Source organism: Eumetopias jubatus, unplaced genomic scaffold, assembly GCF_037043125.1.
Source record: "Eumetopias jubatus isolate StellerSeaLion01/CBP00866 unplaced genomic scaffold, mEumJub1_p1.0 scaffold_4, whole genome shotgun sequence".
Taxonomy (NCBI): Eukaryota; Metazoa; Chordata; class Mammalia; order Carnivora; family Otariidae; genus Eumetopias; species Eumetopias jubatus.
Window position 1 is genome coordinate 168 of NW_028274810.1, and position 143,823 is coordinate 143,990.

Consider the following 143,823-nt stretch of genomic DNA (forward strand, 5'->3'; position numbering starts at 1 on the left):
GTTTTCATGTTATTCATTAAAACATTTTCCTTCATTCTTCAAGTATTTATTGATGACCTACTGTGTGCCAAACACCATGGTTGTGTGTTTTCAGAATATTCTGACCAGAGACAATTACCACTGTGGCACTTGGTAAAGGTTATAAGATTATTTGTTGACATAAAACTAAATTTACAGATAAAATAATGTATTATTTGCATTTATTTCCCAAATAATTTCAACACTGATTATATTTTCATTTGTAGGGGGCATTTAGTGGGTGGAAAGTTATCTTATATGTTGACCAATCCCGAGAAGCAGGATTCAAACGCCTTCTTCAGTCAGGAGGAGCAAAGGTTTGTATTCAGTCAATTTACAGAATTTTTTACACAAATTATTTTTCAAACAAGGTTGCTATGATCAGTTCTTAATTTTCGGTACTTGGTGAGATGACAATCCTTAAGTACAGATGATACAGTTGAACTACTCTGGGAAACTGATAGCTTCTTATTTCTTATTTTTTCTTTAGGTACTACCTGGTCATTCTGTACCTTTATTTAAAGAAGCCACACATCTCTTTTCTGACTTCAATAAACTGAAACCAGATGACTCAGGGGTTAATATAGCAGAAGCTGCCACCCAAAATGTGTACTGCTTGAAAACAGAGTACATTGCTGATTATCTGATGCAGGTTTGTAAGATTTTGTCCTTGATCTCCTCATCACCAGAGATAGGCTTATATATATAGGGATGTGACCACACAGCAAAACCCTTGGCTTGTTTATTAATAGCATGTTTGGCTCCAGTTCGCTTTCATTTCATTCAGTTTCATTCTACTTTCTATAATAATGAGTACATATGTAAACATTTAGCTTGGAGTTAAATGAAGCAGGTATAAAAATCTAAGTACCTCTGGGCGCCTGGGTGGCTCAGATGGTTAAGTGACTGCCTTCGGCTCAGGTCATGATCCTGGAGTCCCGGGATCGAGTCCCACATCGGGCTCCCTGCTCAGCAGGGAGTCTGCTTCTCCCTCTGACCCTCCCCCGTCTCATGCTCTCTCTCTCTTTATCTCCTTCTCTCTCTCAAATAAATAAAATCTTAAAAAAAAATTAAAAAAAATCTAAGTACCTCTAAAAGTTTTAAAAGTGCCCTCTATAATGTTGGAATATTGCTGTTCACAAATAGCCTAAGTTTTGATTTGAATGAGCAAAGAAAAATCTTTCTGATGCCAGAACACCTAAAATGCCATCAGGAATCAGCAAGGTAGGATACATGATAATAAATGTCTCACTCCAAAGGATTTCAAACATAATGGTATAGAAATAAGGGGAAGCCAAAACTTAGCCTGCTGTGTAATTTTTACTGTTTGTGTTTGGGAGTTGCTCAGGATATATAGAAAGAATGGCTAAAACATAAACAATAAAACCTTTGTCATAAAGCGGTGGGATGTACTGATTGGAATTGGTAAGCCAATACTAACTCCTAGAAACACCTAAATCACTTTTTTTAAAAACTCAAGTTTTTTTGTTCCCTGCTTTTCTCAGGGTTGTATTGTGTGTCAGACACTAGATTTCTGGAGGAATGCAGTGGGGGGAGTGGGCTGCTCTGTATTTCTACATCTGAGCTCATTATTTCCTACCTAGCTCTCAGAAGTAGAGAAAACAGAATACTTCTGTGGGGGCAAAGCAGTAGACTAGGGAAGGGAGAGTAGTGACTTCATGTTCAAGTTCATGGTCAAGATAAGCCAAGCACAAGTAAGGCTCTTGAGATAGGCCCACCCCAGTGTTCTGACCTCAGGTTAAATGCTGAGGGGGGGGCGGGGGGGAGCATTAATTAAAAAGCTGGGTGCAGTGGCTGCAGGGATCTTGGTGATGAAAGCCTTCAACATGTCCTTAGCCATACTGTTCCAATCTGGATGGTCACCGTCTACTTCTACAAACTGGTGTCATCCCAGGATCTCCATTCATCATCCTTTCTCTTCTCTGTTGGATCTCCTGTTTCTATATCCCATGTCATCCTGATCTGCTCTCATCTGGTTGAAGGTGTTCTTATAGTAACTTCTTGAGAAAGCACATGGGAGATAAACTGAGATTTTCTTTGTGTGAAAATTCTTTTTTTCTGTGATTGCATTTCTTTTATCGTTTAGATGGGCATCAAATTCTAGGTTGGAACCTATTTTCTCCTTAGACTTTTGATTGCTTATCTCCTTGCTTCTAGTGTTGCTGTTGAGTAGTTAAAGCCATTTTGATTCATAATCTGTTATATGTAACTAATCTAGTAGGAAGCTCTTTTTGTCCCTAGTTTTCTGAAATTTCAAAATGATAGGCTATCATGAGGGTCTCTTTTTATTATACTGCACATGGTAGGCCTCTTCTGGTTTGGTAACTTGTGTCTTTCAGTTCTGGGAAATCTTGAATTATTTCAATGATGATTTTTTTTCCCTCCACTTTCTGTTCTCTCTAGTACTTCTGCTACTTGTATATTGGATCTTCTTATTTCACCACTATTTTTATAATCTTCACTTTTTGAGAGGTTCCCTCAGTTCAGTCTTCTCCTTTTATCAGCTCTTCATTTTGCGATCATGTTTTTAATAATCAGGACCTTTTTAAAAGTTTTTTGAATTTACATTTTAATTTTTTAATATCTTTTTTGCTTCATAGATGTAATACCTTCTACTGGATCTCAGAGGATTTATTGATTTTTTTTTAACTTATTTCGGTATATTCTCTATCCACTAAACTGCATTTTCCTCTTTGTTTGGGTCTTTGTCTAAGCTGATTGGAAGTACTGAGCACACAGTTGGGTCTTGGCAGTTTTGATCCGGATGCAATAGTCTTTGTGGTCTAATTGTTGGGGACTGTCGTCTGGGTTCATACTTGCATATACTTCTTGAATTGTTTCAATTGCTCCAAAGAGGAATCTTCCAGTCTGCCTGAAGGAAGAATCTGGCCACCTTTTTTTTTTTTTTGAGATACAATGACATATGACATTAATTTCAGATGTTCAGCATAAGAGTTGTATGTATTCATGACTATATATGCAAAATTATCACCATACATAATGAGATTTTCTTTCTTATGATAAGAACTCCCAAGATTGAGTCTCTTCCAACTTTCAAATATACCATACAATATTAACAACTACAGTCACCATGTTGTATATTACATCCTCAGGGCTTATTTTATAACTGTAAGTTTGTACCTCTTGTTCACCCTTACCCATTTCCCCCAGCCCTCACACCCTGCATCTAGCAACCCCCAGTCAGTTCTTTGTATCTATCTCATTTGGGTTTTTTTTTATTTTTTTATTTTTTTAAGATTTTATTTATTTATTTGACAGAGAGCACACGAGCAGGGGGAGTGCAAGAGGGAGAAGCAGGCTCCTTACTGAGCAGGGAGCCCGATGCGGCAGTCAATCCCAGGATCCTGGGATCATGACCTGAGCCGAAGGCAGATGCTTAACTGACTGAGCCACCCAGGCACCCGTTTTTTATATTAGGTTCCACTTGTAAGTGAAATCATCTAGTATTTGTCTTTTTCTGACTTATTTCACTTTGCATCATGCCATCAAGGTCCATCCATGTTGCTGCAGTTGGCAGGGTTTCCTTGGCTGAAATATTTTTTTATGGCTGATTAATCCATTGTGTGTGTGTGTGTGAATTTTCTTTATCCATCTGTCAGTGGACACTCAGGTTTTCATATCTTAGCTATGGTAAATAATGCTGCAGTGAACATAGGAGAGCAGATATCTTTTTGAATTAATGTTTTTATTTCTTTTGGATAAATACATAGAGGTTGGAACTGTTGAATCATAAGGTAGTTCCTTTTTTTTAAGATTGTATTTAACACAGTGTTATTAGTTTCAGGTGTGCAATATAATGATTCAACAATTGCTCAGTGCTCATCGAACTAAGTGTACTCTTAAGGTAGTTATATTTTTAATTTTTTGAGGAAAAAAAAATAATGGCTGCATCAGTTTACATTCCCACCAGAAGTACACAAGAGTTCTCGTTTCTCCATATCCTCATCAACACTTGTCTTTTTGATAACAGCTATTCCAACATGTGTTAGGTAATATCTTGTTATGATTTTGATTTGCGTTTCTTTGATGATTAGTGACGTTGAGCACCTTTTCGTATACCTGTTGACCATCTGTGTCTTTGGGGAAATGTCTATTCAGATCTCTGCCCATTTTTTAATCACATGGTTTGGGATATTAACCCCTATCCGATAGATGATTTGCAAATATTTTCTCCCTTTCTTAGGTTGCCTTTCCTTTTGCTGATGGTGTCCTTTACTATGCATGAGCTTTTTAATTTGATGTCTCCCCACATGTTAATTTTTGCTTGTGTTTCTTTTCATTTTGGTGTGAAATCCAAAAAATTTTTACCAAGACCAATGTCAGAGAGCTCATGACGTATATTTTCTTTTAGTTTTATAGTTTCATGTCTTTCATCCGAATCTTTAATCCATTTTGAGTTTATTTTTGTGTATGGTATAAGATAGTGGTCCTGTTTCAGTCTTTTGCATGTAGCTGTCTAGTTTTTCCAACACCATTTATTGAAGAAACTGTCCTTTTCCTTTTGTATGTTCTTGGCTCCTTTGTAATTGATCGAGTATGCCTGGGTTTATTTCAGGGTTTTCTGTTCTGTTCTCTTGATCTGTGTGTCTGTGTATGTGGTAGTACCATACTGTTTGGTTACCATAGTTTTGTAATACAGTTTAAAATCAGGGAGCATGATGCCTCCAGCTTTGTTCTCCTTTCTCAAGATTGCTTTGGCTAGGGGCGCCTGAGTGGCTCAGTCATTAAGCGTCTGCCTTCGGCTCAGGTCATGATCCCAGGGTCCTGGGATCGAGCCCCGCATCAGGCTCCCTGCTCCACGGGAAGCCTGCTTCTCCCTTTCCCGCTCCCTCTGCTTGTGTTCCCTCTCTCGCTGTGTCTCTCTGTCAAAAAATAAATAACTCTTAAAAAAAAAAAAAGATTGCTTTGGCTATTTGGAGTCTTTGTGATTCCATACAAACTTTAGGATTGTTAGTTCTATTTCTAGAAAAAATGCCATTGAAATTTTGATAGGGATTGCATTGAATCTGTGGGTTGCTTTGGGTAGTGTGGACATTTTAATAGTGTTAATTTTTCCAGTCCATGAGCATGGAATATCTTTCCATTTATTTGTGTCATCTTCTATTTCATCAGTGTTGCCTAGTTTTCTTTTTTTTAAGATTTTATTTATTTGACAGAGAGAGAAATAGCAAGAACAGGAACACAAGCAGGGGGAGTGGGAGAGGGAGAAGCAGGCTTCCCGCCGAGCAGGCAGCCCAATGCAAGGCTCAATCCCAGGACCTGAGCCGAAGGTAGACGCTTAAGACTGAGCCACCGAGGCGCCCCAATGTTGTCTAGTTTTCAATGTACAAGTCTTTTATCTCCTTGATTAAATTTGTCCCTATTTTATTCTTGATGCAATTGTAAATGGAATTTTCCTTTATATTTGAAATGGCTTTCTTTTAAAAAGGGTATCGTTGGGTTTTTTTTATTCTTTAGACTGTTTAGTCCATCGTGTAATTATTGATATGATTGGATTTAGGGTTTTTTTTTTTTTTTTGCAGTTTTCAATTTGTCTTTGTTCCTGTGTTCTTTCTTTCTTGCCTTTTTTGTTGGAGGCAGGGTGTGTTTTGCTCTATGGATTATAATATACTTAACTTTTTATAGTCTAGCTAAAATGATATTGTGCCACTTCACATGGAATGTAGAAATCTTACACTCATATAGGTTCCTTTACTTCCCCTATCCTTTAAACCAGGGGCCAATAAACTGTAGCCCACAGGCCAAACCCTCTCCACTGCCTGTGTTACAAAGTTTTACTGGAACACAGCTCCATTCACTCATTTACATGTTCTCTCTTCTGCTTTTGCAGTGCAACACTGGGCTGAGTAATTGCAACAGAGACCATCTCTCCCACACAGCCTGAAATATTTAGTGTCCGGTCCTTCAACGTAAAGCAGGGGCCAGCAAACTTTCTGTAGACTTGTATATTTTCCCTTGTCTCTTACAGCTCCACAGAACAGTGTTCTGCCATAAAGCAAAACTTGCTTAAACGGTCCTATGTATTTTGAGGAAATTAAAAGGAAAAATACAGTCTTATATTTATCCTATCTGGTATCAGTTTTCCTTCAGCCCAAAACTTTGATTTGTAGTATAAGTCTGATGGGACCAATTCTAGTTTTCTTTTATTTGAGAGTGTCTATTTTACCATTATGCCTGAAGGATCTTTTTGTAGGGCATAGGATTTAGGGTTGATAGTGTTTTTTACTAACGACTCCACTTTCTGCTGGCCTCCGTTATTTCTGAGAAGTCAGTGGTAATTTGATTTCTTCTCCTGTATGCAGTGCAGTGTCTCATTTTTTCTTCTGGCTGTTTCATCTTTGATTTTCACCATTTATGATACTTCCAGGTGTAGTTTCTTTATATTAATCCTGCTTTTTCTGCAGAGCTTCTTCAATCTGTAAATTTCTCTCTTTCACCAAACTTGAGAAATTTTGACAATTACTTCTCCATTCTTTCCTGTCTATATGGGAATTTAATCACTCGTACCTTTTGATATTGTCCCACAGGTCCCTCCCTCAGGTCCTTCAGGCCATATTTACTTTCTGTGTTTTCTGATTGACTAATTCCTATTTATTACTTCACTGATTTTTTTCCTGTTATTTTCATTCTAAAGGCTCTTACAGGAGATTTTCTTATTTAGATATTAAATTTTTTTATATCTAGAATCAGCTCTTTTTTATGGTTTCTATTTTTCTACTTTTTCATTTCACTCATTTCAAGGATAAGAGCTGCTTTGGTATCATTGTCTACTATTTCCAACATCGGGGTCATGAGCAAGACTGCTTTTATTTTGAGGTAATCGGTAGCTTTACATGCAATTGTAAGAAATAATAGTTTCCCCCAGGGGATGATATCTTGCAACAATATAAGACAGTATTACAGCCAGGATATTGACCTGATGCAATCCAAACTTATTCCGATTTCCCCACTTTTTTTTAAGATTTTATTTATTTGAGAGAGAGAGAATGAGAGAGAGCACGAGGGGGAAGAGGGTCAGAGGGAGAAGCAGACTCCCTGCTGAGCAGGAAGCCCGATGTGGGACTCGATCCCAGGACTCTGGGATCATGACCTGAGCCGAAGGCAGTCGCCTAACCAACTGAGCCACCCAGGCGCCCCCAATTTCCCCACTTCTGCTTCATGTGTCTGCCACCACAGTCAAGATACAGAACAATCTATCGCTACAGCAATCATTCATTTTGCCTTTTTTTTTTTTAACTACACCCACCTCCTTCCCTTCATTCTCTTCTCCCAGCGGTCTCTTACACCTGTCAACCACTAATCTGTTGTCAGTGTCTTTAAATCTTAAATGGAATCAATATAGTGTGTAATCTTTTCGGATTGGCTTTTTTTTTTTTTTAAGATTTCATCTATTTATTTGACAGAGAGAGAGCAGGAACACAAGCAGGGGGAGTGGGAGAGAGAGAAGCAGGCCTCCCGTTGAGCAGGGAGCCTGATGTGGGATTCGATCCCGGGACTCCAGGATCATGACCTGAGCCGGAGGCAGACACTTAACGACTGAGCCACCCAGGCGCCCCGGCTTTTTTTTTTAGCAAGATTCCCTTCGGAATCATTCAGGTGTTGCTTGTATCAGTGATTTTATTACTTTTTATTGAACATTTGAGATCTACAGCTTAACCATTAGCCTATTGAAGGACATCTGGGTTGTTTCTACTTTGGGGCTATTATGACTAAAGCTGCTATGAACATTTTTTTGCACATATTTTATGTGGAAATAAGATTTCATTGCATTGGGATAAATTCCTAAGTGTGTTTCCAGAGTGGTCATATTTTACATTCCTACCACTGTTATAAGTGATCGTTTTTCTGTATCCTTATTGGCATTTGTCACTTTTTTTTAGCCATTTCAGTTGGTATGTAGTAATCTCTCATTGTGGTTTTAATTTGCAGTTCCATAATGGCTAGTCAAGAGTGAATGCCTTTGGTGTGCTTCATAAATGTCATGAGGTGTGAGGTTTTCACAGAAGGTGTGAAGTTTAGGTCACTCAGAATGTCCAATTGCTCCACCGTAAAAGAACTGTCCTCCACTTAGTTGCTTTTACACCTTGGTCAAAATTCAGTTTGGCATATGTTGGGGGTCTATTGATCTAGGTCTTTCCCTCTGCAATAGCATCTTTCTTCTTATATCTGATATTAGGTAGCGATTCCTCTTTACTCTTCTTTTTCAAGATCCTTTTAGCTTTTCTAGGGCCTATACCTTTTAAGTTTTTAAATAAGCTTATCTATATGCCTATGAAAACATCTTGCTACGATTTTGATAGGAATCACATTAAACCTACAGATCAATTTAAGTGAATTGACATCTTCACTATGTTCAGTCTTTCAGTCCATGAATACAGCATATTTAAGTCGTCTTTGATTTCCTTCATGAACATTTTGTAATTTTCAATACATATAAGTTTTAGATCTTTATTGGGTTTTTGGATTCTGATTGTTTTTTCTTGAGAATGGGTCATGTTCTTCAGATGTGGAGTAATTTGCATGCGTCTAAGTTGTAAAAACTAGATTCTGTTACGTTCCTTAGGGAATGCCATTCTGTTTGCTTACCAGGCACCTCTTGCAGTGAGTGCGGGATCAAAGCTTTAGCCTTACTTGAGCCGCCTCTGCGCATCCATGGTGAGAGGGCAAAGATTTGGGCAGATTTCATACCCGAGTGTGAGGCTTCCCCTGCTCCCTCCTGGGATTTCCCACCTCATTTTCCAGTGGCTGTGGTTTCAGGCCATTACTACATGTTTTCTGTTGTGACTTGGCCCTCATAATACCGACTTCTCCTTACAACAAAAACAAAAATGAAGAGAAATTCACTCCCTACCCAGTGTCAACCCCTTTGGTATTTGCCTGATCTCATTTCCTCTCCAGTGTCTTGGGGTAGTTGCTTTTAACATATTTGGGTCGGAAGTTGTCATCCAGGGAAGAGTTGAATCAAAAGGCACTTACTCAGTATTTTATGGTGATGCATTTTCATGTTTTCCAGTCTGCCATCTTGCTAGAAAATTTTTATCACACTTTTAATGAGGGAAAGGTCGTTTTGGGTTGGAATATGGTTGTGAGGAAGAGAATTTTAAGGGTTTTAGAGGCAATGTATGAATTTTGGCTTTAACTCCTGCTAGTTATATGTTATTTAACCTTTTTTTATCTTATCTGTAAAATAAAAAAACACCTACCTCACATGTTTAAATATTTTTAAAAATCGACACTAAGTATAAGGTGTCACTTCTTAACCATACCTTTTTACAAATGAAACCATTATCAAGATCTGAGCTGGCCCCATTCCACCTGAGCTATAAATCTATTTTTCTGATAAAAGGTGAGATTTTGTCACACAGGTTCTGTTCCCTAAATGTGATAAGTGCTAAGTAGCATACCTTAAAAGACAAATCTCAAGTTTTTTCTGGTTCAAAAGCACAGTCAAGGAAAAATGAACAGTGTTTTTCCCTTTTATAGGAATCCCCTCCTCAAGTAGAAAATTACTGTCTGCCAGAAGCGATTTCATTTCTTCCGAATAATAAGGAACCTGGGCCTGGATTATCACAGAAGAGGAAAGCTCCTACAGAGAAAAATAAAATCAAACGACCTAGAGTAAACTAATCATGTTTACTCTTTAGTCACCAAACATTAGTATTTTAATTATAAAGCCTGAATGTTACTGTCTTGGATTTGCATAGTAATTTAAAGACAAGCGGCTGTAGAAGAATTCAGCTTCAGAGTATAATGATGACCTTGCTTGTAGTTAGTTTTTAACACCTGAAATTTTAACCACTGAAATATTAACTTTTACCTGAAATAACAAAACAGATCCTCAGCCATCTTGTCATTAAACCACATTGAAGTGTGTATGGGGCTGTTTATTTAATATCCGAGGCTGTAGCTTAGTGGAAGTTTTAGTAAGGTGATGGATTTTACTTTAAAATGCCAGCTTTAATTCGTAACAATAAGGAAGTTATCAACTGGGATTTTTTTCATGTTTTCCCTGATTCTTCTCACCCCTTTCCCTCTTTTTAACAGGAGCCTGAGTACAAGGTTTGAGGAACTGAGGCTTTAAACTTAAATATGTGAGTGTATATATGTATATGCATGTTTGTACAGATCTCCATGATGTTTGCCAAGTTTGGGTGCCAAAACTTGGAAAATAATAAATAAAAGTGACTCAAATTAGTTAAGTTTTTAAATGCAAAGCATTTTGGTGTCCATTCTCTTTTTGAAGCAATAAATGATTTGTAAAATATAGCTTAAAAAAGAAATTGCTGGGGCACCGGAGTTGTGCAGGTGGTTGAACATCCGACTCTTGGTTTCAGCTCGGGTGGCTCAGGTCATGGGATCAAGTCCCAGGTCGGGCTCCGGGCTGAGCTCGGAGTCTGCCTGGATTCCCTGTCCCTCTCCCTCAGCCCCCTCCCTCCCTAAAATAACTTTTTAAACTCAAAAATCGCTAGTTATATTTCTGATGTTTGTTACTTATGTAGGCTATTATATTAGTGGGTTAAAACCCTTTTATTGGAACTACAAGATTGCATTAGCCTGTATTAATCTAAACCTAAACACCAAATGCTACATGTGTTACCACAGTCCTCTAAATGTAAAGCTACCTCATTTTGCTGAAAGGAAGAACCAGAATCAGAACTATGATTTTGATGTAAATGGCCCCATTTCATAATGACTCTTGAAAGGCAAACTCAAATGGTGAAGGGTGGAAGTTCTTATCCTAGACACAAAACCCCTCAAGTTTTTTATCGGGTCTTCCTCTGAATGGAGGGAAATAGATAACCATCCCGGCCCTTCAGTTTTTGGCTTTGAACTAAATTCACAGCTCAGGTCAAAAATTCCTACACAGCCAAAGAGATAGCATTGTCGTGTAACCATGCCCCTCCCCAAACAGAAACCCCCGACCTGGTTTTATGGGGGCCATTTTGTGTGAGTAGAGTCTTTTCACTCTTTTCCCTGGCAGCTTGTGGCAAGTTTCCCCAAATTTCATCCCTTAGATTCTTTGCAATAGTCACTACTGTTCAAAACAACTTCACGAGTGCTCTGTGAAAGTAAATGTTAGATCCTCTTTGTCCCTAGCCCAGATAAAATTACATAATGTACCATTTTCTTTTCTGCCAAGATTATGAACTGTTTTTCCAGTCAGTTCTTAAACATAGTTTATAAATTTAAGAGTCCAGATTTCACCTGCTCCTCCTGATTCTCCAGACTCTGTCAGCCATTTCCGCTTTGGCTTCCACTCTCAGACTCTAGATGCCCTAATGCCAGCAAGGCCTTACACGCAAGTAGTTCTAAGCACAGGAAGTTCTCTCATTTAGGAAGGCACAAAAGCTTTCCTTGATTACTCTTAGTTTCTCCTCAGAATTGCTCTAGTATTTTAATGTGGCACTTAAATTAGAAGCAGGGGTCCAAGGCGCGTCTGGACGCAACACCTCTTTCCTGAGGCCAGGCCGTCTGGCCCTGTGTGCGTTTAGTCCGAACTGCCATCGGCCTAACGCCAAGGAACCAAACGTTAGAGGCCCCGAGCCTTCGCCACGAACGCCCTTCCTGAGCGCACACTTCACCTGTGGGGTGTTTGTGTGAAAGCATGAGCGATAGAACTTAAACGTGACTCTGACCGACAAACAGGCCTGTAAGGAAGGCTGCTGTCTCGACCCCTCTCTTGTGTGAGGAGGTTAGCACTGCTATCCCCTGTGGGCCTGCCTGGAGACCCAGGTACCTAAGCCCTAGCACGGAGAAGCCAGGCTGTAGAGTGACCGAACCCTAGCTAACAGCAGTGGAGAAGGAACGTGCTGTAGACAGCATCACGGTTGCGGAGGGTGGCAACACTTTCAGTGTGTCTGCGTGAGGGCCTAGGAAAAGATTCCCTTGAATCACAGGGCGAGAGAAACGGCTTCGCGGAGAGGCACCGCTCGCATCAGCTCTAGGGTCACGAAGCTAGCCTTCCACCGGCACGGGTGCGTGAAGCCCTGAATTCCAGGCACCTCCATCGACGGCAGAAATCTGGGCAGATACCGTGCCTTAAGCTCCCGCCGGTCACTGCCTTAGAGGGCGCGCTCTATTGTTACTGGGGCTGAGAGCTCTGGGAACGGCCTCCCTAAAGCCCAACCGAGCGAGCAAGAGCCCGGGGCCGAAGACACGCCTCTTGGCTCGGCTCTTGTTGCTGGGCCCAGGACCGTTGCCCCGTGTGCGAGTGCAGGCCTCAAAACCAGCCCCTGACTGTCAGGAACCACACTGGAGAGCGTCCTGGCTCCAGCCGGGACAGCCGTTGCTCAGGGTGGAAACATTCTGCCTTGTGCCTGCGGCCGTGCGCTGCCAGCTAGTCCCAGACCATTTTCGGAGTGAGACTCAGGGGGCGGCAGAAGGCAGAACACGGCCCCCCGCTTGGTTCGTGAAACCGGGCCTCCGGCCCCACTTGGGCATGCAAGTCTCATTGCTAGCGGACGAACGCGAAGCAAACACAGTGTAGAGAATCCGTGCTGTAGCTGTCGCCGACCTCTCTGCGGGAGGAGGCAGCGTACGGTGTCCGGGCACGAGAGCCTTGGGAACGGGTTCCATGCGCCAAAGCCAGGTGAGAAACAGGCCGTTGCGGAAGGCACCTATCGGCTCTGCTCCTGCTACCCGGTCCAGGTACCTGTACACTGCTCCCCGTGGCTCGGGAACTCTCGCCGCTCAACCCTGACTTGGAAGAAAGCAGCCTGGAAACCAGCACAGCTGTAGCTCCCGTCCCCTCTCCACGGGGCGCGGCCACCGGTTCAACCGTGCTTGTGTGCCCAGCTGCGGAGTGGGTCCCAGCGGAATTCCAGGGAGAAAGAAGCAGGGGTCCAAGGCGCCTCTGGACGCAACAGCTCTTTCCTGAGGCCAGGCCGTCTGTCCCTGTGTGCTTTTAGTCCAAAGTGCCATCCGCCTAACGCCAAGGAACCAAAGGCTAGAGGCCCCGAGCCTCCGCCACGAACGCCCTTCCTGAGCGCACACTTCACCTGTGGGGTGTTTGTGTGAAAGCATGAGCGATGGAACCTAAACGTGACTCTGACCGAGACACAGGCCTGTAAGGAAGGCTGCTGTCTCGACCCCTCTCTTGTGTGAGGAGGTGAGCAGTGCTCTCCTCTGTGGGCCTGCCTGGAGAGCTAGGTACCTAAGCACTAGCACGGAGAAGCCAGGCTGTAGAGTGACCGAACAGTAGCTAACAGCAGTGGAGAGGGACCGTGCTCTAGACACCATCACGGTTCCGGACGGTGGCAGCACTTTCAGTGTGTCCGCGTGAGTGCCTAGGAAACTATTCCCCTGAAACACAGGGCGAGAGAAACGGATTCGCGCAGAGGCACCTCTTGCACCAGCTCTAGTGTCACGAAGCTAGCCTTCCCCCGGCACGGGTGCGTGGAGCCCTGAGGTCCAGGCTCTTCCTTCGGACGCAGAAATCTGGGCAGATACCGTGGCTTAAGCTTCCACCGGTCACTGGGTTAGAGGGCGCGCTCTACTGTGTCCTGTGGCTGAGAGCTGTGGGAACGGCCTCCCTAAAGGCCACCCGAGCGAGCAAGTGGCCGGGGCCGAAGACACGCCTCTTGGCTCGGCTCTTGGTGCTGGGGCCAGGACCGTTGCCCCGGGTGCGAGTGCAGGCCCCAAAACCAGCCCCTGACTGGCAGAAACCACACTGGAGAGCATCCTGGCACCAGCCGGAACAGCCGTTGCTGAGGGTGGAAGCATTCTGCCGTGTGCCAGCGGCCGTGCGCTGCCAGCAAGTCCCAGACCTTTTTCGGAGTGAGACTCAGGCGGCGGCAGAAGGCAGAACACGGCCCCCCGCTTGGTTCGTGAAGCCAGGCCTGCGGCCCTGCCTTGGCATGCCAGTCTCATTGCTAGCGGACGAACGTGAAGCAAACACAGTGTAGAGAATCCGTGCTGTAGCGGCCGCCGACCTCTCTGCTAGAGGAGGCAATGTACAATGTCCGTGCGCGAGAGCCTGGGGAACGGTTTCCATACGCCAAAGCCAGGTGAGAAACAGGCCGTTGTGGAAGGCACCTCACGGCTCTGCTCTTGCTACCAGGAGCTGCTACCTCTACACTGTTCCCCGTGGCTCGGGAACTCTCGCCGCTCAAGCCTGACTTGGAAGAAAGCAGACTGGAAACCAGCACAGCTGTAGCTCCCGTCCGCTGTCCACAGGGTGCGGCCACCTCTTCAACTGTGCTTGTGTGCCCAGCTGGGTAGTGGGTCCCTGCGGAATTCCAAGGGAGAAAGAAGCAGGGGCCCAACGCGCCTCTGGACGGAACACCTCTTTCCTGAGGCCAGGCCGTCTGGCCCTGTGTGCGTTTAGTCCGAACTGCCATCCGCCTAATGCCAAGGAACCAAACGCTAGAGGCTCCGAGCCTACCCCACGAACGCCCTTCCTGAGCGCACACTTCACCTGTGGGGTGTTTGTGTGCAAGCATGAGCGATGGAACCTAAATGTGACTCTGACCGAAAAACAGGCCTGTAAGGAAGGCTGCTGTCTCGACCCCTCTATTGTGTGAGGAGGTTAGCACTGCTCTCCGCTGTGGGCCTGCCTGGAGACCTAGGTACCTAGGTACCTAACTAAGCACTAGCTCGGAGAAGCTAGGCTGTAAGGTGACCGAAAACTAGCTAACAGCAGTGGAGAGGGACCGTGCTTTAGACACCATCTCAGTTGCGGAGGGTGGGAACACTTTCAGTGTGTCTCCGTGAGGGCCTAGGAAACGATTTCCTTGAATCAGAGGGCGAGAGAAACGGCTTCGCGCAGAGGCACCGCTCGCATCAGATCTAGCATCACGAAGCTGGCCTTCCCCCGGCTCGGGTGTGTGGAGCCCTGAATTCCATGCACCACGGTCGAAGGCAGAAATCTGGGCAGATACCATGCCTTAAGCTCCCGGCGGTCACTGGGGTAGAGGGCGCGCTCTACTGTGTCCTCAGGCTGAGAGCAGTGGGAACGGCCTCCCTTAAGCCCAAGCGAGTGAGCTAGAGCCCGGGGCCGAAGACACGCCTCTTGTCTCGGCTCTTGTTGCTGGGCCCAGGACCGTTGCCCCGTGTGCGTGTGCAGGCCCCAAAACCAGCCCCTGACTGGCAGGAACCACACTGGAGAGCATCCTGGCTCCAGCCGGGACAGCCGTTGCTGAGGGTGAAAGCATTCTGCCTTGTGCCAGCGGCCGTGCGCTGCCAGTGGTTCCCAGACCATTTTCGGAGTGAGACTCAGGCGGCGGCAGAAGGCAGAACACGGCCCCCCGCTCCGTTCGTAAAGCCGGGCTTGCGGCCCCGCTTTGGCATGCAAGTCTCATTGCTAGCGGACGAACGCGAAGCAAACACAGTGTAGAGAATTTGTGCTGTAGCTGCCGCCGACATCTCTGCGGGAGGAGGCAGTGTACGGTGTCCGGGCGCGAGAGCCTGGGGAACGGGTTCCATCGCCAAAGCCAGGGGAGAAACAGGCCGTTGCAGAAGGCACCTATCGGCTCAGCTCCTGCTACCCGGTGCAGGTACCTCTACACTGCTCCCCGTGGCTCGGGAACTCTCGCCGCTCAAGCCTGACTTGGAAGAAAGCAGACTGGAAACCAGCACAGCTGTAGCTCCCGTCCCCTGTCCACAGGGTGCGGCCACCTCTTCAACTGTTCTTGTGTGCCCAGCTGGGTAGTGGGTCCCTGCGGAATTCCAAGGGAGAAAGAAGCAGGGGCCCAACGCGCCCCTGGACGGAACACCTCTTTCCTGAGGCCAGGCCGTCTGGCCCTGTGTGCGTTTAGTCCGAACTGCCATCCGCCTAATGCCAAGGAACCAAACGCTAGAGGCCCCGAGCCTACCCCACGAACGCCCTTCCTGAGCGCACACTTCACCTGTGGGGTGTTTGTGTGCAAGCATGAGCGATGGAACCTAAATGTGACTCTGACCGAAAAACAGGCCTGTAAGGAAGGCTGCTGTCTCGACCCCTCTATTGTGTGAGGAGGTTAGAACTGCTCTCCCCTGTGGGCCTGCCTGGAGACCTAGGTACCTAGGTACCTAACTAAGCACTAGCTCGGAGAAGCTAGGCTGTAAGGTGACCGAAAACTAGCTAACAGCAGTGGAGAGGGACCGTGCTGTAGACAGCATCACAGTTGCGGAGGGTGGCAACACTTTCAGTGTGTCTGCGTGAGGGCCTAGGAAACGATTTCCTTGAATCAGAGGGCGAGAGAAACGGCTTCGCGCAGAGGCACCGCTCGCATCAGCTCTAGCGTCACGAAGCTGGCCTTCCCCCACACGGGTGTGTGGAGCCCTGAATTCCAGGCACCACCGTCGAAGGCAGAAATCTGGGCAGATACCGTGCCTTAAGCTCCCGCCGGTCACTGGGGTAGAGGGCGCGCTCTACTGTGTCCTGTGGCTGAGAGCTCTGGGAACGGCCTCCCTAAAGCCCAAACAAGCGAGCTAGAGCCCGGGGCCGAAGACACGCCTCTTGGCTCGGCTCTTGTTGCGGGGCACAGGACCGTTGCCCCGTGTGCGAGTGCAGGCCGCAAAACCAGCCCCTGACTGGCAGGAACCACACTGGAGAGCATCCTGGCTACAGCCGGGACAGCCGTTGCTGAGGGTGAAAGCATTCTGCCGTGTGCCTGCGGCTGTGCGCTGCCACTACTCCCAGCCCATTTTCGGAGTGAGACTCAGGCAGCGGCAGAAGGCAGAACACGGCTCCCGGTTTGGTTCGTGAAGCCGGGCCTGCGGCCCCGCTTTGGCATGCAAGTCTCATTGCTAGCGGACGAACGGGAACCAAACACAGTGTAGAGAATCCGTGCTGTAGCGGCCGCGGACCTCTCTGCAGGAGGAGGCAGTGTACGGTGTCCGGGCGCGAGAGCCTGGGGAACGGGTTCCATGCGCCAAAGCCAGGTGAGAAACAGGCCTTTGCGGAAGGCACCTCTCGGCTCAGCTCTTGCTACCCGGAGCTGCTACCTCCACACTGCTCCCCGTGGCTCGGGAACTCTCGCCGCTCAACCCTGACTTGGAAGAAAGTAGCCTGGAAAGCAGCACAGCTGTAGCTCCCGTCCCCTCTCCACTGGGCGCGGCCACCGGTTCAACCGTGCTTGTGTGCCCAGCTGGGGAGTGGGTCCCAGAGAAATTGCAGGGAGAAAGAATCAGGGGTCCAAGGCGCCTCTGGACGCAACAGCTCTTTCCTGAGGCCAGGCCGACTGGCCCTGTGTGCGTTTAGTCCGAACTGCCATCGGCCTAACGCCAAGGAACCAAACGCTAGAGGCCCCGAGCCTCCGCCACGAACGCCCTTCCTGAGCGCCCACTTCACCTGTGGGGTGTTTGTGTGCAAGCATGAGGGATGGAACCTAAACGTGACTCTGACCGAGAAATAGGCCTGTAAGGAAGGCTGCTGTCTCGACCCCTCTATTTTGTGAGGATGTTAGCACTGCTATCCCCTGTGGGCCTGCCTGTCGACCTAGGTACCTAGGTACCTAACTAAGCACTAGCAAGGAGAAGCCAGGGTGTAATGTGACCGAAACTAGCTAACAGCAGTGGAGAGGGACCGTGCTGTAGACAGCATCTCGGTTGCGGAAGGTGGCAACACTTTCAGTGTGTCTGCGTGAGGGCCTAGGGAACGATTCCCTTGAATCACAGGGCGAGAGAAACGGCTTCGCGCAGAGGCACCGCTCGCATCAGCTCTAGGATCACGAAGCTAGCCTTCCCCCGGCACGGGTGCCTGGAGCCCTGAGTTCCAGGCACCACCGTCGAAGGCAGAAATCTGGGCAGATACCGTGCCTTAAGCTCCCGCCGGTCACTGGGTTAGAGGGCGCGCTCTACTGTGTCCTGTGGCTGAGAGCTCTGGGAACGGCCTCCCTAAAGCCCAACCGTGCGAGCTAGAGCCCGGGGCCGAAGACACGCCTCTTGGCTCGGCTCTTGTTGCTGGGCCCAGGACCTTTGCCCCGTGTGCGTGTGCAGGCCCCAAAACCAGCCCCTGACTGGCAGGAACCACACTGGAGAGCATCCTGGCTCCAGCCGGGACAGCCGTTGCTGAGGGTGAAAGCATTCTGCCGTGTGCCTTCGGCCGTGCGCTGCCAGCGGTTCCCAGACCATTTTCGGAGTGAGACTCAGGCGGCGGCAGAAGGCAGAACACGGCCCCCCAGTCCGTTCGTGAAGCCGGGCCTGCGGCCCCGCTTTGGCATGCAAGTCTCATTGGTAGTGGATGAACGCGAAGCAAACAGTGTAGAGAATCCGTGCTGTAGCTGCCGCCGACATCTCTGCGGGAGGAGGCAGTGTACGGTGTCCGTGCGCGAGAACCTGGGGAACAGGTTCCACCCGCCAAAGCCAGGTGAGAAACAGGCCGTTGCGGAAGGCATCTCTCGGCTCAGCTCTTGCTACCAGGAGCTGCTGCATGCACACTGCTCCCCTTTGCTCGGGAACTCTCGCCGCTCAACCCTGACTTGGAAGAAAGCAGCCTGGAAAGCAGCACAGCTGTAGCTCCCGTCCCCTCTCCATGGGGCGCGGTCCCCTGTTCCACTGTGCTTTTGTGCCCAGCCGGGGAATGGATCCAGCGGAATTTCAAGGGAGAAAGAAGCAGGGGTCCAAGGCGCGTCTGGACGCAACACTTCTTTCCTGAGGCCAGGCCGTCTGGCCCTGTGTGCGTTTAGTCCGAACTGCCATCGGCCTAACGCCAAGGAACCAAACGTTAGAGGCCCCGAGCCTCCGCCACGAACGCCCTTCCTGAGCGCACACTTCACTTGTGGGGTGTTTGTGTGAAAGCATGAGCGATAGAACTTAAACGTGACTCTGACCGACAAACAGGCCTGTAAGGAAGGCTGCTGTCTCGACCCCTCTCTTGTGTGAGGAGGTTAGCACTGCTATCCCCTGTGGGCCTGCCTGGAGACCCAGGTACCTAAGCCCTAGCACGGAGGAGCCAGGCTGTAGAGTGACCGAACACTAGCTAACAGCAGTGGAGAGGGACCGTGCTGTAGACAGCATCACGGTTGCGGAGGGTGGCAACACTTTCAGTGTGTCTGCGTGAGGGCCTAGGAAAAGATTCCCTTGAATCACAGGGCGAGAGAAACGGCTTCGCGCAGAGGCACCGCTCGCACCAGCTCTAGTGTCACGAAGCTAGCCCTCCTCCGGCACGGGTGCGTGGAGCCCTGAATTCCAGGCACCTCCTTCTAAGGCAGAAATCTGGGCAGATACCGTGCCTCAAGCTCCCGCCGTTCACAGGGTTAGAGGGAACGCTCTACTCTGTACTGTGGCTGAGAGCTCTCGGAACGGGCTCCCTAAAGCGCACGCGAGCGAGCAAGAGCATATCTTGCAGATACCGTGCCTTTCAACAGTTGTGTTTTCATTTTCATTGGTTTCCGTGAGTTTTTTTAATTCTTCCTTAATTTCCTCTTTGACCCATTCATTCTTTAGTAGGATGCTCCCTAGCCTCCATATATTTCAGTTCTTTCCAACTTTCCTCTTGTGATTGAGTTCTAGTTTCAAAGCACTGTGGTCTGAAAATATGCAGGGAATAATCCCAATCTTTTGGTAGCCGTTGAGACTTGATTTGTGATCTAGGATGTGATCAATTCTGGAGAATGTTCCATGGGCACTAGAGAAGAATGTGTATTCCGTTGCTTTGGGATGGAATGTTCTGAATATGTCTGTGAACTCTTTTGGTCCATTGTGTCATTGAATGTCTTTATTTCCTTGTTGATCTTTTGCTTAGATGATCTGTCCACTTCAGTGAGGGCTTTACCAGAAAGTCCCTCACTATTATTTTATTGTTGTCAATGTGTTTCTTTGCTTTTGTTATTAACTGGCTTATATAATTGGCTGCTCCCACGTTAGGGGCATAGATATTTACGATTGTTAGATCTTCTTGTTGGATAGACCCTTTAAGTAGGATATAGTGTCCTTCCTCATCTCTTATTATAGTCTTTGTTTTAAAATCTAATTGGTCTGTTATAAGGTTTGCCACCCCAGCTTTCTTTTGGTGTCCATTAGCATGGTAAATGGTTTTCCACCCCCTCACTTTCATTCTGGGGGTGTGTTTGGTTCTAAACTGTGTCTCTTACAGACAGCATATCGATGAGTCTTGTTTTTTAATACAATCTGATAGCCTGTATCTTTTGATTGGGGCATTTAGCCCATTTACATTCAGGGTAACTATTGAAAGGTATGAATTTAGTGACATTGTATTGCCTGTAAGGTGACTGTGACTGTATATTGTCTGTGTTCCTTTCTGGTCTATGCTGCTTTTAGGCTCTCTCTGCTTAGGAGGACCCCTTTCAATATTTCTTGGAGGGCTGGTTTCGTGTTTGCAAATTCCTTTCGTTTTTGTTTGTCCTGGAAGCTTTTTATCTCTCCTTCAATTTTCAATAACAGCCTAGCTGGATATAGTATTCTTAGCTGCATATTCTTCTCGTTTAGTGCTCTGAAGATATCATGCCAGTCCTTTCTGGCCTGCCACGTCTCTGTGGATAGGTCTGTTGCCAGTCTAATGTTTCTACCATTGTAGGTTACATATCTCTTCTCCTGAGCTGCTTTCAGGATTTTCTCTTTGTCTCTGAGACTCGTAAGTTTTACTATTAGATGTGGGGGTGTCGACCTATTTTTATTGATTTTGAGAGGGGTTCTCTGCGCTTCCTGAATTTTGATGCCTGTTTCCTTCCCCACATTAGGGAAGTTCTCTGCTATAATTTGCTCCAATATACCTTCTGCCCCTCTCTCTCTTTCTTCCTCCTCTGGGATCCCAATTATTCTAATGTTTCATCTTATCATATCGCTTATCTCTCGAATTCTGCCCTCGTGACCCAGTAGTTGTTTATCTCTTTTTCTCAGCTTCTTTATTTTTCATCATTTGGTCTTGTATCTCGCTAATTCTCTCTTCGGCCTCATTTGTCCTAGCAGTTAGTGCCCCCATTTTTTATTGCACCTCATTAATAGCCTTTTTGATTTCGACTTGGTTAGATTTTAGTTCTTTTATTTCTCCAGGAAGGGTTTCTCTAATAACCTCCATGCTTTTTTCAATCCCAGCTAGTATCTTTAAAATCATGATTCTGAACTCTAGGTCCGACATCGCACTAATGTCCATATTGAGTAGGTCCCTGGTAGATGGTACTACCTCTTGTTCTTTTTGTTGAGGTGATTTTTTTCGTCTTGTCATTTTGTCCAGAGGAGAATAGATGAATGAGAAAACAAAATGCTAACAGGATAACAACATCCCCAGAAAATATATTCTAAACAAATCAGAAAAGACCTGAGACCAGGGGAGAAGAAAGGGAAAGAAAGAAAAAAGAGAAAAAAAACCCCAAAAAGATAGAAACAGATGAAAACAGAACAAAAATAAAACAGAACATGATCATATATAATCAGGCTAGTGCAGAGATCAGTGCCACACACTAGATTTTGGGTGTATTTTGGTCTATTAGAAGAAAGTGCCTCCTAAAATTTTAAAGAAAGACTTATATATGTACAAAATAAGGGTTGATACAATGAAGGGATGGAATATGAATGTAAAGATGAAAATTATAAAAGATTATGTAAAAGGAATTGATAAGATAGGAAGTTGTTTGAAAAAAGAAAGAAGATTTAAAAAGAAAAGAAAAAACGGAGAGAATGCGATCAGGCAGGAGACTAGAACAAAGCCATACACTAGTGATTTAGGATATATTTTGATCTGTTATAAGAAACTGTACCTCAAAACTTTAGAGAGAACAACTTATATATATATGCGCCATAAATAAGGATAACTACCATGAAGGGACAGAATATGACTCTAAAAATGAAAAATAAAAATTCTTTAAAAGTGATTGATAAGATGCTGGTTGTAAAAGGGAAAAAGAAAAATTCAACAAAAAAGTTAAAAAAAATTAACTTTGAAAGACTAATGAATCACGGTAAAAAAGCCATGAATTCTATGTGCAGTATTCCCTTAGTGCTGGAGTTCTCCCGTTCTCATTGATCGGTGAACTTGGTCTTGGCTGGCTGTTCGTGTTGATCTTCTGGGGGAGGGACGTGTTGCCATGGTTCCCAAATATCTCTTCCGGAGGCGGAATTGCCCTGCCCTTGTCGGTCGGGACTAAGTAAGCTGCTTGGGTTTGCTCTCAGATGCTTTTGTTCCCTGCAAGCTTTCCCTATGGCTTTGGAGGACGAGAGTGAAAATGGGGGCCTCCAGTCTCCGCCCCAGAGGAGCGGAGAACTCAGGGCCCCACTCCTCAGAGCGCCCCCAGAGAAAAGCAGTCAATCACTGCCGTCTCCCCAGTCTCCGGCCGTACTCCGTGCTCACCTGGCCTGTGACCGAGCGTTTCTATCTCTGGCACCTGCTCGGTGTGGAGTCTCCAAACCCAGCCGATCCCTGCGGTGCGCTCTCCTGCCGCTCCTCCTGGAGGAGGAAGGGGAGTCTCCCCGGATCTGCCACTTGTTGGGTCCCTGCTGGAGGAGCAGTGGCCTGATTGTGTCGCCGATCACAGTTTATGGCAACCCCAAGCTGAGATCCCGCGCCTCGGCTCCGTCTCTGCAGCCGGCTTCCCCGCTCCGATACCTGGGAGCTCTGGTGCACTCAGGCACCCCCGGTCGTTCTGTGACCCCCGAGGGTCCTGAGACCACATTGTCCTGCAAGGGTTCCACCCCCCACTTAGCCACTGGAGCGACGTCCCTCAGCAGAGCTAACTTCTAAAAGTTCTGATTTTGTGCTCCGCGGCTCTATCACTTGCCAGAGCGGCCGATGGAGGGCCCCTCCCCCGCCGTCTATCCTCCCGAATATCGCCTCGGATTCACTTCTCCGCACGTCCTACCTTCCAGAAAGTGGTCGCTTTTCCGTTCAGAGAGTTGTTGCTATTCTTTTCTTCGATCTCCTGTTGAGTTCGTAGGTGTTCAGAATGGTTTGATCCCTATTCATCCCAATTCCTGAGACCAGATGAAATCCAGGTCTCCTACTCTTCCGCCATCTTGCTCCGCCCGCCCCCCACATTTGTTCTTTGGATTTGTATGTGTTCCTTTCTGAATTCTCCTGGTTTTTTTCTCCTTGGGCTTTACCTTGAAGACAGAATGATTCCTGTCCCTCATCTTTGGTCATCTTTTTTCCCCCATTTTCTCATATCACATGATTATGTCTCTGCACTAGGTAGATTTTCTCCAAGTGTAACATTGCTTTCATTTTACAAATTTAGGTTACATTTTACTGATGAAAGCTTGGTATTTAAAGAAAAGTTTGGGAGAAGCCCACAGGTAACACCATTTGCCCTTTTAAAAAGCTAATTAATTGCATTTATTTATAAGCTCTAGAAATAGGCTGTCTCTTCTGCATGTACTTTTTACATTGCAGAATTTGTGTTTAATTTCATCTTGGTTAAGACAGATGAGAATATTTGCCTGAATTTGTTCTTAGTCATATTTGGATAACATCACACTGCAGCATTTTATTGCCCTCAGCTGTCTGTGATCCCGAAAACATGCGTGTGACTGAAGCCCCAAAACACCCGATCTCTGAAGAACTGGAAACACCGGTAAAAGACAGCCACCTGATCCCTACACCTCAAGCCCCCAGTATTGCCTTCCCCCTAGCCAACCCACCAGTGGCCCCACACCCTCGAGAAAAGGTTACTTTATCCTTAGTGTGATGATACACCTTTTTGATATTACTGTTACGCTGCATTAAGAATTTCCTGATACCACCAGCAAGAGTTCACAAATGTTGAAACTGCATTTCTTTGCATGCTGTTATTTCTGTATTTGATAAGTCAAAGGACTAAAAATGTCACTTAAAACCATCTACCTGATTGATAGCCTCTTTACTGTTAATTTTTTCTAAAATAAAACTCTTCCATTTCAGATTATAACAATAGAGGAAACACATGAAGACTTAAAAAAACAGTATATATTCCAGTTGTCATCTCTGAATCCTCAAGAACGTATTGATTATTGTCATCTGATTGGAAAACTAGGTACAAGTATTTTAAGTTAAAAATGTAACCTTCCTATTCTCGGGGGGCGGAGCAAGATGGCGGAGGAGTAGGAGACCTGGATTTCGTCTGGTCTCAGGAATTCAGCTGAATAGGGATCAAACCATTCTGAACACCTACGAACTCAACAGGAGATCGAAGAGGAGAGTAGCAACAACTCTCTGAACAGAGAAGCGACAACTTACTGGAAGAGTCATATTTTATCCCTTCGTAGTAGTTACCCTTATTTTTGGCAAATATATATAAGTTGTTCTCTCTTTAAAATTTTGAGATACAGTTTCTTCTAACAGATAAAAATATACCCTAAATCCCTAGTGTATGGTTCTGTTCTAGTCTCCTGTCTGATCACATTCTCTACCTTTATTCTTTTTTTTTAATCTTCTTTCTTTTTTCAAACAACTTCTTATCTTATCAAGTCCTTTTATAAAATATTTTATAATTTTTATCTTTACAGTCATCTTCTGTCCCTTCATTGTATCGACCCTTATTTTGTACATATATGTCTTTCTTCCTTTAAAATTTTAGGAGGCACTTTTTTCTAACAGATCAAAATACGCCCAAAATCTAGTGTGTGGCACTGATCTATGCACTAGCCTGATCATATTTGATCACATTCTGCTTTTTTTGTATTGTTCTGTTTTTGTTTTTATCTTTTTTTTTCTCTCTCTCTCTTTCTTTTTTCTTTCTTTCCCTTTCTTTTCCCCTGGTTTCAGGTCTTTTCTGATTTGTATACAGTATATTTGCTGGGGACGTTGTAAACCTGTTAGCATTTTGTTCTCTCATTCATCGATTCTCCTCTGGACAAAATGACAAGTCGAAAAAAATCACCTCAGCAAAAAGAACAAGAGGTAGTACGGTCAGCCAGGGACCTACTCAATACGGACGTTAGTACGATGTCGGACCTAGAGTTCAGAATCATGACTTTAAAGATACTAGCTGGGCTTGAAGAAAGCGTGGAAGTTATTAGAGAAACCCTTTCTGGAGAAAGAAAAGAACTAAAATCTAACCAAGTCGAAATCAAAAAGGCTATTGATGAGGTGCAATCAAAAATGGGGGCACTAACTGCTAGGATAAATGAGGCAGAAGAGAGAATCAGTGATATAGAAGACCAAATGATGGAACGTAAAGAGGCTGAGAAAAAGAGGGAGAAACAACTACAGGATCACGAGGGCAGAATTCGAGAGATAAGTGATTCGATAAGACGAAACAACATTAGAATAATTGGGATCCCAGAAGAAGAAGAAAGAGAGAGAGGGGCAGAAGGTATATTGGAGCAAATAATAGCAGAGAACTTCCCTAATGTGAGGAAGGAAACAGGCATCAAAATCCAGGAGGCACAGAGAACCCCTCTCAAAATCAATAAAAATAGGTCAACACCCCGACATCTAATAGTAAAACTTACGAGTCTCACAGACAAAGAGAAAATCCTGAAAGCAGCTCGGGAGAAGAGATATGTAACCTACAAGGGTAAAAATATTAGATTGGCAACAGACCTATCCACAGAGACGTGGCAGGCCAGAAAGGACTGGCAAGATATCTTCAGAGCACTAAACGAGAAAAATATGCAGCCAAGAATACTATATCCAGCTAGGCTGTCATTGAAAACAGAAGGAGAGATAAAAAGCTTCCAGAACAAACAAAAACTAAAGGAATTTGCAAACACGAAACCAGCCCTCCAAGAAATATTGAAAGGGGTCCTCTAAGCAAAGAGAGAGCCTAAAAGCAGCAAAGATCAGAGAGGAACACAGACAACATACAGTAACAGTCACCCTACAGGCAATACAATGGCACTGAATTCATACCTTTCAATAGTTACCCTGAATGTAAATGGGCTCAATGCCCCAATCAAAAGACACAGGCTCTCAGATTGGATTAAAAAACAAGACCCATCCATATGCTGTCTGCAAGAGACTCATTTTAGACCCAAAGACACCCCCAGATTGAAAGTGAGGGGGTGGAAAACCATTTACCATGCTAATGGACACCAAAAGAAAGCTGGGGTGGCAATCCTTATATCAGACAAACTAGATTTTAAAACAAAGACTGTAATAAGAGATGAGGAAGGACACTATATCCTACTTAAAGGGTCTATCCAACAAGAAGACCTAACAATCGTAAATATCTATGCCCCGAACGTGGGAGCAGCCAATTATATAAGGCAATTAATAACAAAAGCAAAGAAACACATTGACAACAATACAATAATAGTGGGGGACTTTAACACCCCCCTGACTGAAATGGACAGATCCTCTAAGCAAAAGATCAACAAGGAAATAAAGACTTTCAATGACACACTGGACCAAATGGACTTCACAGACATATTCAGAACATTCCATCCCAAAGCAACGGAATACACATTCTTCCCTAGTGCCCATGGAACATTCTCCAGAATTGATCACATCCTAGGTCACAAATCAGGTCTCAACTGGTACCAAAAGATTGGGATCATTCCCTGCATGTTTTCAGACCACAGGGCTTTGAAACTAGAACTCAATCACAAGAGGAAAGTCGGAAAGAACTCAAATACATGGAGGCTAAAGAGCATCCTACTAAAGAATGAATGGGTCAACCAGGAAATTAAAGAAGAATTTAAAAAATTCATGGAAACCAATGAAAATGAAAACACAACTGTCCAAAATCTTTGGGATACAGCAAAGGCAGTCCTGAGAGGAAAGTATATAGCAATACAAGCCTTTCTCAAGAAACAAGAAAGGTCTCAAATACACAATCTAACCCTACACCTAAAGGAGCTGGGGAAAGAACAGCAAATAAAGCCTAAACCCAGCAGGAGAAGAGAAATAATAAAGATCACAGCAGAAATCAATGAAATAGAAACCAAAAGAACAGTAGAACAGATCAACGAAACTAGGAGCTGGTTCTTTGAAAGAATTAACAAGATTGATAAACCCCTGGCCAGACTGATCAAAAAGAAAAGAGAAATGTCCCAAATCAACAAAATCATGAATGAAAGAGGAGAGATCACAACCAACACCAAAGAAATAAAAACAATTATAAGAACACATTATGAGCAACTCTATGCCAGCAAATTAGATAACCTGGAAGAAATGGGTGCATTCCTAGAGATGTATCAACTACCAAAACTGAACCAGGAAGAAATAGAAAACCTGAATAGACCTATAACCACTAAGGAAATTGAAGCAGTCATCAAAAATCTCCCAAGAAACAAAAGCCCAGGGCCAGATGGCTTCCCAGGGGAATTCTATCAGACATTTAAAGAAGACTTAATACCTATTCTCCTGAAACTGTTCCAAAAAATAGAAATGGAAGGAAAACTGCCAAACTCATTTTATGAGGCCACCATTACCTTGATCCCAAAACCAGACAAAGATCCCATCAAAAAGGAGAATTACAGACCAATATCCTTGATGAACATGGATGCAAAAATTCTCACCAAAATACTAGCCAATAGGATCCAACAGTACATTAAAAGGATTATTCACCACGACCAAGTGGGATTTATCCCTGGGCTGCAAGGCTGGTTCAACATCCGCAAATCAATCAACGTGATACAATACATTAACAAAAGAAAGAACAAGAATCATATGATTCTCTCAATAGATGCAGAAAAAGCATTTGACAAAGTACAGCATCCTTTCTTGATCAAAACTCTTCAAAGTATAGGGATAGAGGGTACATACCTCAATATCATAAAAGCCATCTACGAAAAACCTACAGCGAATATCATTCTCAATGGGGAAAAGCTGAGAGCTTTTCCCCTAAGGTCAGGAACGCGGCAGGGATGTCCACTCTCACCACTGCTATTCAACATAGTATTAGAAGTCCTAGCCACAGCAATCAGACAACAAAAAGAAATCAAAGGCATCCAAATCGGCAAAGAGGAAGTCAAACTCTCACTCTTTGCAGATGATATGATACTGTATGTGGAAAACCCAAAAGACTCCACCCCAAAACTGCTAGAACTCACACAGGAATTCAGTCACGTAGCAGGCTATAAAATCAATGCACAGAAATCAGTGGCATTCCTATACACCAACAACAAGACAGAAGAGAGACAAATCAAGGAGTCGATCCCATTCACAATTGCACCCAAAAGCATAAGATACCTAGGAATAAGTTTAACCAAAGAGGCAAAGGATCTGTACTCAGAAAACTATAAAATACTCATGAAAGAAATTGAAGAAGACACAAAGAAATGGAAAAACGTTCCATGCTCATGGATTGGAAGAACCAACATTGTGAAGATGTCAATGCTACCTAGAGCAATCTACACATTCAATGCAATCCCCATCAAAATACCATCCATTTTTTTCAAAGAAATGGAACAAATAATCCTAAAATTTGTATGGAACCAGAAGAGACCCCGAATAGCCAGAGGAATCTTGAAAAAGAAAAGCAAAGCTGGCGGCATCACAATTCCGGACTTCCAGCTCTATTACAAAGCTGTCATCATCAAGACAGTATGGTACTGGCACAAAAACAGACACATAGATCAATGGAACAGAATCGAGAGCCCAGAAATGGACCCTCAACTCTATGGTCAACTTATCTTTGACAAAGCAGGAAAGAATGTCCAGTGGAAAAAAGACAGTCTCTTCAACAAATGGTGTTGGGAAAATTGGACAGCCACATGCAGAAGAATGAAACTGGATCATTTCCTTACACCACACACAAAAATAGACTCCAAATGGTTGAAAGACCTAATCGTGAGACAGGAGTCCATCCAAATCCTAAAGGAGAACACAGGTAACAACCTCTTCGACCTCAGCCGCAGCAACTTCTTCCTAGAAACATCACCAAAGGCACAGGAAGCCAGGGCAAAAATGAACTATTGGGATTTCATCAAGATAAAAAGCTTTTGCACAGCAAAAGAAACAGTCCACAAAACCAAAAGACAACCGACAGAATGGGAGAAAATATTTGCAAATGACATATCAGATAAAGGGCTAGTGTCCAAAATCTATAAAGAACTTATCAAACTCAACAACCAAAGAACAAATAATCCAATCAAGAAATGGGCAGAAGACATGAACAGACATTTTTCCAAAGAAGACATCCAAATGGCCAACAGGCACATGAAAAAGTGCTCCACATCGCTCGGCATCAGGGAAATCCAAATCAAAACCTCAATGAGATACCACCTCACACCCGTCAGAATGGCTAAAATTAACAAGTCAGGGAACGACAGATGTTGGCGGGGATGTGGAGAAAGGGGAACCCTCCTACACTGTTGGTGGGAATGCAAGCTGGTGCAACCCCTCTGGAAAACAGTATGGAGGTTCCTCAAACAGTTGAAATTAGAGCTACCGTTCGATCCAACAATTGCACTACTGGGTATTTACCCCAAAGATACAAATGTAGGGACCCGAAGGGGTACGTGCACTCCAATGTTTATAGCAGCAATGTCCACAATAGCCAAACTGTGGAAAGAGCCAAGATGTCCATCGACAGATGAATGGCTAAAGAAGAAGTGGTATATATACACAATGGAATATTATGCAGCCATCAAAAGGAATGAGATCTTGCCATTTGCAACGACGTGGATGGAACTGGAGGGTGTTATGCTGAGTGAAATAAGCCAATCAGAGAAAGACATGTATCATATGACCTCACTGATATGAGGAATTCTTAATCTCAGGAACAAACTGAGGGTTGCTGGAGTGGTCGGGGGTGGGAGGGATGGGGTGGCTGGGTGATGGACATTGGGGAAGATATGTGCTACGGTGAGCGCTGTGAGTTGTGTAAGACTGTTGAATCACAGATCTGTACTTCTGAAACAAATAACGCAACATACGTTAAGAAAAAAGAAAAAGAAGAAGATGGCAGGAGAGGAAGAATGAAGGGGAGTAAGTCAGAGGGGGAGACGAACCAGGAGAGATGACGGACTCTGAAAAACAAACTGAGGTTTCTGGAGGGGAGGAGGGTGGGGGGATGGGTTAGCCTGGTGATGGGTATTGAGGAGGGCACGTTCTGCATGGAGCACTGGGTGTTATGAACAAACAATGAATCATGGAACAGTACACCAAAACAAATTATGTAATATATGGTGATTAACATAACAATAAAAAATGAAAAAAAAAATGTAACCTTCCTTGGAAGTCAGTGTAGTTGATATCATTTGTAAGATGTACAAATTGAGAGAAAAAAGATGGGTGGGGCACCTGGCTGGCTCAGGTGGTAGAACACGCGATTCTTGATCTTGGGTTCATGAGTTTGGGTGTGAAGCCTACTTAAAAGATGGGTAACTTGTCTTAGGCAGTATGTATTGACTCAGCATTAGAACTTTGACTTTATATAGGTCTAAATCTAAAGTCACTGGGTCATAGGATTTAAACATTTAAAGATTTAAATTGAAACCAACCATTAAAATGATTTAAGAATCTCTTGTGCTGCCTTGGGCTTTTGTTCACTGATGAAATCATTGAAATTATAGACTTAAAATAAAACTACATTTTTGTAAAGTTGAAGGCACAGTAATACCCAGAGAGGAGCTCCTCCTTATGTAACATTCTTATTCCATTATTATCAGACTCTCCACCTGACATCATTCTGGAAGCAGCATACTAGACAGGTAACCTGGTGCTCTAAGCAGTACCGTCCAGTAGAAAGATAGCAAAAGCCACATGTTAAATTTTAAACTTAGTAGTAGCCACATTTTAAAAAGGAAAAAAATCGAGTGAAATTAATAAAGCATATATTTTATTTAACCTATACACAAAGTGTTATATTCAACATGTAATTAATATAAAATATCAATGAGATTTTACCCTTTTTTTTTTTCCTTACTAAGTTTTTGAAATCTCGGGTATATTTTGCACTTCTAGCACATCTCAATTTGGTCTGGCTGTGTTTCAGGTGTCTGATAGTCACATGTGGCTAGTGGCTACTGTATTGGACAAAGTAGCTCTATAGAGTTAGGGAAAGTATAGGAAGAGAACTCAGTCTGACAGCTTCATATAGAGGAAAACTTAAATAACGGTTATTTTTAATGACGGCCCTGAGTCAAGAAAAGATTAAATGTAACTTAGTGCTGTCCTTTTAAGAATGTGGAAAGCCATGATTTTTTTTTTTAAAGATTTCTGTCAAATACAGTCATACAGTTGAGAAGCTGTGTTTCTTGGAAACTGGACTCAATGTGGAACACTGTTTCCTGGTCACCCAATAAGTTAGAGTTAGAAATCAAAATTGTTCAACTTTACCTAGAGCTTTCAGAACAGAAGAAGCTGCTTCATGTGTCTGTCTCCTATATTTTGTTCCATCTCTGTAAACTCTGGACAAGAGTAATATCAACTAGCAGAAGACAGAAGAGAGGCAGATGAGGACAGACTGTGCTGGAACTGAGTCTGAATAGAAAGTTTTTGATAGTAAAATGCAAAGAGACCCTTCATTTTATAAATGAAGCAACTGTGGCCAACTGATTCACATAAATAGTCTATTATGTTGTCTGGATTACAGAATAAATCTGTTAAATAGAATTAGATCCCAATAGAATAGGGAATTTTCACCTTCTTGTTCTTTTGTCACTCCGATCCTGGGTGAGTTACTCTGTACTTGTGTCATCATGGGTAGATTACAGATAATACTAGTAATCTACCTTCATAGAGTTGTGAGGATTAAATGAGTTAATCCGGAGCACTTCCAACAGTCTCTGGTGTATACTATGTGCTCAAACAGTTGCCTCTCTTAGTCATCTGTAGAGCATGAATAGAGTTCAAATGTTTCATTGAATTCTTACAAAGTCTTTAATACAACTCTTTCTAACCCATAATCAGGTTAACTTCTAAAGTATAAATCAAAAATCAATCAATAAAAGCCATGCTTTACATAAGTTTATGCCTTCTTTCCTCAAAGTCAGGCATCGTACAGCTGTATCTGAGAAGAGGGTTCAGCTTCCACCCGCTGCTTCATCTCTATTTCCCTAGCGTGTGTGTTTTCCTTCTAAGCTTCTGCGTTGGGCTGCTGACCTTATTTCCACTCAAAAAATTTTCCTCTGCTTTTAGTCTGTAGGAGCCCCTTTTTGACTTCCATCTCCTTGATTACCCATTTTCAATGCTTGGAAATTGCAAAAGTAGTTGAGACTTAAGAAATATACTAACAGTAGTAAATGGCATCTATTTATATTCTGTTTTTATATCTTAATTGTAACAAACCAAGTGCAGACAAACAGGAAAGTTTGCATAAGGATTTACTATTGAAATAGGAAAGAATTTTTGTTAATTAATTTAGATCTGATAATAGCATTAGGGCTGTATAAGAAAATTACCATGTATTTTAGAGATGCATACTGAATGGATAGGGGTAGAGTCACAGGATGTCTAGAACTTTTTTTTTTTAAGATTTTATTTATTTATTTGCCAGAGAGACAGTGAGAGAAGGAACACAAGCAGGGGGAGTGGGAGAGGGAGAGGGAGAAACAGGCTTCCTGCAGAGCAGAGAGCCTGATTATGGGGCTCGATCCCAGGACCTTGAGATCATGACCTGAACCGAAGGCAGATGCCCAACAACCGAGCCACCCAGGCGCCCTGGAACTTACTTTAAAATAGTTAAGCCCAAAGGGGGTATACTGAAATAAGGATGGCAAAATTTTGATAATTTAAGAATCAGTATGTTGGATTTCATTTTACTATTTTTCTATTTTAAATTTTCATTAAAAATATGGGGGGGGGCACCTGGGTGGCTCAGCTGGTTAAGCGTCTGCCTTCGGCTCAGGTCATGATCCCGGGGTCCTGGGATCAAGTCCCACATCAGGCTCCCAGCTCAGCAGGGAGCCTGCTTCTCCCCCTGACCTTCTCCCCTCTCATGCTGTTTCTCTCTCTCTCTCAAATAAATAATTAAAATCTTTAAAAAAAAATTATGGGGGGCATGCCTGGGTGGCTCAGTTGGTTGGGCATCTGCCTTTGGCTCACATAATGATCCCAGGGGCCTGGGATCGAGTCCTGCATCGGGCTCCCTGCTCAGCGGGGAGTCTGCTTCTCCCTCTGCTGCCGCCCCCCCCCGCGCTTGTGCTCTCTGTCTCTACCTACCTCTGACAAATAAAATATTTAATAAAAATAAAGTAAAAATATTATAGGGGTTAAGTGGCTGACTTTGGCCCAGGTCATGATCCCAGGGTCCTGCTTCTCCCTCTCCCTCTGCCTGCCGCTCCCCCTGCTTGTGCTCGCTGTCAAATCATCTTTAAAAAATACATATTTCTTATTTTATTTCATTATGTTAGTAAAAAAATATTTTAAAAAATGTATGTGAAGTAAAATAATTGTCAGTCAAGGTTTTTCAGTTTATTTGGTGCATTTTATTTATAAATAATTTCTATGCAGAGTTGACATGTCTTTCCTAGGAAGAAGTTAAGAATTCCAATCACGTATCAATTTTTCTCTACTTTAGGTGGATTAGTAATAGAGAAACAGTGCTTTGATCCCAATTGTACACACATTGTTGTGGGACATCCACTTCGAAACGAGAAGTATTTAGCCTCAGTGGCAGCTGGGAAATGGGTGCTTCATCGCTCCTACGTGGAAGCATGCCGGACTGCTGGACACTTCGTGCTGGTATGTATTCAAACTAACATGAAGAATCATTTTTCGTTAAAAGTAATTGTCCTAATTGATTCTAGTATCTACACTAACCATTCATATAATTGAAATAACCAAATATGACCAATTAGATTATACCAATTTTACAAGGTCCAGATTAACAGAGCAAAAAAATTTAGAGATCACAGACCCAGATTCTCAGTTATATGAGTTTTATTTAATTTTAATCTGGGCTTTTTTTTCCCCCTCTTTGGAATAACATTAGAAAACTTCAGGATTACTTCATTGTAAACTTTTTATCCTTACTGCCAGCCCATTAAATATTAAATTGTTTGGGGACGTGTGGGTGGCTCAGTCAGTTAAGCATCTGCCTTTGGTTCAGGTCATGATCGCAGGGTACCGGGATCAAGTCCCGCATTGGCTCCTTGTTCGGTGGGGAGCGTGCTTCTCCCTCAGCCCCTCCCCCCTGCTCATGCTCACACTCAGCTCGCTCTCCCTCTGACAAAATCTTTTTAAAAAAGAACATTTTTTTTTTAAATATTGTCTGAAATATTTTGGTCCCTAACTAACCATCACAGTAATATCTATCATGTAGTTTTTGAAGTTTTCAATCAAGATCCCTTAGGGATATGATTTCTTTGGACAGGTAATCAAGGTGTTAACACATACCTCCACTGAGAACATGTCCTTCTGTGAAGTTCATCTTAAAATGGATGAAGCCCAATAATCTATATATTACCAATTACTAAGGTGTAGTTACCTGTATTTCTTAGAAACGTATGCAGTATTTTTCTGATTTCTAATTAAAAGCCAGATATACTTGACCCTCCTATGAAGCCAAATTAATGTACATTTCTTTCCTCTATGTTCATAAACTGATGCTTATTTAGTGCTCTGTATTTATAACAACTGAATGTATAGCTTTTAACTCTTAAATGATCGTGGACTCCTTGAGGACATATTGTAGGACCAGATCCAAAGTTTATTCTACTAATTGTCTAGGAAGAAGACTATGAATGGGGAAGTAGTTCCATACTCGATGTTTTGACTGGAATCAATGTTCAGCAACGAAGACTAGCACTTGCAGCAATGAGATGGAGGAAAAAACTCCAGCAAAGACAAGAATCAGGCATCGTTGAGGTATTAACATATATATGGTGATATGAACGGCATTCAGTGTCATGACTATTACAGATTTTAATTTTAAGAGAATATGCTTATTAACAAAATAATAATTCTACTTGTCTTTTATGCTTTGTTGATATACTTAGTTTGGGCATTCTAAATTGGGCTTAATGTTAATTCCTAATTTTAATTATGATTACAAGGAAGATATATATAATGTTGATGGCTCTATTAAAAATATATGTGTAAATGGGGTGCCTGGGTGGCTCAGGCAGTTAGGCATCCAATTCTTGATTTTAACTCAGGTCATGATCTTAGGGTGATGAGATCAAGCCCTGCCATCGGACTCCTCGCTCAGCCTGGAGTTTGCTGGAGATTCTCTCCCTCTTCCTCTGCCTCTCTCCCCACTGTGCATGTGCACACTAGTGCACATACTGTCTCTTAAATACATAAATCTTTTATTATTATTATTTTTTTAAGATTTTGTTTATTTGACAGAGAGAGACACAGCCAGAGAGGGAACACAAGCAGGGGGAGTGGGAGGGAGAAGCAGACTCCCCGCTGAGCAGGGAGCCCAATGCGGGGCTCGATCCCAGGACACTGAGATCATGAGCTGAGCCGAAGGCAGATGCCTAACGACTGAGCCACCCAGGCACTCCCATAAGTCTTTTTTTTTTTAAAAGTAAAAAGACATAAAAATAATTTAAATATATGTGTAAAATGTGACCCATACTGTATTTCTTCCAAAGACTCTTCAGCATCTACCTTCAAGGGTTCTTAACATGGGATCCACAGACTCTCCCAAAGGAGTTGTAGATCACATTCAGGAAGGCTGTTTATACACTTTGGATGGGGCAGGGAATACATCCTTATTTTTACTAACCTCCAATTGAAAACATTTCCTTTTATTATAGAAGTCTAGGTAAAAATCACAGCACTATTAATAGTACTTGTGATTTTACCCCAACAGAAATAAGATATCTTTGCTTTGCATTATAATTCCAAGTATCTTGAGATACTGCTTATGTTCAATTTTTTTTCATTGAAATATAGTTGATGCACAGTGTTACATTAGTTTCAGGTATGTAACAGATTTGACAACAATTCATTATGCTCACCACAAGTGTAGCTACCATCTGTCTTTATACTTCAAAATTATAATAATCTATCCAGCCACCACTATTTATTTAATTCATTAATATAGAAGCACATCTGTCACAAATTTGTAAATATTTTATTTTTAATAAAATGGGTTTTTTTGTAATCCTTTACACTTTATGTTAAAACCAGTATTTTAAAACATTATTAATATAGCACAGAAATTACATTTCAATAAAGCTGTTTCTTTAAAAGAATTATTTAGAGAACAGATCCATAGGTTTCACTGGACTGTCAAAGGGGTCCATGGCTCACATAAAGGTTAGAAACCCAAGTTTTAAATAATCTTGTGCGATGTATTCTGAGTTCTCTCCTGTGTCCAAGCCCTTGTTAGCCTTAATTCCCTTCTTTTAGAGTAATTCCACTGGCTTTTGTTGTTATTCCCTAGTGAAATGTTTTATATTTCTAATTCACAAACATTTTCAAGAGAAATATAAGGAGGGCTTCATCTAATTTGAGAAGTTGTGCATTAAGTTCTACCCTGGATTAATTATAAGAAAAAATACAAGAAAAGGCTAAACAAAAGTCAAGTTGCTTTGTTTTCATGTTATTCATTAAAACATTTTCCTTCATTCTTCAAGTATTTATTGATGACCTACTGTGTGCCAAACACCATGGTTGTGTGTTTTCAGAATATTCTGACCAGAGACAATTACCACTGTGGCACTTGGTAAAGGTTATAAGATTATTTGTTGACATAAAACTAAATTTACAGATAAAATAATGTATTATTTGCATTTATTTCCCAAATAATTTCAACACTGATTATATTTTCATTTGTAGGGGGCATTTAGTGGGTGGAAAGTTATCTTATATGTTGACCAATCCCGAGAAGCAGGATTCAAACGCCTTCTTCAGTCAGGAGGAGCAAAGGTTTGTATTCAGTCAATTTACAGAATTTTTTACACAAATTATTTTTCAAACAAGGTTGCTATGATCAGTTCTTAATTTTCGGTACTTGGTGAGATGACAATCCTTAAGTACAGATGATACAGTTGAACTACTCTGGGAAACTGATAGCTTCTTATTTCTTATTTTTTCTTTAGGTACTACCTGGTCATTCTGTACCTTTATTTAAAGAAGCCACACATCTCTTTTCTGACTTCAATAAACTGAAACCAGATGACTCAGGGGTTAATATAGCAGAAGCTGCCACCCAAAATGTGTACTGCTTGAAAACAGAGTACATTGCTGATTATCTGATGCAGGTTTGTAAGATTTTGTCCTTGATCTCCTCATCACCAGAGATAGGCTTATATATATAGGGATGTGACCACACAGCAAAACCCTTGGCTTGTTTATTAATAGCATGTTTGGCTCCAGTTCGCTTTCATTTCATTCAGTTTCATTCTACTTTCTATAATAATGAGTACATATGTAAACATTTAGCTTGGAGTTAAATGAAGCAGGTATAAAAATCTAAGTACCTCTGGGCGCCTGGGTGGCTCAGATGGTTAAGTGACTGCCTTCGGCTCAGGTCATGATCCTGGAGTCCCGGGATCGAGTCCCACATCGGGCTCCCTGCTCAGCAGGGAGTCTGCTTCTCCCTCTGACCCTCCCCCGTCTCATGCTCTCTCTCTCTTTATCTCCTTCTCTCTCTCAAATAAATAAAATCTTAAAAAAAAATTAAAAAAAATCTAAGTACCTCTAAAAGTTTTAAAAGTGCCCTCTATAATGTTGGAATATTGCTGTTCACAAATAGCCTAAGTTTTGATTTGAATGAGCAAAGAAAAATCTTTCTGATGCCAGAACACCTAAAATGCCATCAGGAATCAGCAAGGTAGGATACATGATAATAAATGTCTCACTCCAAAGGATTTCAAACATAATGGTATAGAAATAAGGGGAAGCCAAAACTTAGCCTGCTGTGTAATTTTTACTGTTTGTGTTTGGGAGTTGCTCAGGATATATAGAAAGAATGGCTAAAACATAAACAATAAAACCTTTGTCATAAAGCGGTGGGATGTACTGATTGGAATTGGTAAGCCAATACTAACTCCTAGAAACACCTAAATCACTTTTTTTAAAAACTCAAGTTTTTTTGTTCCCTGCTTTTCTCAGGGTTGTATTGTGTGTCAGACACTAGATTTCTGGAGGAATGCAGTGGGGGGAGTGGGCTGCTCTGTATTTCTACATCTGAGCTCATTATTTCCTACCTAGCTCTCAGAAGTAGAGAAAACAGAATACTTCTGTGGGGGCAAAGCAGTAGACTAGGGAAGGGAGAGTAGTGACTTCATGTTCAAGTTCATGGTCAAGATAAGCCAAGCACAAGTAAGGCTCTTGAGATAGGCCCACCCCAGTGTTCTGACCTCAGGTTAAATGCTGAGGGGGGGGCGGGGGGGAGCATTAATTAAAAAGCTGGGTGCAGTGGCTGCAGGGATCTTGGTGATGAAAGCCTTCAACATGTCCTTAGCCATACTGTTCCAATCTGGATGGTCACCGTCTACTTCTACAAACTGGTGTCATCCCAGGATCTCCATTCATCATCCTTTCTCTTCTCTGTTGGATCTCCTGTTTCTATATCCCATGTCATCCTGATCTGCTCTCATCTGGTTGAAGGTGTTCTTATAGTAACTTCTTGAGAAAGCACATGGGAGATAAACTGAGATTTTCTTTGTGTGAAAATTCTTTTTTTCTGTGATTGCATTTCTTTTATCGTTTAGATGGGCATCAAATTCTAGGTTGGAACCTATTTTCTCCTTAGACTTTTGATTGCTTATCTCCTTGCTTCTAGTGTTGCTGTTGAGTAGTTAAAGCCATTTTGATTCATAATCTGTTATATGTAACTAATCTAGTAGGAAGCTCTTTTTGTCCCTAGTTTTCTGAAATTTCAAAATGATAGGCTATCATGAGGGTCTCTTTTTATTATACTGCACATGGTAGGCCTCTTCTGGTTTGGTAACTTGTGTCTTTCAGTTCTGGGAAATCTTGAATTATTTCAATGATGATTTTTTTTCCCTCCACTTTCTGTTCTCTCTAGTACTTCTGCTACTTGTATATTGGATCTTCTTATTTCACCACTATTTTTATAATCTTCACTTTTTGAGAGGTTCCCTCAGTTCAGTCTTCTCCTTTTATCAGCTCTTCATTTTGCGATCATGTTTTTAATAATCAGGACCTTTTTAAAAGTTTTTTGAATTTACATTTTAATTTTTTAATATCTTTTTTGCTTCATAGATGTAATACCTTCTACTGGATCTCAGAGGATTTATTGATTTTTTTTTAACTTATTTCGGTATATTCTCTATCCACTAAACTGCATTTTCCTCTTTGTTTGGGTCTTTGTCTAAGCTGATTGGAAGTACTGAGCACACAGTTGGGTCTTGGCAGTTTTGATCCGGATGCAATAGTCTTTGTGGTCTAATTGTTGGGGACTGTCGTCTGGGTTCATACTTGCATATACTTCTTGAATTGTTTCAATTGCTCCAAAGAGGAATCTTCCAGTCTGCCTGAAGGAAGAATCTGGCCACCTTTTTTTTTTTTTGAGATACAATGACATATGACATTAATTTCAGATGTTCAGCATAAGAGTTGTATGTATTCATGACTATATATGCAAAATTATCACCATACATAATGAGATTTTCTTTCTTATGATAAGAACTCCCAAGATTGAGTCTCTTCCAACTTTCAAATATACCATACAATATTAACAACTACAGTCACCATGTTGTATATTACATCCTCAGGGCTTATTTTATAACTGTAAGTTTGTACCTCTTGTTCACCCTTACCCATTTCCCCCAGCCCTCACACCCTGCATCTAGCAACCCCCAGTCAGTTCTTTGTATCTATCTCATTTGGGTTTTTTTTTATTTTTTTATTTTTTTAAGATTTTATTTATTTATTTGACAGAGAGCACACGAGCAGGGGGAGTGCAAGAGGGAGAAGCAGGCTCCTTACTGAGCAGGGAGCCCGATGCGGCAGTCAATCCCAGGATCCTGGGATCATGACCTGAGCCGAAGGCAGATGCTTAAATGACTGAGCCACCCAGGCACCCGTTTTTTATATTAGGTTCCACTTGTAAGTGAAATCATCTAGTATTTGTCTTTTTCTGACTTATTTCACTTTGCATCATGCCATCAAGGTCCATCCATGTTGCTGCAGTTGGCAGGGTTTCCTTGGCTGAAATATTTTTTTATGGCTGATTAATCCATTGTGTGTGTGTGTGTGTGTGAATTTTCTTTATCCATCTGTCAGTGGACACTCAGGTTTTCATATCTTAGCTATGGTAAATAATGCTGCAGTGAACATAGGAGAGCAGATATCTTTTTGAATTAATGTTTTTATTTCTTTTGGATAAATACATAGAGGTTGGAACTGTTGAATCATAAGGTAGTTCCTTTTTTTTAAGATTGTATTTAACACAGTGTTATTAGTTTCAGGTGTGCAATATAATGATTCAACAATTGCTCAGTGCTCATCGAACTAAGTGTACTCTTAAGGTAGTTATATTTTTAATTTTTTGAGGAAAAAAATAATGGCTGCATCAGTTTACATTCCCACCAGAAGTACACAAGAGTTCTCGTTTCTCCATATCCTCATCAACACTTGTCTTTTTGATAACAGCTATTCCAACATGTGTTAGGTAATATCTTGTTATGATTTTGATTTGCGTTTCTTTGATGATTAGTGACGTTGAGCACCTTTTCGTATACCTGTTGACCATCTGTGTCTTTGGGGAAATGTCTATTCAGATCTCTGCCCATTTTTTAATCACATGGTTTGGGATATTAACCCCTATCCGATAGATGATTTGCAAATATTTTCTCCCTTTCTTAGGTTGCCTTTCCTTTTGCTGATGGTGTCCTTTACTATGCATGAGCTTTTTAATTTGATGTCTCCCCACATGTTAATTTTTGCTTGTGTTTCTTTTCATTTTGGTGTGAAATCCAAAAAATTTTTACCAAGACCAATGTCAGAGAGCTCATGACGTATATTTTCTTTTAGTTTTATAGTTTCATGTCTTTCATCCGAATCTTTAATCCATTTTGAGTTTATTTTTGTGTATGGTATAAGATAGTGGTCCTGTTTCAGTCTTTTGCATGTAGCTGTCTAGTTTTTCCAACACCATTTATTGAAGAAACTGTCCTTTTCCTTTTGTATGTTCTTGGCTCCTTTGTAATTGATCGAGTATGCCTGGGTTTATTTCAGGGTTTTCTGTTCTGTTCTCTTGATCTGTGTGTCTGTGTATGTGGTAGTACCATACTGTTTGGTTACCATAGTTTTGTAATACAGTTTAAAATCAGGGAGCATGATGCCTCCAGCTTTGTTCTCCTTTCTCAAGATTGCTTTGGCTAGGGGCGCCTGAGTGGCTCAGTCATTAAGCGTCTGCCTTCGGCTCAGGTCATGATCCCAGGGTCCTGGGATCGAGCCCCGCATCAGGCTCCCTGCTCCACGGGAAGCCTGCTTCTCCCTTTCCCGCTCCCTCTGCTTGTGTTCCCTCTCTCGCTGTGTCTCTCTGTCAAAAAATAAATAACTCTTAAAAAAAAAAAAAGATTGCTTTGGCTATTTGGAGTCTTTGTGATTCCATACAAACTTTAGGATTGTTAGTTCTATTTCTAGAAAAAATGCCATTGAAATTTTGATAGGGATTGCATTGAATCTGTGGGTTGCTTTGGGTAGTGTGGACATTTTAATAGTGTTAATTTTTCCAGTCCATGAGCATGGAATATCTTTCCATTTATTTGTGTCATCTTCTATTTCATCAGTGTTGCCTAGTTTTCTTTTTTTTAAGATTTTATTTATTTGACAGAGAGAGAAATAGCAAGAACAGGAACACAAGCAGGGGGAGTGGGAGAGGGAGAAGCAGGCTTCCCGCCGAGCAGGCAGCCCAATGCAAGGCTCAATCCCAGGACCTGAGCCGAAGGTAGACGCTTAAGACTGAGCCACCGAGGCGCCCCAATGTTGTCTAGTTTTCAATGTACAAGTCTTTTATCTCCTTGATTAAATTTGTCCCTATTTTATTCTTGATGCAATTGTAAATGGAATTTTCCTTTATATTTGAAATGGCTTTCTTTTAAAAAGGGTATCGTTGGGTTTTTTTTATTCTTTAGACTGTTTAGTCCATCGTGTAATTATTGATATGATTGGATTTAGGGTTTTTTTTTTTTTTTTGCAGTTTTCAATTTGTCTTTGTTCCTGTGTTCTTTCTTTCTTGCCTTTTTTGTTGGAGGCAGGGTGTGTTTTGCTCTATGGATTATAATATACTTAACTTTTTATAGTCTAGCTAAAATGATATTGTGCCACTTCACATGGAATGTAGAAATCTTACACTCATATAGGTTCCTTTACTTCCCCTATCCTTTAAACCAGGGGCCAATAAACTGTAGCCCACAGGCCAAACCCTCTCCACTGCCTGTGTTACAAAGTTTTACTGGAACACAGCTCCATTCACTCATTTACATGTTCTCTCTTCTGCTTTTGCAGTGCAACACTGGGCTGAGTAATTGCAACAGAGACCATCTCTCCCACACAGCCTGAAATATTTAGTGTCCGGTCCTTCAACGTAAAGCAGGGGCCAGCAAACTTTCTGTAGACTTGTATATTTTCCCTTGTCTCTTACAGCTCCACAGAACAGTGTTCTGCCATAAAGCAAAACTTGCTTAAACGGTCCTATGTATTTTGAGGAAATTAAAAGGAAAAATACAGTCTTATATTTATCCTATCTGGTATCAGTTTTCCTTCAGCCCAAAACTTTGATTTGTAGTATAAGTCTGATGGGACCAATTCTAGTTTTCTTTTATTTGAGAGTGTCTATTTTACCATTATGCCTGAAGGATCTTTTTGTAGGGCATAGGATTTAGGGTTGATAGTGTTTTTTACTAACGACTCCACTTTCTGCTGGCCTCCGTTATTTCTGAGAAGTCAGTGGTAATTTGATTTCTTCTCCTGTATGCAGTGCAGTGTCTCATTTTTTCTTCTGGCTGTTTCATCTTTGATTTTCACCATTTATGATACTTCCAGGTGTAGTTTCTTTATATTAATCCTGCTTTTTCTGCAGAGCTTCTTCAATCTGTAAATTTCTCTCTTTCACCAAACTTGAGAAATTTTGACAATTACTTCTCCATTCTTTCCTGTCTATATGGGAATTTAATCACTCGTACCTTTTGATATTGTCCCACAGGTCCCTCCCTCAGGTCCTTCAGGCCATATTTACTTTCTGTGTTTTCTGATTGACTAATTCCTATTTATTACTTCACTGATTTTTTTCCTGTTATTTTCATTCTAAAGGCTCTTACAGGAGATTTTCTTATTTAGATATTAAATTTTTTTATATCTAGAATCAGCTCTTTTTTATGGTTTCTATTTTTCTACTTTTTCATTTCACTCATTTCAAGGATAAGAGCTGCTTTGGTATCATTGTCTACTATTTCCAACATCGGGGTCATGAGCAAGACTGCTTTTATTTTGAGGTAATCGGTAGCTTTACATGCAATTGTAAGAAATAATAGTTTCCCCCAGGGGATGATATCTTGCAACAATATAAGACAGTATTACAGCCAGGATATTGACCTGATGCAATCCAAACTTATTCCGATTTCCCCACTTTTTTTTAAGATTTTATTTATTTGAGAGAGAGAGAATGAGAGAGAGCACGAGGGGGAAGAGGGTCAGAGGGAGAAGCAGACTCCCTGCTGAGCAGGAAGCCCGATGTGGGACTCGATCCCAGGACTCTGGGATCATGACCTGAGCCGAAGGCAGTCGCCTAACCAACTGAGCCACCCAGGCGCCCCCAATTTCCCCACTTCTGCTTCATGTGTCTGCCACCACAGTCAAGATACAGAACAATCTATCGCTACAGCAATCATTCATTTTGCCTTTTTTTTTTTTAACTACACCCACCTCCTTCCCTTCATTCTCTTCTCCCAGCGGTCTCTTACACCTGTCAACCACTAATCTGTTGTCAGTGTCTTTAAATCTTAAATGGAATCAATATAGTGTGTAATCTTTTCGGATTGGCTTTTTTTTTTTTTTAAGATTTCATCTATTTATTTGACAGAGAGAGAGCAGGAACACAAGCAGGGGGAGTGGGAGAGAGAGAAGCAGGCCTCCCGTTGAGCAGGGAGCCTGATGTGGGATTCGATCCCGGGACTCCAGGATCATGACCTGAGCCGGAGGCAGACACTTAACGACTGAGCCACCCAGGCGCCCCGGCTTTTTTTTTTTAGCAAGATTCCCTTCGGAATCATTCAGGTGTTGCTTGTATCAGTGATTTTATTACTTTTTATTGAACATTTGAGATCTACAGCTTAACCATTAGCCTATTGAAGGACATCTGGGTTGTTTCTACTTTGGGGCTATTATGACTAAAGCTGCTATGAACATTTTTTTGCACATATTTTATGTGGAAATAAGATTTCATTGCATTGGGATAAATTCCTAAGTGTGTTTCCAGAGTGGTCATATTTTACATTCCTACCACTGTTATAAGTGATCGTTTTTCTGTATCCTTATTGGCATTTGTCACTTTTTTTTAGCCATTTCAGTTGGTATGTAGTAATCTCTCATTGTGGTTTTAATTTGCAGTTCCATAATGGCTAGTCAAGAGTGAATGCCTTTGGTGTGCTTCATAAATGTCATGAGGTGTGAGGTTTTCACAGAAGGTGTGAAGTTTAGGTCACTCAGAATGTCCAATTGCTCCACCGTAAAAGAACTGTCCTCCACTTAGTTGCTTTTACACCTTGGTCAAAATTCAGTTTGGCATATGTTGGGGGTCTATTGATCTAGGTCTTTCCCTCTGCAATAGCATCTTTCTTCTTATATCTGATATTAGGTAGCGATTCCTCTTTACTCTTCTTTTTCAAGATCCTTTTAGCTTTTCTAGGGCCTATACCTTTTAAGTTTTTAAATAAGCTTATCTATATGCCTATGAAAACATCTTGCTACGATTTTGATAGGAATCACATTAAACCTACAGATCAATTTAAGTGAATTGACATCTTCACTATGTTCAGTCTTTCAGTCCATGAATACAGCATATTTAAGTCGTCTTTGATTTCCTTCATGAACATTTTGTAATTTTCAATACATATAAGTTTTAGATCTTTATTGGGTTTTTGGATTCTGATTGTTTTTTCTTGAGAATGGGTCATGTTCTTCAGATGTGGAGTAATTTGCATGCGTCTAAGTTGTAAAAACTAGATTCTGTTACGTTCCTTAGGGAATGCCATTCTGTTTGCTTACCAGGCACCTCTTGCAGTGAGTGCGGGATCAAAGCTTTAGCCTTACTTGAGCCGCCTCTGCGCATCCATGGTGAGAGGGCAAAGATTTGGGCAGATTTCATACCCGAGTGTGAGGCTTCCCCTGCTCCCTCCTGGGATTTCCCACCTCATTTTCCAGTGGCTGTGGTTTCAGGCCATTACTACATGTTTTCTGTTGTGACTTGGCCCTCATAATACCGACTTCTCCTTACAACAAAAACAAAAATGAAGAGAAATTCACTCCCTACCCAGTGTCAACCCCTTTGGTATTTGCCTGATCTCATTTCCTCTCCAGTGTCTTGGGGTAGTTGCTTTTAACATATTTGGGTCGGAAGTTGTCATCCAGGGAAGAGTTGAATCAAAAGGCACTTACTCAGTATTTTATGGTGATGCATTTTCATGTTTTCCAGTCTGCCATCTTGCTAGAAAATTTTTATCACACTTTTAATGAGGGAAAGGTCGTTTTGGGTTGGAATATGGTTGTGAGGAAGAGAATTTTAAGGGTTTTAGAGGCAATGTATGAATTTTGGCTTTAACTCCTGCTAGTTATATGTTATTTAACCTTTTTTTATCTTATCTGTAAAATAAAAAAACACCTACCTCACATGTTTAAATATTTTTAAAAATCGACACTAAGTATAAGGTGTCACTTCTTAACCATACCTTTTTACAAATGAAACCATTATCAAGATCTGAGCTGGCCCCATTCCACCTGAGCTATAAATCTATTTTTCTGATAAAAGGTGAGATTTTGTCACACAGGTTCTGTTCCCTAAATGTGATAAGTGCTAAGTAGCATACCTTAAAAGACAAATCTCAAGTTTTTTCTGGTTCAAAAGCACAGTCAAGGAAAAATGAACAGTGTTTTTCCCTTTTATAGGAATCCCCTCCTCAAGTAGAAAATTACTGTCTGCCAGAAGCGATTTCATTTCTTCCGAATAATAAGGAACCTGGGCCTGGATTATCACAGAAGAGGAAAGCTCCTACAGAGAAAAATAAAATCAAACGACCTAGAGTAAACTAATCATGTTTACTCTTTAGTCACCAAACATTAGTATTTTAATTATAAAGCCTGAATGTTACTGTCTTGGATTTGCATAGTAATTTAAAGACAAGCGGCTGTAGAAGAATTCAGCTTCAGAGTATAATGATGACCTTGCTTGTAGTTAGTTTTTAACACCTGAAATTTTAACCACTGAAATATTAACTTTTACCTGAAATAACAAAACAGATCCTCAGCCATCTTGTCATTAAACCACATTGAAGTGTGTATGGGGCTGTTTATTTAATATCCGAGGCTGTAGCTTAGTGGAAGTTTTAGTAAGGTGATGGATTTTACTTTAAAATGCCAGCTTTAATTCGTAACAATAAGGAAGTTATCAACTGGGATTTTTTTCATGTTTTCCCTGATTCTTCTCACCCCTTTCCCTCTTTTTAACAGGAGCCTGAGTACAAGGTTTGAGGAACTGAGGCTTTAAACTTAAATATGTGAGTGTATATATGTATATGCATGTTTGTACAGATCTCCATGATGTTTGCCAAGTTTGGGTGCCAAAACTTGGAAAATAATAAATAAAAGTGACTCAAATTAGTTAAGTTTTTAAATGCAAAGCATTTTGGTGTCCATTCTCTTTTTGAAGCAATAAATGATTTGTAAAATATAGCTTAAAAAAGAAATTGCTGGGGCACCGGAGTTGTGCAGGTGGTTGAACATCCGACTCTTGGTTTCAGCTCGGGTGGCTCAGGTCATGGGATCAAGTCCCAGGTCGGGCTCCGGGCTGAGCTCGGAGTCTGCCTGGATTCCCTGTCCCTCTCCCTCAGCCCCCTCCCTCCCTAAAATAACTTTTTAAACTCAAAAATCGCTAGTTATATTTCTGATGTTTGTTACTTATGTAGGCTATTATATTAGTGGGTTAAAACCCTTTTATTGGAACTACAAGATTGCATTAGCCTGTATTAATCTAAACCTAAACACCAAATGCTACATGTGTTACCACAGTCCTCTAAATGTAAAGCTACCTCATTTTGCTGAAAGGAAGAACCAGAATCAGAACTATGATTTTGATGTAAATGGCCCCATTTCATAATGACTCTTGAAAGGCAAACTCAAATGGTGAAGGGTGGAAGTTCTTATCCTAGACACAAAACCCCTCAAGTTTTTTATCGGGTCTTCCTCTGAATGGAGGGAAATAGAGGGGGTTATCCCGGCCCTTCAGTTTTTGGCTTTGAACTAAATTCACAGCTCAGGTCAAAAATTCCTACACAGCCAAAGAGATAGCATTGTCGTGTAACCATGCCCCTCCCCAAACAGAAACCCCCGACCTGGTTTTATGGGGGCCATTTTGTGTGAGTAGAGTCTTTTCACTCTTTTCCCTGGCAGCTTGTGGCAAGTTTCCCCAAATTTCATCCCTTAGATTCTTTGCAATAGTCACTACTGTTCAAAACAACTTCACGAGTGCTCTGTGAAAGTAAATGTTAGATCCTCTTTGTCCCTAGCCCAGATAAAATTACATAATGTACCATTTTCTTTTCTGCCAAGATTATGAACTGTTTTTCCAGTCAGTTCTTAAACATAGTTTATAAATTTAAGAGTCCAGATTTCACCTGCTCCTCCTGATTCTCCAGACTCTGTCAGCCATTTCCGCTTTGGCTTCCACTCTCAGACTCTAGATGCCCTAATGCCAGCAAGGCCTTACACGCAAGTAGTTCTAAGCACAGGAAGTTCTCTCATTTAGGAAGGCACAAAAGCTTTCCTTGATTACTCTTAGTTTCTCCTCAGAATTGCTCTAGTATTTTAATGTGGCACTTAAATTAGAAGCAGGGGTCCAAGGCGCGTCTGGACGCAACACCTCTTTCCTGAGGCCAGGCCGTCTGGCCCTGTGTGCGTTTAGTCCGAACTGCCATCGGCCTAACGCCAAGGAACCAAACGTTAGAGGCCCCGAGCCTTCGCCACGAACGCCCTTCCTGAGCGCACACTTCACCTGTGGGGTGTTTGTGTGAAAGCATGAGCGATAGAACTTAAACGTGACTCTGACCGACAAACAGGCCTGTAAGGAAGGCTGCTGTCTCGACCCCTCTCTTGTGTGAGGAGGTTAGCACTGCTATCCCCTGTGGGCCTGCCTGGAGACCCAGGTACCTAAGCCCTAGCACGGAGAAGCCAGGCTGTAGAGTGACCGAACCCTAGCTAACAGCAGTGGAGAAGGAACGTGCTGTAGACAGCATCACGGTTGCGGAGGGTGGCAACACTTTCAGTGTGTCTGCGTGAGGGCCTAGGAAAAGATTCCCTTGAATCACAGGGCGAGAGAAACGGCTTCGCGGAGAGGCACCGCTCGCATCAGCTCTAGGGTCACGAAGCTAGCCTTCCACCGGCACGGGTGCGTGAAGCCCTGAATTCCAGGCACCTCCATCGACGGCAGAAATCTGGGCAGATACCGTGCCTTAAGCTCCCGCCGGTCACTGCCTTAGAGGGCGCGCTCTATTGTTACTGGGGCTGAGAGCTCTGGGAACGGCCTCCCTAAAGCCCAACCGAGCGAGCAAGAGCCCGGGGCCGAAGACACGACTCTTGGCTCGGCTCTTGTTGCTGGGCCCAGGACCGTTGCCCCGTGTGCGAGTGCAGGCCTCAAAACCAGCCCCTGACTGTCAGGAACCACACTGGAGAGCGTCCTGGCTCCAGCCGGGACAGCCGTTGCTCAGGGTGGAAACATTCTGCCTTGTGCCTGCGGCCGTGCGCTGCCAGCTAGTCCCAGACCATTTTCGGAGTGAGACTCAGGGGGCGGCAGAAGGCAGAACACGGCCCCCCACTTGGTTCGTGAAACCGGGCCTCCGGCCCCACTTGGGCATGCAAGTCTCATTGCTAGCGGACGAACGCGAAGCAAACACAGTGTAGAGAATCCGTGCTGTAGCTGTCGCCGACCTCTCTGCGGGAGGAGGCAGCGTACGGTGTCCGGGCACGAGAGCCTTGGGAACGGGTTCCATGCGCCAAAGCCAGGTGAGAAACAGGCCGTTGCGGAAGGCACCTATCGGCTCTGCTCCTGCTACCCGGTCCAGGTACCTGTACACTGCTCCCCGTGGCTCGGGAACTCTCGCCGCTCAACCCTGACTTGGAAGAAAGCAGCCTGGAAACCAGCACAGCTGTAGCTCCCGTCCCCTCTCCACGGGGCGCGGCCACCGGTTCAACCGTGCTTGTGTGCCCAGCTGCGGAGTGGGTCCCAGCGGAATTCCAGGGAGAAAGAAGCAGGGGTCCAAGGCGCCTCTGGACGCAACAGCTCTTTCCTGAGGCCAGGCCGTCTGTCCCTGTGTGCTTTTAGTCCAAAGTGCCATCCGCCTAACGCCAAGGAACCAAAGGCTAGAGGCCCCGAGCCTCCGCCACGAACGCCCTTCCTGAGCGCACACTTCACCTGTGGGGTGTTTGTGTGAAAGCATGAGCGATGGAACCTAAACGTGACTCTGACCGAGACACAGGCCTGTAAGGAAGGCTGCTGTCTCGACCCCTCTCTTGTGTGAGGAGGTGAGCAGTGCTCTCCTCTGTGGGCCTGCCTGGAGAGCTAGGTACCTAAGCACTAGCACGGAGAAGCCAGGCTGTAGAGTGACCGAACAGTAGCTAACAGCAGTGGAGAGGGACCGTGCTCTAGACACCATCACGGTTCCGGACGGTGGCAGCACTTTCAGTGTGTCCGCGTGAGTGCCTAGGAAACTATTCCCCTGAAACACAGGGCGAGAGAAACGGATTCGCGCAGAGGCACCTCTTGCACTAGCTCTAGTGTCACGAAGCTAGCCTTCCCCCGGCACGGGTGCGTGGAGCCCTGAGGTCCAGGCTCTTCCTTCGGACGCAGAAATCTGGGCAGATACCGTGGCTTAAGCTTCCACCGGTCACTGGGTTAGAGGGCGCGCTCTACTGTGTCCTGTGGCTGAGAGCTGTGGGAACGGCCTCCCTAAAGGCCACCCGAGCGAGCAAGTGGCCGGGGCCGAAGACACGCCTCTTGGCTCGGCTCTTGGTGCTGGGGCCAGGACCGTTGCCCCGGGTGCGAGTGCAGGCCCCAAAACCAGCCCCTGACTGGCAGAAACCACACTGGAGAGCATCCTGGCACCAGCCGGAACAGCCGTTGCTGAGGGTGGAAGCATTCTGCCGTGTGCCAGCGGCCGTGCGCTGCCAGCAAGTCCCAGACCTTTTTCGGAGTGAGACTCAGGCGGCGGCAGAAGGCAGAACACGGCCCCCCGCTTGGTTCGTGAAGCCAGGCCTGCGGCCCTGCCTTGGCATGCCAGTCTCATTGCTAGCGGACGAACGTGAAGCAAACACAGTGTAGAGAATCCGTGCTGTAGCGGCCGCCGACCTCTCTGCTAGAGGAGGCAATGTACAATGTCCGTGCGCGAGAGCCTGGGGAACGGTTTCCATACGCCAAAGCCAGGTGAGAAACAGGCCGTTGTGGAAGGCACCTCACGGCTCTGCTCTTGCTACCAGGAGCTGCTACCTCTACACTGTTCCCCGTGGCTCGGGAACTCTCGCCGCTCAAGCCTGACTTGGAAGAAAGCAGACTGGAAACCAGCACAGCTGTAGCTCCCGTCCGCTGTCCACAGGGTGCGGCCACCTCTTCAACTGTGCTTGTGTGCCCAGCTGGGTAGTGGGTCCCTGCGGAATTCCAAGGGAGAAAGAAGCAGGGGCCCAACGCGCCTCTGGACGGAACACCTCTTTCCTGAGGCCAGGCCGTCTGGCCCTGTGTGCGTTTAGTCCGAACTGCCATCCGCCTAATGCCAAGGAACCAAACGCTAGAGGCTCCGAGCCTACCCCACGAACGCCCTTCCTGAGCGCACACTTCACCTGTGGGGTGTTTGTGTGCAAGCATGAGCGATGGAACCTAAATGTGACTCTGACCGAAAAACAGGCCTGTAAGGAAGGCTGCTGTCTCGACCCCTCTATTGTGTGAGGAGGTTAGCACTGCTCTCCGCTGTGGGCCTGCCTGGAGACCTAGGTACCTAGGTACCTAACTAAGCACTAGCTCGGAGAAGCTAGGCTGTAAGGTGACCGAAAACTAGCTAACAGCAGTGGAGAGGGACCGTGCTTTAGACACCATCTCAGTTGCGGAGGGTGGGAACACTTTCAGTGTGTCTCCGTGAGGGCCTAGGAAACGATTTCCTTGAATCAGAGGGCGAGAGAAACGGCTTCGCGCAGAGGCACCGCTCGCATCAGATCTAGCATCACGAAGCTGGCCTTCCCCCGGCTCGGGTGTGTGGAGCCCTGAATTCCATGCACCACGGTCGAAGGCAGAAATCTGGGCAGATACCATGCCTTAAGCTCCCGGCGGTCACTGGGGTAGAGGGCGCGCTCTACTGTGTCCTCAGGCTGAGAGCAGTGGGAACGGCCTCCCTTAAGCCCAAGCGAGTGAGCTAGAGCCCGGGGCCGAAGACACGCCTCTTGTCTCGGCTCTTGTTGCTGGGCCCAGGACCGTTGCCCCGTGTGCGTGTGCAGGCCCCAAAACCAGCCCCTGACTGGCAGGAACCACACTGGAGAGCATCCTGGCTCCAGCCGGGACAGCCGTTGCTGAGGGTGAAAGCATTCTGCCTTGTGCCAGCGGCCGTGCGCTGCCAGTGGTTCCCAGACCATTTTCGGAGTGAGACTCAGGCGGCGGCAGAAGGCAGAACACGGCCCCCCGCTCCGTTCGTAAAGCCGGGCTTGCGGCCCCGCTTTGGCATGCAAGTCTCATTGCTAGCGGACGAACGCGAAGCAAACACAGTGTAGAGAATTTGTGCTGTAGCTGCCGCCGACATCTCTGCGGGAGGAGGCAGTGTACGGTGTCCGGGCGCGAGAGCCTGGGGAACGGGTTCCATCGCCAAAGCCAGGGGAGAAACAGGCCGTTGCAGAAGGCACCTATCGGCTCAGCTCCTGCTACCCGGTGCAGGTACCTCTACACTGCTCCCCGTGGCTCGGGAACTCTCGCCGCTCAAGCCTGACTTGGAAGAAAGCAGACTGGAAACCAGCACAGCTGTAGCTCCCGTCCCCTGTCCACAGGGTGCGGCCACCTCTTCAACTGTTCTTGTGTGCCCAGCTGGGTAGTGGGTCCCTGCGGAATTCCAAGGGAGAAAGAAGCAGGGGCCCAACGCGCCCCTGGACGGAACACCTCTTTCCTGAGGCCAGGCCGTCTGGCCCTGTGTGCGTTTAGTCCGAACTGCCATCCGCCTAATGCCAAGGAACCAAACGCTAGAGGCCCCGAGCCTACCCCACGAACGCCCTTCCTGAGCGCACACTTCACCTGTGGGGTGTTTGTGTGCAAGCATGAGCGATGGAACCTAAATGTGACTCTGACCGAAAAACAGGCCTGTAAGGAAGGCTGCTGTCTCGACCCCTCTATTGTGTGAGGAGGTTAGCAGTGCTCTCCTCTGTGGGCCTGCCTGGAGAGCTAGGTACCTAAGCACTTGCACCGAGAAGCCAGGCTGTAGAGTGACCGAACAGTAGCTAACAGCAGTGGAGAGGGACCGTGCTCTAGACACCATCACGGTTCCGCACGGTGGCAACACTTTCAGTGTGTCCGCGTGAGTGCCTAGGAAACTATTCCCCTGAAACACAGGGCAAGAGAAACAGATTCGCGCAGAGGCACCTCTTGCACCAGCTCTAGTGTCACGAAGCTAACCTTCCCCCGGCACGGGTGCGTGGAGCCCTGAGGTCCAGACTCTTCCTTCGAAAGCAGAAATCTGGGCAGATACCGTGGCTTAAGCTTCCACCGGTCACTGGGTTAGAGGGCGCGCTCTACTGTGTCCTGTGGCTGAGAGCTCTGGGAACGGCCTCCCTAAAGGCCACCCGAGCGAGCAAGTGGCCGGGGCCGAAGACACGCCTCTTGGCTCGGCTCTTGTTGCTGGGCCCAGGACCGTTGCCCCGTGTGCGAGTGCAGGCCGCAAAACCAGCCCCTGACTGGCAGGAACCACACTGGAGAGCATCCTGGCTCCAGCCGGGACAGCCGTTGCTGAGGGTGAAAGCATTCTGCCGTGTGCCTTCGGCCGTGCGCTGCCAGCGGTTCCCAGACCATTTTCGGAGTGAGACTCAGGCGGCGGCAGAAGGCAGAACACGGCCCCCCAGTCCGTTCGTGAAGCCGGGCCTGCGGCCCCGCTTTGGCATGCAAGTCTCATTGGTAGTGGATGAACGCGAAGCAAACAGTGTAGAGAATCCGTGCTGTAGCTGCCGCCGACATCTCTGCGGGAGGAGGCAGTGTACGGTGTCCGTGCGCGAGAACCTGGGGAACAGGTTCCACCCGCCAAAGCCAGGTGAGAAACAGGCCGTTGCGGAAGGCATCTCTCGGCTCAGCTCTTGCTACCAGGAGCTGCTGCATGCACACTGCTCCCCTTTGCTCGGGAACTCTCGCCGCTCAACCCTGACTTGGAAGAAAGCAGCCTGGAAAGCAGCACAGCTGTAGCTCCCGTCCCCTCTCCATGGGGCGCGGTCCCCTGTTCCACTGTGCTTTTGTGCCCAGCCGGGGAATGGATCCAGCGGAATTTCAAGGGAGAAAGAAGCAGGGGTCCAAGGCGCGTCTGGACGCAACACTTCTTTCCTGAGGCCAGGCCGTCTGGCCCTGTGTGCGTTTAGTCCGAACTGCCATCGGCCTAACGCCAAGGAACCAAACGTTAGAGGCCCCGAGCCTCCGCCACGAACGCCCTTCCTGAGCGCACACTTCACTTGTGGGGTGTTTGTGTGAAAGCATGAGCGATAGAACTTAAACGTGACTCTGACCGACAAACAGGCCTGTAAGGAAGGCTGCTGTCTCGACCCCTCTCTTGTGTGAGGAGGTTAGCACTGCTATCCCCTGTGGGCCTGCCTGGAGACCCAGGTACCTAAGCCCTAGCACGGAGGAGCCAGGCTGTAGAGTGACCGAACACTAGCTAACAGCAGTGGAGAGGGACCGTGCTGTAGACAGCATCACGGTTGCGGAGGGTGGCAACACTTTCAGTGTGTCTGCGTGAGGGCCTAGGAAAAGATTCCCTTGAATCACAGGGCGAGAGAAACGGCTTCGCGCAGAGGCACCGCTCGCACCAGCTCTAGTGTCACGAAGCTAGCCCTCCTCCGGCACGGGTGCGTGGAGCCCTGAATTCCAGGCACCTCCTTCTAAGGCAGAAATCTGGGCAGATACCGTGCCTCAAGCTCCCGCCGTTCACAGGGTTAGAGGGAACGCTCTACTCTGTACTGTGGCTGAGAGCTCTCGGAACGGGCTCCCTAAAGCGCACGCGAGCGAGCAAGAGCATATCTTGCAGATACCGTGCCTTTCAACAGTTGTGTTTTCATTTTCATTGGTTTCCGTGAGTTTTTTTAATTCTTCCTTAATTTCCTCTTTGACCCATTCATTCTTTAGTAGGATGCTCCCTAGCCTCCATATATTTCAGTTCTTTCCAACTTTCCTCTTGTGATTGAGTTCTAGTTTCAAAGCACTGTGGTCTGAAAATATGCAGGGAATAATCCCAATCTTTTGGTAGCCGTTGAGACTTGATTTGTGATCTAGGATGTGATCAATTCTGGAGAATGTTCCATGGGCACTAGAGAAGAATGTGTATTCCGTTGCTTTGGGATGGAATGTTCTGAATATGTCTGTGAACTCTTTTGGTCCATTGTGTCATTGAATGTCTTTATTTCCTTGTTGATCTTTTGCTTAGATGATCTGTCCACTTCAGTGAGGGCTTTACCAGAAAGTCCCTCACTATTATTTTATTGTTGTCAATGTGTTTCTTTGCTTTTGTTATTAACTGGCTTATATAATTGGCTGCTCCCACGTTAGGGGCATAGATATTTACGATTGTTAGATCTTCTTGTTGGATAGACCCTTTAAGTAGGATATAGTGTCCTTCCTCATCTCTTATTATAGTCTTTGTTTTAAAATCTAATTGGTCTGTTATAAGGTTTGCCACCCCAGCTTTCTTTTGGTGTCCATTAGCATGGTAAATGGTTTTCCACCCCCTCACTTTCATTCTGGGGGTGTGTTTGGTTCTAAACTGTGTCTCTTACAGACAGCATATCGATGAGTCTTGTTTTTTAATACAATCTGATAGCCTGTATCTTTTGATTGGGGCATTTAGCCCATTTACATTCAGGGTAACTATTGAAAGGTATGAATTTAGTGACATTGTATTGCCTGTAAGGTGACTGTGGCTGTATATTGTCTGTGTTCCTTTCTGGTCTATGCTGCTTTTAGGCTCTCTCTGCTTAGGAGGACCCCTTTCAATATTTCTTGGAGGGCTGGTTTCGTGTTTGCAAATTCCTTTCGTTTTTGTTTGTCCTGGAAGCTTTTTATCTCTCCTTCAATTTTCAATAACAGCCTAGCTGGATATAGTATTCTTAGCTGCATATTCTTCTCGTTTAGTGCTCTGAAGATATCATGCCAGTCCTTTCTGGCCTGCCACGTCTCTGTGGATAGGTCTGTTGCCAGTCTAATGTTTCTACCATTGTAGGTTACATATCTCTTCTCCTGAGCTGCTTTCAGGATTTTCTCTTTGTCTCTGAGACTCGTAAGTTTTACTATTAGATGTGGGGGTGTCGACCTATTTTTATTGATTTTGAGAGGGGTTCTCTGCGCTTCCTGAATTTTGATGCCTGTTTCCTTCCCCACATTAGGGAAGTTCTCTGCTATAATTTGCTCCAATATACCTTCTGCCCCTCTCTCTCTTTCTTCCTCCTCTGGGATCCCAATTATTCTAATGTTTCATCTTATCATATCGCTTATCTCTCGAATTCTGCCCTCGTGACCCAGTAGTTGTTTATCTCTTTTTCTCAGCTTCTTTATTTTTCATCATTTGGTCTTGTATCTCGCTAATTCTCTCTTCGGCCTCATTTGTCCTAGCAGTTAGTGCCCCCATTTTTTATTGCACCTCATTAATAGCCTTTTTGATTTCGACTTGGTTAGATTTTAGTTCTTTTATTTCTCCAGGAAGGGTTTCTCTAATAACCTCCATGCTTTTTTCAATCCCAGCTAGTATCTTTAAAATCATGATTCTGAACTCTAGGTCCGACATCGCACTAATGTCCATATTGAGTAGGTCCCTGGTAGATGGTACTACCTCTTGTTCTTTTTGTTGAGGTGATTTTTTTCGTCTTGTCATTTTGTCCAGAGGAGAATAGATGAATGAGAAAACAAAATGCTAACAGGATAACAACATCCCCAGAAAATATATTCTAAACAAATCAGAAAAGACCTGAGACCAGGGGAGAAGAAAGGGAAAGAAAGAAAAAAGAGAAAAAAAACCCCAAAAAGATAGAAACAGATGAAAACAGAACAAAAATAAAACAGAACATGATCATATATAATCAGGCTAGTGCAGAGATCAGTGCCACACACTAGATTTTGGGTGTATTTTGGTCTATTAGAAGAAAGTGCCTCCTAAAATTTTAAAGAAAGACTTATATATGTACAAAATAAGGGTTGATACAATGAAGGGATGGAATATGAATGTAAAGATGAAAATTATAAAAGATTATGTAAAAGGAATTGATAAGATAGGAAGTTGTTTGAAAAAAGAAAGAAGATTTAAAAAGAAAAGAAAAAACGGAGAGAATGCGATCAGGCAGGAGACTAGAACAAAGCCATACACTAGTGATTTAGGATATATTTTGATCTGTTATAAGAAACTGTACCTCAAAACTTTAGAGAGAACAACTTATATATATATGCGCCATAAATAAGGATAACTACCATGAAGGGACAGAATATGACTCTAAAAATGAAAAATAAAAATTCTTTAAAAGTGATTGATAAGATGCTGGTTGTAAAAGGGAAAAAGAAAAATTCAACAAAAAAGTTAAAAAAAATTAACTTTGAAAGACTAATGAATCACGGTAAAAAAGCCATGAATTCTATGTGCAGTATTCCCTTAGCGCTGGGGTTCTCCCGTTCTCATTGATCGGTGAACTTGGTCTTGGCTGGCTGTTCGTGTTGATCTTCTGGGGGAGGGACGTGTTGCCATGGTTCCCAAATATCTCTTCCGGAGGCGGAATTGCCCTGCCCTTGTCGGTCGGGACTAAGTAAGCTGCTTGGGTTTGCTCTCAGATGCTTTTGTTCCCTGCAAGCTTTCCCTATGGCTTTGGAGGACGAGAGTGAAAATGGGGGCCTCCAGTCTCCGCCCCAGAGGAGCGGAGAACTCAGGGCCCCACTCCTCAGAGCGCCCCCAGAGAAAAGCAGTCAATCACTGCCGTCTCCCCAGTCTCCGGCCGTACTCCGTGCTCACCTGGCCTGTGACCGAGCGTTTCTATCTCTGGCACCTGCTCGGTGTGGAGTCTCCAAACCCAGCCGATCCCTGCGGTGCGCTCTCCTGCCGCTCCTCCTGGAGGAGGAAGGGGAGTCTCCCCGGATCTGCCACTTGTTGGGTCCCTGCTGGAGGAGCAGTGGCCTGATTGTGTCGCCGATCACAGTTTATGGCAACCCCAAGCTGAGATCCCGCGCCTCGGCTCCGTCTCTGCAGCCGGCTTCCCCGCTCCGATACCTGGGAGCTCTGGTGCACTCAGGCACCCCCGGTCGTTCTGTGACCCCCGAGGGTCCTGAGACCACATTGTCCTGCAAGGGTTCCACCCCCCACTTAGCCACTGGAGCGACGTCCCTCAGCAGAGCTAACTTCTAAAAGTTCTGATTTTGTGCTCCGCGGCTCTATCACTTGCCAGAGCGGCCGATGGAGGGCCCCTCCCCCGCCGTCTATCCTCCCGAATATCGCCTCGGATTCACTTCTCCGCACGTCCTACCTTCCAGAAAGTGGTCGCTTTTCCGTTCAGAGAGTTGTTGCTATTCTTTTCTTCGATCTCCTGTTGAGTTCGTAGGTGTTCAGAATGGTTTGATCCCTATTCATCCCAATTCCTGAGACCAGATGAAATCCAGGTCTCCTACTCTTCCGCCATCTTGCTCCGCCCGCCCCCCACATTTGTTCTTTGGATTTGTATGTGTTCCTTTCTGAATTCTCCTGGTTTTTTTCTCCTTGGGCTTTACCTTGAAGACAGAATGATTCCTGTCCCTCATCTTTGGTCATCTTTTTTCCCCCATTTTCTCATATCACATGATTATGTCTCTGCACTAGGTAGATTTTCTCCAAGTGTAACATTGCTTTCATTTTACAAATTTAGGTTACATTTTACTGATGAAAGCTTGGTATTTAAAGAAAAGTTTGGGAGAAGCCCACAGGTAACACCATTTGCCCTTTTAAAAAGCTAATTAATTGCATTTATTTATAAGCTCTAGAAATAGGCTGTCTCTTCTGCATGTACTTTTTACATTGCAGAATTTGTGTTTAATTTCATCTTGGTTAAGACAGATGAGAATATTTGCCTGAATTTGTTCTTAGTCATATTTGGATAACATCACACTGCAGCATTTTATTGCCCTCAGCTGTCTGTGATCCCGAAAACATGCGTGTGACTGAAGCCCCAAAACACCCGATCTCTGAAGAACTGGAAACACCGGTAAAAGACAGCCACCTGATCCCTACACCTCAAGCCCCCAGTATTGCCTTCCCCCTAGCCAACCCACCAGTGGCCCCACACCCTCGAGAAAAGGTTACTTTATCCTTAGTGTGATGATACACCTTTTTGATATTACTGTTACGCTGCATTAAGAATTTCCTGATACCACCAGCAAGAGTTCACAAATGTTGAAACTGCATTTCTTTGCATGCTGTTATTTCTGTATTTGATAAGTCAAAGGACTAAAAATGTCACTTAAAACCATCTACCTGATTGATAGCCTCTTTACTGTTAATTTTTTCTAAAATAAAACTCTTCCATTTCAGATTATAACAATAGAGGAAACACATGAAGACTTAAAAAAACAGTATATATTCCAGTTGTCATCTCTGAATCCTCAAGAACGTATTGATTATTGTCATCTGATTGGAAAACTAGGTACAAGTATTTTAAGTTAAAAATGTAACCTTCCTATTCTCGGGGGGCGGAGCAAGATGGCGGAGGAGTAGGAGACCTGGATTTCGTCTGGTCTCAGGAATTCAGCTGAATAGGGATCAAACCATTCTGAACACCTACGAACTCAACAGGAGATCGAAGAGGAGAGTAGCAACAACTCTCTGAACAGAGAAGCGACAACTTACTGGAAGAGTCATATTTTATCCCTTCGTAGTAGTTACCCTTATTTTTGGCAAATATATATAAGTTGTTCTCTCTTTAAAATTTTGAGATACAGTTTCTTCTAACAGATAAAAATATACCCTAAATCCCTAGTGTATGGTTCTGTTCTAGTCTCCTGTCTGATCACATTCTCTACCTTTATTCTTTTTTTTTTAATCTTCTTTCTTTTTTCAAACAACTTCTTATCTTATCAAGTCCTTTTATAAAATATTTTATAATTTTTATCTTTACAGTCATCTTCTGTCCCTTCATTGTATCGACCCTTATTTTGTACATATATGTCTTTCTTCCTTTAAAATTTTAGGAGGCACTTTTTTCTAACAGATCAAAATACGCCCAAAATCTAGTGTGTGGCACTGATCTATGCACTAGCCTGATCATATTTGATCACATTCTGCTTTTTTTGTATTGTTCTGTTTTTGTTTTTATCTTTTTTTTTCTCTCTCTCTCTTTCTTTTTTCTTTCTTTCCCTTTCTTTTCCCCTGGTTTCAGGTCTTTTCTGATTTGTATACAGTATATTTGCTGGGGACGTTGTAAACCTGTTAGCATTTTGTTCTCTCATTCATCGATTCTCCTCTGGACAAAATGACAAGTCGAAAAAAATCACCTCAGCAAAAAGAACAAGAGGTAGTACGGTCAGCCAGGGACCTACTCAATACGGACGTTAGTACGATGTCGGACCTAGAGTTCAGAATCATGACTTTAAAGATACTAGCTGGGCTTGAAGAAAGCGTGGAAGTTATTAGAGAAACCCTTTCTGGAGAAAGAAAAGAACTAAAATCTAACCAAGTCGAAATCAAAAAGGCTATTGATGAGGTGCAATCAAAAATGGGGGCACTAACTGCTAGGATAAATGAGGCAGAAGAGAGAATCAGTGATATAGAAGACCAAATGATGGAACGTAAAGAGGCTGAGAAAAAGAGGGAGAAACAACTACAGGATCACGAGGGCAGAATTCGAGAGATAAGTGATTCGATAAGACGAAACAACATTAGAATAATTGGGATCCCAGAAGAAGAAGAAAGAGAGAGAGGGGCAGAAGGTATATTGGAGCAAATAATAGCAGAGAACTTCCCTAATGTGAGGAAGGAAACAGGCATCAAAATCCAGGAGGCACAGAGAACCCCTCTCAAAATCAATAAAAATAGGTCAACACCCCGACATCTAATAGTAAAACTTACGAGTCTCACAGACAAAGAGAAAATCCTGAAAGCAGCTCGGGAGAAGAGATATGTAACCTACAAGGGTAAAAATATTAGATTGGCAACAGACCTATCCACAGAGACGTGGCAGGCCAGAAAGGACTGGCAAGATATCTTCAGAGCACTAAACGAGAAAAATATGCAGCCAAGAATACTATATCCAGCTAGGCTGTCATTGAAAACAGAAGGAGAGATAAAAAGCTTCCAGAACAAACAAAAACTAAAGGAATTTGCAAACACGAAACCAGCCCTCCAAGAAATATTGAAAGGGGTCCTCTAAGCAAAGAGAGAGCCTAAAAGCAGCAAAGATCAGAGAGGAACACAGACAACATACAGTAACAGTCACCCTACAGGCAATACAATGGCACTGAATTCATACCTTTCAATAGTTACCCTGAATGTAAATGGGCTCAATGCCCCAATCAAAAGACACAGGCTCTCAGATTGGATTAAAAAACAAGACCCATCCATATGCTGTCTGCAAGAGACTCATTTTAGACCCAAAGACACCCCCAGATTGAAAGTGAGGGGGTGGAAAACCATTTACCATGCTAATGGACACCAAAAGAAAGCTGGGGTGGCAATCCTTATATCAGACAAACTAGATTTTAAAACAAAGACTGTAATAAGAGATGAGGAAGGACACTATATCCTACTTAAAGGGTCTATCCAACAAGAAGACCTAACAATCGTAAATATCTATGCCCCGAACGTGGGAGCAGCCAATTATATAAGGCAATTAATAACAAAAGCAAAGAAACACATTGACAACAATACAATAATAGTGGGGGACTTTAACACCCCCCTGACTGAAATGGACAGATCCTCTAAGCAAAAGATCAACAAGGAAATAAAGACTTTCAATGACACACTGGACCAAATGGACTTCACAGACATATTCAGAACATTCCATCCCAAAGCAACGGAATACACATTCTTCCCTAGTGCCCATGGAACATTCTCCAGAATTGATCACATCCTAGGTCACAAATCAGGTCTCAACTGGTACCAAAAGATTGGGATCATTCCCTGCATGTTTTCAGACCACAGGGCTTTGAAACTAGAACTCAATCACAAGAGGAAAGTCGGAAAGAACTCAAATACATGGAGGCTAAAGAGCATCCTACTAAAGAATGAATGGGTCAACCAGGAAATTAAAGAAGAATTTAAAAAATTCATGGAAACCAATGAAAATGAAAACACAACTGTCCAAAATCTTTGGGATACAGCAAAGGCAGTCCTGAGAGGAAAGTATATAGCAATACAAGCCTTTCTCAAGAAACAAGAAAGGTCTCAAATACACAATCTAACCCTACACCTAAAGGAGCTGGGGAAAGAACAGCAAATAAAGCCTAAACCCAGCAGGAGAAGAGAAATAATAAAGATCACAGCAGAAATCAATGAAATAGAAACCAAAAGAACAGTAGAACAGATCAACGAAACTAGGAGCTGGTTCTTTGAAAGAATTAACAAGATTGATAAACCCCTGGCCAGACTGATCAAAAAGAAAAGAGAAATGTCCCAAATCAACAAAATCATGAATGAAAGAGGAGAGATCACAACCAACACCAAAGAAATAAAAACAATTATAAGAACACATTATGAGCAACTCTATGCCAGCAAATTAGATAACCTGGAAGAAATGGGTGCATTCCTAGAGATGTATCAACTACCAAAACTGAACCAGGAAGAAATAGAAAACCTGAATAGACCTATAACCACTAAGGAAATTGAAGCAGTCATCAAAAATCTCCCAAGAAACAAAAGCCCAGGGCCAGATGGCTTCCCAGGGGAATTCTATCAGACATTTAAAGAAGACTTAATACCTATTCTCCTGAAACTGTTCCAAAAAATAGAAATGGAAGGAAAACTGCCAAACTCATTTTATGAGGCCACCATTACCTTGATCCCAAAACCAGACAAAGATCCCATCAAAAAGGAGAATTACAGACCAATATCCTTGATGAACATGGATGCAAAAATTCTCACCAAAATACTAGCCAATAGGATCCAACAGTACATTAAAAGGATTATTCACCACGACCAAGTGGGATTTATCCCTGGGCTGCAAGGCTGGTTCAACATCCGCAAATCAATCAACGTGATACAATACATTAACAAAAGAAAGAACAAGAATCATATGATTCTCTCAATAGATGCAGAAAAAGCATTTGACAAAGTACAGCATCCTTTCTTGATCAAAACTCTTCAAAGTATAGGGATAGAGGGTACATACCTCAATATCATAAAAGCCATCTACGAAAAACCTACAGCGAATATCATTCTCAATGGGGAAAAGCTGAGAGCTTTTCCCCTAAGGTCAGGAACGCGGCAGGGATGTCCACTCTCACCACTGCTATTCAACATAGTATTAGAAGTCCTAGCCACAGCAATCAGACAACAAAAAGAAATCAAAGGCATCCAAATCGGCAAAGAGGAAGTCAAACTCTCACTCTTTGCAGATGATATGATACTGTATGTGGAAAACCCAAAAGACTCCACCCCAAAACTGCTAGAACTCACACAGGAATTCAGTCACGTAGCAGGCTATAAAATCAATGCACAGAAATCAGTGGCATTCCTATACACCAACAACAAGACAGAAGAGAGACAAATCAAGGAGTCGATCCCATTCACAATTGCACCCAAAAGCATAAGATACCTAGGAATAAGTTTAACCAAAGAGGCAAAGGATCTGTACTCAGAAAACTATAAAATACTCATGAAAGAAATTGAAGAAGACACAAAGAAATGGAAAAACGTTCCATGCTCATGGATTGGAAGAACCAACATTGTGAAGATGTCAATGCTACCTAGAGCAATCTACACATTCAATGCAATCCCCATCAAAATACCATCCATTTTTTTCAAAGAAATGGAACAAATAATCCTAAAATTTGTATGGAACCAGAAGAGACCCCGAATAGCCAGAGGAATCTTGAAAAAGAAAAGCAAAGCTGGCGGCATCACAATTCCGGACTTCCAGCTCTATTACAAAGCTGTCATCATCAAGACAGTATGGTACTGGCACAAAAACAGACACATAGATCAATGGAACAGAATCGAGAGCCCAGAAATGGACCCTCAACTCTATGGTCAACTTATCTTTGACAAAGCAGGAAAGAATGTCCAGTGGAAAAAAGACAGTCTCTTCAACAAATGGTGTTGGGAAAATTGGACAGCCACATGCAGAAGAATGAAACTGGATCATTTCCTTACACCACACACAAAAATAGACTCCAAATGGTTGAAAGACCTAATCGTGAGACAGGAGTCCATCCAAATCCTAAAGGAGAACACAGGTAACAACCTCTTCGACCTCAGCCGCAGCAACTTCTTCCTAGAAACATCACCAAAGGCACAGGAAGCCAGGGCAAAAATGAACTATTGGGATTTCATCAAGATAAAAAGCTTTTGCACAGCAAAAGAAACAGTCCACAAAACCAAAAGACAACCGACAGAATGGGAGAAAATATTTGCAAATGACATATCAGATAAAGGGCTAGTGTCCAAAATCTATAAAGAACTTATCAAACTCAACAACCAAAGAACAAATAATCCAATCAAGAAATGGGCAGAAGACATGAACAGACATTTTTCCAAAGAAGACATCCAAATGGCCAACAGGCACATGAAAAAGTGCTCCACATCGCTCGGCATCAGGGAAATCCAAATCAAAACCTCAATGAGATACCACCTCACACCCGTCAGAATGGCTAAAATTAACAAGTCAGGGAACGACAGATGTTGGCGGGGATGTGGAGAAAGGGGAACCCTCCTACACTGTTGGTGGGAATGCAAGCTGGTGCAACCCCTCTGGAAAACAGTATGGAGGTTCCTCAAACAGTTGAAATTAGAGCTACCGTTCGATCCAACAATCGCACTACTGGGTATTTACCCCAAAGATACAAATGTAGGGACCCGAAGGGGTACGTGCACCCCAATGTTTATAGCAGCAATGTCCACAATAGCCAAACTGTGGAAAGAGCCAAGATGTCCATCGACAGATGAATGGCTAAAGAAGAAGTGGTATATATACACAATGGAATATTATGCAGCCATCAAAAGGAATGAGATCTTGCCATTTGCAACGACGTGGATGGAACTGGAGGGTGTTATGCTGAGTGAAATAAGCCAATCAGAGAAAGACATGTATCATATGACCTCACTGATATGAGGAATTCTTAATCTCAGGAACAAACTGAGGGTTGCTGGAGTGGTCGGGGGTGGGAGGGATGGGGTGGCTGGGTGATGGACATTGGGGAAGATATGTGCTACGGTGAGCGCTGTGAGTTGTGTAAGACTGTTGAATCACAGATCTGTACTTCTGAAACAAATAACGCAACATACGTTAAGAAAAAAGAAAAAGAAGAAGATGGCAGGAGAGGAAGAATGAAGGGGAGTAAGTCAGAGGGGGAGACGAACCAGGAGAGATGACGGACTCTGAAAAACAAACTGAGGTTTCTGGAGGGGAGGAGGGTGGGGGGATGGGTTAGCCTGGTGATGGGTATTGAGGAGGGCACGTTCTGCATGGAGCACTGGGTGTTATGAACAAACAATGAATCATGGAACAGTACACCAAAACAAATTATGTAATATATGGTGATTAACATAACAATAAAAAATGAAAAAAAAAATGTAACCTTCCTTGGAAGTCAGTGTAGTTGATATCATTTGTAAGATGTACAAATTGAGAGAAAAAAGATGGGTGGGGCACCTGGCTGGCTCAGGTGGTAGAACACGCGATTCTTGATCTTGGGTTCATGAGTTTGGGTGTGAAGCCTACTTAAAAGATGGGTAACTTGTCTTAGGCAGTATGTATTGACTCAGCATTAGAACTTTGACTTTATATAGGTCTAAATCTAAAGTCACTGGGTCATAGGATTTAAACATTTAAAGATTTAAATTGAAACCAACCATTAAAATGATTTAAGAATCTCTTGTGCTGCCTTGGGCTTTTGTTCACTGATGAAATCATTGAAATTATAGACTTAAAATAAAACTACATTTTTGTAAAGTTGAAGGCACAGTAATACCCAGAGAGGAGCTCCTCCTTATGTAACATTCTTATTCCATTATTATCAGACTCTCCACCTGACATCATTCTGGAAGCAGCATACTAGACAGGTAACCTGGTGCTCTAAGCAGTACCGTCCAGTAGAAAGATAGCAAAAGCCACATGTTAAATTTTAAACTTAGTAGTAGCCACATTTTAAAAAGGAAAAAAATCGAGTGAAATTAATAAAGCATATATTTTATTTAACCTATACACAAAGTGTTATATTCAACATGTAATTAATATAAAATATCAATGAGATTTTACCCTTTTTTTTTTTCCTTACTAAGTTTTTGAAATCTCGGGTATATTTTGCACTTCTAGCACATCTCAATTTGGTCTGGCTGTGTTTCAGGTGTCTGATAGTCACATGTGGCTAGTGGCTACTGTATTGGACAAAGTAGCTCTATAGAGTTAGGGAAAGTATAGGAAGAGAACTCAGTCTGACAGCTTCATATAGAGGAAAACTTAAATAACGGTTATTTTTAATGACGGCCCTGAGTCAAGAAAAGATTAAATGTAACTTAGTGCTGTCCTTTTAAGAATGTGGAAAGCCATGATTTTTTTTTTTAAAGATTTCTGTCAAATACAGTCATACAGTTGAGAAGCTGTGTTTCTTGGAAACTGGACTCAATGTGGAACACTGTTTCCTGGTCACCCAATAAGTTAGAGTTAGAAATCAAAATTGTTCAACTTTACCTAGAGCTTTCAGAACAGAAGAAGCTGCTTCATGTGTCTGTCTCCTATATTTTGTTCCATCTCTGTAAACTCTGGACAAGAGTAATATCAACTAGCAGAAGACAGAAGAGAGGCAGATGAGGACAGACTGTGCTGGAACTGAGTCTGAATAGAAAGTTTTTGATAGTAAAATGCAAAGAGACCCTTCATTTTATAAATGAAGCAACTGTGGCCAACTGATTCACATAAATAGTCTATTATGTTGTCTGGATTACAGAATAAATCTGTTAAATAGAATTAGATCCCAATAGAATAGGGAATTTTCACCTTCTTGTTCTTTTGTCACTCCGATCCTGGGTGAGTTACTCTGTACTTGTGTCATCATGGGTAGATTACAGATAATACTAGTAATCTACCTTCATAGAGTTGTGAGGATTAAATGAGTTAATCCGGAGCACTTCCAACAGTCTCTGGTGTATACTATGTGCTCAAACAGTTGCCTCTCTTAGTCATCTGTAGAGCATGAATAGAGTTCAAATGTTTCATTGAATTCTTACAAAGTCTTTAATACAACTCTTTCTAACCCATAATCAGGTTAACTTCTAAAGTATAAATCAAAAATCAATCAATAAAAGCCATGCTTTACATAAGTTTATGCCTTCTTTCCTCAAAGTCAGGCATCGTACAGCTGTATCTGAGAAGAGGGTTCAGCTTCCACCCGCTGCTTCATCTCTATTTCCCTAGCGTGTGTGTTTTCCTTCTAAGCTTCTGCGTTGGGCTGCTGACCTTATTTCCACTCAAAAAATTTTCCTCTGCTTTTAGTCTGTAGGAGCCCCTTTTTGACTTCCATCTCCTTGATTACCCATTTTCAATGCTTGGAAATTGCAAAAGTAGTTGAGACTTAAGAAATATACTAACAGTAGTAAATGGCATCTATTTATATTCTGTTTTTATATCTTAATTGTAACAAACCAAGTGCAGACAAACAGGAAAGTTTGCATAAGGATTTAGTATTGAAATAGGAAAGAATTTTTGTTAATTAATTTAGATCTGATAATAGCATTAGGGCTGTATAAGAAAATTACCATGTATTTTAGAGATGCATACTGAATGGATAGGGGTAGAGTCACAGGATGTCTAGAACTTTTTTTTTTTAAGATTTTATTTATTTATTTGCCAGAGAGACAGTGAGAGAAGGAACACAAGCAGGGGGAGTGGGAGAGGGAGAGGGAGAAACAGGCTTCCTGCAGAGCAGAGAGCCTGATTATGGGGCTCGATCCCAGGACCTTGAGATCATGACCTGAACCGAAGGCAGATGCCCAACAACCGAGCCACCCAGGCGCCCTGGAACTTACTTTAAAATAGTTAAGCCCAAAGGGGGTATACTGAAATAAGGATGGCAAAATTTTGATAATTTAAGAATCAGTATGTTGGATTTCATTTTACTATTTTTCTATTTTAAATTTTCATTAAAAATATGGGGGGGGGCACCTGGGTGGCTCAGCTGGTTAAGCGTCTGCCTTCGGCTCAGGTCATGATCCCGGGGTCCTGGGATCAAGTCCCACATCAGGCTCCCAGCTCAGCAGGGAGCCTGCTTCTCCCCCTGACCTTCTCCCCTCTCATGCTGTTTCTCTCTCTCTCTCAAATAAATAATTAAAATCTTTAAAAAAAAATTATGGGGGGCATGCCTGGGTGGCTCAGTTGGTTGGGCATCTGCCTTTGGCTCACATAATGATCCCAGGGGCCTGGGATCGAGTCCTGCATCGGGCTCCCTGCTCAGCGGGGAGTCTGCTTCTCCCTCTGCTGCCGCCCCCCCCCGCGCTTGTGCTCTCTGTCTCTACCTACCTCTGACAAATAAAATATTTAATAAAAATAAAGTAAAAATATTATAGGGGTTAAGTGGCTGACTTTGGCCCAGGTCATGATCCCAGGGTCCTGCTTCTCCCTCTCCCTCTGCCTGCCGCTCCCCCTGCTTGTGCTCGCTGTCAAATCATCTTTAAAAAATACATATTTCTTATTTTATTTCATTATGTTAGTAAAAAAATATTTTAAAAAATGTATGTGAAGTAAAATAATTGTCAGTCAAGGTTTTTCAGTTTATTTGGTGCATTTTATTTATAAATAATTTCTATGCAGAGTTGACATGTCTTTCCTAGGAAGAAGTTAAGAATTCCAATCACGTATCAATTTTTCTCTACTTTAGGTGGATTAGTAATAGAGAAACAGTGCTTTGATCCCAATTGTACACACATTGTTGTGGGACATCCACTTCGAAACGAGAAGTATTTAGCCTCAGTGGCAGCTGGGAAATGGGTGCTTCATCGCTCCTACGTGGAAGCATGCCGGACTGCTGGACACTTCGTGCTGGTATGTATTCAAACTAACATGAAGAATCATTTTTCGTTAAAAGTAATTGTCCTAATTGATTCTAGTATCTACACTAACCATTCATATAATTGAAATAACCAAATATGACCAATTAGATTATACCAATTTTACAAGGTCCAGATTAACAGAGCAAAAAAATTTAGAGATCACAGACCCAGATTCTCAGTTATATGAGTTTTATTTAATTTTAATCTGGGCTTTTTTTTCCCCCTCTTTGGAATAACATTAGAAAACTTCAGGATTACTTCATTGTAAACTTTTTATCCTTACTGCCAGCCCATTAAATATTAAATTGTTTGGGGACGTGTGGGTGGCTCAGTCAGTTAAGCATCTGCCTTTGGTTCAGGTCATGATCGCAGGGTACCGGGATCAAGTCCCGCATTGGCTCCTTGTTCGGTGGGGAGCGTGCTTCTCCCTCAGCCCCTCCCCCCTGCTCATGCTCACACTCAGCTCGCTCTCCCTCTGACAAAATCTTTTTAAAAAAGAACATTTTTTTTTTAAATATTGTCTGAAATATTTTGGTCCCTAACTAACCATCACAGTAATATCTATCATGTAGTTTTTGAAGTTTTCAATCAAGATCCCTTAGGGATATGATTTCTTTGGACAGGTAATCAAGGTGTTAACACATACCTCCACTGAGAACATGTCCTTCTGTGAAGTTCATCTTAAAATGGATGAAGCCCAATAATCTATATATTACCAATTACTAAGGTGTAGTTACCTGTATTTCTTAGAAACGTATGCAGTATTTTTCTGATTTCTAATTAAAAGCCAGATATACTTGACCCTCCTATGAAGCCAAATTAATGTACATTTCTTTCCTCTATGTTCATAAACTGATGCTTATTTAGTGCTCTGTATTTATAACAACTGAATGTATAGCTTTTAACTCTTAAATGATCGTGGACTCCTTGAGGACATATTGTAGGACCAGATCCAAAGTTTATTCTACTAATTGTCTAGGAAGAAGACTATGAATGGGGAAGTAGTTCCATACTCGATGTTTTGACTGGAATCAATGTTCAGCAACGAAGACTAGCACTTGCAGCAATGAGATGGAGGAAAAAACTCCAGCAAAGACAAGAATCAGGCATCGTTGAGGTATTAACATATATATGGTGATATGAACGGCATTCAGTGTCATGACTATTACAGATTTTAATTTTAAGAGAATATGCTTATTAACAAAATAATAATTCTACTTGTCTTTTATGCTTTGTTGATATACTTAGTTTGGGCATTCTAAATTGGGCTTAATGTTAATTCCTAATTTTAATTATGATTACAAGGAAGATATATATAATGTTGATGGCTCTATTAAAAATATATGTGTAAATGGGGTGCCTGGGTGGCTCAGGCAGTTAGGCATCCAATTCTTGATTTTAACTCAGGTCATGATCTTAGGGTGATGAGATCAAGCCCTGCCATCGGACTCCTCGCTCAGCCTGGAGTTTGCTGGAGATTCTCTCCCTCTTCCTCTGCCTCTCTCCCCACTGTGCATGTGCACACTAGTGCACATACTGTCTCTTAAATACATAAATCTTTTATTATTATTATTTTTTTAAGATTTTGTTTATTTGACAGAGAGAGACACAGCCAGAGAGGGAACACAAGCAGGGGGAGTGGGAGGGAGAAGCAGACTCCCCGCTGAGCAGGGAGCCCAATGCGGGGCTCGATCCCAGGACACTGAGATCATGAGCTGAGCCGAAGGCAGATGCCTAACGACTGAGCCACCCAGGCACTCCCATAAGTCTTTTTTTTTTTAAAAGTAAAAAGACATAAAAATAATTTAAATATATGTGTAAAATGTGACCCATACTGTATTTCTTCCAAAGACTCTTCAGCATCTACCTTCAAGGGTTCTTAACATGGGATCCACAGACTCTCCCAAAGGAGTTGTAGATCACATTCAGGAAGGCTGTTTATACACTTTGGATGGGGCAGGGAATACATCCTTATTTTTACTAACCTCCAATTGAAAACATTTCCTTTTATTATAGAAGTCTAGGTAAAAATCACAGCACTATTAATAGTACTTGTGATTTTACCCCAACAGAAATAAGATATCTTTGCTTTGCATTATAATTCCAAGTATCTTGAGATACTGCTTATGTTCAATTTTTTTTCATTGAAATATAGTTGATGCACAGTGTTACATTAGTTTCAGGTATGTAACAGATTTGACAACAATTCATTATGCTCACCACAAGTGTAGCTACCATCTGTCTTTATACTTCAAAATTATAATAATCTATCCAGCCACCACTATTTATTTAATTCATTAATATAGAAGCACATCTGTCACAAATTTGTAAATATTTTATTTTTAATAAAATGGGTTTTTTTGTAATCCTTTACACTTTATGTTAAAACCAGTATTTTAAAACATTATTAATATAGCACAGAAATTACATTTCAATAAAGCTGTTTCTTTAAAAGAATTATTTAGAGAACAGATCCATAGGTTTCACTGGACTGTCAAAGGGGTCCATGGCTCACATAAAGGTTAGAAACCCAAGTTTTAAATAATCTTGTGCGATGTATTCTGAGTTCTCTCCTGTGTCCAAGCCCTTGTTAGCCTTAATTCCCTTCTTTTAGAGTAATTCCACTGGCTTTTGTTGTTATTCCCTAGTGAAATGTTTTATATTTCTAATTCACAAACATTTTCAAGAGAAATATAAGGAGGGCTTCATCTAATTTGAGAAGTTGTGCATTAAGTTCTACCCTGGATTAATTATAAGAAAAAATACAAGAAAAGGCTAAACAAAAGTCAAGTTGCTTTGTTTTCATGTTATTCATTAAAACATTTTCCTTCATTCTTCAAGTATTTATTGATGACCTACTGTGTGCCAAACACCATGGTTGTGTGTTTTCAGAATATTCTGACCAGAGACAATTACCACTGTGGCACTTGGTAAAGGTTATAAGATTATTTGTTGACATAAAACTAAATTTACAGATAAAATAATGTATTATTTGCATTTATTTCCCAAATAATTTCAACACTGATTATATTTTCATTTGTAGGGGGCATTTAGTGGGTGGAAAGTTATCTTATATGTTGACCAATCCCGAGAAGCAGGATTCAAACGCCTTCTTCAGTCAGGAGGAGCAAAGGTTTGTATTCAGTCAATTTACAGAATTTTTTACACAAATTATTTTTCAAACAAGGTTGCTATGATCAGTTCTTAATTTTCGGTACTTGGTGAGATGACAATCCTTAAGTACAGATGATACAGTTGAACTACTCTGGGAAACTGATAGCTTCTTATTTCTTATTTTTTCTTTAGGTACTACCTGGTCATTCTGTACCTTTATTTAAAGAAGCCACACATCTCTTTTCTGACTTCAATAAACTGAAACCAGATGACTCAGGGGTTAATATAGCAGAAGCTGCCACCCAAAATGTGTACTGCTTGAAAACAGAGTACATTGCTGATTATCTGATGCAGGTTTGTAAGATTTTGTCCTTGATCTCCTCATCACCAGAGATAGGCTTATATATATAGGGATGTGACCACACAGCAAAACCCTTGGCTTGTTTATTAATAGCATGTTTGGCTCCAGTTCGCTTTCATTTCATTCAGTTTCATTCTACTTTCTATAATAATGAGTACATATGTAAACATTTAGCTTGGAGTTAAATGAAGCAGGTATAAAAATCTAAGTACCTCTGGGCGCCTGGGTGGCTCAGATGGTTAAGTGACTGCCTTCGGCTCAGGTCATGATCCTGGAGTCCCGGGATCGAGTCCCACATCGGGCTCCCTGCTCAGCAGGGAGTCTGCTTCTCCCTCTGACCCTCCCCCGTCTCATGCTCTCTCTCTCTTTATCTCCTTCTCTCTCTCAAATAAATAAAATCTTAAAAAAAAATTAAAAAAAATCTAAGTACCTCTAAAAGTTTTAAAAGTGCCCTCTATAATGTTGGAATATTGCTGTTCACAAATAGCCTAAGTTTTGATTTGAATGAGCAAAGAAAAATCTTTCTGATGCCAGAACACCTAAAATGCCATCAGGAATCAGCAAGGTAGGATACATGATAATAAATGTCTCACTCCAAAGGATTTCAAACATAATGGTATAGAAATAAGGGGAAGCCAAAACTTAGCCTGCTGTGTAATTTTTACTGTTTGTGTTTGGGAGTTGCTCAGGATATATAGAAAGAATGGCTAAAACATAAACAATAAAACCTTTGTCATAAAGCGGTGGGATGTACTGATTGGAATTGGTAAGCCAATACTAACTCCTAGAAACACCTAAATCACTTTTTTTAAAAACTCAAGTTTTTTTGTTCCCTGCTTTTCTCAGGGTTGTATTGTGTGTCAGACACTAGATTTCTGGAGGAATGCAGTGGGGGGAGTGGGCTGCTCTGTATTTCTACATCTGAGCTCATTATTTCCTACCTAGCTCTCAGAAGTAGAGAAAACAGAATACTTCTGTGGGGGCAAAGCAGTAGACTAGGGAAGGGAGAGTAGTGACTTCATGTTCAAGTTCATGGTCAAGATAAGCCAAGCACAAGTAAGGCTCTTGAGATAGGCCCACCCCAGTGTTCTGACCTCAGGTTAAATGCTGAGGGGGGGGCGGGGGGGAGCATTAATTAAAAAGCTGGGTGCAGTGGCTGCAGGGATCTTGGTGATGAAAGCCTTCAACATGTCCTTAGCCATACTGTTCCAATCTGGATGGTCACCGTCTACTTCTACAAACTGGTGTCATCCCAGGATCTCCATTCATCATCCTTTCTCTTCTCTGTTGGATCTCCTGTTTCTATATCCCATGTCATCCTGATCTGCTCTCATCTGGTTGAAGGTGTTCTTATAGTAACTTCTTGAGAAAGCACATGGGAGATAAACTGAGATTTTCTTTGTGTGAAAATTCTTTTTTTCTGTGATTGCATTTCTTTTATCGTTTAGATGGGCATCAAATTCTAGGTTGGAACCTATTTTCTCCTTAGACTTTTGATTGCTTATCTCCTTGCTTCTAGTGTTGCTGTTGAGTAGTTAAAGCCATTTTGATTCATAATCTGTTATATGTAACTAATCTAGTAGGAAGCTCTTTTTGTCCCTAGTTTTCTGAAATTTCAAAATGATAGGCTATCATGAGGGTCTCTTTTTATTATACTGCACATGGTAGGCCTCTTCTGGTTTGGTAACTTGTGTCTTTCAGTTCTGGGAAATCTTGAATTATTTCAATGATGATTTTTTTTCCCTCCACTTTCTGTTCTCTCTAGTACTTCTGCTACTTGTATATTGGATCTTCTTATTTCACCACTATTTTTATAATCTTCACTTTTTGAGAGGTTCCCTCAGTTCAGTCTTCTCCTTTTATCAGCTCTTCATTTTGCGATCATGTTTTTAATAATCAGGACCTTTTTAAAAGTTTTTTGAATTTACATTTTAATTTTTTAATATCTTTTTTGCTTCATAGATGTAATACCTTCTACTGGATCTCAGAGGATTTATTGATTTTTTTTTAACTTATTTCGGTATATTCTCTATCCACTAAACTGCATTTTCCTCTTTGTTTGGGTCTTTGTCTAAGCTGATTGGAAGTACTGAGCACACAGTTGGGTCTTGGCAGTTTTGATCCGGATGCAATAGTCTTTGTGGTCTAATTGTTGGGGACTGTCGTCTGGGTTCATACTTGCATATACTTCTTGAATTGTTTCAATTGCTCCAAAGAGGAATCTTCCAGTCTGCCTGAAGGAAGAATCTGGCCACCTTTTTTTTTTTTTGAGATACAATGACATATGACATTAATTTCAGATGTTCAGCATAAGAGTTGTATGTATTCATGACTATATATGCAAAATTATCACCATACATAATGAGATTTTCTTTCTTATGATAAGAACTCCCAAGATTGAGTCTCTTCCAACTTTCAAATATACCATACAATATTAACAACTACAGTCACCATGTTGTATATTACATCCTCAGGGCTTATTTTATAACTGTAAGTTTGTACCTCTTGTTCACCCTTACCCATTTCCCCCAGCCCTCACACCCTGCATCTAGCAACCCCCAGTCAGTTCTTTGTATCTATCTCATTTGGGTTTTTTTTTATTTTTTTATTTTTTTAAGATTTTATTTATTTATTTGACAGAGAGCACACGAGCAGGGGGAGTGCAAGAGGGAGAAGCAGGCTCCTTACTGAGCAGGGAGCCCGATGCGGCAGTCAATCCCAGGATCCTGGGATCATGACCTGAGCCGAAGGCAGATGCTTAAATGACTGAGCCACCCAGGCACCCGTTTTTTATATTAGGTTCCACTTGTAAGTGAAATCATCTAGTATTTGTCTTTTTCTGACTTATTTCACTTTGCATCATGCCATCAAGGTCCATCCATGTTGCTGCAGTTGGCAGGGTTTCCTTGGCTGAAATATTTTTTTATGGCTGATTAATCCATTGTGTGTGTGTGTGTGTGTGAATTTTCTTTATCCATCTGTCAGTGGACACTCAGGTTTTCATATCTTAGCTATGGTAAATAATGCTGCAGTGAACATAGGAGAGCAGATATCTTTTTGAATTAATGTTTTTATTTCTTTTGGATAAATACATAGAGGTTGGAACTGTTGAATCATAAGGTAGTTCCTTTTTTTTAAGATTGTATTTAACACAGTGTTATTAGTTTCAGGTGTGCAATATAATGATTCAACAATTGCTCAGTGCTCATCGAACTAAGTGTACTCTTAAGGTAGTTATATTTTTAATTTTTTGAGGAAAAAAATAATGGCTGCATCAGTTTACATTCCCACCAGAAGTACACAAGAGTTCTCGTTTCTCCATATCCTCATCAACACTTGTCTTTTTGATAACAGCTATTCCAACATGTGTTAGGTAATATCTTGTTATGATTTTGATTTGCGTTTCTTTGATGATTAGTGACGTTGAGCACCTTTTCGTATACCTGTTGACCATCTGTGTCTTTGGGGAAATGTCTATTCAGATCTCTGCCCATTTTTTAATCACATGGTTTGGGATATTAACCCCTATCCGATAGATGATTTGCAAATATTTTCTCCCTTTCTTAGGTTGCCTTTCCTTTTGCTGATGGTGTCCTTTACTATGCATGAGCTTTTTAATTTGATGTCTCCCCACATGTTAATTTTTGCTTGTGTTTCTTTTCATTTTGGTGTGAAATCCAAAAAATTTTTACCAAGACCAATGTCAGAGAGCTCATGACGTATATTTTCTTTTAGTTTTATAGTTTCATGTCTTTCATCCGAATCTTTAATCCATTTTGAGTTTATTTTTGTGTATGGTATAAGATAGTGGTCCTGTTTCAGTCTTTTGCATGTAGCTGTCTAGTTTTTCCAACACCATTTATTGAAGAAACTGTCCTTTTCCTTTTGTATGTTCTTGGCTCCTTTGTAATTGATCGAGTATGCCTGGGTTTATTTCAGGGTTTTCTGTTCTGTTCTCTTGATCTGTGTGTCTGTGTATGTGGTAGTACCATACTGTTTGGTTACCATAGTTTTGTAATACAGTTTAAAATCAGGGAGCATGATGCCTCCAGCTTTGTTCTCCTTTCTCAAGATTGCTTTGGCTAGGGGCGCCTGAGTGGCTCAGTCATTAAGCGTCTGCCTTCGGCTCAGGTCATGATCCCAGGGTCCTGGGATCGAGCCCCGCATCAGGCTCCCTGCTCCACGGGAAGCCTGCTTCTCCCTTTCCCGCTCCCTCTGCTTGTGTTCCCTCTCTCGCTGTGTCTCTCTGTCAAAAAATAAATAACTCTTAAAAAAAAAAAAAGATTGCTTTGGCTATTTGGAGTCTTTGTGATTCCATACAAACTTTAGGATTGTTAGTTCTATTTCTAGAAAAAATGCCATTGAAATTTTGATAGGGATTGCATTGAATCTGTGGGTTGCTTTGGGTAGTGTGGACATTTTAATAGTGTTAATTTTTCCAGTCCATGAGCATGGAATATCTTTCCATTTATTTGTGTCATCTTCTATTTCATCAGTGTTGCCTAGTTTTCTTTTTTTTAAGATTTTATTTATTTGACAGAGAGAGAAATAGCAAGAACAGGAACACAAGCAGGGGGAGTGGGAGAGGGAGAAGCAGGCTTCCCGCCGAGCAGGCAGCCCAATGCAAGGCTCAATCCCAGGACCTGAGCCGAAGGTAGACGCTTAAGACTGAGCCACCGAGGCGCCCCAATGTTGTCTAGTTTTCAATGTACAAGTCTTTTATCTCCTTGATTAAATTTGTCCCTATTTTATTCTTGATGCAATTGTAAATGGAATTTTCCTTTATATTTGAAATGGCTTTCTTTTAAAAAGGGTATCGTTGGGTTTTTTTTATTCTTTAGACTGTTTAGTCCATCGTGTAATTATTGATATGATTGGATTTAGGGTTTTTTTTTTTTTTTTGCAGTTTTCAATTTGTCTTTGTTCCTGTGTTCTTTCTTTCTTGCCTTTTTTGTTGGAGGCAGGGTGTGTTTTGCTCTATGGATTATAATATACTTAACTTTTTATAGTCTAGCTAAAATGATATTGTGCCACTTCACATGGAATGTAGAAATCTTACACTCATATAGGTTCCTTTACTTCCCCTATCCTTTAAACCAGGGGCCAATAAACTGTAGCCCACAGGCCAAACCCTCTCCACTGCCTGTGTTACAAAGTTTTACTGGAACACAGCTCCATTCACTCATTTACATGTTCTCTCTTCTGCTTTTGCAGTGCAACACTGGGCTGAGTAATTGCAACAGAGACCATCTCTCCCACACAGCCTGAAATATTTAGTGTCCGGTCCTTCAACGTAAAGCAGGGGCCAGCAAACTTTCTGTAGACTTGTATATTTTCCCTTGTCTCTTACAGCTCCACAGAACAGTGTTCTGCCATAAAGCAAAACTTGCTTAAACGGTCCTATGTATTTTGAGGAAATTAAAAGGAAAAATACAGTCTTATATTTATCCTATCTGGTATCAGTTTTCCTTCAGCCCAAAACTTTGATTTGTAGTATAAGTCTGATGGGACCAATTCTAGTTTTCTTTTATTTGAGAGTGTCTATTTTACCATTATGCCTGAAGGATCTTTTTGTAGGGCATAGGATTTAGGGTTGATAGTGTTTTTTACTAACGACTCCACTTTCTGCTGGCCTCCGTTATTTCTGAGAAGTCAGTGGTAATTTGATTTCTTCTCCTGTATGCAGTGCAGTGTCTCATTTTTTCTTCTGGCTGTTTCATCTTTGATTTTCACCATTTATGATACTTCCAGGTGTAGTTTCTTTATATTAATCCTGCTTTTTCTGCAGAGCTTCTTCAATCTGTAAATTTCTCTCTTTCACCAAACTTGAGAAATTTTGACAATTACTTCTCCATTCTTTCCTGTCTATATGGGAATTTAATCACTCGTACCTTTTGATATTGTCCCACAGGTCCCTCCCTCAGGTCCTTCAGGCCATATTTACTTTCTGTGTTTTCTGATTGACTAATTCCTATTTATTACTTCACTGATTTTTTTCCTGTTATTTTCATTCTAAAGGCTCTTACAGGAGATTTTCTTATTTAGATATTAAATTTTTTTATATCTAGAATCAGCTCTTTTTTATGGTTTCTATTTTTCTACTTTTTCATTTCACTCATTTCAAGGATAAGAGCTGCTTTGGTATCATTGTCTACTATTTCCAACATCGGGGTCATGAGCAAGACTGCTTTTATTTTGAGGTAATCGGTAGCTTTACATGCAATTGTAAGAAATAATAGTTTCCCCCAGGGGATGATATCTTGCAACAATATAAGACAGTATTACAGCCAGGATATTGACCTGATGCAATCCAAACTTATTCCGATTTCCCCACTTTTTTTTAAGATTTTATTTATTTGAGAGAGAGAGAATGAGAGAGAGCACGAGGGGGAAGAGGGTCAGAGGGAGAAGCAGACTCCCTGCTGAGCAGGAAGCCCGATGTGGGACTCGATCCCAGGACTCTGGGATCATGACCTGAGCCGAAGGCAGTCGCCTAACCAACTGAGCCACCCAGGCGCCCCCAATTTCCCCACTTCTGCTTCATGTGTCTGCCACCACAGTCAAGATACAGAACAATCTATCGCTACAGCAATCATTCATTTTGCCTTTTTTTTTTTTAACTACACCCACCTCCTTCCCTTCATTCTCTTCTCCCAGCGGTCTCTTACACCTGTCAACCACTAATCTGTTGTCAGTGTCTTTAAATCTTAAATGGAATCAATATAGTGTGTAATCTTTTCGGATTGGCTTTTTTTTTTTTTTAAGATTTCATCTATTTATTTGACAGAGAGAGAGCAGGAACACAAGCAGGGGGAGTGGGAGAGAGAGAAGCAGGCCTCCCGTTGAGCAGGGAGCCTGATGTGGGATTCGATCCCGGGACTCCAGGATCATGACCTGAGCCGGAGGCAGACACTTAACGACTGAGCCACCCAGGCGCCCCGGCTTTTTTTTTTTAGCAAGATTCCCTTCGGAATCATTCAGGTGTTGCTTGTATCAGTGATTTTATTACTTTTTATTGAACATTTGAGATCTACAGCTTAACCATTAGCCTATTGAAGGACATCTGGGTTGTTTCTACTTTGGGGCTATTATGACTAAAGCTGCTATGAACATTTTTTTGCACATATTTTATGTGGAAATAAGATTTCATTGCATTGGGATAAATTCCTAAGTGTGTTTCCAGAGTGGTCATATTTTACATTCCTACCACTGTTATAAGTGATCGTTTTTCTGTATCCTTATTGGCATTTGTCACTTTTTTTTAGCCATTTCAGTTGGTATGTAGTAATCTCTCATTGTGGTTTTAATTTGCAGTTCCATAATGGCTAGTCAAGAGTGAATGCCTTTGGTGTGCTTCATAAATGTCATGAGGTGTGAGGTTTTCACAGAAGGTGTGAAGTTTAGGTCACTCAGAATGTCCAATTGCTCCACCGTAAAAGAACTGTCCTCCACTTAGTTGCTTTTACACCTTGGTCAAAATTCAGTTTGGCATATGTTGGGGGTCTATTGATCTAGGTCTTTCCCTCTGCAATAGCATCTTTCTTCTTATATCTGATATTAGGTAGCGATTCCTCTTTACTCTTCTTTTTCAAGATCCTTTTAGCTTTTCTAGGGCCTATACCTTTTAAGTTTTTAAATAAGCTTATCTATATGCCTATGAAAACATCTTGCTACGATTTTGATAGGAATCACATTAAACCTACAGATCAATTTAAGTGAATTGACATCTTCACTATGTTCAGTCTTTCAGTCCATGAATACAGCATATTTAAGTCGTCTTTGATTTCCTTCATGAACATTTTGTAATTTTCAATACATATAAGTTTTAGATCTTTATTGGGTTTTTGGATTCTGATTGTTTTTTCTTGAGAATGGGTCATGTTCTTCAGATGTGGAGTAATTTGCATGCGTCTAAGTTGTAAAAACTAGATTCTGTTACGTTCCTTAGGGAATGCCATTCTGTTTGCTTACCAGGCACCTCTTGCAGTGAGTGCGGGATCAAAGCTTTAGCCTTACTTGAGCCGCCTCTGCGCATCCATGGTGAGAGGGCAAAGATTTGGGCAGATTTCATACCCGAGTGTGAGGCTTCCCCTGCTCCCTCCTGGGATTTCCCACCTCATTTTCCAGTGGCTGTGGTTTCAGGCCATTACTACATGTTTTCTGTTGTGACTTGGCCCTCATAATACCGACTTCTCCTTACAACAAAAACAAAAATGAAGAGAAATTCACTCCCTACCCAGTGTCAACCCCTTTGGTATTTGCCTGATCTCATTTCCTCTCCAGTGTCTTGGGGTAGTTGCTTTTAACATATTTGGGTCGGAAGTTGTCATCCAGGGAAGAGTTGAATCAAAAGGCACTTACTCAGTATTTTATGGTGATGCATTTTCATGTTTTCCAGTCTGCCATCTTGCTAGAAAATTTTTATCACACTTTTAATGAGGGAAAGGTCGTTTTGGGTTGGAATATGGTTGTGAGGAAGAGAATTTTAAGGGTTTTAGAGGCAATGTATGAATTTTGGCTTTAACTCCTGCTAGTTATATGTTATTTAACCTTTTTTTATCTTATCTGTAAAATAAAAAAACACCTACCTCACATGTTTAAATATTTTTAAAAATCGACACTAAGTATAAGGTGTCACTTCTTAACCATACCTTTTTACAAATGAAACCATTATCAAGATCTGAGCTGGCCCCATTCCACCTGAGCTATAAATCTATTTTTCTGATAAAAGGTGAGATTTTGTCACACAGGTTCTGTTCCCTAAATGTGATAAGTGCTAAGTAGCATACCTTAAAAGACAAATCTCAAGTTTTTTCTGGTTCAAAAGCACAGTCAAGGAAAAATGAACAGTGTTTTTCCCTTTTATAGGAATCCCCTCCTCAAGTAGAAAATTACTGTCTGCCAGAAGCGATTTCATTTCTTCCGAATAATAAGGAACCTGGGCCTGGATTATCACAGAAGAGGAAAGCTCCTACAGAGAAAAATAAAATCAAACGACCTAGAGTAAACTAATCATGTTTACTCTTTAGTCACCAAACATTAGTATTTTAATTATAAAGCCTGAATGTTACTGTCTTGGATTTGCATAGTAATTTAAAGACAAGCGGCTGTAGAAGAATTCAGCTTCAGAGTATAATGATGACCTTGCTTGTAGTTAGTTTTTAACACCTGAAATTTTAACCACTGAAATATTAACTTTTACCTGAAATAACAAAACAGATCCTCAGCCATCTTGTCATTAAACCACATTGAAGTGTGTATGGGGCTGTTTATTTAATATCCGAGGCTGTAGCTTAGTGGAAGTTTTAGTAAGGTGATGGATTTTACTTTAAAATGCCAGCTTTAATTCGTAACAATAAGGAAGTTATCAACTGGGATTTTTTTCATGTTTTCCCTGATTCTTCTCACCCCTTTCCCTCTTTTTAACAGGAGCCTGAGTACAAGGTTTGAGGAACTGAGGCTTTAAACTTAAATATGTGAGTGTATATATGTATATGCATGTTTGTACAGATCTCCATGATGTTTGCCAAGTTTGGGTGCCAAAACTTGGAAAATAATAAATAAAAGTGACTCAAATTAGTTAAGTTTTTAAATGCAAAGCATTTTGGTGTCCATTCTCTTTTTGAAGCAATAAATGATTTGTAAAATATAGCTTAAAAAAGAAATTGCTGGGGCACCGGAGTTGTGCAGGTGGTTGAACATCCGACTCTTGGTTTCAGCTCGGGTGGCTCAGGTCATGGGATCAAGTCCCAGGTCGGGCTCCGGGCTGAGCTCGGAGTCTGCCTGGATTCCCTGTCCCTCTCCCTCAGCCCCCTCCCTCCCTAAAATAACTTTTTAAACTCAAAAATCGCTAGTTATATTTCTGATGTTTGTTACTTATGTAGGCTATTATATTAGTGGGTTAAAACCCTTTTATTGGAACTACAAGATTGCATTAGCCTGTATTAATCTAAACCTAAACACCAAATGCTACATGTGTTACCACAGTCCTCTAAATGTAAAGCTACCTCATTTTGCTGAAAGGAAGAACCAGAATCAGAACTATGATTTTGATGTAAATGGCCCCATTTCATAATGACTCTTGAAAGGCAAACTCAAATGGTGAAGGGTGGAAGTTCTTATCCTAGACACAAAACCCCTCAAGTTTTTTATCGGGTCTTCCTCTGAATGGAGGGAAATAGAGGGGGTTATCCCGGCCCTTCAGTTTTTGGCTTTGAACTAAATTCACAGCTCAGGTCAAAAATTCCTACACAGCCAAAGAGATAGCATTGTCGTGTAACCATGCCCCTCCCCAAACAGAAACCCCCGACCTGGTTTTATGGGGGCCATTTTGTGTGAGTAGAGTCTTTTCACTCTTTTCCCTGGCAGCTTGTGGCAAGTTTCCCCAAATTTCATCCCTTAGATTCTTTGCAATAGTCACTACTGTTCAAAACAACTTCACGAGTGCTCTGTGAAAGTAAATGTTAGATCCTCTTTGTCCCTAGCCCAGATAAAATTACATAATGTACCATTTTCTTTTCTGCCAAGATTATGAACTGTTTTTCCAGTCAGTTCTTAAACATAGTTTATAAATTTAAGAGTCCAGATTTCACCTGCTCCTCCTGATTCTCCAGACTCTGTCAGCCATTTCCGCTTTGGCTTCCACTCTCAGACTCTAGATGCCCTAATGCCAGCAAGGCCTTACACGCAAGTAGTTCTAAGCACAGGAAGTTCTCTCATTTAGGAAGGCACAAAAGCTTTCCTTGATTACTCTTAGTTTCTCCTCAGAATTGCTCTAGTATTTTAATGTGGCACTTAAATTAGAAGCAGGGGTCCAAGGCGCGTCTGGACGCAACACCTCTTTCCTGAGGCCAGGCCGTCTGGCCCTGTGTGCGTTTAGTCCGAACTGCCATCGGCCTAACGCCAAGGAACCAAACGTTAGAGGCCCCGAGCCTTCGCCACGAACGCCCTTCCTGAGCGCACACTTCACCTGTGGGGTGTTTGTGTGAAAGCATGAGCGATAGAACTTAAACGTGACTCTGACCGACAAACAGGCCTGTAAGGAAGGCTGCTGTCTCGACCCCTCTCTTGTGTGAGGAGGTTAGCACTGCTATCCCCTGTGGGCCTGCCTGGAGACCCAGGTACCTAAGCCCTAGCACGGAGAAGCCAGGCTGTAGAGTGACCGAACCCTAGCTAACAGCAGTGGAGAAGGAACGTGCTGTAGACAGCATCACGGTTGCGGAGGGTGGCAACACTTTCAGTGTGTCTGCGTGAGGGCCTAGGAAAAGATTCCCTTGAATCACAGGGCGAGAGAAACGGCTTCGCGGAGAGGCACCGCTCGCATCAGCTCTAGGGTCACGAAGCTAGCCTTCCACCGGCACGGGTGCGTGAAGCCCTGAATTCCAGGCACCTCCATCGACGGCAGAAATCTGGGCAGATACCGTGCCTTAAGCTCCCGCCGGTCACTGCCTTAGAGGGCGCGCTCTATTGTTACTGGGGCTGAGAGCTCTGGGAACGGCCTCCCTAAAGCCCAACCGAGCGAGCAAGAGCCCGGGGCCGAAGACACGACTCTTGGCTCGGCTCTTGTTGCTGGGCCCAGGACCGTTGCCCCGTGTGCGAGTGCAGGCCTCAAAACCAGCCCCTGACTGTCAGGAACCACACTGGAGAGCGTCCTGGCTCCAGCCGGGACAGCCGTTGCTCAGGGTGGAAACATTCTGCCTTGTGCCTGCGGCCGTGCGCTGCCAGCTAGTCCCAGACCATTTTCGGAGTGAGACTCAGGGGGCGGCAGAAGGCAGAACACGGCCCCCCACTTGGTTCGTGAAACCGGGCCTCCGGCCCCACTTGGGCATGCAAGTCTCATTGCTAGCGGACGAACGCGAAGCAAACACAGTGTAGAGAATCCGTGCTGTAGCTGTCGCCGACCTCTCTGCGGGAGGAGGCAGCGTACGGTGTCCGGGCACGAGAGCCTTGGGAACGGGTTCCATGCGCCAAAGCCAGGTGAGAAACAGGCCGTTGCGGAAGGCACCTATCGGCTCTGCTCCTGCTACCCGGTCCAGGTACCTGTACACTGCTCCCCGTGGCTCGGGAACTCTCGCCGCTCAACCCTGACTTGGAAGAAAGCAGCCTGGAAACCAGCACAGCTGTAGCTCCCGTCCCCTCTCCACGGGGCGCGGCCACCGGTTCAACCGTGCTTGTGTGCCCAGCTGCGGAGTGGGTCCCAGCGGAATTCCAGGGAGAAAGAAGCAGGGGTCCAAGGCGCCTCTGGACGCAACAGCTCTTTCCTGAGGCCAGGCCGTCTGTCCCTGTGTGCTTTTAGTCCAAAGTGCCATCCGCCTAACGCCAAGGAACCAAAGGCTAGAGGCCCCGAGCCTCCGCCACGAACGCCCTTCCTGAGCGCACACTTCACCTGTGGGGTGTTTGTGTGAAAGCATGAGCGATGGAACCTAAACGTGACTCTGACCGAGACACAGGCCTGTAAGGAAGGCTGCTGTCTCGACCCCTCTCTTGTGTGAGGAGGTGAGCAGTGCTCTCCTCTGTGGGCCTGCCTGGAGAGCTAGGTACCTAAGCACTAGCACGGAGAAGCCAGGCTGTAGAGTGACCGAACAGTAGCTAACAGCAGTGGAGAGGGACCGTGCTCTAGACACCATCACGGTTCCGGACGGTGGCAGCACTTTCAGTGTGTCCGCGTGAGTGCCTAGGAAACTATTCCCCTGAAACACAGGGCGAGAGAAACGGATTCGCGCAGAGGCACCTCTTGCACCAGCTCTAGTGTCACGAAGCTAGCCTTCCCCCGGCACGGGTGCGTGGAGCCCTGAGGTCCAGGCTCTTCCTTCGGACGCAGAAATCTGGGCAGATACCGTGGCTTAAGCTTCCACCGGTCACTGGGTTAGAGGGCGCGCTCTACTGTGTCCTGTGGCTGAGAGCTGTGGGAACGGCCTCCCTAAAGGCCACCCGAGCGAGCAAGTGGCCGGGGCCGAAGACACGCCTCTTGGCTCGGCTCTTGGTGCTGGGGCCAGGACCGTTGCCCCGGGTGCGAGTGCAGGCCCCAAAACCAGCCCCTGACTGGCAGAAACCACACTGGAGAGCATCCTGGCACCAGCCGGAACAGCCGTTGCTGAGGGTGGAAGCATTCTGCCGTGTGCCAGCGGCCGTGCGCTGCCAGCAAGTCCCAGACCTTTTTCGGAGTGAGACTCAGGCGGCGGCAGAAGGCAGAACACGGCCCCCCGCTTGGTTCGTGAAGCCAGGCCTGCGGCCCTGCCTTGGCATGCCAGTCTCATTGCTAGCGGACGAACGTGAAGCAAACACAGTGTAGAGAATCCGTGCTGTAGCGGCCGCCGACCTCTCTGCTAGAGGAGGCAATGTACAATGTCCGTGCGCGAGAGCCTGGGGAACGGTTTCCATACGCCAAAGCCAGGTGAGAAACAGGCCGTTGTGGAAGGCACCTCACGGCTCTGCTCTTGCTACCAGGAGCTGCTACCTCTACACTGTTCCCCGTGGCTCGGGAACTCTCGCCGCTCAAGCCTGACTTGGAAGAAAGCAGACTGGAAACCAGCACAGCTGTAGCTCCCGTCCGCTGTCCACAGGGTGCGGCCACCTCTTCAACTGTGCTTGTGTGCCCAGCTGGGTAGTGGGTCCCTGCGGAATTCCAAGGGAGAAAGAAGCAGGGGCCCAACGCGCCTCTGGACGGAACACCTCTTTCCTGAGGCCAGGCCGTCTGGCCCTGTGTGCGTTTAGTCCGAACTGCCATCCGCCTAATGCCAAGGAACCAAACGCTAGAGGCTCCGAGCCTACCCCACGAACGCCCTTCCTGAGCGCACACTTCACCTGTGGGGTGTTTGTGTGCAAGCATGAGCGATGGAACCTAAATGTGACTCTGACCGAAAAACAGGCCTGTAAGGAAGGCTGCTGTCTCGACCCCTCTATTGTGTGAGGAGGTTAGCACTGCTCTCCGCTGTGGGCCTGCCTGGAGACCTAGGTACCTAGGTACCTAACTAAGCACTAGCTCGGAGAAGCTAGGCTGTAAGGTGACCGAAAACTAGCTAACAGCAGTGGAGAGGGACCGTGCTTTAGACACCATCTCAGTTGCGGAGGGTGGGAACACTTTCAGTGTGTCTCCGTGAGGGCCTAGGAAACGATTTCCTTGAATCAGAGGGCGAGAGAAACGGCTTCGCGCAGAGGCACCGCTCGCATCAGATCTAGCATCACGAAGCTGGCCTTCCCCCGGCTCGGGTGTGTGGAGCCCTGAATTCCATGCACCACGGTCGAAGGCAGAAATCTGGGCAGATACCATGCCTTAAGCTCCCGGCGGTCACTGGGGTAGAGGGCGCGCTCTACTGTGTCCTCAGGCTGAGAGCAGTGGGAACGGCCTCCCTTAAGCCCAAGCGAGTGAGCTAGAGCCCGGGGCCGAAGACACGCCTCTTGTCTCGGCTCTTGTTGCTGGGCCCAGGACCGTTGCCCCGTGTGCGTGTGCAGGCCCCAAAACCAGCCCCTGACTGGCAGGAACCACACTGGAGAGCATCCTGGCTCCAGCCGGGACAGCCGTTGCTGAGGGTGAAAGCATTCTGCCTTGTGCCAGCGGCCGTGCGCTGCCAGTGGTTCCCAGACCATTTTCGGAGTGAGACTCAGGCGGCGGCAGAAGGCAGAACACGGCCCCCCGCTCCGTTCGTAAAGCCGGGCTTGCGGCCCCGCTTTGGCATGCAAGTCTCATTGCTAGCGGACGAACGCGAAGCAAACACAGTGTAGAGAATTTGTGCTGTAGCTGCCGCCGACATCTCTGCGGGAGGAGGCAGTGTACGGTGTCCGGGCGCGAGAGCCTGGGGAACGGGTTCCATCGCCAAAGCCAGGGGAGAAACAGGCCGTTGCAGAAGGCACCTATCGGCTCAGCTCCTGCTACCCGGTGCAGGTACCTCTACACTGCTCCCCGTGGCTCGGGAACTCTCGCCGCTCAAGCCTGACTTGGAAGAAAGCAGACTGGAAACCAGCACAGCTGTAGCTCCCGTCCCCTGTCCACAGGGTGCGGCCACCTCTTCAACTGTTCTTGTGTGCCCAGCTGGGTAGTGGGTCCCTGCGGAATTCCAAGGGAGAAAGAAGCAGGGGCCCAACGCGCCCCTGGACGGAACACCTCTTTCCTGAGGCCAGGCCGTCTGGCCCTGTGTGCGTTTAGTCCGAACTGCCATCCGCCTAATGCCAAGGAACCAAACGCTAGAGGCCCCGAGCCTACCCCACGAACGCCCTTCCTGAGCGCACACTTCACCTGTGGGGTGTTTGTGTGCAAGCATGAGCGATGGAACCTAAATGTGACTCTGACCGAAAAACAGGCCTGTAAGGAAGGCTGCTGTCTCGACCCCTCTATTGTGTGAGGAGGTTAGCAGTGCTCTCCTCTGTGGGCCTGCCTGGAGAGCTAGGTACCTAAGCACTTGCACCGAGAAGCCAGGCTGTAGAGTGACCGAACAGTAGCTAACAGCAGTGGAGAGGGACCGTGCTCTAGACACCATCACGGTTCCGCACGGTGGCAACACTTTCAGTGTGTCCGCGTGAGTGCCTAGGAAACTATTCCCCTGAAACACAGGGCAAGAGAAACAGATTCGCGCAGAGGCACCTCTTGCACCAGCTCTAGTGTCACGAAGCTAACCTTCCCCCGGCACGGGTGCGTGGAGCCCTGAGGTCCAGACTCTTCCTTCGAAAGCAGAAATCTGGGCAGATACCGTGGCTTAAGCTTCCACCGGTCACTGGGTTAGAGGGCGCGCTCTACTGTGTCCTGTGGCTGAGAGCTCTGGGAACGGCCTCCCTAAAGGCCACCCGAGCGAGCAAGTGGCCGGGGCCGAAGACACGCCTCTTGGCTCGGCTCTTGTTGCTGGGCCCAGGACCGTTGCCCCGTGTGCGAGTGCAGGCCGCAAAACCAGCCCCTGACTGGCAGGAACCACACTGGAGAGCATCCTGGCTCCAGCCGGGACAGCCGTTGCTGAGGGTGAAAGCATTCTGCCGTGTGCCTTCGGCCGTGCGCTGCCAGCGGTTCCCAGACCATTTTCGGAGTGAGACTCAGGCGGCGGCAGAAGGCAGAACACGGCCCCCCAGTCCGTTCGTGAAGCCGGGCCTGCGGCCCCGCTTTGGCATGCAAGTCTCATTGGTAGTGGATGAACGCGAAGCAAACAGTGTAGAGAATCCGTGCTGTAGCTGCCGCCGACATCTCTGCGGGAGGAGGCAGTGTACGGTGTCCGTGCGCGAGAACCTGGGGAACAGGTTCCACCCGCCAAAGCCAGGTGAGAAACAGGCCGTTGCGGAAGGCATCTCTCGGCTCAGCTCTTGCTACCAGGAGCTGCTGCATGCACACTGCTCCCCTTTGCTCGGGAACTCTCGCCGCTCAACCCTGACTTGGAAGAAAGCAGCCTGGAAAGCAGCACAGCTGTAGCTCCCGTCCCCTCTCCATGGGGCGCGGTCCCCTGTTCCACTGTGCTTTTGTGCCCAGCCGGGGAATGGATCCAGCGGAATTTCAAGGGAGAAAGAAGCAGGGGTCCAAGGCGCGTCTGGACGCAACACTTCTTTCCTGAGGCCAGGCCGTCTGGCCCTGTGTGCGTTTAGTCCGAACTGCCATCGGCCTAACGCCAAGGAACCAAACGTTAGAGGCCCCGAGCCTCCGCCACGAATGCCCTTCCTGAGCGCACACTTCACTTGTGGGGTGTTTGTGTGAAAGCATGAGCGATAGAACTTAAACGTGACTCTGACCGACAAACAGGCCTGTAAGGAAGGCTGCTGTCTCGACCCCTCTCTTGTGTGAGGAGGTTAGCACTGCTATCCCCTGTGGGCCTGCCTGGAGACCCAGGTACCTAAGCCCTAGCACGGAGGAGCCAGGCTGTAGAGTGACCGAACACTAGCTAACAGCAGTGGAGAGGGACCGTGCTGTAGACAGCATCACGGTTGCGGAGGGTGGCAACACTTTCAGTGTGTCTGCGTGAGGGCCTAGGAAAAGATTCCCTTGAATCACAGGGCGAGAGAAACGGCTTCGCGCAGAGGCACCGCTCGCACCAGCTCTAGTGTCACGAAGCTAGCCCTCCTCCGGCACGGGTGCGTGGAGCCCTGAATTCCAGGCACCTCCTTCTAAGGCAGAAATCTGGGCAGATACCGTGCCTCAAGCTCCCGCCGTTCACAGGGTTAGAGGGAACGCTCTACTCTGTACTGTGGCTGAGAGCTCTCGGAACGGGCTCCCTAAAGCGCACGCGAGCGAGCAAGAGCATATCTTGCAGATACCGTGCCTTTCAACAGTTGTGTTTTCATTTTCATTGGTTTCCGTGAGTTTTTTTAATTCTTCCTTAATTTCCTCTTTGACCCATTCATTCTTTAGTAGGATGCTCCCTAGCCTCCATATATTTCAGTTCTTTCCAACTTTCCTCTTGTGATTGAGTTCTAGTTTCAAAGCACTGTGGTCTGAAAATATGCAGGGAATAATCCCAATCTTTTGGTAGCCGTTGAGACTTGATTTGTGATCTAGGATGTGATCAATTCTGGAGAATGTTCCATGGGCACTAGAGAAGAATGTGTATTCCGTTGCTTTGGGATGGAATGTTCTGAATATGTCTGTGAACTCTTTTGGTCCATTGTGTCATTGAATGTCTTTATTTCCTTGTTGATCTTTTGCTTAGATGATCTGTCCACTTCAGTGAGGGCTTTACCAGAAAGTCCCTCACTATTATTTTATTGTTGTCAATGTGTTTCTTTGCTTTTGTTATTAACTGGCTTATATAATTGGCTGCTCCCACGTTAGGGGCATAGATATTTACGATTGTTAGATCTTCTTGTTGGATAGACCCTTTAAGTAGGATATAGTGTCCTTCCTCATCTCTTATTATAGTCTTTGTTTTAAAATCTAATTGGTCTGTTATAAGGTTTGCCACCCCAGCTTTCTTTTGGTGTCCATTAGCATGGTAAATGGTTTTCCACCCCCTCACTTTCATTCTGGGGGTGTGTTTGGTTCTAAACTGTGTCTCTTACAGACAGCATATCGATGAGTCTTGTTTTTTAATACAATCTGATAGCCTGTATCTTTTGATTGGGGCATTTAGCCCATTTACATTCAGGGTAACTATTGAAAGGTATGAATTTAGTGACATTGTATTGCCTGTAAGGTGACTGTGGCTGTATATTGTCTGTGTTCCTTTCTGGTCTATGCTGCTTTTAGGCTCTCTCTGCTTAGGAGGACCCCTTTCAATATTTCTTGGAGGGCTGGTTTCGTGTTTGCAAATTCCTTTCGTTTTTGTTTGTCCTGGAAGCTTTTTATCTCTCCTTCAATTTTCAATAACAGCCTAGCTGGATATAGTATTCTTAGCTGCATATTCTTCTCGTTTAGTGCTCTGAAGATATCATGCCAGTCCTTTCTGGCCTGCCACGTCTCTGTGGATAGGTCTGTTGCCAGTCTAATGTTTCTACCATTGTAGGTTACATATCTCTTCTCCTGAGCTGCTTTCAGGATTTTCTCTTTGTCTCTGAGACTCGTAAGTTTTACTATTAGATGTGGGGGTGTCGACCTATTTTTATTGATTTTGAGAGGGGTTCTCTGCGCTTCCTGAATTTTGATGCCTGTTTCCTTCCCCACATTAGGGAAGTTCTCTGCTATAATTTGCTCCAATATACCTTCTGCCCCTCTCTCTCTTTCTTCCTCCTCTGGGATCCCAATTATTCTAATGTTTCATCTTATCATATCGCTTATCTCTCGAATTCTGCCCTCGTGACCCAGTAGTTGTTTATCTCTTTTTCTCAGCTTCTTTATTTTTCATCATTTGGTCTTGTATCTCGCTAATTCTCTCTTCGGCCTCATTTGTCCTAGCAGTTAGTGCCCCCATTTTTTATTGCACCTCATTAATAGCCTTTTTGATTTCGACTTGGTTAGATTTTAGTTCTTTTATTTCTCCAGGAAGGGTTTCTCTAATAACCTCCATGCTTTTTTCAATCCCAGCTAGTATCTTTAAAATCATGATTCTGAACTCTAGGTCCGACATCGCACTAATGTCCATATTGAGTAGGTCCCTGGTAGATGGTACTACCTCTTGTTCTTTTTGTTGAGGTGATTTTTTTCGTCTTGTCATTTTGTCCAGAGGAGAATAGATGAATGAGAAAACAAAATGCTAACAGGATAACAACATCCCCAGAAAATATATTCTAAACAAATCAGAAAAGACCTGAGACCAGGGGAGAAGAAAGGGAAAGAAAGAAAAAAGAGAAAAAAAACCCCAAAAAGATAGAAACAGATGAAAACAGAACAAAAATAAAACAGAACATGATCATATATAATCAGGCTAGTGCAGAGATCAGTGCCACACACTAGATTTTGGGTGTATTTTGGTCTATTAGAAGAAAGTGCCTCCTAAAATTTTAAAGAAAGACTTATATATGTACAAAATAAGGGTTGATACAATGAAGGGATGGAATATGAATGTAAAGATGAAAATTATAAAAGATTATGTAAAAGGAATTGATAAGATAGGAAGTTGTTTGAAAAAAGAAAGAAGATTTAAAAAGAAAAGAAAAAACGGAGAGAATGCGATCAGGCAGGAGACTAGAACAAAGCCATACACTAGTGATTTAGGATATATTTTGATCTGTTATAAGAAACTGTACCTCAAAACTTTAGAGAGAACAACTTATATATATATGCGCCATAAATAAGGATAACTACCATGAAGGGACAGAATATGACTCTAAAAATGAAAAATAAAAATTCTTTAAAAGTGATTGATAAGATGCTGGTTGTAAAAGGGAAAAAGAAAAATTCAACAAAAAAGTTAAAAAAAATTAACTTTGAAAGACTAATGAATCACGGTAAAAAAGCCATGAATTCTATGTGCAGTATTCCCTTAGCGCTGGGGTTCTCCCGTTCTCATTGATCGGTGAACTTGGTCTTGGCTGGCTGTTCGTGTTGATCTTCTGGGGGAGGGACGTGTTGCCATGGTTCCCAAATATCTCTTCCGGAGGCGGAATTGCCCTGCCCTTGTCGGTCGGGACTAAGTAAGCTGCTTGGGTTTGCTCTCAGATGCTTTTGTTCCCTGCAAGCTTTCCCTATGGCTTTGGAGGACGAGAGTGAAAATGGGGGCCTCCAGTCTCCGCCCCAGAGGAGCGGAGAACTCAGGGCCCCACTCCTCAGAGCGCCCCCAGAGAAAAGCAGTCAATCACTGCCGTCTCCCCAGTCTCCGGCCGTACTCCGTGCTCACCTGGCCTGTGACCGAGCGTTTCTATCTCTGGCACCTGCTCGGTGTGGAGTCTCCAAACCCAGCCGATCCCTGCGGTGCGCTCTCCTGCCGCTCCTCCTGGAGGAGGAAGGGGAGTCTCCCCGGATCTGCCACTTGTTGGGTCCCTGCTGGAGGAGCAGTGGCCTGATTGTGTCGCCGATCACAGTTTATGGCAACCCCAAGCTGAGATCCCGCGCCTCGGCTCCGTCTCTGCAGCCGGCTTCCCCGCTCCGATACCTGGGAGCTCTGGTGCACTCAGGCACCCCCGGTCGTTCTGTGACCCCCGAGGGTCCTGAGACCACATTGTCCTGCAAGGGTTCCACCCCCCACTTAGCCACTGGAGCGACGTCCCTCAGCAGAGCTAACTTCTAAAAGTTCTGATTTTGTGCTCCGCGGCTCTATCACTTGCCAGAGCGGCCGATGGAGGGCCCCTCCCCCGCCGTCTATCCTCCCGAATATCGCCTCGGATTCACTTCTCCGCACGTCCTACCTTCCAGAAAGTGGTCGCTTTTCCGTTCAGAGAGTTGTTGCTATTCTTTTCTTCGATCTCCTGTTGAGTTCGTAGGTGTTCAGAATGGTTTGATCCCTATTCATCCCAATTCCTGAGACCAGATGAAATCCAGGTCTCCTACTCTTCCGCCATCTTGCTCCGCCCGCCCCCCACATTTGTTCTTTGGATTTGTATGTGTTCCTTTCTGAATTCTCCTGGTTTTTTTCTCCTTGGGCTTTACCTTGAAGACAGAATGATTCCTGTCCTTCATCTTTGGTCATCTTTTTTCCCCCATTTTCTCATATCACATGATTATGTCTCTGCACTAGGTAGATTTTCTCCAAGTGTAACATTGCTTTCATTTTACAAATTTAGGTTACATTTTACTGATGAAAGCTTGGTATTTAAAGAAAAGTTTGGGAGAAGCCCACAGGTAACACCATTTGCCCTTTTAAAAAGCTAATTAATTGCATTTATTTATAAGCTCTAGAAATAGGCTGTCTCTTCTGCATGTACTTTTTACATTGCAGAATTTGTGTTTAATTTCATCTTGGTTAAGACAGATGAGAATATTTGCCTGAATTTGTTCTTAGTCATATTTGGATAACATCACACTGCAGCATTTTATTGCCCTCAGCTGTCTGTGATCCCGAAAACATGCGTGTGACTGAAGCCCCAAAACACCCGATCTCTGAAGAACTGGAAACACCGGTAAAAGACAGCCACCTGATCCCTACACCTCAAGCCCCCAGTATTGCCTTCCCCCTAGCCAACCCACCAGTGGCCCCACACCCTCGAGAAAAGGTTACTTTATCCTTAGTGTGATGATACACCTTTTTGATATTACTGTTACGCTGCATTAAGAATTTCCTGATACCACCAGCAAGAGTTCACAAATGTTGAAACTGCATTTCTTTGCATGCTGTTATTTCTGTATTTGATAAGTCAAAGGACTAAAAATGTCACTTAAAACCATCTACCTGATTGATAGCCTCTTTACTGTTAATTTTTTCTAAAATAAAACTCTTCCATTTCAGATTATAACAATAGAGGAAACACATGAAGACTTAAAAAAACAGTATATATTCCAGTTGTCATCTCTGAATCCTCAAGAACGTATTGATTATTGTCATCTGATTGGAAAACTAGGTACAAGTATTTTAAGTTAAAAATGTAACCTTCCTATTCTCGGGGGGCGGAGCAAGATGGCGGAGGAGTAGGAGACCTGGATTTCGTCTGGTCTCAGGAATTCAGCTGAATAGGGATCAAACCATTCTGAACACCTACGAACTCAACAGGAGATCGAAGAGGAGAGTAGCAACAACTCTCTGAACAGAGAAGCGACAACTTACTGGAAGAGTCATATTTTATCCCTTCGTAGTAGTTACCCTTATTTTTGGCAAATATATATAAGTTGTTCTCTCTTTAAAATTTTGAGATACAGTTTCTTCTAACAGATAAAAATATACCCTAAATCCCTAGTGTATGGTTCTGTTCTAGTCTCCTGTCTGATCACATTCTCTACCTTTATTCTTTTTTTTTTAATCTTCTTTCTTTTTTCAAACAACTTCTTATCTTATCAAGTCCTTTTATAAAATATTTTATAATTTTTATCTTTACAGTCATCTTCTGTCCCTTCATTGTATCGACCCTTATTTTGTACATATATGTCTTTCTTCCTTTAAAATTTTAGGAGGCACTTTTTTCTAACAGATCAAAATACGCCCAAAATCTAGTGTGTGGCACTGATCTATGCACTAGCCTGATCATATTTGATCACATTCTGCTTTTTTTGTATTGTTCTGTTTTTGTTTTTATCTTTTTTTTTCTCTCTCTCTCTTTCTTTTTTCTTTCTTTCCCTTTCTTTTCCCCTGGTTTCAGGTCTTTTCTGATTTGTATACAGTATATTTGCTGGGGACGTTGTAAACCTGTTAGCATTTTGTTCTCTCATTCATCGATTCTCCTCTGGACAAAATGACAAGTCGAAAAAAATCACCTCAGCAAAAAGAACAAGAGGTAGTACGGTCAGCCAGGGACCTACTCAATACGGACGTTAGTACGATGTCGGACCTAGAGTTCAGAATCATGACTTTAAAGATACTAGCTGGGCTTGAAGAAAGCGTGGAAGTTATTAGAGAAACCCTTTCTGGAGAAAGAAAAGAACTAAAATCTAACCAAGTCGAAATCAAAAAGGCTATTGATGAGGTGCAATCAAAAATGGGGGCACTAACTGCTAGGATAAATGAGGCAGAAGAGAGAATCAGTGATATAGAAGACCAAATGATGGAACGTAAAGAGGCTGAGAAAAAGAGGGAGAAACAACTACAGGATCACGAGGGCAGAATTCGAGAGATAAGTGATTCGATAAGACGAAACAACATTAGAATAATTGGGATCCCAGAAGAAGAAGAAAGAGAGAGAGGGGCAGAAGGTATATTGGAGCAAATAATAGCAGAGAACTTCCCTAATGTGAGGAAGGAAACAGGCATCAAAATCCAGGAGGCACAGAGAACCCCTCTCAAAATCAATAAAAATAGGTCAACACCCCGACATCTAATAGTAAAACTTACGAGTCTCACAGACAAAGAGAAAATCCTGAAAGCAGCTCGGGAGAAGAGATATGTAACCTACAAGGGTAAAAATATTAGATTGGCAACAGACCTATCCACAGAGACGTGGCAGGCCAGAAAGGACTGGCAAGATATCTTCAGAGCACTAAACGAGAAAAATATGCAGCCAAGAATACTATATCCAGCTAGGCTGTCATTGAAAACAGAAGGAGAGATAAAAAGCTTCCAGAACAAACAAAAACTAAAGGAATTTGCAAACACGAAACCAGCCCTCCAAGAAATATTGAAAGGGGTCCTCTAAGCAAAGAGAGAGCCTAAAAGCAGCAAAGATCAGAGAGGAACACAGACAACATACAGTAACAGTCACCCTACAGGCAATACAATGGCACTGAATTCATACCTTTCAATAGTTACCCTGAATGTAAATGGGCTCAATGCCCCAATCAAAAGACACAGGCTCTCAGATTGGATTAAAAAACAAGACCCATCCATATGCTGTCTGCAAGAGACTCATTTTAGACCCAAAGACACCCCCAGATTGAAAGTGAGGGGGTGGAAAACCATTTACCATGCTAATGGACACCAAAAGAAAGCTGGGGTGGCAATCCTTATATCAGACAAACTAGATTTTAAAACAAAGACTGTAATAAGAGATGAGGAAGGACACTATATCCTACTTAAAGGGTCTATCCAACAAGAAGACCTAACAATCGTAAATATCTATGCCCCGAACGTGGGAGCAGCCAATTATATAAGGCAATTAATAACAAAAGCAAAGAAACACATTGACAACAATACAATAATAGTGGGGGACTTTAACACCCCCCTGACTGAAATGGACAGATCCTCTAAGCAAAAGATCAACAAGGAAATAAAGACTTTCAATGACACACTGGACCAAATGGACTTCACAGACATATTCAGAACATTCCATCCCAAAGCAACGGAATACACATTCTTCCCTAGTGCCCATGGAACATTCTCCAGAATTGATCACATCCTAGGTCACAAATCAGGTCTCAACTGGTACCAAAAGATTGGGATCATTCCCTGCATGTTTTCAGACCACAGGGCTTTGAAACTAGAACTCAATCACAAGAGGAAAGTCGGAAAGAACTCAAATACATGGAGGCTAAAGAGCATCCTACTAAAGAATGAATGGGTCAACCAGGAAATTAAAGAAGAATTTAAAAAATTCATGGAAACCAATGAAAATGAAAACACAACTGTCCAAAATCTTTGGGATACAGCAAAGGCAGTCCTGAGAGGAAAGTATATAGCAATACAAGCCTTTCTCAAGAAACAAGAAAGGTCTCAAATACACAATCTAACCCTACACCTAAAGGAGCTGGGGAAAGAACAGCAAATAAAGCCTAAACCCAGCAGGAGAAGAGAAATAATAAAGATCACAGCAGAAATCAATGAAATAGAAACCAAAAGAACAGTAGAACAGATCAACGAAACTAGGAGCTGGTTCTTTGAAAGAATTAACAAGATTGATAAACCCCTGGCCAGACTGATCAAAAAGAAAAGAGAAATGTCCCAAATCAACAAAATCATGAATGAAAGAGGAGAGATCACAACCAACACCAAAGAAATAAAAACAATTATAAGAACACATTATGAGCAACTCTATGCCAGCAAATTAGATAACCTGGAAGAAATGGGTGCATTCCTAGAGATGTATCAACTACCAAAACTGAACCAGGAAGAAATAGAAAACCTGAATAGACCTATAACCACTAAGGAAATTGAAGCAGTCATCAAAAATCTCCCAAGAAACAAAAGCCCAGGGCCAGATGGCTTCCCAGGGGAATTCTATCAGACATTTAAAGAAGACTTAATACCTATTCTCCTGAAACTGTTCCAAAAAATAGAAATGGAAGGAAAACTGCCAAACTCATTTTATGAGGCCACCATTACCTTGATCCCAAAACCAGACAAAGATCCCATCAAAAAGGAGAATTACAGACCAATATCCTTGATGAACATGGATGCAAAAATTCTCACCAAAATACTAGCCAATAGGATCCAACAGTACATTAAAAGGATTATTCACCACGACCAAGTGGGATTTATCCCTGGGCTGCAAGGCTGGTTCAACATCCGCAAATCAATCAACGTGATACAATACATTAACAAAAGAAAGAACAAGAATCATATGATTCTCTCAATAGATGCAGAAAAAGCATTTGACAAAGTACAGCATCCTTTCTTGATCAAAACTCTTCAAAGTATAGGGATAGAGGGTACATACCTCAATATCATAAAAGCCATCTACGAAAAACCTACAGCGAATATCATTCTCAATGGGGAAAAGCTGAGAGCTTTTCCCCTAAGGTCAGGAACGCGGCAGGGATGTCCACTCTCACCACTGCTATTCAACATAGTATTAGAAGTCCTAGCCACAGCAATCAGACAACAAAAAGAAATCAAAGGCATCCAAATCGGCAAAGAGGAAGTCAAACTCTCACTCTTTGCAGATGATATGATACTGTATGTGGAAAACCCAAAAGACTCCACCCCAAAACTGCTAGAACTCACACAGGAATTCAGTCACGTAGCAGGCTATAAAATCAATGCACAGAAATCAGTGGCATTCCTATACACCAACAACAAGACAGAAGAGAGACAAATCAAGGAGTCGATCCCATTCACAATTGCACCCAAAAGCATAAGATACCTAGGAATAAGTTTAACCAAAGAGGCAAAGGATCTGTACTCAGAAAACTATAAAATACTCATGAAAGAAATTGAAGAAGACACAAAGAAATGGAAAAACGTTCCATGCTCATGGATTGGAAGAACCAACATTGTGAAGATGTCAATGCTACCTAGAGCAATCTACACATTCAATGCAATCCCCATCAAAATACCATCCATTTTTTTCAAAGAAATGGAACAAATAATCCTAAAATTTGTATGGAACCAGAAGAGACCCCGAATAGCCAGAGGAATCTTGAAAAAGAAAAGCAAAGCTGGCGGCATCACAATTCCGGACTTCCAGCTCTATTACAAAGCTGTCATCATCAAGACAGTATGGTACTGGCACAAAAACAGACACATAGATCAATGGAACAGAATCGAGAGCCCAGAAATGGACCCTCAACTCTATGGTCAACTTATCTTTGACAAAGCAGGAAAGAATGTCCAGTGGAAAAAAGACAGTCTCTTCAACAAATGGTGTTGGGAAAATTGGACAGCCACATGCAGAAGAATGAAACTGGATCATTTCCTTACACCACACACAAAAATAGACTCCAAATGGTTGAAAGACCTAATCGTGAGACAGGAGTCCATCCAAATCCTAAAGGAGAACACAGGTAACAACCTCTTCGACCTCAGCCGCAGCAACTTCTTCCTAGAAACATCACCAAAGGCACAGGAAGCCAGGGCAAAAATGAACTATTGGGATTTCATCAAGATAAAAAGCTTTTGCACAGCAAAAGAAACAGTCCACAAAACCAAAAGACAACCGACAGAATGGGAGAAAATATTTGCAAATGACATATCAGATAAAGGGCTAGTGTCCAAAATCTATAAAGAACTTATCAAACTCAACAACCAAAGAACAAATAATCCAATCAAGAAATGGGCAGAAGACATGAACAGACATTTTTCCAAAGAAGACATCCAAATGGCCAACAGGCACATGAAAAAGTGCTCCACATCGCTCGGCATCAGGGAAATCCAAATCAAAACCTCAATGAGATACCACCTCACACCCGTCAGAATGGCTAAAATTAACAAGTCAGGGAACGACAGATGTTGGCGGGGATGTGGAGAAAGGGGAACCCTCCTACACTGTTGGTGGGAATGCAAGCTGGTGCAACCCCTCTGGAAAACAGTATGGAGGTTCCTCAAACAGTTGAAATTAGAGCTACCGTTCGATCCAACAATCGCACTACTGGGTATTTACCCCAAAGATACAAATGTAGGGACCCGAAGGGGTACGTGCACCCCAATGTTTATAGCAGCAATGTCCACAATAGCCAAACTGTGGAAAGAGCCAAGATGTCCATCGACAGATGAATGGCTAAAGAAGAAGTGGTATATATACACAATGGAATATTATGCAGCCATCAAAAGGAATGAGATCTTGCCATTTGCAACGACGTGGATGGAACTGGAGGGTGTTATGCTGAGTGAAATAAGCCAATCAGAGAAAGACATGTATCATATGACCTCACTGATATGAGGAATTCTTAATCTCAGGAACAAACTGAGGGTTGCTGGAGTGGTCGGGGGTGGGAGGGATGGGGTGGCTGGGTGATGGACATTGGGGAAGATATGTGCTACGGTGAGCGCTGTGAGTTGTGTAAGACTGTTGAATCACAGATCTGTACTTCTGAAACAAATAACGCAACATACGTTAAGAAAAAAGAAAAAGAAGAAGATGGCAGGAGAGGAAGAATGAAGGGGAGTAAGTCAGAGGGGGAGACGAACCAGGAGAGATGACGGACTCTGAAAAACAAACTGAGGTTTCTGGAGGGGAGGAGGGTGGGGGGATGGGTTAGCCTGGTGATGGGTATTGAGGAGGGCACGTTCTGCATGGAGCACTGGGTGTTATGAACAAACAATGAATCATGGAACAGTACACCAAAACAAATTATGTAATATATGGTGATTAACATAACAATAAAAAATGAAAAAAAAAATGTAACCTTCCTTGGAAGTCAGTGTAGTTGATATCATTTGTAAGATGTACAAATTGAGAGAAAAAAGATGGGTGGGGCACCTGGCTGGCTCAGGTGGTAGAACACGCGATTCTTGATCTTGGGTTCATGAGTTTGGGTGTGAAGCCTACTTAAAAGATGGGTAACTTGTCTTAGGCAGTATGTATTGACTCAGCATTAGAACTTTGACTTTATATAGGTCTAAATCTAAAGTCACTGGGTCATAGGATTTAAACATTTAAAGATTTAAATTGAAACCAACCATTAAAATGATTTAAGAATCTCTTGTGCTGCCTTGGGCTTTTGTTCACTGATGAAATCATTGAAATTATAGACTTAAAATAAAACTACATTTTTGTAAAGTTGAAGGCACAGTAATACCCAGAGAGGAGCTCCTCCTTATGTAACATTCTTATTCCATTATTATCAGACTCTCCACCTGACATCATTCTGGAAGCAGCATACTAGACAGGTAACCTGGTGCTCTAAGCAGTACCGTCCAGTAGAAAGATAGCAAAAGCCACATGTTAAATTTTAAACTTAGTAGTAGCCACATTTTAAAAAGGAAAAAAATCGAGTGAAATTAATAAAGCATATATTTTATTTAACCTATACACAAAGTGTTATATTCAACATGTAATTAATATAAAATATCAATGAGATTTTACCCTTTTTTTTTTTCCTTACTAAGTTTTTGAAATCTCGGGTATATTTTGCACTTCTAGCACATCTCAATTTGGTCTGGCTGTGTTTCAGGTGTCTGATAGTCACATGTGGCTAGTGGCTACTGTATTGGACAAAGTAGCTCTATAGAGTTAGGGAAAGTATAGGAAGAGAACTCAGTCTGACAGCTTCATATAGAGGAAAACTTAAATAACGGTTATTTTTAATGACGGCCCTGAGTCAAGAAAAGATTAAATGTAACTTAGTGCTGTCCTTTTAAGAATGTGGAAAGCCATGATTTTTTTTTTTAAAGATTTCTGTCAAATACAGTCATACAGTTGAGAAGCTGTGTTTCTTGGAAACTGGACTCAATGTGGAACACTGTTTCCTGGTCACCCAATAAGTTAGAGTTAGAAATCAAAATTGTTCAACTTTACCTAGAGCTTTCAGAACAGAAGAAGCTGCTTCATGTGTCTGTCTCCTATATTTTGTTCCATCTCTGTAAACTCTGGACAAGAGTAATATCAACTAGCAGAAGACAGAAGAGAGGCAGATGAGGACAGACTGTGCTGGAACTGAGTCTGAATAGAAAGTTTTTGATAGTAAAATGCAAAGAGACCCTTCATTTTATAAATGAAGCAACTGTGGCCAACTGATTCACATAAATAGTCTATTATGTTGTCTGGATTACAGAATAAATCTGTTAAATAGAATTAGATCCCAATAGAATAGGGAATTTTCACCTTCTTGTTCTTTTGTCACTCCGATCCTGGGTGAGTTACTCTGTACTTGTGTCATCATGGGTAGATTACAGATAATACTAGTAATCTACCTTCATAGAGTTGTGAGGATTAAATGAGTTAATCCGGAGCACTTCCAACAGTCTCTGGTGTATACTATGTGCTCAAACAGTTGCCTCTCTTAGTCATCTGTAGAGCATGAATAGAGTTCAAATGTTTCATTGAATTCTTACAAAGTCTTTAATACAACTCTTTCTAACCCATAATCAGGTTAACTTCTAAAGTATAAATCAAAAATCAATCAATAAAAGCCATGCTTTACATAAGTTTATGCCTTCTTTCCTCAAAGTCAGGCATCGTACAGCTGTATCTGAGAAGAGGGTTCAGCTTCCACCCGCTGCTTCATCTCTATTTCCCTAGCGTGTGTGTTTTCCTTCTAAGCTTCTGCGTTGGGCTGCTGACCTTATTTCCACTCAAAAAATTTTCCTCTGCTTTTAGTCTGTAGGAGCCCCTTTTTGACTTCCATCTCCTTGATTACCCATTTTCAATGCTTGGAAATTGCAAAAGTAGTTGAGACTTAAGAAATATACTAACAGTAGTAAATGGCATCTATTTATATTCTGTTTTTATATCTTAATTGTAACAAACCAAGTGCAGACAAACAGGAAAGTTTGCATAAGGATTTACTATTGAAATAGGAAAGAATTTTTGTTAATTAATTTAGATCTGATAATAGCATTAGGGCTGTATAAGAAAATTACCATGTATTTTAGAGATGCATACTGAATGGATAGGGGTAGAGTCACAGGATGTCTAGAACTTTTTTTTTTTAAGATTTTATTTATTTATTTGCCAGAGAGACAGTGAGAGAAGGAACACAAGCAGGGGGAGTGGGAGAGGGAGAGGGAGAAACAGGCTTCCTGCAGAGCAGAGAGCCTGATTATGGGGCTCGATCCCAGGACCTTGAGATCATGACCTGAACCGAAGGCAGATGCCCAACAACCGAGCCACCCAGGCGCCCTGGAACTTACTTTAAAATAGTTAAGCCCAAAGGGGGTATACTGAAATAAGGATGGCAAAATTTTGATAATTTAAGAATCAGTATGTTGGATTTCATTTTACTATTTTTCTATTTTAAATTTTCATTAAAAATATGGGGGGGGGCACCTGGGTGGCTCAGCTGGTTAAGCGTCTGCCTTCGGCTCAGGTCATGATCCCGGGGTCCTGGGATCAAGTCCCACATCAGGCTCCCAGCTCAGCAGGGAGCCTGCTTCTCCCCCTGACCTTCTCCCCTCTCATGCTGTTTCTCTCTCTCTCTCAAATAAATAATTAAAATCTTTAAAAAAAAATTATGGGGGGCATGCCTGGGTGGCTCAGTTGGTTGGGCATCTGCCTTTGGCTCACATAATGATCCCAGGGGCCTGGGATCGAGTCCTGCATCGGGCTCCCTGCTCAGCGGGGAGTCTGCTTCTCCCTCTGCTGCCGCCCCCCCCCGCGCTTGTGCTCTCTGTCTCTACCTACCTCTGACAAATAAAATATTTAATAAAAATAAAGTAAAAATATTATAGGGGTTAAGTGGCTGACTTTGGCCCAGGTCATGATCCCAGGGTCCTGCTTCTCCCTCTCCCTCTGCCTGCCGCTCCCCCTGCTTGTGCTCGCTGTCAAATCATCTTTAAAAAATACATATTTCTTATTTTATTTCATTATGTTAGTAAAAAAATATTTTAAAAAATGTATGTGAAGTAAAATAATTGTCAGTCAAGGTTTTTCAGTTTATTTGGTGCATTTTATTTATAAATAATTTCTATGCAGAGTTGACATGTCTTTCCTAGGAAGAAGTTAAGAATTCCAATCACGTATCAATTTTTCTCTACTTTAGGTGGATTAGTAATAGAGAAACAGTGCTTTGATCCCAATTGTACACACATTGTTGTGGGACATCCACTTCGAAACGAGAAGTATTTAGCCTCAGTGGCAGCTGGGAAATGGGTGCTTCATCGCTCCTACGTGGAAGCATGCCGGACTGCTGGACACTTCGTGCTGGTATGTATTCAAACTAACATGAAGAATCATTTTTCGTTAAAAGTAATTGTCCTAATTGATTCTAGTATCTACACTAACCATTCATATAATTGAAATAACCAAATATGACCAATTAGATTATACCAATTTTACAAGGTCCAGATTAACAGAGCAAAAAAATTTAGAGATCACAGACCCAGATTCTCAGTTATATGAGTTTTATTTAATTTTAATCTGGGCTTTTTTTTCCCCCTCTTTGGAATAACATTAGAAAACTTCAGGATTACTTCATTGTAAACTTTTTATCCTTACTGCCAGCCCATTAAATATTAAATTGTTTGGGGACGTGTGGGTGGCTCAGTCAGTTAAGCATCTGCCTTTGGTTCAGGTCATGATCGCAGGGTACCGGGATCAAGTCCCGCATTGGCTCCTTGTTCGGTGGGGAGCGTGCTTCTCCCTCAGCCCCTCCCCCCTGCTCATGCTCACACTCAGCTCGCTCTCCCTCTGACAAAATCTTTTTAAAAAAGAACATTTTTTTTTTAAATATTGTCTGAAATATTTTGGTCCCTAACTAACCATCACAGTAATATCTATCATGTAGTTTTTGAAGTTTTCAATCAAGATCCCTTAGGGATATGATTTCTTTGGACAGGTAATCAAGGTGTTAACACATACCTCCACTGAGAACATGTCCTTCTGTGAAGTTCATCTTAAAATGGATGAAGCCCAATAATCTATATATTACCAATTACTAAGGTGTAGTTACCTGTATTTCTTAGAAACGTATGCAGTATTTTTCTGATTTCTAATTAAAAGCCAGATATACTTGACCCTCCTATGAAGCCAAATTAATGTACATTTCTTTCCTCTATGTTCATAAACTGATGCTTATTTAGTGCTCTGTATTTATAACAACTGAATGTATAGCTTTTAACTCTTAAATGATCGTGGACTCCTTGAGGACATATTGTAGGACCAGATCCAAAGTTTATTCTACTAATTGTCTAGGAAGAAGACTATGAATGGGGAAGTAGTTCCATACTCGATGTTTTGACTGGAATCAATGTTCAGCAACGAAGACTAGCACTTGCAGCAATGAGATGGAGGAAAAAACTCCAGCAAAGACAAGAATCAGGCATCGTTGAGGTATTAACATATATATGGTGATATGAACGGCATTCAGTGTCATGACTATTACAGATTTTAATTTTAAGAGAATATGCTTATTAACAAAATAATAATTCTACTTGTCTTTTATGCTTTGTTGATATACTTAGTTTGGGCATTCTAAATTGGGCTTAATGTTAATTCCTAATTTTAATTATGATTACAAGGAAGATATATATAATGTTGATGGCTCTATTAAAAATATATGTGTAAATGGGGTGCCTGGGTGGCTCAGGCAGTTAGGCATCCAATTCTTGATTTTAACTCAGGTCATGATCTTAGGGTGATGAGATCAAGCCCTGCCATCGGACTCCTCGCTCAGCCTGGAGTTTGCTGGAGATTCTCTCCCTCTTCCTCTGCCTCTCTCCCCACTGTGCATGTGCACACTAGTGCACATACTGTCTCTTAAATACATAAATCTTTTATTATTATTATTTTTTTAAGATTTTGTTTATTTGACAGAGAGAGACACAGCCAGAGAGGGAACACAAGCAGGGGGAGTGGGAGGGAGAAGCAGACTCCCCGCTGAGCAGGGAGCCCAATGCGGGGCTCGATCCCAGGACACTGAGATCATGAGCTGAGCCGAAGGCAGATGCCTAACGACTGAGCCACCCAGGCACTCCCATAAGTCTTTTTTTTTTTAAAAGTAAAAAGACATAAAAATAATTTAAATATATGTGTAAAATGTGACCCATACTGTATTTCTTCCAAAGACTCTTCAGCATCTACCTTCAAGGGTTCTTAACATGGGATCCACAGACTCTCCCAAAGGAGTTGTAGATCACATTCAGGAAGGCTGTTTATACACTTTGGATGGGGCAGGGAATACATCCTTATTTTTACTAACCTCCAATTGAAAACATTTCCTTTTATTATAGAAGTCTAGGTAAAAATCACAGCACTATTAATAGTACTTGTGATTTTACCCCAACAGAAATAAGATATCTTTGCTTTGCATTATAATTCCAAGTATCTTGAGATACTGCTTATGTTCAATTTTTTTTCATTGAAATATAGTTGATGCACAGTGTTACATTAGTTTCAGGTATGTAACAGATTTGACAACAATTCATTATGCTCACCACAAGTGTAGCTACCATCTGTCTTTATACTTCAAAATTATAATAATCTATCCAGCCACCACTATTTATTTAATTCATTAATATAGAAGCACATCTGTCACAAATTTGTAAATATTTTATTTTTAATAAAATGGGTTTTTTTGTAATCCTTTACACTTTATGTTAAAACCAGTATTTTAAAACATTATTAATATAGCACAGAAATTACATTTCAATAAAGCTGTTTCTTTAAAAGAATTATTTAGAGAACAGATCCATAGGTTTCACTGGACTGTCAAAGGGGTCCATGGCTCACATAAAGGTTAGAAACCCAAGTTTTAAATAATCTTGTGCGATGTATTCTGAGTTCTCTCCTGTGTCCAAGCCCTTGTTAGCCTTAATTCCCTTCTTTTAGAGTAATTCCACTGGCTTTTGTTGTTATTCCCTAGTGAAATGTTTTATATTTCTAATTCACAAACATTTTCAAGAGAAATATAAGGAGGGCTTCATCTAATTTGAGAAGTTGTGCATTAAGTTCTACCCTGGATTAATTATAAGAAAAAATACAAGAAAAGGCTAAACAAAAGTCAAGTTGCTTTGTTTTCATGTTATTCATTAAAACATTTTCCTTCATTCTTCAAGTATTTATTGATGACCTACTGTGTGCCAAACACCATGGTTGTGTGTTTTCAGAATATTCTGACCAGAGACAATTACCACTGTGGCACTTGGTAAAGGTTATAAGATTATTTGTTGACATAAAACTAAATTTACAGATAAAATAATGTATTATTTGCATTTATTTCCCAAATAATTTCAACACTGATTATATTTTCATTTGTAGGGGGCATTTAGTGGGTGGAAAGTTATCTTATATGTTGACCAATCCCGAGAAGCAGGATTCAAACGCCTTCTTCAGTCAGGAGGAGCAAAGGTTTGTATTCAGTCAATTTACAGAATTTTTTACACAAATTATTTTTCAAACAAGGTTGCTATGATCAGTTCTTAATTTTCGGTACTTGGTGAGATGACAATCCTTAAGTACAGATGATACAGTTGAACTACTCTGGGAAACTGATAGCTTCTTATTTCTTATTTTTTCTTTAGGTACTACCTGGTCATTCTGTACCTTTATTTAAAGAAGCCACACATCTCTTTTCTGACTTCAATAAACTGAAACCAGATGACTCAGGGGTTAATATAGCAGAAGCTGCCACCCAAAATGTGTACTGCTTGAAAACAGAGTACATTGCTGATTATCTGATGCAGGTTTGTAAGATTTTGTCCTTGATCTCCTCATCACCAGAGATAGGCTTATATATATAGGGATGTGACCACACAGCAAAACCCTTGGCTTGTTTATTAATAGCATGTTTGGCTCCAGTTCGCTTTCATTTCATTCAGTTTCATTCTACTTTCTATAATAATGAGTACATATGTAAACATTTAGCTTGGAGTTAAATGAAGCAGGTATAAAAATCTAAGTACCTCTGGGCGCCTGGGTGGCTCAGATGGTTAAGTGACTGCCTTCGGCTCAGGTCATGATCCTGGAGTCCCGGGATCGAGTCCCACATCGGGCTCCCTGCTCAGCAGGGAGTCTGCTTCTCCCTCTGACCCTCCCCCGTCTCATGCTCTCTCTCTCTTTATCTCCTTCTCTCTCTCAAATAAATAAAATCTTAAAAAAAAATTAAAAAAAATCTAAGTACCTCTAAAAGTTTTAAAAGTGCCCTCTATAATGTTGGAATATTGCTGTTCACAAATAGCCTAAGTTTTGATTTGAATGAGCAAAGAAAAATCTTTCTGATGCCAGAACACCTAAAATGCCATCAGGAATCAGCAAGGTAGGATACATGATAATAAATGTCTCACTCCAAAGGATTTCAAACATAATGGTATAGAAATAAGGGGAAGCCAAAACTTAGCCTGCTGTGTAATTTTTACTGTTTGTGTTTGGGAGTTGCTCAGGATATATAGAAAGAATGGCTAAAACATAAACAATAAAACCTTTGTCATAAAGCGGTGGGATGTACTGATTGGAATTGGTAAGCCAATACTAACTCCTAGAAACACCTAAATCACTTTTTTTAAAAACTCAAGTTTTTTTGTTCCCTGCTTTTCTCAGGGTTGTATTGTGTGTCAGACACTAGATTTCTGGAGGAATGCAGTGGGGGGAGTGGGCTGCTCTGTATTTCTACATCTGAGCTCATTATTTCCTACCTAGCTCTCAGAAGTAGAGAAAACAGAATACTTCTGTGGGGGCAAAGCAGTAGACTAGGGAAGGGAGAGTAGTGACTTCATGTTCAAGTTCATGGTCAAGATAAGCCAAGCACAAGTAAGGCTCTTGAGATAGGCCCACCCCAGTGTTCTGACCTCAGGTTAAATGCTGAGGGGGGGGCGGGGGGGAGCATTAATTAAAAAGCTGGGTGCAGTGGCTGCAGGGATCTTGGTGATGAAAGCCTTCAACATGTCCTTAGCCATACTGTTCCAATCTGGATGGTCACCGTCTACTTCTACAAACTGGTGTCATCCCAGGATCTCCATTCATCATCCTTTCTCTTCTCTGTTGGATCTCCTGTTTCTATATCCCATGTCATCCTGATCTGCTCTCATCTGGTTGAAGGTGTTCTTATAGTAACTTCTTGAGAAAGCACATGGGAGATAAACTGAGATTTTCTTTGTGTGAAAATTCTTTTTTTCTGTGATTGCATTTCTTTTATCGTTTAGATGGGCATCAAATTCTAGGTTGGAACCTATTTTCTCCTTAGACTTTTGATTGCTTATCTCCTTGCTTCTAGTGTTGCTGTTGAGTAGTTAAAGCCATTTTGATTCATAATCTGTTATATGTAACTAATCTAGTAGGAAGCTCTTTTTGTCCCTAGTTTTCTGAAATTTCAAAATGATAGGCTATCATGAGGGTCTCTTTTTATTATACTGCACATGGTAGGCCTCTTCTGGTTTGGTAACTTGTGTCTTTCAGTTCTGGGAAATCTTGAATTATTTCAATGATGATTTTTTTTCCCTCCACTTTCTGTTCTCTCTAGTACTTCTGCTACTTGTATATTGGATCTTCTTATTTCACCACTATTTTTATAATCTTCACTTTTTGAGAGGTTCCCTCAGTTCAGTCTTCTCCTTTTATCAGCTCTTCATTTTGCGATCATGTTTTTAATAATCAGGACCTTTTTAAAAGTTTTTTGAATTTACATTTTAATTTTTTAATATCTTTTTTGCTTCATAGATGTAATACCTTCTACTGGATCTCAGAGGATTTATTGATTTTTTTTTAACTTATTTCGGTATATTCTCTATCCACTAAACTGCATTTTCCTCTTTGTTTGGGTCTTTGTCTAAGCTGATTGGAAGTACTGAGCACACAGTTGGGTCTTGGCAGTTTTGATCCGGATGCAATAGTCTTTGTGGTCTAATTGTTGGGGACTGTCGTCTGGGTTCATACTTGCATATACTTCTTGAATTGTTTCAATTGCTCCAAAGAGGAATCTTCCAGTCTGCCTGAAGGAAGAATCTGGCCACCTTTTTTTTTTTTTGAGATACAATGACATATGACATTAATTTCAGATGTTCAGCATAAGAGTTGTATGTATTCATGACTATATATGCAAAATTATCACCATACATAATGAGATTTTCTTTCTTATGATAAGAACTCCCAAGATTGAGTCTCTTCCAACTTTCAAATATACCATACAATATTAACAACTACAGTCACCATGTTGTATATTACATCCTCAGGGCTTATTTTATAACTGTAAGTTTGTACCTCTTGTTCACCCTTACCCATTTCCCCCAGCCCTCACACCCTGCATCTAGCAACCCCCAGTCAGTTCTTTGTATCTATCTCATTTGGGTTTTTTTTTATTTTTTTATTTTTTTAAGATTTTATTTATTTATTTGACAGAGAGCACACGAGCAGGGGGAGTGCAAGAGGGAGAAGCAGGCTCCTTACTGAGCAGGGAGCCCGATGCGGCAGTCAATCCCAGGATCCTGGGATCATGACCTGAGCCGAAGGCAGATGCTTAAATGACTGAGCCACCCAGGCACCCGTTTTTTATATTAGGTTCCACTTGTAAGTGAAATCATCTAGTATTTGTCTTTTTCTGACTTATTTCACTTTGCATCATGCCATCAAGGTCCATCCATGTTGCTGCAGTTGGCAGGGTTTCCTTGGCTGAAATATTTTTTTATGGCTGATTAATCCATTGTGTGTGTGTGTGTGTGTGAATTTTCTTTATCCATCTGTCAGTGGACACTCAGGTTTTCATATCTTAGCTATGGTAAATAATGCTGCAGTGAACATAGGAGAGCAGATATCTTTTTGAATTAATGTTTTTATTTCTTTTGGATAAATACATAGAGGTTGGAACTGTTGAATCATAAGGTAGTTCCTTTTTTTTAAGATTGTATTTAACACAGTGTTATTAGTTTCAGGTGTGCAATATAATGATTCAACAATTGCTCAGTGCTCATCGAACTAAGTGTACTCTTAAGGTAGTTATATTTTTAATTTTTTGAGGAAAAAAATAATGGCTGCATCAGTTTACATTCCCACCAGAAGTACACAAGAGTTCTCGTTTCTCCATATCCTCATCAACACTTGTCTTTTTGATAACAGCTATTCCAACATGTGTTAGGTAATATCTTGTTATGATTTTGATTTGCGTTTCTTTGATGATTAGTGACGTTGAGCACCTTTTCGTATACCTGTTGACCATCTGTGTCTTTGGGGAAATGTCTATTCAGATCTCTGCCCATTTTTTAATCACATGGTTTGGGATATTAACCCCTATCCGATAGATGATTTGCAAATATTTTCTCCCTTTCTTAGGTTGCCTTTCCTTTTGCTGATGGTGTCCTTTACTATGCATGAGCTTTTTAATTTGATGTCTCCCCACATGTTAATTTTTGCTTGTGTTTCTTTTCATTTTGGTGTGAAATCCAAAAAATTTTTACCAAGACCAATGTCAGAGAGCTCATGACGTATATTTTCTTTTAGTTTTATAGTTTCATGTCTTTCATCCGAATCTTTAATCCATTTTGAGTTTATTTTTGTGTATGGTATAAGATAGTGGTCCTGTTTCAGTCTTTTGCATGTAGCTGTCTAGTTTTTCCAACACCATTTATTGAAGAAACTGTCCTTTTCCTTTTGTATGTTCTTGGCTCCTTTGTAATTGATCGAGTATGCCTGGGTTTATTTCAGGGTTTTCTGTTCTGTTCTCTTGATCTGTGTGTCTGTGTATGTGGTAGTACCATACTGTTTGGTTACCATAGTTTTGTAATACAGTTTAAAATCAGGGAGCATGATGCCTCCAGCTTTGTTCTCCTTTCTCAAGATTGCTTTGGCTAGGGGCGCCTGAGTGGCTCAGTCATTAAGCGTCTGCCTTCGGCTCAGGTCATGATCCCAGGGTCCTGGGATCGAGCCCCGCATCAGGCTCCCTGCTCCACGGGAAGCCTGCTTCTCCCTTTCCCGCTCCCTCTGCTTGTGTTCCCTCTCTCGCTGTGTCTCTCTGTCAAAAAATAAATAACTCTTAAAAAAAAAAAAAGATTGCTTTGGCTATTTGGAGTCTTTGTGATTCCATACAAACTTTAGGATTGTTAGTTCTATTTCTAGAAAAAATGCCATTGAAATTTTGATAGGGATTGCATTGAATCTGTGGGTTGCTTTGGGTAGTGTGGACATTTTAATAGTGTTAATTTTTCCAGTCCATGAGCATGGAATATCTTTCCATTTATTTGTGTCATCTTCTATTTCATCAGTGTTGCCTAGTTTTCTTTTTTTTAAGATTTTATTTATTTGACAGAGAGAGAAATAGCAAGAACAGGAACACAAGCAGGGGGAGTGGGAGAGGGAGAAGCAGGCTTCCCGCCGAGCAGGCAGCCCAATGCAAGGCTCAATCCCAGGACCTGAGCCGAAGGTAGACGCTTAAGACTGAGCCACCGAGGCGCCCCAATGTTGTCTAGTTTTCAATGTACAAGTCTTTTATCTCCTTGATTAAATTTGTCCCTATTTTATTCTTGATGCAATTGTAAATGGAATTTTCCTTTATATTTGAAATGGCTTTCTTTTAAAAAGGGTATCGTTGGGTTTTTTTTATTCTTTAGACTGTTTAGTCCATCGTGTAATTATTGATATGATTGGATTTAGGGTTTTTTTTTTTTTTTTGCAGTTTTCAATTTGTCTTTGTTCCTGTGTTCTTTCTTTCTTGCCTTTTTTGTTGGAGGCAGGGTGTGTTTTGCTCTATGGATTATAATATACTTAACTTTTTATAGTCTAGCTAAAATGATATTGTGCCACTTCACATGGAATGTAGAAATCTTACACTCATATAGGTTCCTTTACTTCCCCTATCCTTTAAACCAGGGGCCAATAAACTGTAGCCCACAGGCCAAACCCTCTCCACTGCCTGTGTTACAAAGTTTTACTGGAACACAGCTCCATTCACTCATTTACATGTTCTCTCTTCTGCTTTTGCAGTGCAACACTGGGCTGAGTAATTGCAACAGAGACCATCTCTCCCACACAGCCTGAAATATTTAGTGTCCGGTCCTTCAACGTAAAGCAGGGGCCAGCAAACTTTCTGTAGACTTGTATATTTTCCCTTGTCTCTTACAGCTCCACAGAACAGTGTTCTGCCATAAAGCAAAACTTGCTTAAACGGTCCTATGTATTTTGAGGAAATTAAAAGGAAAAATACAGTCTTATATTTATCCTATCTGGTATCAGTTTTCCTTCAGCCCAAAACTTTGATTTGTAGTATAAGTCTGATGGGACCAATTCTAGTTTTCTTTTATTTGAGAGTGTCTATTTTACCATTATGCCTGAAGGATCTTTTTGTAGGGCATAGGATTTAGGGTTGATAGTGTTTTTTACTAACGACTCCACTTTCTGCTGGCCTCCGTTATTTCTGAGAAGTCAGTGGTAATTTGATTTCTTCTCCTGTATGCAGTGCAGTGTCTCATTTTTTCTTCTGGCTGTTTCATCTTTGATTTTCACCATTTATGATACTTCCAGGTGTAGTTTCTTTATATTAATCCTGCTTTTTCTGCAGAGCTTCTTCAATCTGTAAATTTCTCTCTTTCACCAAACTTGAGAAATTTTGACAATTACTTCTCCATTCTTTCCTGTCTATATGGGAATTTAATCACTCGTACCTTTTGATATTGTCCCACAGGTCCCTCCCTCAGGTCCTTCAGGCCATATTTACTTTCTGTGTTTTCTGATTGACTAATTCCTATTTATTACTTCACTGATTTTTTTCCTGTTATTTTCATTCTAAAGGCTCTTACAGGAGATTTTCTTATTTAGATATTAAATTTTTTTATATCTAGAATCAGCTCTTTTTTATGGTTTCTATTTTTCTACTTTTTCATTTCACTCATTTCAAGGATAAGAGCTGCTTTGGTATCATTGTCTACTATTTCCAACATCGGGGTCATGAGCAAGACTGCTTTTATTTTGAGGTAATCGGTAGCTTTACATGCAATTGTAAGAAATAATAGTTTCCCCCAGGGGATGATATCTTGCAACAATATAAGACAGTATTACAGCCAGGATATTGACCTGATGCAATCCAAACTTATTCCGATTTCCCCACTTTTTTTTAAGATTTTATTTATTTGAGAGAGAGAGAATGAGAGAGAGCACGAGGGGGAAGAGGGTCAGAGGGAGAAGCAGACTCCCTGCTGAGCAGGAAGCCCGATGTGGGACTCGATCCCAGGACTCTGGGATCATGACCTGAGCCGAAGGCAGTCGCCTAACCAACTGAGCCACCCAGGCGCCCCCAATTTCCCCACTTCTGCTTCATGTGTCTGCCACCACAGTCAAGATACAGAACAATCTATCGCTACAGCAATCATTCATTTTGCCTTTTTTTTTTTTAACTACACCCACCTCCTTCCCTTCATTCTCTTCTCCCAGCGGTCTCTTACACCTGTCAACCACTAATCTGTTGTCAGTGTCTTTAAATCTTAAATGGAATCAATATAGTGTGTAATCTTTTCGGATTGGCTTTTTTTTTTTTTTAAGATTTCATCTATTTATTTGACAGAGAGAGAGCAGGAACACAAGCAGGGGGAGTGGGAGAGAGAGAAGCAGGCCTCCCGTTGAGCAGGGAGCCTGATGTGGGATTCGATCCCGGGACTCCAGGATCATGACCTGAGCCGGAGGCAGACACTTAACGACTGAGCCACCCAGGCGCCCCGGCTTTTTTTTTTTAGCAAGATTCCCTTCGGAATCATTCAGGTGTTGCTTGTATCAGTGATTTTATTACTTTTTATTGAACATTTGAGATCTACAGCTTAACCATTAGCCTATTGAAGGACATCTGGGTTGTTTCTACTTTGGGGCTATTATGACTAAAGCTGCTATGAACATTTTTTTGCACATATTTTATGTGGAAATAAGATTTCATTGCATTGGGATAAATTCCTAAGTGTGTTTCCAGAGTGGTCATATTTTACATTCCTACCACTGTTATAAGTGATCGTTTTTCTGTATCCTTATTGGCATTTGTCACTTTTTTTTAGCCATTTCAGTTGGTATGTAGTAATCTCTCATTGTGGTTTTAATTTGCAGTTCCATAATGGCTAGTCAAGAGTGAATGCCTTTGGTGTGCTTCATAAATGTCATGAGGTGTGAGGTTTTCACAGAAGGTGTGAAGTTTAGGTCACTCAGAATGTCCAATTGCTCCACCGTAAAAGAACTGTCCTCCACTTAGTTGCTTTTACACCTTGGTCAAAATTCAGTTTGGCATATGTTGGGGGTCTATTGATCTAGGTCTTTCCCTCTGCAATAGCATCTTTCTTCTTATATCTGATATTAGGTAGCGATTCCTCTTTACTCTTCTTTTTCAAGATCCTTTTAGCTTTTCTAGGGCCTATACCTTTTAAGTTTTTAAATAAGCTTATCTATATGCCTATGAAAACATCTTGCTACGATTTTGATAGGAATCACATTAAACCTACAGATCAATTTAAGTGAATTGACATCTTCACTATGTTCAGTCTTTCAGTCCATGAATACAGCATATTTAAGTCGTCTTTGATTTCCTTCATGAACATTTTGTAATTTTCAATACATATAAGTTTTAGATCTTTATTGGGTTTTTGGATTCTGATTGTTTTTTCTTGAGAATGGGTCATGTTCTTCAGATGTGGAGTAATTTGCATGCGTCTAAGTTGTAAAAACTAGATTCTGTTACGTTCCTTAGGGAATGCCATTCTGTTTGCTTACCAGGCACCTCTTGCAGTGAGTGCGGGATCAAAGCTTTAGCCTTACTTGAGCCGCCTCTGCGCATCCATGGTGAGAGGGCAAAGATTTGGGCAGATTTCATACCCGAGTGTGAGGCTTCCCCTGCTCCCTCCTGGGATTTCCCACCTCATTTTCCAGTGGCTGTGGTTTCAGGCCATTACTACATGTTTTCTGTTGTGACTTGGCCCTCATAATACCGACTTCTCCTTACAACAAAAACAAAAATGAAGAGAAATTCACTCCCTACCCAGTGTCAACCCCTTTGGTATTTGCCTGATCTCATTTCCTCTCCAGTGTCTTGGGGTAGTTGCTTTTAACATATTTGGGTCGGAAGTTGTCATCCAGGGAAGAGTTGAATCAAAAGGCACTTACTCAGTATTTTATGGTGATGCATTTTCATGTTTTCCAGTCTGCCATCTTGCTAGAAAATTTTTATCACACTTTTAATGAGGGAAAGGTCGTTTTGGGTTGGAATATGGTTGTGAGGAAGAGAATTTTAAGGGTTTTAGAGGCAATGTATGAATTTTGGCTTTAACTCCTGCTAGTTATATGTTATTTAACCTTTTTTTATCTTATCTGTAAAATAAAAAAACACCTACCTCACATGTTTAAATATTTTTAAAAATCGACACTAAGTATAAGGTGTCACTTCTTAACCATACCTTTTTACAAATGAAACCATTATCAAGATCTGAGCTGGCCCCATTCCACCTGAGCTATAAATCTATTTTTCTGATAAAAGGTGAGATTTTGTCACACAGGTTCTGTTCCCTAAATGTGATAAGTGCTAAGTAGCATACCTTAAAAGACAAATCTCAAGTTTTTTCTGGTTCAAAAGCACAGTCAAGGAAAAATGAACAGTGTTTTTCCCTTTTATAGGAATCCCCTCCTCAAGTAGAAAATTACTGTCTGCCAGAAGCGATTTCATTTCTTCCGAATAATAAGGAACCTGGGCCTGGATTATCACAGAAGAGGAAAGCTCCTACAGAGAAAAATAAAATCAAACGACCTAGAGTAAACTAATCATGTTTACTCTTTAGTCACCAAACATTAGTATTTTAATTATAAAGCCTGAATGTTACTGTCTTGGATTTGCATAGTAATTTAAAGACAAGCGGCTGTAGAAGAATTCAGCTTCAGAGTATAATGATGACCTTGCTTGTAGTTAGTTTTTAACACCTGAAATTTTAACCACTGAAATATTAACTTTTACCTGAAATAACAAAACAGATCCTCAGCCATCTTGTCATTAAACCACATTGAAGTGTGTATGGGGCTGTTTATTTAATATCCGAGGCTGTAGCTTAGTGGAAGTTTTAGTAAGGTGATGGATTTTACTTTAAAATGCCAGCTTTAATTCGTAACAATAAGGAAGTTATCAACTGGGATTTTTTTCATGTTTTCCCTGATTCTTCTCACCCCTTTCCCTCTTTTTAACAGGAGCCTGAGTACAAGGTTTGAGGAACTGAGGCTTTAAACTTAAATATGTGAGTGTATATATGTATATGCATGTTTGTACAGATCTCCATGATGTTTGCCAAGTTTGGGTGCCAAAACTTGGAAAATAATAAATAAAAGTGACTCAAATTAGTTAAGTTTTTAAATGCAAAGCATTTTGGTGTCCATTCTCTTTTTGAAGCAATAAATGATTTGTAAAATATAGCTTAAAAAAGAAATTGCTGGGGCACCGGAGTTGTGCAGGTGGTTGAACATCCGACTCTTGGTTTCAGCTCGGGTGGCTCAGGTCATGGGATCAAGTCCCAGGTCGGGCTCCGGGCTGAGCTCGGAGTCTGCCTGGATTCCCTGTCCCTCTCCCTCAGCCCCCTCCCTCCCTAAAATAACTTTTTAAACTCAAAAATCGCTAGTTATATTTCTGATGTTTGTTACTTATGTAGGCTATTATATTAGTGGGTTAAAACCCTTTTATTGGAACTACAAGATTGCATTAGCCTGTATTAATCTAAACCTAAACACCAAATGCTACATGTGTTACCACAGTCCTCTAAATGTAAAGCTACCTCATTTTGCTGAAAGGAAGAACCAGAATCAGAACTATGATTTTGATGTAAATGGCCCCATTTCATAATGACTCTTGAAAGGCAAACTCAAATGGTGAAGGGTGGAAGTTCTTATCCTAGACACAAAACCCCTCAAGTTTTTTATCGGGTCTTCCTCTGAATGGAGGGAAATAGAGGGGGTTATCCCGGCCCTTCAGTTTTTGGCTTTGAACTAAATTCACAGCTCAGGTCAAAAATTCCTACACAGCCAAAGAGATAGCATTGTCGTGTAACCATGCCCCTCCCCAAACAGAAACCCCCGACCTGGTTTTATGGGGGCCATTTTGTGTGAGTAGAGTCTTTTCACTCTTTTCCCTGGCAGCTTGTGGCAAGTTTCCCCAAATTTCATCCCTTAGATTCTTTGCAATAGTCACTACTGTTCAAAACAACTTCACGAGTGCTCTGTGAAAGTAAATGTTAGATCCTCTTTGTCCCTAGCCCAGATAAAATTACATAATGTACCATTTTCTTTTCTGCCAAGATTATGAACTGTTTTTCCAGTCAGTTCTTAAACATAGTTTATAAATTTAAGAGTCCAGATTTCACCTGCTCCTCCTGATTCTCCAGACTCTGTCAGCCATTTCCGCTTTGGCTTCCACTCTCAGACTCTAGATGCCCTAATGCCAGCAAGGCCTTACACGCAAGTAGTTCTAAGCACAGGAAGTTCTCTCATTTAGGAAGGCACAAAAGCTTTCCTTGATTACTCTTAGTTTCTCCTCAGAATTGCTCTAGTATTTTAATGTGGCACTTAAATTAGAAGCAGGGGTCCAAGGCGCGTCTGGACGCAACACCTCTTTCCTGAGGCCAGGCCGTCTGGCCCTGTGTGCGTTTAGTCCGAACTGCCATCGGCCTAACGCCAAGGAACCAAACGTTAGAGGCCCCGAGCCTTCGCCACGAACGCCCTTCCTGAGCGCACACTTCACCTGTGGGGTGTTTGTGTGAAAGCATGAGCGATAGAACTTAAACGTGACTCTGACCGACAAACAGGCCTGTAAGGAAGGCTGCTGTCTCGACCCCTCTCTTGTGTGAGGAGGTTAGCACTGCTATCCCCTGTGGGCCTGCCTGGAGACCCAGGTACCTAAGCCCTAGCACGGAGAAGCCAGGCTGTAGAGTGACCGAACCCTAGCTAACAGCAGTGGAGAAGGAACGTGCTGTAGACAGCATCACGGTTGCGGAGGGTGGCAACACTTTCAGTGTGTCTGCGTGAGGGCCTAGGAAAAGATTCCCTTGAATCACAGGGCGAGAGAAACGGCTTCGCGGAGAGGCACCGCTCGCATCAGCTCTAGGGTCACGAAGCTAGCCTTCCACCGGCACGGGTGCGTGAAGCCCTGAATTCCAGGCACCTCCATCGACGGCAGAAATCTGGGCAGATACCGTGCCTTAAGCTCCCGCCGGTCACTGCCTTAGAGGGCGCGCTCTATTGTTACTGGGGCTGAGAGCTCTGGGAACGGCCTCCCTAAAGCCCAACCGAGCGAGCAAGAGCCCGGGGCCGAAGACACGCCTCTTGGCTCGGCTCTTGTTGCTGGGCCCAGGACCGTTGCCCCGTGTGCGAGTGCAGGCCTCAAAACCAGCCCCTGACTGTCAGGAACCACACTGGAGAGCGTCCTGGCTCCAGCCGGGACAGCCGTTGCTCAGGGTGGAAACATTCTGCCTTGTGCCTGCGGCCGTGCGCTGCCAGCTAGTCCCAGACCATTTTCGGAGTGAGACTCAGGGGGCGGCAGAAGGCAGAACACGGCCCCCCGCTTGGTTCGTGAAACCGGGCCTCCGGCCCCACTTGGGCATGCAAGTCTCATTGCTAGCGGACGAACGCGAAGCAAACACAGTGTAGAGAATCCGTGCTGTAGCTGTCGCCGACCTCTCTGCGGGAGGAGGCAGCGTACGGTGTCCGGGCACGAGAGCCTTGGGAACGGGTTCCATGCGCCAAAGCCAGGTGAGAAACAGGCCGTTGCGGAAGGCACCTATCGGCTCTGCTCCTGCTACCCGGTCCAGGTACCTGTACACTGCTCCCCGTGGCTCGGGAACTCTCGCCGCTCAACCCTGACTTGGAAGAAAGCAGCCTGGAAACCAGCACAGCTGTAGCTCCCGTCCCCTCTCCACGGGGCGCGGCCACCGGTTCAACCGTGCTTGTGTGCCCAGCTGCGGAGTGGGTCCCAGCGGAATTCCAGGGAGAAAGAAGCAGGGGTCCAAGGCGCCTCTGGACGCAACAGCTCTTTCCTGAGGCCAGGCCGTCTGTCCCTGTGTGCTTTTAGTCCAAAGTGCCATCCGCCTAACGCCAAGGAACCAAAGGCTAGAGGCCCCGAGCCTCCGCCACGAACGCCCTTCCTGAGCGCACACTTCACCTGTGGGGTGTTTGTGTGAAAGCATGAGCGATGGAACCTAAACGTGACTCTGACCGAGACACAGGCCTGTAAGGAAGGCTGCTGTCTCGACCCCTCTCTTGTGTGAGGAGGTGAGCAGTGCTCTCCTCTGTGGGCCTGCCTGGAGAGCTAGGTACCTAAGCACTAGCACGGAGAAGCCAGGCTGTAGAGTGACCGAACAGTAGCTAACAGCAGTGGAGAGGGACCGTGCTCTAGACACCATCACGGTTCCGGACGGTGGCAGCACTTTCAGTGTGTCCGCGTGAGTGCCTAGGAAACTATTCCCCTGAAACACAGGGCGAGAGAAACGGATTCGCGCAGAGGCACCTCTTGCACCAGCTCTAGTGTCACGAAGCTAGCCTTCCCCCGGCACGGGTGCGTGGAGCCCTGAGGTCCAGGCTCTTCCTTCGGACGCAGAAATCTGGGCAGATACCGTGGCTTAAGCTTCCACCGGTCACTGGGTTAGAGGGCGCGCTCTACTGTGTCCTGTGGCTGAGAGCTCTGGGAACGGCCTCCCTAAAGGCCACCCGAGCGAGCAAGTGGCCGGGGCCGAAGACACGCCTCTTGGCTCGGCTCTTGGTGCTGGGGCCAGGACCGTTGCCCCGGGTGCGAGTGCAGGCCCCAAAACCAGCCCCTGACTGGCAGAAACCACACTGGAGAGCATCCTGGCACCAGCCGGAACAGCCGTTGCTGAGGGTGGAAGCATTCTGCCGTGTGCCAGCGGCCGTGCGCTGCCAGCAAGTCCCAGACCTTTTTCGGAGTGAGACTCAGGCGGCGGCAGAAGGCAGAACACGGCCCCCCGCTTGGTTCGTGAAGCCAGGCCTGCGGCCCTGCCTTGGCATGCCAGTCTCATTGCTAGCGGACGAACGTGAAGCAAACACAGTGTAGAGAATCCGTGCTGTAGCGGCCGCCGACCTCTCTGCTAGAGGAGGCAATGTACAATGTCCGTGCGCGAGAGCCTGGGGAACGGTTTCCATACGCCAAAGCCAGGTGAGAAACAGGCCGTTGTGGAAGGCACCTCACGGCTCTGCTCTTGCTACCAGGAGCTGCTACCTCTACACTGTTCCCCGTGGCTCGGGAACTCTCGCCGCTCAAGCCTGACTTGGAAGAAAGCAGACTGGAAACCAGCACAGCTGTAGCTCCCGTCCGCTGTCCACAGGGTGCGGCCACCTCTTCAACTGTGCTTGTGTGCCCAGCTGGGTAGTGGGTCCCTGCGGAATTCCAAGGGAGAAAGAAGCAGGGGCCCAACGCGCCTCTGGACGGAACACCTCTTTCCTGAGGCCAGGCCGTCTGGCCCTGTGTGCGTTTAGTCCGAACTGCCATCCGCCTAATGCCAAGGAACCAAACGCTAGAGGCTCCGAGCCTACCCCACGAACGCCCTTCCTGAGCGCACACTTCACCTGTGGGGTGTTTGTGTGCAAGCATGAGCGATGGAACCTAAATGTGACTCTGACCGAAAAACAGGCCTGTAAGGAAGGCTGCTGTCTCGACCCCTCTATTGTGTGAGGAGGTTAGCACTGCTCTCCGCTGTGGGCCTGCCTGGAGACCTAGGTACCTAGGTACCTAACTAAGCACTAGCTCGGAGAAGCTAGGCTGTAAGGTGACCGAAAACTAGCTAACAGCAGTGGAGAGGGACCGTGCTTTAGACACCATCTCAGTTGCGGAGGGTGGGAACACTTTCAGTGTGTCTCCGTGAGGGCCTAGGAAACGATTTCCTTGAATCAGAGGGCGAGAGAAACGGCTTCGCGCAGAGGCACCGCTCGCATCAGATCTAGCATCACGAAGCTGGCCTTCCCCCGGCTCGGGTGTGTGGAGCCCTGAATTCCATGCACCACGGTCGAAGGCAGAAATCTGGGCAGATACCATGCCTTAAGCTCCCGGCGGTCACTGGGGTAGAGGGCGCGCTCTACTGTGTCCTCAGGCTGAGAGCAGTGGGAACGGCCTCCCTTAAGCCCAAGCGAGTGAGCTAGAGCCCGGGGCCGAAGACACGCCTCTTGTCTCGGCTCTTGTTGCTGGGCCCAGGACCGTTGCCCCGTGTGCGTGTGCAGGCCCCAAAACCAGCCCCTGACTGGCAGGAACCACACTGGAGAGCATCCTGGCTCCAGCCGGGACAGCCGTTGCTGAGGGTGAAAGCATTCTGCCTTGTGCCAGCGGCCGTGCGCTGCCAGTGGTTCCCAGACCATTTTCGGAGTGAGACTCAGGCGGCGGCAGAAGGCAGAACACGGCCCCCCGCTCCGTTCGTAAAGCCGGGCTTGCGGCCCCGCTTTGGCATGCAAGTCTCATTGCTAGCGGACGAACGCGAAGCAAACACAGTGTAGAGAATTTGTGCTGTAGCTGCCGCCGACATCTCTGCGGGAGGAGGCAGTGTACGGTGTCCGGGCGCGAGAGCCTGGGGAACGGGTTCCATCGCCAAAGCCAGGGGAGAAACAGGCCGTTGCAGAAGGCACCTATCGGCTCAGCTCCTGCTACCCGGTGCAGGTACCTCTACACTGCTCCCCGTGGCTCGGGAACTCTCGCCGCTCAAGCCTGACTTGGAAGAAAGCAGACTGGAAACCAGCACAGCTGTAGCTCCCGTCCCCTGTCCACAGGGTGCGGCCACCTCTTCAACTGTTCTTGTGTGCCCAGCTGGGTAGTGGGTCCCTGCGGAATTCCAAGGGAGAAAGAAGCAGGGGCCCAACGCGCCCCTGGACGGAACACCTCTTTCCTGAGGCCAGGCCGTCTGGCCCTGTGTGCGTTTAGTCCGAACTGCCATCCGCCTAATGCCAAGGAACCAAACGCTAGAGGCCCCGAGCCTACCCCACGAACGCCCTTCCTGAGCGCACACTTCACCTGTGGGGTGTTTGTGTGCAAGCATGAGCGATGGAACCTAAATGTGACTCTGACCGAAAAACAGGCCTGTAAGGAAGGCTGCTGTCTCGACCCCTCTATTGTGTGAGGAGGTTAGCAGTGCTCTCCTCTGTGGGCCTGCCTGGAGAGCTAGGTACCTAAGCACTTGCACCGAGAAGCCAGGCTGTAGAGTGACCGAACAGTAGCTAACAGCAGTGGAGAGGGACCGTGCTCTAGACACCATCACGGTTCCGCACGGTGGCAACACTTTCAGTGTGTCCGCGTGAGTGCCTAGGAAACTATTCCCCTGAAACACAGGGCAAGAGAAACAGATTCGCGCAGAGGCACCTCTTGCACCAGCTCTAGTGTCACGAAGCTAGCCTTCCCCCGGCACGGGTGCGTGGAGCCCTGAGGTCCAGACTCTTCCTTCGAAAGCAGAAATCTGGGCAGATACCGTGGCTTAAGCTTCCACCGGTCACTGGGTTAGAGGGCGCGCTCTACTGTGTCCTGTGGCTGAGAGCTCTGGGAACGGCCTCCCTAAAGGCCACCCGAGCGAGCAAGTGGCCGGGGCCGAAGACACGCCTCTTGGCTCGGCTCTTGTTGCTGGGCCCAGGACCGTTGCCCCGTGTGCGAGTGCAGGCCGCAAAACCAGCCCCTGACTGGCAGGAACCACACTGGAGAGCATCCTGGCTCCAGCCGGGACAGCCGTTGCTGAGGGTGAAAGCATTCTGCCGTGTGCCTTCGGCCGTGCGCTGCCAGCGGTTCCCAGACCATTTTCGGAGTGAGACTCAGGCGGCGGCAGAAGGCAGAACACGGCCCCCCAGTCCGTTCGTGAAGCCGGGCCTGCGGCCCCGCTTTGGCATGCAAGTCTCATTGGTAGTGGATGAACGCGAAGCAAACAGTGTAGAGAATCCGTGCTGTAGCTGCCGCCGACATCTCTGCGGGAGGAGGCAGTGTACGGTGTCCGTGCGCGAGAACCTGGGGAACAGGTTCCACCCGCCAAAGCCAGGTGAGAAACAGGCCGTTGCGGAAGGCATCTCTCGGCTCAGCTCTTGCTACCAGGAGCTGCTGCATGCACACTGCTCCCCTTTGCTCGGGAACTCTCGCCGCTCAACCCTGACTTGGAAGAAAGCAGCCTGGAAAGCAGCACAGCTGTAGCTCCCGTCCCCTCTCCATGGGGCGCGGTCCCCTGTTCCACTGTGCTTTTGTGCCCAGCCGGGGAATGGATCCAGCGGAATTTCAAGGGAGAAAGAAGCAGGGGTCCAAGGCGCGTCTGGACGCAACACTTCTTTCCTGAGGCCAGGCCGTCTGGCCCTGTGTGCGTTTAGTCCGAACTGCCATCGGCCTAACGCCAAGGAACCAAACGTTAGAGGCCCCGAGCCTCCGCCACGAACGCCCTTCCTGAGCGCACACTTCACTTGTGGGGTGTTTGTGTGAAAGCATGAGCGATAGAACTTAAACGTGACTCTGACCGACAAACAGGCCTGTAAGGAAGGCTGCTGTCTCGACCCCTCTCTTGTGTGAGGAGGTTAGCACTGCTATCCCCTGTGGGCCTGCCTGGAGACCCAGGTACCTAAGCCCTAGCACGGAGGAGCCAGGCTGTAGAGTGACCGAACACTAGCTAACAGCAGTGGAGAGGGACCGTGCTGTAGACAGCATCACGGTTGCGGAGGGTGGCAACACTTTCAGTGTGTCTGCGTGAGGGCCTAGGAAAAGATTCCCTTGAATCACAGGGCGAGAGAAACGGCTTCGCGCAGAGGCACCGCTCGCACCAGCTCTAGTGTCACGAAGCTAGCCCTCCTCCGGCACGGGTGCGTGGAGCCCTGAATTCCAGGCACCTCCTTCTAAGGCAGAAATCTGGGCAGATACCGTGCCTCAAGCTCCCGCCGTTCACAGGGTTAGAGGGAACGCTCTACTCTGTACTGTGGCTGAGAGCTCTCGGAACGGGCTCCCTAAAGCGCACGCGAGCGAGCAAGAGCATATCTTGCAGATACCGTGCCTTTCAACAGTTGTGTTTTCATTTTCATTGGTTTCCGTGAGTTTTTTTAATTCTTCCTTAATTTCCTCTTTGACCCATTCATTCTTTAGTAGGATGCTCCCTAGCCTCCATATATTTCAGTTCTTTCCAACTTTCCTCTTGTGATTGAGTTCTAGTTTCAAAGCACTGTGGTCTGAAAATATGCAGGGAATAATCCCAATCTTTTGGTAGCCGTTGAGACTTGATTTGTGATCTAGGATGTGATCAATTCTGGAGAATGTTCCATGGGCACTAGAGAAGAATGTGTATTCCGTTGCTTTGGGATGGAATGTTCTGAATATGTCTGTGAACTCTTTTGGTCCATTGTGTCATTGAATGTCTTTATTTCCTTGTTGATCTTTTGCTTAGATGATCTGTCCACTTCAGTGAGGGCTTTACCAGAAAGTCCCTCACTATTATTTTATTGTTGTCAATGTGTTTCTTTGCTTTTGTTATTAACTGGCTTATATAATTGGCTGCTCCCACGTTAGGGGCATAGATATTTACGATTGTTAGATCTTCTTGTTGGATAGACCCTTTAAGTAGGATATAGTGTCCTTCCTCATCTCTTATTATAGTCTTTGTTTTAAAATCTAATTGGTCTGTTATAAGGTTTGCCACCCCAGCTTTCTTTTGGTGTCCATTAGCATGGTAAATGGTTTTCCACCCCCTCACTTTCATTCTGGGGGTGTGTTTGGTTCTAAACTGTGTCTCTTACAGACAGCATATCGATGAGTCTTGTTTTTTAATACAATCTGATAGCCTGTATCTTTTGATTGGGGCATTTAGCCCATTTACATTCAGGGTAACTATTGAAAGGTATGAATTTAGTGACATTGTATTGCCTGTAAGGTGACTGTGGCTGTATATTGTCTGTGTTCCTTTCTGGTCTATGCTGCTTTTAGGCTCTCTCTGCTTAGGAGGACCCCTTTCAATATTTCTTGGAGGGCTGGTTTCGTGTTTGCAAATTCCTTTCGTTTTTGTTTGTCCTGGAAGCTTTTTATCTCTCCTTCAATTTTCAATAACAGCCTAGCTGGATATAGTATTCTTAGCTGCATATTCTTCTCGTTTAGTGCTCTGAAGATATCATGCCAGTCCTTTCTGGCCTGCCACGTCTCTGTGGATAGGTCTGTTGCCAGTCTAATGTTTCTACCATTGTAGGTTACATATCTCTTCTCCTGAGCTGCTTTCAGGATTTTCTCTTTGTCTCTGAGACTCGTAAGTTTTACTATTAGATGTGGGGGTGTCGACCTATTTTTATTGATTTTGAGAGGGGTTCTCTGCGCTTCCTGAATTTTGATGCCTGTTTCCTTCCCCACATTAGGGAAGTTCTCTGCTATAATTTGCTCCAATATACCTTCTGCCCCTCTCTCTCTTTCTTCCTCCTCTGGGATCCCAATTATTCTAATGTTTCATCTTATCATATCGCTTATCTCTCGAATTCTGCCCTCGTGACCCAGTAGTTGTTTATCTCTTTTTCTCAGCTTCTTTATTTTTCATCATTTGGTCTTGTATCTCGCTAATTCTCTCTTCGGCCTCATTTGTCCTAGCAGTTAGTGCCCCCATTTTTTATTGCACCTCATTAATAGCCTTTTTGATTTCGACTTGGTTAGATTTTAGTTCTTTTATTTCTCCAGGAAGGGTTTCTCTAATAACCTCCATGCTTTTTTCAATCCCAGCTAGTATCTTTAAAATCATGATTCTGAACTCTAGGTCCGACATCGCACTAATGTCCATATTGAGTAGGTCCCTGGTAGATGGTACTACCTCTTGTTCTTTTTGTTGAGGTGATTTTTTTCGTCTTGTCATTTTGTCCAGAGGAGAATAGATGAATGAGAAAACAAAATGCTAACAGGATAACAACATCCCCAGAAAATATATTCTAAACAAATCAGAAAAGACCTGAGACCAGGGGAGAAGAAAGGGAAAGAAAGAAAAAAGAGAATAAAAACCCCAAAAAGATAGAAACAGATGAAAACAGAACAAAAATAAAACAGAACATGATCATATATAATCAGGCTAGTGCAGAGATCAGTGCCACACACTAGATTTTGGGTGTATTTTGGTCTATTAGAAGAAAGTGCCTCCTAAAATTTTAAAGAAAGACTTATATATGTACAAAATAAGGGTTGATACAATGAAGGGATGGAATATGAATGTAAAGATGAAAATTATAAAAGATTATGTAAAAGGAATTGATAAGATAGGAAGTTGTTTGAAAAAAGAAAGAAGATTTAAAAAGAAAAGAAAAAACGGAGAGAATGCGATCAGGCAGGAGACTAGAACAAAGCCATACACTAGTGATTTAGGATATATTTTGATCTGTTATAAGAAACTGTACCTCAAAACTTTAGAGAGAACAACTTATATATATATGCGCCATAAATAAGGATAACTACCATGAAGGGACAGAATATGACTCTAAAAATGAAAAATAAAAATTCTTTAAAAGTGATTGATAAGATGCTGGTTGTAAAAGGGAAAAAGAAAAATTCAACAAAAAAGTTAAAAAAAATTAACTTTGAAAGACTAATGAATCACGGTAAAAAAGCCATGAATTCTATGTGCAGTATTCCCTTAGCGCTGGGGTTCTCCCGTTCTCATTGATCGGTGAACTTGGTCTTGGCTGGCTGTTCGTGTTGATCTTCTGGGGGAGGGACGTGTTGCCATGGTTCCCAAATATCTCTTCCGGAGGCGGAATTGCCCTGCCCTTGTCGGTCGGGACTAAGTAAGCTGCTTGGGTTTGCTCTCAGATGCTTTTGTTCCCTGCAAGCTTTCCCTATGGCTTTGGAGGACGAGAGTGAAAATGGGGGCCTCCAGTCTCCGCCCCAGAGGAGCGGAGAACTCAGGGCCCCACTCCTCAGAGCGCCCCCAGAGAAAAGCAGTCAATCACTGCCGTCTCCCCAGTCTCCGGCCGTACTCCGTGCTCACCTGGCCTGTGACCGAGCGTTTCTATCTCTGGCACCTGCTCGGTGTGGAGTCTCCAAACCCAGCCGATCCCTGCGGTGCGCTCTCCTGCCGCTCCTCCTGGAGGAGGAAGGGGAGTCTCCCCGGATCTGCCACTTGTTGGGTCCCTGCTGGAGGAGCAGTGGCCTGATTGTGTCGCCGATCACAGTTTATGGCAACCCCAAGCTGAGATCCCGCGCCTCGGCTCCGTCTCTGCAGCCGGCTTCCCCGCTCCGATACCTGGGAGCTCTGGTGCACTCAGGCACCCCCGGTCGTTCTGTGACCCCCGAGGGTCCTGAGACCACATTGTCCTGCAAGGGTTCCACCCCCCACTTAGCCACTGGAGCGACGTCCCTCAGCAGAGCTAACTTCTAAAAGTTCTGATTTTGTGCTCCGCGGCTCTATCACTTGCCAGAGCGGCCGATGGAGGGCCCCTCCCCCGCCGTCTATCCTCCCGAATATCGCCTCGGATTCACTTCTCCGCACGTCCTACCTTCCAGAAAGTGGTCGCTTTTCCGTTCAGAGAGTTGTTGCTATTCTTTTCTTCGATCTCCTGTTGAGTTCGTAGGTGTTCAGAATGGTTTGATCCCTATTCATCCCAATTCCTGAGACCAGATGAAATCCAGGTCTCCTACTCTTCCGCCATCTTGCTCCGCCCGCCCCCCACATTTGTTCTTTGGATTTGTATGTGTTCCTTTCTGAATTCTCCTGGTTTTTTTCTCCTTGGGCTTTACCTTGAAGACAGAATGATTCCTGTCCCTCATCTTTGGTCATCTTTTTTCCCCCATTTTCTCATATCACATGATTATGTCTCTGCACTAGGTAGATTTTCTCCAAGTGTAACATTGCTTTCATTTTACAAATTTAGGTTACATTTTACTGATGAAAGCTTGGTATTTAAAGAAAAGTTTGGGAGAAGCCCACAGGTAACACCATTTGCCCTTTTAAAAAGCTAATTAATTGCATTTATTTATAAGCTCTAGAAATAGGCTGTCTCTTCTGCATGTACTTTTTACATTGCAGAATTTGTGTTTAATTTCATCTTGGTTAAGACAGATGAGAATATTTGCCTGAATTTGTTCTTAGTCATATTTGGATAACATCACACTGCAGCATTTTATTGCCCTCAGCTGTCTGTGATCCCGAAAACATGCGTGTGACTGAAGCCCCAAAACACCCGATCTCTGAAGAACTGGAAACACCGGTAAAAGACAGCCACCTGATCCCTACACCTCAAGCCCCCAGTATTGCCTTCCCCCTAGCCAACCCACCAGTGGCCCCACACCCTCGAGAAAAGGTTACTTTATCCTTAGTGTGATGATACACCTTTTTGATATTACTGTTACGCTGCATTAAGAATTTCCTGATACCACCAGCAAGAGTTCACAAATGTTGAAACTGCATTTCTTTGCATGCTGTTATTTCTGTATTTGATAAGTCAAAGGACTAAAAATGTCACTTAAAACCATCTACCTGATTGATAGCCTCTTTACTGTTAATTTTTTCTAAAATAAAACTCTTCCATTTCAGATTATAACAATAGAGGAAACACATGAAGACTTAAAAAAACAGTATATATTCCAGTTGTCATCTCTGAATCCTCAAGAACGTATTGATTATTGTCATCTGATTGGAAAACTAGGTACAAGTATTTTAAGTTAAAAATGTAACCTTCCTATTCTCGGGGGGCGGAGCAAGATGGCGGAGGAGTAGGAGACCTGGATTTCGTCTGGTCTCAGGAATTCAGCTGAATAGGGATCAAACCATTCTGAACACCTACGAACTCAACAGGAGATCGAAGAGGAGAGTAGCAACAACTCTCTGAACAGAGAAGCGACAACTTACTGGAAGAGTCATATTTTATCCCTTCGTAGTAGTTACCCTTATTTTTGGCAAATATATATAAGTTGTTCTCTCTTTAAAATTTTGAGATACAGTTTCTTCTAACAGATAAAAATATACCCTAAATCCCTAGTGTATGGTTCTGTTCTAGTCTCCTGTCTGATCACATTCTCTACCTTTATTCTTTTTTTTTTAATCTTCTTTCTTTTTTCAAACAACTTCTTATCTTATCAAGTCCTTTTATAAAATATTTTATAATTTTTATCTTTACAGTCATCTTCTGTCCCTTCATTGTATCGACCCTTATTTTGTACATATATGTCTTTCTTCCTTTAAAATTTTAGGAGGCACTTTTTTCTAACAGATCAAAATACGCCCAAAATCTAGTGTGTGGCACTGATCTATGCACTAGCCTGATCATATTTGATCACATTCTGCTTTTTTTGTATTGTTCTGTTTTTGTTTTTATCTTTTTTTTTCTCTCTCTCTCTTTCTTTTTTCTTTCTTTCCCTTTCTTTTCCCCTGGTTTCAGGTCTTTTCTGATTTGTATACAGTATATTTGCTGGGGACGTTGTAAACCTGTTAGCATTTTGTTCTCTCATTCATCGATTCTCCTCTGGACAAAATGACAAGTCGAAAAAAATCACCTCAGCAAAAAGAACAAGAGGTAGTACGGTCAGCCAGGGACCTACTCAATACGGACGTTAGTACGATGTCGGACCTAGAGTTCAGAATCATGACTTTAAAGATACTAGCTGGGCTTGAAGAAAGCGTGGAAGTTATTAGAGAAACCCTTTCTGGAGAAAGAAAAGAACTAAAATCTAACCAAGTCGAAATCAAAAAGGCTATTGATGAGGTGCAATCAAAAATGGGGGCACTAACTGCTAGGATAAATGAGGCAGAAGAGAGAATCAGTGATATAGAAGACCAAATGATGGAACGTAAAGAGGCTGAGAAAAAGAGGGAGAAACAACTACAGGATCACGAGGGCAGAATTCGAGAGATAAGTGATTCGATAAGACGAAACAACATTAGAATAATTGGGATCCCAGAAGAAGAAGAAAGAGAGAGAGGGGCAGAAGGTATATTGGAGCAAATAATAGCAGAGAACTTCCCTAATGTGAGGAAGGAAACAGGCATCAAAATCCAGGAGGCACAGAGAACCCCTCTCAAAATCAATAAAAATAGGTCAACACCCCGACATCTAATAGTAAAACTTACGAGTCTCACAGACAAAGAGAAAATCCTGAAAGCAGCTCGGGAGAAGAGATATGTAACCTACAAGGGTAAAAATATTAGATTGGCAACAGACCTATCCACAGAGACGTGGCAGGCCAGAAAGGACTGGCAAGATATCTTCAGAGCACTAAACGAGAAAAATATGCAGCCAAGAATACTATATCCAGCTAGGCTGTCATTGAAAACAGAAGGAGAGATAAAAAGCTTCCAGAACAAACAAAAACTAAAGGAATTTGCAAACACGAAACCAGCCCTCCAAGAAATATTGAAAGGGGTCCTCTAAGCAAAGAGAGAGCCTAAAAGCAGCAAAGATCAGAGAGGAACACAGACAACATACAGTAACAGTCACCCTACAGGCAATACAATGGCACTGAATTCATACCTTTCAATAGTTACCCTGAATGTAAATGGGCTCAATGCCCCAATCAAAAGACACAGGCTCTCAGATTGGATTAAAAAACAAGACCCATCCATATGCTGTCTGCAAGAGACTCATTTTAGACCCAAAGACACCCCCAGATTGAAAGTGAGGGGGTGGAAAACCATTTACCATGCTAATGGACACCAAAAGAAAGCTGGGGTGGCAATCCTTATATCAGACAAACTAGATTTTAAAACAAAGACTGTAATAAGAGATGAGGAAGGACACTATATCCTACTTAAAGGGTCTATCCAACAAGAAGACCTAACAATCGTAAATATCTATGCCCCGAACGTGGGAGCAGCCAATTATATAAGGCAATTAATAACAAAAGCAAAGAAACACATTGACAACAATACAATAATAGTGGGGGACTTTAACACCCCCCTGACTGAAATGGACAGATCCTCTAAGCAAAAGATCAACAAGGAAATAAAGACTTTCAATGACACACTGGACCAAATGGACTTCACAGACATATTCAGAACATTCCATCCCAAAGCAACGGAATACACATTCTTCCCTAGTGCCCATGGAACATTCTCCAGAATTGATCACATCCTAGGTCACAAATCAGGTCTCAACTGGTACCAAAAGATTGGGATCATTCCCTGCATGTTTTCAGACCACAGGGCTTTGAAACTAGAACTCAATCACAAGAGGAAAGTCGGAAAGAACTCAAATACATGGAGGCTAAAGAGCATCCTACTAAAGAATGAATGGGTCAACCAGGAAATTAAAGAAGAATTTAAAAAATTCATGGAAACCAATGAAAATGAAAACACAACTGTCCAAAATCTTTGGGATACAGCAAAGGCAGTCCTGAGAGGAAAGTATATAGCAATACAAGCCTTTCTCAAGAAACAAGAAAGGTCTCAAATACACAATCTAACCCTACACCTAAAGGAGCTGGGGAAAGAACAGCAAATAAAGCCTAAACCCAGCAGGAGAAGAGAAATAATAAAGATCACAGCAGAAATCAATGAAATAGAAACCAAAAGAACAGTAGAACAGATCAACGAAACTAGGAGCTGGTTCTTTGAAAGAATTAACAAGATTGATAAACCCCTGGCCAGACTGATCAAAAAGAAAAGAGAAATGTCCCAAATCAACAAAATCATGAATGAAAGAGGAGAGATCACAACCAACACCAAAGAAATAAAAACAATTATAAGAACACATTATGAGCAACTCTATGCCAGCAAATTAGATAACCTGGAAGAAATGGGTGCATTCCTAGAGATGTATCAACTACCAAAACTGAACCAGGAAGAAATAGAAAACCTGAATAGACCTATAACCACTAAGGAAATTGAAGCAGTCATCAAAAATCTCCCAAGAAACAAAAGCCCAGGGCCAGATGGCTTCCCAGGGGAATTCTATCAGACATTTAAAGAAGACTTAATACCTATTCTCCTGAAACTGTTCCAAAAAATAGAAATGGAAGGAAAACTGCCAAACTCATTTTATGAGGCCACCATTACCTTGATCCCAAAACCAGACAAAGATCCCATCAAAAAGGAGAATTACAGACCAATATCCTTGATGAACATGGATGCAAAAATTCTCACCAAAATACTAGCCAATAGGATCCAACAGTACATTAAAAGGATTATTCACCACGACCAAGTGGGATTTATCCCTGGGCTGCAAGGCTGGTTCAACATCCGCAAATCAATCAACGTGATACAATACATTAACAAAAGAAAGAACAAGAATCATATGATTCTCTCAATAGATGCAGAAAAAGCATTTGACAAAGTACAGCATCCTTTCTTGATCAAAACTCTTCAAAGTATAGGGATAGAGGGTACATACCTCAATATCATAAAAGCCATCTACGAAAAACCTACAGCGAATATCATTCTCAATGGGGAAAAGCTGAGAGCTTTTCCCCTAAGGTCAGGAACGCGGCAGGGATGTCCACTCTCACCACTGCTATTCAACATAGTATTAGAAGTCCTAGCCACAGCAATCAGACAACAAAAAGAAATCAAAGGCATCCAAATCGGCAAAGAGGAAGTCAAACTCTCACTCTTTGCAGATGATATGATACTGTATGTGGAAAACCCAAAAGACTCCACCCCAAAACTGCTAGAACTCACACAGGAATTCAGTCACGTAGCAGGCTATAAAATCAATGCACAGAAATCAGTGGCATTCCTATACACCAACAACAAGACAGAAGAGAGACAAATCAAGGAGTCGATCCCATTCACAATTGCACCCAAAAGCATAAGATACCTAGGAATAAGTTTAACCAAAGAGGCAAAGGATCTGTACTCAGAAAACTATAAAATACTCATGAAAGAAATTGAAGAAGACACAAAGAAATGGAAAAACGTTCCATGCTCATGGATTGGAAGAACCAACATTGTGAAGATGTCAATGCTACCTAGAGCAATCTACACATTCAATGCAATCCCCATCAAAATACCATCCATTTTTTTCAAAGAAATGGAACAAATAATCCTAAAATTTGTATGGAACCAGAAGAGACCCCGAATAGCCAGAGGAATCTTGAAAAAGAAAAGCAAAGCTGGCGGCATCACAATTCCGGACTTCCAGCTCTATTACAAAGCTGTCATCATCAAGACAGTATGGTACTGGCACAAAAACAGACACATAGATCAATGGAACAGAATCGAGAGCCCAGAAATGGACCCTCAACTCTATGGTCAACTTATCTTTGACAAAGCAGGAAAGAATGTCCAGTGGAAAAAAGACAGTCTCTTCAACAAATGGTGTTGGGAAAATTGGACAGCCACATGCAGAAGAATGAAACTGGATCATTTCCTTACACCACACACAAAAATAGACTCCAAATGGTTGAAAGACCTAATCGTGAGACAGGAGTCCATCCAAATCCTAAAGGAGAACACAGGTAACAACCTCTTCGACCTCAGCCGCAGCAACTTCTTCCTAGAAACATCACCAAAGGCACAGGAAGCCAGGGCAAAAATGAACTATTGGGATTTCATCAAGATAAAAAGCTTTTGCACAGCAAAAGAAACAGTCCACAAAACCAAAAGACAACCGACAGAATGGGAGAAAATATTTGCAAATGACATATCAGATAAAGGGCTAGTGTCCAAAATCTATAAAGAACTTATCAAACTCAACAACCAAAGAACAAATAATCCAATCAAGAAATGGGCAGAAGACATGAACAGACATTTTTCCAAAGAAGACATCCAAATGGCCAACAGGCACATGAAAAAGTGCTCCACATCGCTCGGCATCAGGGAAATCCAAATCAAAACCTCAATGAGATACCACCTCACACCCGTCAGAATGGCTAAAATTAACAAGTCAGGGAACGACAGATGTTGGCGGGGATGTGGAGAAAGGGGAACCCTCCTACACTGTTGGTGGGAATGCAAGCTGGTGCAACCCCTCTGGAAAACAGTATGGAGGTTCCTCAAACAGTTGAAATTAGAGCTACCGTTCGATCCAACAATTGCACTACTGGGTATTTACCCCAAAGATACAAATGTAGGGACCCGAAGGGGTACGTGCACCCCAATGTTTATAGCAGCAATGTCCACAATAGCCAAACTGTGGAAAGAGCCAAGATGTCCATCGACAGATGAATGGCTAAAGAAGAAGTGGTATATATACACAATGGAATATTATGCAGCCATCAAAAGGAATGAGATCTTGCCATTTGCAACGACGTGGATGGAACTGGAGGGTGTTATGCTGAGTGAAATAAGCCAATCAGAGAAAGACATGTATCATATGACCTCACTGATATGAGGAATTCTTAATCTCAGGAACAAACTGAGGGTTGCTGGAGTGGTCGGGGGTGGGAGGGATGGGGTGGCTGGGTGATGGACATTGGGGAAGATATGTGCTACGGTGAGCGCTGTGAGTTGTGTAAGACTGTTGAATCACAGATCTGTACTTCTGAAACAAATAACGCAACATACGTTAAGAAAAAAGAAAAAGAAGAAGATGGCAGGAGAGGAAGAATGAAGGGGAGTAAGTCAGAGGGGGAGACGAACCAGGAGAGATGACGGACTCTGAAAAACAAACTGAGGTTTCTGGAGGGGAGGAGGGTGGGGGGATGGGTTAGCCTGGTGATGGGTATTGAGGAGGGCACGTTCTGCATGGAGCACTGGGTGTTATGAACAAACAATGAATCATGGAACAGTACACCAAAACAAATTATGTAATATATGGTGATTAACATAACAATAAAAAATGAAAAAAAAAATGTAACCTTCCTTGGAAGTCAGTGTAGTTGATATCATTTGTAAGATGTACAAATTGAGAGAAAAAAGATGGGTGGGGCACCTGGCTGGCTCAGGTGGTAGAACACGCGATTCTTGATCTTGGGTTCATGAGTTTGGGTGTGAAGCCTACTTAAAAGATGGGTAACTTGTCTTAGGCAGTATGTATTGACTCAGCATTAGAACTTTGACTTTATATAGGTCTAAATCTAAAGTCACTGGGTCATAGGATTTAAACATTTAAAGATTTAAATTGAAACCAACCATTAAAATGATTTAAGAATCTCTTGTGCTGCCTTGGGCTTTTGTTCACTGATGAAATCATTGAAATTATAGACTTAAAATAAAACTACATTTTTGTAAAGTTGAAGGCACAGTAATACCCAGAGAGGAGCTCCTCCTTATGTAACATTCTTATTCCATTATTATCAGACTCTCCACCTGACATCATTCTGGAAGCAGCATACTAGACAGGTAACCTGGTGCTCTAAGCAGTACCGTCCAGTAGAAAGATAGCAAAAGCCACATGTTAAATTTTAAACTTAGTAGTAGCCACATTTTAAAAAGGAAAAAAATCGAGTGAAATTAATAAAGCATATATTTTATTTAACCTATACACAAAGTGTTATATTCAACATGTAATTAATATAAAATATCAATGAGATTTTACCCTTTTTTTTTTTCCTTACTAAGTTTTTGAAATCTCGGGTATATTTTGCACTTCTAGCACATCTCAATTTGGTCTGGCTGTGTTTCAGGTGTCTGATAGTCACATGTGGCTAGTGGCTACTGTATTGGACAAAGTAGCTCTATAGAGTTAGGGAAAGTATAGGAAGAGAACTCAGTCTGACAGCTTCATATAGAGGAAAACTTAAATAACGGTTATTTTTAATGACGGCCCTGAGTCAAGAAAAGATTAAATGTAACTTAGTGCTGTCCTTTTAAGAATGTGGAAAGCCATGATTTTTTTTTTTAAAGATTTCTGTCAAATACAGTCATACAGTTGAGAAGCTGTGTTTCTTGGAAACTGGACTCAATGTGGAACACTGTTTCCTGGTCACCCAATAAGTTAGAGTTAGAAATCAAAATTGTTCAACTTTACCTAGAGCTTTCAGAACAGAAGAAGCTGCTTCATGTGTCTGTCTCCTATATTTTGTTCCATCTCTGTAAACTCTGGACAAGAGTAATATCAACTAGCAGAAGACAGAAGAGAGGCAGATGAGGACAGACTGTGCTGGAACTGAGTCTGAATAGAAAGTTTTTGATAGTAAAATGCAAAGAGACCCTTCATTTTATAAATGAAGCAACTGTGGCCAACTGATTCACATAAATAGTCTATTATGTTGTCTGGATTACAGAATAAATCTGTTAAATAGAATTAGATCCCAATAGAATAGGGAATTTTCACCTTCTTGTTCTTTTGTCACTCCGATCCTGGGTGAGTTACTCTGTACTTGTGTCATCATGGGTAGATTACAGATAATACTAGTAATCTACCTTCATAGAGTTGTGAGGATTAAATGAGTTAATCCGGAGCACTTCCAACAGTCTCTGGTGTATACTATGTGCTCAAACAGTTGCCTCTCTTAGTCATCTGTAGAGCATGAATAGAGTTCAAATGTTTCATTGAATTCTTACAAAGTCTTTAATACAACTCTTTCTAACCCATAATCAGGTTAACTTCTAAAGTATAAATCAAAAATCAATCAATAAAAGCCATGCTTTACATAAGTTTATGCCTTCTTTCCTCAAAGTCAGGCATCGTACAGCTGTATCTGAGAAGAGGGTTCAGCTTCCACCCGCTGCTTCATCTCTATTTCCCTAGCGTGTGTGTTTTCCTTCTAAGCTTCTGCGTTGGGCTGCTGACCTTATTTCCACTCAAAAAATTTTCCTCTGCTTTTAGTCTGTAGGAGCCCCTTTTTGACTTCCATCTCCTTGATTACCCATTTTCAATGCTTGGAAATTGCAAAAGTAGTTGAGACTTAAGAAATATACTAACAGTAGTAAATGGCATCTATTTATATTCTGTTTTTATATCTTAATTGTAACAAACCAAGTGCAGACAAACAGGAAAGTTTGCATAAGGATTTAGTATTGAAATAGGAAAGAATTTTTGTTAATTAATTTAGATCTGATAATAGCATTAGGGCTGTATAAGAAAATTACCATGTATTTTAGAGATGCATACTGAATGGATAGGGGTAGAGTCACAGGATGTCTAGAACTTTTTTTTTTTAAGATTTTATTTATTTATTTGCCAGAGAGACAGTGAGAGAAGGAACACAAGCAGGGGGAGTGGGAGAGGGAGAGGGAGAAACAGGCTTCCTGCAGAGCAGAGAGCCTGATTATGGGGCTCGATCCCAGGACCTTGAGATCATGACCTGAACCGAAGGCAGATGCCCAACAACCGAGCCACCCAGGCGCCCTGGAACTTACTTTAAAATAGTTAAGCCCAAAGGGGGTATACTGAAATAAGGATGGCAAAATTTTGATAATTTAAGAATCAGTATGTTGGATTTCATTTTACTATTTTTCTATTTTAAATTTTCATTAAAAATATGGGGGGGGGCACCTGGGTGGCTCAGCTGGTTAAGCGTCTGCCTTCGGCTCAGGTCATGATCCCGGGGTCCTGGGATCAAGTCCCACATCAGGCTCCCAGCTCAGCAGGGAGCCTGCTTCTCCCCCTGACCTTCTCCCCTCTCATGCTGTTTCTCTCTCTCTCTCAAATAAATAATTAAAATCTTTAAAAAAAAATTATGGGGGGCATGCCTGGGTGGCTCAGTTGGTTGGGCATCTGCCTTTGGCTCACATAATGATCCCAGGGGCCTGGGATCGAGTCCTGCATCGGGCTCCCTGCTCAGCGGGGAGTCTGCTTCTCCCTCTGCTGCCGCCCCCCCCCGCGCTTGTGCTCTCTGTCTCTACCTACCTCTGACAAATAAAATATTTAATAAAAATAAAGTAAAAATATTATAGGGGTTAAGTGGCTGACTTTGGCCCAGGTCATGATCCCAGGGTCCTGCTTCTCCCTCTCCCTCTGCCTGCCGCTCCCCCTGCTTGTGCTCGCTGTCAAATCATCTTTAAAAAATACATATTTCTTATTTTATTTCATTATGTTAGTAAAAAAATATTTTAAAAAATGTATGTGAAGTAAAATAATTGTCAGTCAAGGTTTTTCAGTTTATTTGGTGCATTTTATTTATAAATAATTTCTATGCAGAGTTGACATGTCTTTCCTAGGAAGAAGTTAAGAATTCCAATCACGTATCAATTTTTCTCTACTTTAGGTGGATTAGTAATAGAGAAACAGTGCTTTGATCCCAATTGTACACACATTGTTGTGGGACATCCACTTCGAAACGAGAAGTATTTAGCCTCAGTGGCAGCTGGGAAATGGGTGCTTCATCGCTCCTACGTGGAAGCATGCCGGACTACTGGACACTTCGTGCTGGTATGTATTCAAACTAACATGAAGAATCATTTTTCGTTAAAAGTAATTGTCCTAATTGATTCTAGTATCTACACTAACCATTCATATAATTGAAATAACCAAATATGACCAATTAGATTATACCAATTTTACAAGGTCCAGATTAACAGAGCAAAAAAATTTAGAGATCACAGACCCAGATTCTCAGTTATATGAGTTTTATTTAATTTTAATCTGGGCTTTTTTTTCCCCCTCTTTGGAATAACATTAGAAAACTTCAGGATTACTTCATTGTAAACTTTTTATCCTTACTGCCAGCCCATTAAATATTAAATTGTTTGGGGACGTGTGGGTGGCTCAGTCAGTTAAGCATCTGCCTTTGGTTCAGGTCATGATCGCAGGGTACCGGGATCAAGTCCCGCATTGGCTCCTTGTTCGGTGGGGAGCGTGCTTCTCCCTCAGCCCCTCCCCCCTGCTCATGCTCACACTCAGCTCGCTCTCCCTCTGACAAAATCTTTTTAAAAAAGAACATTTTTTTTTTAAATATTGTCTGAAATATTTTGGTCCCTAACTAACCATCACAGTAATATCTATCATGTAGTTTTTGAAGTTTTCAATCAAGATCCCTTAGGGATATGATTTCTTTGGACAGGTAATCAAGGTGTTAACACATACCTCCACTGAGAACATGTCCTTCTGTGAAGTTCATCTTAAAATGGATGAAGCCCAATAATCTATATATTACCAATTACTAAGGTGTAGTTACCTGTATTTCTTAGAAACGTATGCAGTATTTTTCTGATTTCTAATTAAAAGCCAGATATACTTGACCCTCCTATGAAGCCAAATTAATGTACATTTCTTTCCTCTATGTTCATAAACTGATGCTTATTTAGTGCTCTGTATTTATAACAACTGAATGTATAGCTTTTAACTCTTAAATGATCGTGGACTCCTTGAGGACATATTGTAGGACCAGATCCAAAGTTTATTCTACTAATTGTCTAGGAAGAAGACTATGAATGGGGAAGTAGTTCCATACTCGATGTTTTGACTGGAATCAATGTTCAGCAACGAAGACTAGCACTTGCAGCAATGAGATGGAGGAAAAAACTCCAGCAAAGACAAGAATCAGGCATCGTTGAGGTATTAACATATATATGGTGATATGAACGGCATTCAGTGTCATGACTATTACAGATTTTAATTTTAAGAGAATATGCTTATTAACAAAATAATAATTCTACTTGTCTTTTATGCTTTGTTGATATACTTAGTTTGGGCATTCTAAATTGGGCTTAATGTTAATTCCTAATTTTAATTATGATTACAAGGAAGATATATATAATGTTGATGGCTCTATTAAAAATATATGTGTAAATGGGGTGCCTGGGTGGCTCAGGCAGTTAGGCATCCAATTCTTGATTTTAACTCAGGTCATGATCTTAGGGTGATGAGATCAAGCCCTGCCATCGGACTCCTCGCTCAGCCTGGAGTTTGCTGGAGATTCTCTCCCTCTTCCTCTGCCTCTCTCCCCACTGTGCATGTGCACACTAGTGCACATACTGTCTCTTAAATACATAAATCTTTTATTATTATTATTTTTTTAAGATTTTGTTTATTTGACAGAGAGAGACACAGCCAGAGAGGGAACACAAGCAGGGGGAGTGGGAGGGAGAAGCAGACTCCCCGCTGAGCAGGGAGCCCAATGCGGGGCTCGATCCCAGGACACTGAGATCATGAGCTGAGCCGAAGGCAGATGCCTAACGACTGAGCCACCCAGGCACTCCCATAAGTCTTTTTTTTTTTAAAAGTAAAAAGACATAAAAATAATTTAAATATATGTGTAAAATGTGACCCATACTGTATTTCTTCCAAAGACTCTTCAGCATCTACCTTCAAGGGTTCTTAACATGGGATCCACAGACTCTCCCAAAGGAGTTGTAGATCACATTCAGGAAGGCTGTTTATACACTTTGGATGGGGCAGGGAATACATCCTTATTTTTACTAACCTCCAATTGAAAACATTTCCTTTTATTATAGAAGTCTAGGTAAAAATCACAGCACTATTAATAGTACTTGTGATTTTACCCCAACAGAAATAAGATATCTTTGCTTTGCATTATAATTCCAAGTATCTTGAGATACTGCTTATGTTCAATTTTTTTTCATTGAAATATAGTTGATGCACAGTGTTACATTAGTTTCAGGTATGTAACAGATTTGACAACAATTCATTATGCTCACCACAAGTGTAGCTACCATCTGTCTTTATACTTCAAAATTATAATAATCTATCCAGCCACCACTATTTATTTAATTCATTAATATAGAAGCACATCTGTCACAAATTTGTAAATATTTTATTTTTAATAAAATGGGTTTTTTTGTAATCCTTTACACTTTATGTTAAAACCAGTATTTTAAAACATTATTAATATAGCACAGAAATTACATTTCAATAAAGCTGTTTCTTTAAAAGAATTATTTAGAGAACAGATCCATAGGTTTCACTGGACTGTCAAAGGGGTCCATGGCTCACATAAAGGTTAGAAACCCAAGTTTTAAATAATCTTGTGCGATGTATTCTGAGTTCTCTCCTGTGTCCAAGCCCTTGTTAGCCTTAATTCCCTTCTTTTAGAGTAATTCCACTGGCTTTTGTTGTTATTCCCTAGTGAAATGTTTTATATTTCTAATTCACAAACATTTTCAAGAGAAATATAAGGAGGGCTTCATCTAATTTGAGAAGTTGTGCATTAAGTTCTACCCTGGATTAATTATAAGAAAAAATACAAGAAAAGGCTAAACAAAAGTCAAGTTGCTTTGTTTTCATGTTATTCATTAAAACATTTTCCTTCATTCTTCAAGTATTTATTGATGACCTACTGTGTGCCAAACACCATGGTTGTGTGTTTTCAGAATATTCTGACCAGAGACAATTACCACTGTGGCACTTGGTAAAGGTTATAAGATTATTTGTTGACATAAAACTAAATTTACAGATAAAATAATGTATTATTTGCATTTATTTCCCAAATAATTTCAACACTGATTATATTTTCATTTGTAGGGGGCATTTAGTGGGTGGAAAGTTATCTTATATGTTGACCAATCCCGAGAAGCAGGATTCAAACGCCTTCTTCAGTCAGGAGGAGCAAAGGTTTGTATTCAGTCAATTTACAGAATTTTTTACACAAATTATTTTTCAAACAAGGTTGCTATGATCAGTTCTTAATTTTCGGTACTTGGTGAGATGACAATCCTTAAGTACAGATGATACAGTTGAACTACTCTGGGAAACTGATAGCTTCTTATTTCTTATTTTTTCTTTAGGTACTACCTGGTCATTCTGTACCTTTATTTAAAGAAGCCACACATCTCTTTTCTGACTTCAATAAACTGAAACCAGATGACTCAGGGGTTAATATAGCAGAAGCTGCCACCCAAAATGTGTACTGCTTGAAAACAGAGTACATTGCTGATTATCTGATGCAGGTTTGTAAGATTTTGTCCTTGATCTCCTCATCACCAGAGATAGGCTTATATATATAGGGATGTGACCACACAGCAAAACCCTTGGCTTGTTTATTAATAGCATGTTTGGCTCCAGTTCGCTTTCATTTCATTCAGTTTCATTCTACTTTCTATAATAATGAGTACATATGTAAACATTTAGCTTGGAGTTAAATGAAGCAGGTATAAAAATCTAAGTACCTCTGGGCGCCTGGGTGGCTCAGATGGTTAAGTGACTGCCTTCGGCTCAGGTCATGATCCTGGAGTCCCGGGATCGAGTCCCACATCGGGCTCCCTGCTCAGCAGGGAGTCTGCTTCTCCCTCTGACCCTCCCCCGTCTCATGCTCTCTCTCTCTTTATCTCCTTCTCTCTCTCAAATAAATAAAATCTTAAAAAAAAATTAAAAAAAATCTAAGTACCTCTAAAAGTTTTAAAAGTGCCCTCTATAATGTTGGAATATTGCTGTTCACAAATAGCCTAAGTTTTGATTTGAATGAGCAAAGAAAAATCTTTCTGATGCCAGAACACCTAAAATGCCATCAGGAATCAGCAAGGTAGGATACATGATAATAAATGTCTCACTCCAAAGGATTTCAAACATAATGGTATAGAAATAAGGGGAAGCCAAAACTTAGCCTGCTGTGTAATTTTTACTGTTTGTGTTTGGGAGTTGCTCAGGATATATAGAAAGAATGGCTAAAACATAAACAATAAAACCTTTGTCATAAAGCGGTGGGATGTACTGATTGGAATTGGTAAGCCAATACTAACTCCTAGAAACACCTAAATCACTTTTTTTAAAAACTCAAGTTTTTTTGTTCCCTGCTTTTCTCAGGGTTGTATTGTGTGTCAGACACTAGATTTCTGGAGGAATGCAGTGGGGGGAGTGGGCTGCTCTGTATTTCTACATCTGAGCTCATTATTTCCTACCTAGCTCTCAGAAGTAGAGAAAACAGAATACTTCTGTGGGGGCAAAGCAGTAGACTAGGGAAGGGAGAGTAGTGACTTCATGTTCAAGTTCATGGTCAAGATAAGCCAAGCACAAGTAAGGCTCTTGAGATAGGCCCACCCCAGTGTTCTGACCTCAGGTTAAATGCTGAGGGGGGGGCGGGGGGGAGCATTAATTAAAAAGCTGGGTGCAGTGGCTGCAGGGATCTTGGTGATGAAAGCCTTCAACATGTCCTTAGCCATACTGTTCCAATCTGGATGGTCACCGTCTACTTCTACAAACTGGTGTCATCCCAGGATCTCCATTCATCATCCTTTCTCTTCTCTGTTGGATCTCCTGTTTCTATATCCCATGTCATCCTGATCTGCTCTCATCTGGTTGAAGGTGTTCTTATAGTAACTTCTTGAGAAAGCACATGGGAGATAAACTGAGATTTTCTTTGTGTGAAAATTCTTTTTTTCTGTGATTGCATTTCTTTTATCGTTTAGATGGGCATCAAATTCTAGGTTGGAACCTATTTTCTCCTTAGACTTTTGATTGCTTATCTCCTTGCTTCTAGTGTTGCTGTTGAGTAGTTAAAGCCATTTTGATTCATAATCTGTTATATGTAACTAATCTAGTAGGAAGCTCTTTTTGTCCCTAGTTTTCTGAAATTTCAAAATGATAGGCTATCATGAGGGTCTCTTTTTATTATACTGCACATGGTAGGCCTCTTCTGGTTTGGTAACTTGTGTCTTTCAGTTCTGGGAAATCTTGAATTATTTCAATGATGATTTTTTTTCCCTCCACTTTCTGTTCTCTCTAGTACTTCTGCTACTTGTATATTGGATCTTCTTATTTCACCACTATTTTTATAATCTTCACTTTTTGAGAGGTTCCCTCAGTTCAGTCTTCTCCTTTTATCAGCTCTTCATTTTGCGATCATGTTTTTAATAATCAGGACCTTTTTAAAAGTTTTTTGAATTTACATTTTAATTTTTTAATATCTTTTTTGCTTCATAGATGTAATACCTTCTACTGGATCTCAGAGGATTTATTGATTTTTTTTTAACTTATTTCGGTATATTCTCTATCCACTAAACTGCATTTTCCTCTTTGTTTGGGTCTTTGTCTAAGCTGATTGGAAGTACTGAGCACACAGTTGGGTCTTGGCAGTTTTGATCCGGATGCAATAGTCTTTGTGGTCTAATTGTTGGGGACTGTCGTCTGGGTTCATACTTGCATATACTTCTTGAATTGTTTCAATTGCTCCAAAGAGGAATCTTCCAGTCTGCCTGAAGGAAGAATCTGGCCACCTTTTTTTTTTTTTGAGA

General features: G+C 42.9%; 4 protein-coding genes and 1 long non-coding RNA gene across 5 annotated transcripts in view; all 5 read left to right on the forward strand.

The window, feature by feature from the left end:
* Nucleotides 1-249: 249 nt before the first annotated feature.
* On the forward strand, nucleotides 250-9,848 carry LOC148164435 (uncharacterized). Its single transcript, XR_015768110.1, has 3 exons — nucleotides 250-335; nucleotides 509-670; nucleotides 9,544-9,848. It is a non-coding gene; the product is annotated as an uncharacterized LOC148164435 (long non-coding RNA).
* Nucleotides 9,849-23,453: 13,605 nt separating this feature from the next.
* On the forward strand, nucleotides 23,454-46,143 carry LOC148164436 (DNA topoisomerase 2-binding protein 1-like). Its single transcript, XM_088022239.1, has 7 exons — nucleotides 23,454-23,600; nucleotides 23,834-23,945; nucleotides 33,324-33,487; nucleotides 34,475-34,612; nucleotides 36,539-36,628; nucleotides 36,802-36,963; nucleotides 45,839-46,143. Exons 1-7 carry the CDS (start codon nucleotides 23,454-23,456, stop codon nucleotides 45,980-45,982), a joined length of 957 nt encoding a protein of 318 aa, XP_087878365.1. The 3' UTR covers nucleotides 45,983-46,143.
* A 12,169-nt stretch (nucleotides 46,144-58,312) lies between these two features.
* Nucleotides 58,313-81,003, forward strand: LOC148164437 (DNA topoisomerase 2-binding protein 1-like). Its single transcript, XM_088022240.1, has 7 exons — nucleotides 58,313-58,459; nucleotides 58,693-58,804; nucleotides 68,184-68,347; nucleotides 69,335-69,472; nucleotides 71,399-71,488; nucleotides 71,662-71,823; nucleotides 80,699-81,003. Exons 1-7 carry the CDS (start codon nucleotides 58,313-58,315, stop codon nucleotides 80,840-80,842), a joined length of 957 nt encoding a protein of 318 aa, XP_087878366.1. The 3' UTR covers nucleotides 80,843-81,003.
* Nucleotides 81,004-93,172: 12,169 nt separating this feature from the next.
* On the forward strand, nucleotides 93,173-115,863 carry LOC148164438 (DNA topoisomerase 2-binding protein 1-like). Its single transcript, XM_088022241.1, has 7 exons — nucleotides 93,173-93,319; nucleotides 93,553-93,664; nucleotides 103,044-103,207; nucleotides 104,195-104,332; nucleotides 106,259-106,348; nucleotides 106,522-106,683; nucleotides 115,559-115,863. Exons 1-7 carry the CDS (start codon nucleotides 93,173-93,175, stop codon nucleotides 115,700-115,702), a joined length of 957 nt encoding a protein of 318 aa, XP_087878367.1. The 3' UTR covers nucleotides 115,703-115,863.
* Nucleotides 115,864-128,032: 12,169 nt separating this feature from the next.
* Nucleotides 128,033-143,823, forward strand: part of LOC148164439 (DNA topoisomerase 2-binding protein 1-like) — a 22,691-nt gene continuing 6,900 nt past the window's right edge. Inside the window, exons 1-6 of the mRNA XM_088022242.1 lie at nucleotides 128,033-128,179; nucleotides 128,413-128,524; nucleotides 137,904-138,067; nucleotides 139,055-139,192; nucleotides 141,119-141,208; nucleotides 141,382-141,543. Coding sequence (XP_087878368.1) covers nucleotides 128,033-128,179; nucleotides 128,413-128,524; nucleotides 137,904-138,067; nucleotides 139,055-139,192; nucleotides 141,119-141,208; nucleotides 141,382-141,543 — 813 coding nt within the window. The remainder of the gene's footprint in view (nucleotides 128,180-128,412; nucleotides 128,525-137,903; nucleotides 138,068-139,054; nucleotides 139,193-141,118; nucleotides 141,209-141,381; nucleotides 141,544-143,823) is intronic.

Excerpts from the sequence above, each read along its gene's own strand:
- LOC148164436 (XM_088022239.1), top strand. The coding sequence starts at position 23,454 with ATGCGTGTGACTGAAGCCCCAAAACACCCGATCTCTGAAGAACTGGAA. Across the intron at positions 23,946-33,323 it reads TCATCTGATTGGAAAACTAG|GTGGATTAGTAATAGAGAAA; the intron begins GTACAAGTATTT and ends TCTCTACTTTAG. Across the intron at positions 34,613-36,538 it reads AAGAATCAGGCATCGTTGAG|GGGGCATTTAGTGGGTGGAA; the intron begins GTATTAACATAT and ends TTTCATTTGTAG.
- LOC148164437 (XM_088022240.1), top strand. The coding sequence starts at position 58,313 with ATGCGTGTGACTGAAGCCCCAAAACACCCGATCTCTGAAGAACTGGAA. Across the intron at positions 58,460-58,692 it reads CCCCACACCCTCGAGAAAAG|ATTATAACAATAGAGGAAAC; the intron begins GTTACTTTATCC and ends CTTCCATTTCAG. Across the intron at positions 68,348-69,334 it reads CTGCTGGACACTTCGTGCTG|GAAGAAGACTATGAATGGGG; the intron begins GTATGTATTCAA and ends CTAATTGTCTAG.
- LOC148164438 (XM_088022241.1), top strand. The coding sequence starts at position 93,173 with ATGCGTGTGACTGAAGCCCCAAAACACCCGATCTCTGAAGAACTGGAA. Across the intron at positions 93,665-103,043 it reads TCATCTGATTGGAAAACTAG|GTGGATTAGTAATAGAGAAA; the intron begins GTACAAGTATTT and ends TCTCTACTTTAG. Across the intron at positions 104,333-106,258 it reads AAGAATCAGGCATCGTTGAG|GGGGCATTTAGTGGGTGGAA; the intron begins GTATTAACATAT and ends TTTCATTTGTAG.